The sequence below is a fragment of the Diaphorina citri genome, unplaced genomic scaffold, assembly GCF_000475195.1.
Source record: "Diaphorina citri unplaced genomic scaffold, Diaci psyllid genome assembly version 1.1 scaffold108, whole genome shotgun sequence".
Lineage (NCBI taxonomy): Eukaryota > Metazoa > Arthropoda > Insecta > Hemiptera > Psyllidae > Diaphorina > Diaphorina citri.
The window spans coordinates 1-143,737 of record NW_007377545.1 but is presented as its reverse complement, the minus strand read 5'-3'; the positions used below and the strand labels follow the sequence as shown (position 1 = coordinate 143,737).

At 36.9% G+C, this 143,737-nt stretch overlaps 9 protein-coding genes and 3 long non-coding RNA genes across 15 annotated transcripts in view; 4 read left to right on the top strand and 8 right to left on the bottom strand.

The window, feature by feature from the left end:
• The window catches only part of LOC103524619 (protein mesh-like), a 22,252-nt gene extending 18,860 nt beyond the window's left edge, over window positions 1–3,392 (bottom strand). Inside the window, exons 1-4 of the mRNA XM_026819975.1 lie at window positions 3,378–3,392; window positions 2,827–2,962; window positions 2,497–2,600; window positions 1,380–1,549 (exon numbers count right to left, since the gene is read on the bottom strand). Of these exons, the coding sequence (XP_026675776.1) occupies window positions 1,380–1,549; window positions 2,497–2,600; window positions 2,827–2,962; window positions 3,378–3,392 (425 nt within the window). The remainder of the gene's footprint in view (window positions 1–1,379; window positions 1,550–2,496; window positions 2,601–2,826; window positions 2,963–3,377) is intronic.
• Window positions 3,393–5,163: 1,771 nt separating this feature from the next.
• On the bottom strand, window positions 5,164–7,458 carry LOC108254578. The gene is made up of 3 exons (XM_026819974.1): window positions 7,088–7,458; window positions 6,499–6,601; window positions 5,164–5,290 (listed from the first exon to the last, which is right to left on the bottom strand). Exons 1-3 carry the CDS (start codon window positions 7,257–7,259, stop codon window positions 5,164–5,166), a joined length of 402 nt encoding a protein of 133 aa, XP_026675775.1. The 5' UTR covers window positions 7,260–7,458.
• Window positions 7,459–44,562: 37,104 nt separating this feature from the next.
• LOC103524617 (sensory neuron membrane protein 1) lies at window positions 44,563–49,083 on the bottom strand. The gene is made up of 7 exons (XM_026819973.1): window positions 48,964–49,083; window positions 47,419–47,576; window positions 46,953–47,100; window positions 46,272–46,527; window positions 45,589–45,707; window positions 45,312–45,443; window positions 44,563–45,045 (listed from the first exon to the last, which is right to left on the bottom strand). The coding sequence occupies exons 1-7, from the start codon at window positions 49,069–49,071 to the stop codon at window positions 44,773–44,775; spliced, it is 1,194 nt and encodes a 397-aa protein (XP_026675774.1). The 5' UTR covers window positions 49,072–49,083; the 3' UTR covers window positions 44,563–44,772.
• A 2,156-nt stretch (window positions 49,084–51,239) lies between these two features.
• LOC103524616 (neural cell adhesion molecule 1) lies at window positions 51,240–72,749 on the top strand. 4 transcript variants are annotated; one of them, XM_026819988.1, is made up of 19 exons: window positions 51,241–51,498; window positions 52,768–52,874; window positions 53,488–53,906; window positions 54,662–54,884; window positions 56,023–56,166; window positions 58,198–58,251; window positions 62,015–62,170; window positions 62,429–62,575; window positions 63,354–63,482; window positions 64,194–64,378; window positions 65,279–65,387; window positions 65,827–66,078; window positions 68,494–68,600; window positions 68,873–69,016; window positions 69,258–69,405; window positions 69,713–69,932; window positions 70,175–70,277; window positions 70,800–70,901; window positions 72,437–72,749. In XM_026819988.1, exons 3-19 carry the CDS (start codon window positions 53,499–53,501, stop codon window positions 72,500–72,502), a joined length of 2,697 nt encoding a protein of 898 aa, XP_026675789.1. In that variant the 5' UTR covers window positions 51,241–51,498; window positions 52,768–52,874; window positions 53,488–53,498; the 3' UTR covers window positions 72,503–72,749. The 4 variants fall into 4 exon arrangements, with proteins under 4 accessions (XP_026675788.1, XP_026675789.1, XP_026675787.1 ...); XM_026819987.1 differs by lacking the exons at window positions 68,494–68,600; window positions 72,437–72,749 and adding an exon at window positions 66,362–66,468 and having other exon boundaries at window positions 51,240–51,498; window positions 70,800–71,257; XM_026819986.1 differs by lacking the exon at window positions 72,437–72,749 and having other exon boundaries at window positions 70,800–71,257.
• A 1,083-nt stretch (window positions 72,750–73,832) lies between these two features.
• Window positions 73,833–83,266, bottom strand: LOC103524608 (ADP-ribosylation factor-like protein 1). Its single transcript, XM_017449676.2, has 4 exons — window positions 83,261–83,266; window positions 82,560–82,828; window positions 82,326–82,437; window positions 73,833–74,311 (listed from the first exon to the last, which is right to left on the bottom strand). The coding sequence occupies exons 1-4, from the start codon at window positions 83,264–83,266 to the stop codon at window positions 74,102–74,104; spliced, it is 597 nt and encodes a 198-aa protein (XP_017305165.1). The 3' UTR covers window positions 73,833–74,101.
• LOC113465452 lies at window positions 78,331–79,210 on the bottom strand. The gene is made up of 2 exons (XR_003390161.1): window positions 78,990–79,210; window positions 78,331–78,524 (listed from the first exon to the last, which is right to left on the bottom strand). It is a non-coding gene; the product is annotated as an uncharacterized LOC113465452 (long non-coding RNA).
• A 44-nt stretch (window positions 83,267–83,310) lies between the features above and the next one.
• LOC103524615 (glutamate synthase 1 [NADH], chloroplastic) lies at window positions 83,311–127,453 on the top strand. The gene is made up of 33 exons (XM_026819972.1): window positions 83,311–83,636; window positions 88,472–88,642; window positions 90,692–90,817; window positions 91,369–91,512; window positions 97,513–97,524; window positions 101,063–101,103; window positions 109,546–109,581; window positions 109,944–110,145; window positions 110,550–110,710; window positions 110,884–110,989; window positions 111,225–111,404; window positions 111,884–112,021; window positions 112,323–112,508; window positions 113,172–113,343; window positions 113,977–114,134; window positions 114,352–114,468; window positions 114,874–115,074; window positions 115,546–115,726; window positions 116,054–116,262; window positions 116,780–116,965; window positions 117,434–117,582; window positions 118,148–118,286; window positions 118,967–119,146; window positions 119,668–119,801; window positions 120,126–120,285; window positions 121,996–122,168; window positions 122,475–122,744; window positions 122,790–122,922; window positions 123,119–123,415; window positions 124,943–124,996; window positions 125,364–125,486; window positions 126,041–126,217; window positions 127,162–127,453. The coding sequence occupies exons 1-33, from the start codon at window positions 83,634–83,636 to the stop codon at window positions 127,447–127,449; spliced, it is 5,007 nt and encodes a 1,668-aa protein (XP_026675773.1). The 5' UTR covers window positions 83,311–83,633; the 3' UTR covers window positions 127,450–127,453.
• On the bottom strand, window positions 97,796–98,580 carry LOC113465453. Its single transcript, XR_003390162.1, has 3 exons — window positions 98,549–98,580; window positions 98,215–98,331; window positions 97,796–97,808 (listed from the first exon to the last, which is right to left on the bottom strand). It is a non-coding gene; the product is annotated as an uncharacterized LOC113465453 (long non-coding RNA).
• Window positions 104,275–107,264, bottom strand: LOC113465451 (putative glutamate synthase [NADPH]). Its single transcript, XM_026819984.1, has 3 exons — window positions 107,118–107,264; window positions 106,417–106,560; window positions 104,275–105,322 (listed from the first exon to the last, which is right to left on the bottom strand). Exons 1-3 carry the CDS (start codon window positions 107,169–107,171, stop codon window positions 105,209–105,211), a joined length of 312 nt encoding a protein of 103 aa, XP_026675785.1. The 5' UTR covers window positions 107,172–107,264; the 3' UTR covers window positions 104,275–105,208.
• A 1,459-nt stretch (window positions 127,454–128,912) lies between the features above and the next one.
• Window positions 128,913–130,581, top strand: LOC113465448 (CD9 antigen-like). The gene is made up of 2 exons (XM_026819971.1): window positions 128,913–129,102; window positions 130,348–130,581. The coding sequence occupies exons 1-2, from the start codon at window positions 128,944–128,946 to the stop codon at window positions 130,579–130,581; spliced, it is 393 nt and encodes a 130-aa protein (XP_026675772.1). The 5' UTR covers window positions 128,913–128,943.
• Window positions 130,582–131,522: 941 nt separating this feature from the next.
• On the bottom strand, window positions 131,523–141,862 carry LOC103524614 (SCY1-like protein 2). The gene is made up of 12 exons (XM_026819969.1): window positions 141,546–141,862; window positions 140,593–140,721; window positions 140,072–140,276; window positions 139,246–139,390; window positions 138,989–139,117; window positions 138,535–138,786; window positions 134,915–135,125; window positions 134,368–134,576; window positions 133,674–133,910; window positions 133,242–133,374; window positions 132,342–132,561; window positions 131,523–131,709 (listed from the first exon to the last, which is right to left on the bottom strand). The coding sequence occupies exons 2-12, from the start codon at window positions 140,717–140,719 to the stop codon at window positions 131,523–131,525; spliced, it is 2,055 nt and encodes a 684-aa protein (XP_026675770.1). The 5' UTR covers window positions 140,720–140,721; window positions 141,546–141,862.
• Window positions 141,863–142,019: 157 nt separating this feature from the next.
• On the top strand, window positions 142,020–143,626 carry LOC113465447. The gene is made up of 2 exons (XR_003390160.1): window positions 142,020–142,231; window positions 143,427–143,626. It is a non-coding gene; the product is annotated as an uncharacterized LOC113465447 (long non-coding RNA).
• Window positions 143,627–143,737: the final 111 nt, after the last annotated feature.

Sequence of the window (143,737 nt, the reverse complement as noted above, 5' to 3'; positions counted from 1 at the left end):
TCGGTTTTATTCTCCATTTAGCAATAAGCTACCCGTCTCCTCACATTAACTTCATTGCCTGGATGGTCACCCATCCGGATACCAACCACGCGCAACGTTGCTTAACATCAGTGATGCATTGAGAACTGTTGTACTGAACGTGCTATCGCCGCTGGCTTTAGTACAGATAGGTCAAACACACAAGTCTATAATCTTATGAACACCTGGTATATGTTTTGTGTATGCAATGTGCTAAGAATAAAACGTGTCAGTTTTACTAATTACTAGCCCATTAGCAAGCATAAATGGTGTGTTGAATGTACCTAATACCAGTTTCAAATGGATCACTGAAATTAAGCAACGTTTTGCATGGTTAGTATCCGAATGGATGACCATAGGGGCACCTAACCAGCCTAGCAAGCTGGCAGTTCCTTAAAGGGTTCTCTCTGCTTTTAAAGACCAAGTACAAGTCCTCACGATGGTTGACTGCGGTTCAGGACGAGCCAGCCAATTTAACATGGCTAAAGCTAGAGACCATCACCCCGGTGTATAGCAGATACAAAAAGACATCTTTTCTTTATTCTGCTATCGCCATACGGCGACCGACACCGAAGCGAATACAATAGTCCGTCCCTTATACCTTTTTTATTACTATTGTAATAATAAAGGAAGGACGGACTAAAAAGTACGATTGCACGGACCCAAAGCTATGTATCTATGTACATTACCTACTCTGCTCGCTGTAAAGTTCACTTTGGAAGAGAGAGGAAAAAAAACAAACAATATTTTTTTTGTACACCTTTCTTTTAGTTTACCCCCAAAAAACACTTCGTGTTAAAAAATTAACGTCAAGAGTTACCCTCCACACAACAACAACAACAACAACAACAACAACAACAACAACAACAACAACACCAACAACAACAACAACAACAACAACAACAACAACAACATGGGGGCACGTGCTGGTGGCTTAGGGAATAGCAAAGGTTGAGTGCGAAAGGCATGTGAAATTTTTGGTGCCAAAGCCGAATGTCAGAAAAAGCAATCACCGCAGCTAGGGCTGATTGAGAGGCTGACGAAACATGCCGACCCCGTCTGAACACGGGGAAAGAAGAAGAAGACGAAGGAGAGGAAGAAGAAGAAGACGAAGAAGAAGAAGACGAAGAAGAAGAGGAAGAAGAAGAAGACGACGAAGAAGAGGAAGAAGAAGAAGATGAAGAAGAAGAAAAGGTAATAAGAAGATTAGAAAGTAAAACCAGTCATTAGTCATACGTACCTACCCTACCTACAACTTTTACTCTCTTTAAAAAAGAGCAAAAAATCATGTCTCTCTCCAGGTTCAAAGCTAAACTAATCATCATCTTATTAAACTTGTCTAGCTGGGTTCTTAGTCTAGCTGAATTTCTCCCAAGGTTAATTCCAGCATAATATTCTCATCAATACGGAAGATATGTCTCCCAGGAAACCCATTAGCCCATCCTCTACCCACCAGATCTCTAATGGTAGATCGTTGAGAATACGGATAGTACTCGTAGCTACGGGTACCATTGCCGGCGTTGAAACCAACCTGGAACCAAAAGGTAATATTATCAGGAAAGGAACTAGTCCGCAAATGACTTATGGCCGAATCTTACCTGAGAGGTAACACGTGCAGTGTCAAGGGTTTTCTTTGACTTCACCCATTTGATTTACACATGTCAGTATTTCTTAACTCTGGATTAACTGAAAACTCTCTGTAGTAAGATCAGGTAATACTGTCCGTAGTGTTAAAGGGCCTTGAACGTGTTAACTCTGGATTAACTGAAAACTCTCTGTAGTAAGATCAGGTAATACTGTCCGTAGTGTTAAAGGGCCTTGAACGTGAAAAAAAAAAATTACTATTCGTTCTGTGAACTGTTGAACTCAATCAGAAAAACGTCTTTCATAGACCCTTGAGTCTCCTGACCCTATAGAGTCCAAAAACAAATGAGCAATAGTAAATAATCAATCGCCTTTTGCCAAAATTCTTCAAAAGCGGGTGAACCATCTGGAAGCTATACTATACATATTATGGTGAAACAAACAATAAAAGGATAGCTCGTCTCTAAAGGGGATTTAGCTAAAAATCTTCAAAGTACCCTCTTTCGTCCACTGACTTTTTTTTTTTTTTTACCTTTTTAATTTGTTAGAGTTAGACATGTTAGATGACAGCTTGGTTTTGATATTCAAAGGAGAACTTTTGATTCAGGAATAGTCCAAATTTGTTTACTCAAAACGCGAAAGGAAGAACGGGATGATTGATAGACATTGCTGATTTTTTGTAGGATTTTTAATCCGTCTTGATTCCTACATTCTCATTGTCGATGTTTTTAGTTGCGTATGTTGACACTAAATTGATTTTCAAAGTTAAAAAACAGAATTATTTTATGTAGTTCAGCTTCAACAAAATTAATAAATTAATTAGAACACCAAACAAAAGTAGTCACTTCACTAGAAATCTTGAAACACCACGAGGCGCGAATTTTTTTGGGACACAGGGATATTTCTAACAAAGGAGCGGCGGTGCATCTCCGGACTTTGACCCTTAGAGTCGAGCGAGTCTGCGGACAGCGTGTGCTTGCTCGTGTCCCCGCTTTTACCTAGCGTGGAGGAGAAGTGGGAGAAAGATCAACAAAATGCCAGTGAATTAAACGATTTAGAATTTTAGAGCGAGGTTTACCAAATCAGAATCGGGATCAATCTAGGATTGAGTTATTCTTGACACCCAGTTCAATCCACAATTGAAGCCAAATCTGACTTCGTAAAACGCGGTCTTACAATATTATCTGATTTAACAAGGGCGCTGGTGATGTCATTAAGACTTACTTTTCGTCAGTTGTAGATTGGGGAAGTGCTGATTGAGAATTCTGGAAGCGCTGGCAAAACTGCGGCCCGAAATGAACGACGGTCTGCGGCTTTTCTTGCCGGAGCTTTCCAAACTTTCGTTTGATTCCCGTCCGATCTGAGAAAAGAGTGACTTTCATCGTTATCAAAAAGGAAAGTACAAAATAGAGAATTTGAAATTCAAAGTCGCCTGCCAGCCTAGTTAGCTTAGTTATGGGGAAGTGCTGATTGAGAATTCTGGAAGCGCTGGCAAAACTGCGGCCCGAAATGAACGACGGTCTGCGGCTTTTCTTGCCGGAGCTCTCCAAACTTTCGTTTGATTCCCGTCCAATCTGAGAAAAGAGTGATTTTCATCGTTATCAAAAAGGAAAGTACAAAATAGAGAATTCGAAACAAAGTCGCCTTGAAACAAATTATCTCATTTCAATATTCGATCGAATATAAGGGTAAAACAAAAATACACCGAGCCAGAGGGAATGGCAGAATGCATTAATTTCAAAAGGATCACTGAAGTTAAGCAACATTGCGCTTACCACATGGGCGATCATCTGGACAATCACAAGATTCTGTCTTTTCCCGGCCCCACTCAGGAATAAACTCAGGATGGGTGAGGTTAATGTGAGAAGGTGGGTAACTTGTCCCTGAATGGAGGGTATATTGAACCCCATCACCAAAAACTTTCCTATCCTGTCTTCCTTCTCTCTTAGATTTCGGGACGATAAGACCATAGCAGTTACAGTTCCCTCTGTCAAACCTCTTAAAAAAAAATCAAAGTCGCCTTGAAACAAATTATCTCATTTCAATATCCGATTGAAAAGGGTAAAACAAAAATACACCCAGCCAGAAGGAATGGCAGAATGCATTAATTTCAAAAGGATCACTGAAGTTAAGCAACATTGCGCTTACTTGGTATCCACATGGGTGATCATCTGGACAATCACAAGATTCTGTCTTTTCCCGGCCCCACTCAGGATGGGTGAGGTTAATGTGAGAAGGTGGGTAACTTGTCCCTGAGTGGAGGGAATATTGAACCTCATCACCAAAAACTTTAGCAAAAACTCGTAAGTGACGTTAAATCAATTAAAAAAAGTAAAATCTAAAAAAAATCTAAATCGTGATTTATTTGTGGTGAAGCGGAGAGCTTCCTCGCAATTATTTTATTTTTTATTTTATTTTTTTGATGGGATAATGTTCGTTCTCGGAACGGCTGGCTTTCTCCTATCCTGTCTTCCTTCTCTCTTCGATTTCGGTACGATAAGACCATAGGAGTTACAGTTCCCTCTGTCAAACCTCTAAAAAAAAAAACCTCTTCTAAGTTGGAAGAACCAAGTAGGGTTTCCCTTACCGCTGCCGAGTACCCCCGCTGAACAGTGAGGGACATCCTGTGCACTGTGACTTGAACGGCAGATGTGAGAATATTGGCAATATTCTTATTGGCTTTCTCCTATCCTGTCTTCCTTCTCTCTTCGATTTCGGGACGATAAGACCATAGCAGTTACAGTTCCCTCTGTCAAACCTCTGTCTCTCTCTCACGTTGTTTGCATTCAGGAAGTAAGTTTGGATTTCAAGATTTTTCAAGAGCACCTACCTACCTACCTACACAACTCGGAAATCTCCGACTTTAACAGAAAGAATAAAAGATGAGAACGAGGAGAAAAAAAAGTGAAAATGAGAAGGAAAAGGAAGAAGAAGAAGAAGAAGAACAAGGAGAAGAAGAAGAAGAAGGAGGAGAAGAAGGAGAAGAAGAAGAAGGAGAAGAAGAAGGAGGAGATGAAGAAGAAGAGAAGGAGAAGAAGAAGAAGGAGAAGGAGAAGGAGAAGAAGAAAAGAAGAACAAGACTAAGAAGAATATTAACTATAGGAGAAGGACAAGATAAAGGGTGAAAGGGGAAAAAAACACACACAAGGAAATCGAAAGATCAAGCCAAGATGTTTTCTGAAGTCGTGCTTTCCATTACAAGCAGCTTCTTCTAACCACCTACCTACTAAAACCACCCTACTACCCTACAGCTGCACTAACCACTCTTCTACTTTACTAGCCACCCTTCTACGGTAGGTACCTACTGACCACCTTAATACTCTACTCATCATCCTAATTCTGCTATCCATCCCTTTACCCTTTACAGGCACACAGTTAACCCAAGGTTTCAAATTCAAACCTTGGATCTCGTTGGTTATTTTCATCAGAATTTTTCTAATTTTAATTTCATCTGCAGTGAAAAGCGATATTTATAGGTAGGTACTTCGTTTTTTTACCCTTCTTCTTTTTGTTCTCCTCCTACTTACTATGTATAGGTACATAAGTCTATTTTTTTCCCCGCTAGTAAATTTTCTTGCCAGTAAATTTCTGCACACTTTTTTTCTTGACCAGGGGGGCGGGGGTGGGGTGAGGAGGGGCAGAGGAGGAGGCAGTGACAGGCGGATGGGCGGGGGACGTTTGAGCGGTGCTGAAACGAAGTTTGGTTAACGAAATTAAATTTAACGAAATGGTGAAAAATGTTAAAATGTTTGTTTATTTACACGCTAAGCAACAAGGCCATGTGTGATGTGATGGAATAAGTTTGTGATTTCTCAATTACTTTAACCTTAAGACACCATTTATGCCTTGAAATGGTATCTTAAAGGTAAAGAAATTGAAAAATCACATTGATCTGAAGTACCATAAGTTTTGTTCAAAACAGGGCAGAGGAGGGGGCAGTGACAGGCGGATGGGCGGGGGACGGTTGAGCGGTGCTGAAACGAAGTTTGGTTAACGAAATTAAATTTAACATGGGTGAAAAATGTTAAAACGTTTGTTTATTTACACGCTAAGCAACGAGGCCATGTGTGATGTGATGGAATAAGTTTGTGATTTCTCAATTACTTTAACCTTAAGATACCATTTATGCCTTGAATTGGTATCCTAAAGGTAAAGAAATTGAAAACTCACATTGATCTGAACTACCATAAGTTTAGTTCAAAACAATACAAGAATAAATTTCTCAAATCTTGGCTTGCAGCGGGCACCTTGTCACCGAATAGATCAGTTGCGCTTACTTGGGTGATGTTTCAAAGTCATAGAGGAGGAAAAATGAGGACCAACGGAATTTTTCTTTTTCTTCTACGACTTCTAGATACCGAAATAAATCGATTTAAAAAATGCCGGTAAATCGTGAAGTTTAACGTCACGGCATACGCTCCCGTAGGCAATGACGTCATAATTCATGACTAGAATTTTTCTTTTTCTTCTACGACTTCTAGATACCGAGATAAATCGATTTAAAAAATGCCGGTAAATCGTGAAGTTTGACGTCACGGCTTACGCTCCCGTAGGCAATGACGTCATAATTCATGACTCCCGCTTCGTTTGTTTGCGCGCAAGCGTTTCTGCGCAGTTCGACTTGAAATCTGACGTCACAAGTCTTTGAACTTTTTCATTAGAACGGCAATTAAAAATTGAATTTTCAACCTTTTAAAGTTACTTTTTTGGAGTTTCGACCTCAGATTTGGATTTTTCACTACTTTTTACATAGGAATTGACCATTTATAATTATTTTTAACCCATTTGCAACTCCTCCATTATGAGTGAAACCCCCGTCACTAACAAGTGTAGCAGTTATGCAGTGACGTGAAACCATTGAAAAAAGAAAAAAAAAGTTCTGTGTCCAATACTTACCTGGTAGTGTTTTCGATTTCCAACGGGTTAACGTAGAGATTGGATTGGTCTAGAAGTGGCTGGGACGGAGTGGCCACTCCTGAAGGTTCTTCAGTCAGGTCTCCTGTAAAAAGTAACAAAAAAAAATAGACAAGACAAAGTTCGAGCGTTTGATAGAGGGAACTGTAAGGCCAGCCATTCACGATCAGTTTTAACTGACAGTTCGTGAATGGCGGTGAACTGACAGTTCGATTGAACTGATGGTCTAAACTGAGGATTATAAAAATTTTATATTTTTAACTGAAGATACTTGAACTGACAGTTAAAACTGATCGTGAATGGCTGGCCTAACTGCTATCGTCTTATCGCCCCGAAATGAAAGAGAAAAGGAGGACAGGATGGGAGAGCCAGTAGTTCATGTGGAAACACCTTGTACCTCAAGGTGTGTCCAGACATAGGTGACCGGCCGTCGATCGATGTGAATCGACATCGATGGTCAATCGACGCGACGCGCGACGGCCATCAACTACGTGTGGACACACCTCAGCCCCCTTCCAGCGAAACCTTTGAGGTTCCCCCAAAATAATATACTCTGCTGTCGAGTACCTACCTTGAGAATTGAATGGCTGGGTGTTGCAACTGGCGTACGTATCAGAACTGTCCACACTACCACGGTCCAAGATGGCGTGCGATTCCTCGGCCCCCTCCTTGAACTTGAGGTCCAAACAGAGGGGCTTCTTGCAGTCCGATGTGGGGAGGGGCATGAGGCCCTCAGCGTCCATGTCTTCGCGAAAGTCCTGCAACCAGAGAGGGTCCTTAAAAGGTGCTTGCTTTGTCCTTAAAAGGTGCTTGCTTTGTCCTTAAAAGGTGCTTGCTTTGTCCTTAAAAGGTGCTTGCTTTGTCCTTAAAAGGTGCTTGCTTTCCATGTCCGTGAGATAGGTGCCATACCTATCTCACTGACATGGAAAGTATGGCACCTATCTCACGGTACTGGAAGGATGTTGAAGGGGTCCTTAAAAGGTCGTACTCGTACCACTGTATAAGTAGTCGTCATAGGATGTTTTTTTTTTTCTTTTTTTTTTTTGTAGGGAGATGGAGGTAAGAACGGAATCAAAAAGAAGACAGGAGAGGAGAAAGCCAGCCGTTCAGAGAACGAACCTTATGTGTGTGAACTTGTTTAAGATAAAGTTCGCCTCAGGCTAGCCCTCAACCTGAAGACAAGCACGCTACCCTCCAAGGCTAAAAGCGAGCATTTTCATTTCAAAGTAGAGCATACCTACTAACCTATCTAGTACCTTTGTATCCATTGAAACGGAGGAAGTCAAGTAGAATTTCTTTTGATAGTCAGTATTGACTTTGGAAAAACACCTTTGCATCTGTCATTTATGAAAGAAATACCTAAATGAATTGGCATTATGTAGATATCTATTACCTATCAAATTTCAACGTACAACTTTATTAGCAAGTCAAATTTATCCCTGGCGTAGCTGTAGAAAGCAATCTCGGCATATTAGAAAGCTATTGTTCTTTCTCCGTCAGGCGGAACGAAGTTCGACACGACCGCCATTTTGAATTACTCATGCATCACGCAACGTAGTGCCTCGTTATTGTTTTCCCTTAACACGTTGCATGTCACGGGGTGTGTGGCACATTGCATAATCAGAACAGAAAAACGGGCGGTCATACTATTCGGTCTTCGTAGAAGTCAACGAAAGTTCACGGGATGTTTGGTGTTTTTTTTTTTTTAAGAGGTTTGACAGGGGGAACTGTAACTGCTATGGTCTTATCGTCCCGAAATCGAAGAGAGAAGGAAGACAGGATAGGAAAAAGCCAGCCGTTCCGAGAACGAACATTATCCCATCAGGATAAAATCCGCCCCGGGCGGAATTTTTTGAAATCAACCCCAATCAGATTGCTTGATCCGAAGTATCTTTTTTTTTTTTTTAAAGAGGTTTGACAGAGGGAACTTTAACTGCTATGGTCTTATCGTCCCGAAATCGAAGAGAGAAGGAAGACAGGATAGGAGAAAGCCAGCCGTTCCGAGAACGAACATTATCCCATCAGGATAAAATCCGCCGCGGGCGGGAATCGAACCCGCGGCCTAGCGCTTATAAGGCAGACGCACTACCAACTAAGCTAACTAGGCTGGCATGTTTGGTGTTTGGTGTGTGGTCTGGCACGTTATTATTGCTGTAGTTGTAGGTATTTTTACAAAAATATTCAAACAAGTACCTACCTAATAATTTAAAAAACGAAAATTATAATTGTGGCACATTGCATAGTCAGAATAGAAAACGGGCGGTCATACAAATTGATCTTCGTGGAAGCATTCAGTTGAATTTTAAATTTTAATTTAACCCAGTTTTTCATGTTTCCCTACAACATCGCCGCTGGAAAGTTACGCCTAATTGACTCCTGTACGATAGACTTAGAAAAGATTTATTATGATATGAAAGCATTATACCACCTAAGAATTACCTAACCTACCTAACTTGACATAGGTCTCATATGAGGAAACCTAGTGCGCCTGCCTTGCCTTGTAAGTGCTAGGTCGCGGGCTCGATTCCCGCCCAGGGCGGATTCTATCCCAAACAGATTAGGTTGGTTCTCGGAACGGCTGGCTTTCTCCTATCCTGTCCTCCTTCTCTCTTCGCTTTCAGAACGATAAGAAAATAGCTTTACAGTTCTCTCTACCAAACCTCTTGAAAAATGGACTTTGAAACAATACAGAAGAAGGAGAAAAGAGAACGGGTAGAAGAGGAAGAAAAAAGAATATGAGTAGAAAAAGAAGGCGGAAGAGAAGGACTGGGGGAGAAAGTGGAAGAGTAAAAACTGATTAAGGAAAAGATAAAAGGAAAACTAAGCCCAGCCGTCAAGGAAATAGGAAGTGATAAACAAATCCTGTCTCTTTCTCTTCCTTCTTCTCGTGTTTCTTCCTCCTCCTCCTCCTCCTCCTCCTTCTTCTTCTCCTCCTCCTTCTCCTCCTCCTTCTTCTTCTTCCTCTTTCTCCTCCTCATTTTTCTGTTCCTCCTCTTTTTTATCTCCGTCTTCTTCCTCCTCCTCCTCCTCTCAAATTGGGTTTCACAGATGTGTACCGGTTCGGTTGATAACATCATTGATTTGATTGGCTTTGAAGATAAGGCGAAAGAGATTGTTGGTACATTATTCAGTATTTCTTTCCCCTTTTGAAAGGTAGACCAAATAATGAAATGAAAAAGAAACACAGCAACTAAGAAATAAAAATAATACACATAAGATACAATAAGGGAAACAATAGTAAATGGAAATCATAGTCATAAATAAAAAAGAAAATGGTAACTATGGTGATTTCAAAACGAGCGAATCAAAATTAAAAAGTAAAGGAATAATAAAAAATAATGAAATTAATAAAGATAATCAATATTAGCTAGTATATCTTTTACCTAGCTAAAGTTCAAAGTTTGGGATAGCCACTTACCGCGGGGTGAACGAGTTCCAGAATTCACTACAAATAATTGGATGTGTAATATACGGATGGACAGATAAAATAAAATAAAAAATACAAGCAAAAATTACAAAGTATCATTTCATTTCGGGTAGAAAATTCCCATCTGCTCATCTTGGTTAAGACATAACTGTTTGAAAAGTAAGAAAAAGAAAACCATAATTTGCAAAATCAAAAATGAGATTTAATGCAACTTACAAGAAAGCGGAAGGGTACAACCTACACTTGGGTAGGTACTTACATATTTATAGTTGACAAGCAAATAATTTAAGTAGATGGGAATTTTCTTATGTTTAGGGTTAAGTTACATGATTGTTACCTACTGAAATACCTACAGGCAAAATAAAGAATTCAATGTTAATTGAGGACAATATCGCGATTTACGAATATTACAACTTAAATAATGAATTCGCTCCCATCAATAAAGTTCAAATTATTGAAAGAAGTCACTGCTGACAGACGATTACGTATTGGTAAATTTGAATACCATCCAATCTGAATTCTTGTAATAAAAATAATGTACTGAGGTATTCATACTTACTGACTTGCCATGGACCTACTTATGTTTTATTAATAAGCTATGTTGAAGCAGAAGGAGTATAAGGAAGAAAATTTTGAAGAGGCTATAATAAAAAGTAGTTTTAAAAGAACCATATATGTGTCCAAAGTACAAGAAATTTCAGAAAGAATGGCAAAGATGGAAATGAATAAAGCAAAAGGCTATTGTAAACAAGAAAATAAGGTGGATGTGTAAGAGGAAGGAAAACTCATGATGTAGGACGTATCGTATAAGTCAATGTAAAAAATGAAAATATAGAAGAATAGGTGATAGTAAAAACAAATGTTCCGTATATTATAAAACAGGCAGTAAATTTCAAGTGAAAAACAGGAAATTCATCTTTAGGAAGAGTAGGTATCCAACTATCTATATCTGCTGAACTGAGAGAAAACGGCCATTCTTTTGTCCTTGTTGGAAGAGAAAGAAAAGGATTTGAAATTTGACACAACATAGAGTTAAATAAAAACAGACTCACCTTTCGCTGTATTCGTCCATGTGAGCATAGCTTTGGACGGAATTTTCCTCGACTAGAAATTTGACCCTCTGATAGAAACTGGCTGTCACAGATGGGGGCTGCTTTCTTAGCAGCACCTCCACAGGATCGTTGGATGCGAGACACATGATATGAGGCTGATCTGAACAAACAGGCTGGGAACAGCAATCGCTGTCCGAACAGTCCGTTACTCCGTCTAGAAAGCCAAATCAAATGACAAGTTAATGGGAGAAAAATGAGAAACTTTGGGACAATATGTCCTCCGTTTTTATTATTAAAACTTTCAGCATCTTCTTGAAATCTTTCCAATTTTCCGTGAGTTTGTATTATTCTACCTTGCCCTTGGGATCAATCTTTAATTTAAAGAGAACCATTTACAAACGAAAACTTCTAATGAAACAAAAACTTAAAAACTGATCTCTATTTTATTAATTTACCTTTATCGTTATCTGTATCGTCATTGCAGCTCATCTCCAGTTTAATATTGCAGTCTACTCCTGCCCAGCCCTCAGCACATACACATTGGTATTCTTCATTCTCGAAAGCACAAGTCCCATGGCGATTACATGCGTTAGGACATCCCGCTGAAAACAAGAATATACGGGCACATTTGAATCAAGTCTCTTTGTGATAGAGATATATCTTTTTATCCGATAAGTTTATTATCAAAGCATAAAGGCAAGTGGGTAATTGGGTGTGAAACAAGTGGGTCAGAAATCTTGAGCAGCTGATAAACCCGGAGCCCTTTTCTGAGATATATTTCCGTATCGACTTTATCCCGCTAAATACGAGCCACATATTGCTGGCAGCATCACTGGACAACACTTCTTGGCTGGACTAACAAGAAATGTTTTGTCTCTCTTTAGCACCTTTAGTAGCAGTGGGTGCGTAAATCTTTACTCTTTCATGATTCGATCGTTTTTTCTAATATTTTTTGGATTAGCTTTATCAAAGGGTTCTTTGGTATATGATTTGGAAATAACAAAATCTTTGTAAACAAATATGTAGATGTAGATAGGGTATATCAATTCCATCCCTCCCTCCTTCCCTGAAATTAATCTTGTGATAGGTTAGAGGAAATTCGTCAGAGAAGATTTCTCTGAAAATTTTTAAAATTATTTTAATTTTCATCTAAAGAAATAAGTCACAATAAGAGCTAATTTGTATATTCCACCCCATCCGAATTTCCCATAAAAAAATCAGAAAATTTTATTGTATCAAGTGATACAACAAGTTCTTTGAATTGAAGAAATAACCAGAAGAATTTGATCTAAGGGTAGTAGGAATTACCTATTTATATGATATTGGCTGTATAGAAATTTCCATGCAAAGGAAGTTGACCAACTGTTTTCAACTATTAATATATACCTAATCAAATAATAACAAGAATATTTTTATAAACAGAACCCTTTGATAAAGTCCACAGTAAAAATAAATAGATGTTAAATGAAAATAATAAATGAAAAATAAAGGATAAGTTAGAGGAATACAAAAAGAAGAAAAAACAGAAAAAAATAACTAAACTGACGAAACACAACTACAAGGATGAGACAACACAATAAAATAGACAAAACAAAGGTAGTAAGGATGATTATATTATTTAGCCTTTAAAAGAGAGTACATAGTTCTTTTTTTCTTTTGTAATTTTTAATTTTCTCAAAATTTAAATTGCCTTATGCAGATTGAACTACAAACTGGAACTGATTTTATTGTTGCTTTGCTCATGTTATGAACCTTTTTTATTCAAATGTTTGAAAAAAATCAATGTTTTAGTGACTACTGGTAATTAATTTTCATTAGATATAATTAATATGTAGGTATTCCCTGCGTAAAAAATTACCTACAAAAATTACCGATAGATTTAAGATTGCAAAGGCGTTCACTTTCACTGTAAAATGAACAGTGTAGGTAAACCCGACAAAACGTTTTAAATTTTATTTCAAAACTTGAAATATTTGATTGGATACAAAAGTTTGACTTCCACTTCAGTCAGTCACTCAAACATCAAAAAGGGAGGAAATGTGCATCCTACGAATTGAAAAGGAGGGAGGAGGAAAGCGTTCTCAACAACCTATTAAAAAAATCAATTATAAAGGGACATTACGGAGGAAAAATAGGAATTTAGTAACAGCCACTATTTCACGTAGGACATAAACATATTTTCAAGTCCCGTTAGGAAGCACTTCTTATTGATAGAAAAAAAGTTATGCCTCCATGAGCTTTTAGTAAGGAAGTGCTACATTTGCGTCCAGTACCAAAGTATTGTTCACCGTTTAAGTGAAAAAGAAAAGACAAAATTTATAAAGGAAGTTAAAATTAAAGGAATGTCCACACATAGTCGACGCCGTCATTCGACAAGGTTGAGAGGTCAATCTATGTTGTCAGGCAGTGCAGTGTACAGTTTCAGTCGACGGTGTCAACTATGTATTGCACACAGGTTAAAAGCCGACAAGGGTACATTTTACTAGACCTGATTGTATAACCCGTCTATTATCCAAAACATTCGGCTAAGAACTTACCATTCGACAAGGTTGAGAGGTCAATCTATGTTGTCAGGCAGTGCAGTGTACAGTTTCAGTCGACGGTGTCAACTATGTATTGCACACAGACCTGATTGTATAACCCGTTTATTATCCAAAACATTCGGCTAAGAACTTACATACATACCCAAGTTAAATTATTTATCAGTCTTAATTTTTACCTTCTTGGCATCCAATGCCTTTCCAGCCCGATTGACAATGGCAAGTACCCTCAACACAACTTCCATGTCCAGAACAGTCTGAATATTGGCAATCACTGGCGGGAATATCGCACTCGGGCCCTTTCCATCCGTTCTCACAATGGCAAATACCACCTCCGTATTTGCCATGGTTTGAGCATAGCACCGGACAAACACCTGAAATCAGAACAGTTGGATTGGTTTTTTCGTCCATTACTCAACGAAGTTTTCAGAGATCATAATTTTTCATCTGATCTTTGCTCTTTCCATTTTCTGAATATGCTGCAGCACTTGCAGCTGAATTTAGTTTTTTTTTTTTAGAAACCAAGAATCAGGAAAATGGTGTTTATGAAACGTTCCAATGTCCACTTACTTTTAGAACAATCTGTTCCCTCATATCCATCAATGCAATCACACTTCCCAAGATAGCAAGACCCATGTCCGGAGCATCCGTTAGGACAAGTGGAAGAGACACCCTCGGCTTCTTTTATAAGCAGCTTGATTTCATGAGTCTTCACATCATCATTGTACACGGACAGAAACCATTTGCCAGACATTAGAAACTTGAGAATTTGGACTTCAACAAAGTTGGTCTCTGTGGTTTGGTCGGATCTTTTGGACAGAGTGTGATGTTGATTGGAAATATGGGAAGTAAAGCTGACCCCGTCATCATGTCCGAGGATGCTATCTACGGATCGTTTTTGATTGATTTTGCCACCTGAAATTATAAGAATATTTTATTACATTTTGTACCTACAAGTACCTAGGCAATTCTCTTATACTTTCAAAGGAAATATGAGGAGGAGAGAAATAATCATTAATTTGAAGAACTGCCCAACTAAATATTTGGGAAATATATCTCAGGCATTGTCTTCCATTCAAACAATTTACCAAGTGGAACAGAGTTTTTTTTTTACTTTTCACTATTGGTACGAGTATTATCTTCTTACCTTTTATGAATTCGGAGAAATCATAATTCGTGATACTGGGGGCCACGTTTCTTCGCCCATACACAGCGAAGTTCGAGCCCCTCGGAAGATCAAAGTTGAATCGAAAAAATGCGGATGTACGAGTATTATCTTCTTACCTTTTATGAATTCGGAGAAATCATAATTCGTGATACTGGGGGCCACGTTTCTTCGCCCATACACAGCAAAGTTCGAGCCCCTCGGAAGATCAAAGTTGAATCGAAAAAATGCGGACTGTTCAATGTTGAAATCGGAATTCCAGAATTGAAAAGACGGTATTGTGGCTGATATCAAGGAGTTGAAGTCTTTCAGTTCAACAACGGAAGGAGCTTCTTCAAAACTATCAGGAACTTGGGAGAAGTCGGTGACACCTATAGGACCACTGGAACTAACACCTGCTGTTACGTTCGATATTGAATCTGTGGGAGACAAAGGAGAAATTATTAGACTTCATTAAAAATGTTTGCCTTGTTTAGACTGCGGGAGTAAAGGGACTTTTCAGTCTCATTCTGGCAGGATAAACAAGGTATATTCTATTCTATTCTATTCAAAATGTTTGGAAACAATTAATTACAAAAGGAAAATCATTCGAAATCCCAAGATTTTAAATAAAATCCAATTTTGATGAGGTAATATTATTTCACTTACAAATCAACTTGGACTTACCTTTGGTAATGTCTATGGCAAAAGTGGTAGATTCATGGAATGTTTGGAGGTTTTCATGCGCCACCGCTTTCAAATCATCTATCCTAGGAATACAGTCTGGACTTGTTAATAAAGACTTGGCAACTGAAATCAGAACAAGTTTGGAAAGTTAGTGACTGTCGGTAAAGCTGTTTCTTCTAGTATATTCCTACCTCAAGAGCCTGAACTAGTTTGTTAAACTTATTATTAGAATTTTCCTTGGTTGAAAGGATTTAATGCAACTTACAAGAAAGCGGAAGGGTACAACCTACACTTGGGTAGGTACTTACATATTTATAGTTGACAAGCAAATAATTTGGGTAGATGGGAATTTTCTTATGTTTAGGGTTAAGTTACATGATTGTTACCTACTGAAATACCTACAGGCAAAATAAAGAATTCAATGTTAATTGAGGACAATATCGCGATTTACGAATATTACAACTTAAATAATGAATTCGCTCCCATCAATAAAGTTCAAATTATTGAAAGAAGTCACTGCTGACAGACGATTACGTATTGGTAAATTTGAATACCATCCAATCTGAATTCTTGTAATAAAAATAATGTACTGAGGTATTCATACTTACTGACTTGCCATGGACCTACTTATGTTTTATTAATAAGCTATGTTGAAGCAGAAGGAGTATAAGGAAGAAAATTTTGAAGAGGCTATAATAAAAAGTAGTTTTAAAAGAACCATAAATGTGTCCAAAGTACAAGAAATTTCAGAAAGAATGGCAAAGATGGAAATGAATAAAGCAAAAGGCTATTGTAAACACGAAAACAAGGTGGATGTGTAAGAGGAAGGAAAACTCATGATGTAGGACGTATAAGTCAATGTAAAAAATGAAAATATAGAAGAATAGGTGATAGTAAAAACAAATGTTCCGTATATTATAAAACAGGCAGTAAATTTCAAAACAGGAAATTCATCTTTAGGAAGAGTAGGTATCCAACTATCTATATCTGCTGAACCAAGTCAATGTAAAAAATGAAAATATAGAAGAATAGGTGATAGTAAAAACAAATGTTCCGTATATTATAAAACAGGCAGTAAATTTCAAGTGAAAAACAGGAAATTCATCTTTAGGAAGAGTAGGTATCCAACTATCTATATCTGCTGAACTGAGAGAAAACGGCCATTCTTTTGTCCTTGTTGGAAGAGAAAGAAAAGGATTTGAAATTTGACACAACATAGAGTTAAATAAAAACAGACTCACCTTTCGCTGTATTCGTCCATGTGAGCATAGCTTTGGACGGAATTTTCCTCGACTAGAAATTTGACCCTCTGATAGAAACTGGCTGTCACAGATGGGGGCTGCTTTCTTAGCAGCACCTCCACAGGATCGTTGGATGCGAGACACATGATATGAGGCTGATCTGAACAAACAGGCTGGGAACAGCAATCGCTGTAACAAGAGACGGAGTTATAGATTGTAGGGAACTGTACTCACAGGGGAATAATATTAGTATGTAGGTATAGTATGTAGAGCGCAGTGAGTTTTCTCATGAGTCATGACTGAGGTTTCATGTAATTTGTTCATCTCCACCAATATCAGTGGAGATACCAAAACTACCAATGTCCTATTTTTTGTTCTTTCTTGCCCATGGCACGGACTTTCCTGAGAAATTTGGTCGCTTCGTCAGAATAAATGTGGGAAGTGTTGGAGACATATTATGTGCTTTCGAATTTTTTGAAGACCTGGTACCTAATATCATAACATGGCCAAATTGGGCATGGTGTAGTCTGTACTCGTAAAACATGAACAATGTGAGTGAAATTACTACGAACGAAAAATAAGCCTTCAAATGAAGAATAAACATAGAAAAATATAGTGTGAACATGACACGACCGTTAATTATTGTTAATAAAGAAAAATAAGCCTTCAAATGAAGAATAAACATAGAAAAATATAGTGTGAACATGACACGACCGTTAATTATTGTTAATAAAAAAAACGTGTTTTTCTTGTAGAGATTTTTTAACATGAGCTCAAATTAGCAACGACAGGAAACGGATAAAATTAGGAATGAGTATAGTTTTAGAAAATAATGTCAAAAATGATTTAATATTAGTTTTGTTTGTTAGACAAGGTTCTGGGTGATCAAGTAATGCAAGTATGTTTCTTTTCGCAAGTTTATTAATTTTGGAAAATTTTTGCTATGGATCGGAAACATGTTTCATTCTCCTAAAACGACAGTTTCGACAAGGTTCTGGGTGATCAAGTAATGCAAGTATGTTTCTTTTCGCAAGTTTATTAATTTTGGAAAATTTTTGCTATGGATCGGAAACTTGTTTCATTCTCCTAAAACGACAGTTTTTTCGGTCATTCGATTTTCTTAGGAACTGTAAAATTTCAGTTGGTCTTTCATTCATTCTTCTTTCAAAAGTGTTACGACTTTTTGTCACCCGGTGCGAAGATATTTACCACCATGCTCGAGAATGAATAAAATTAAAATGGAAACAAACGCAATAAAATATAATAAAAATAAATTTTATGAACCAATAAAATTGATAAAACAAGAAGAGCTCATTCCTCTTGTTTGGTTATTTCTTAATTTTAATAAAAGAACATAATTTATGATATACATATAGAACCCATACAGTTTTTTTTATGAACCAATAAAATTGATAAAACAAGAAGAGCTCATTCCTCTTGTTTGGTTATTTCTTAATTTTAATAAAAGAACATAATTTACGATATACATATAGAACCCATACAGTTTTTTTTATATGTACAGTTAAAACAGGGTGTATCAGAATCAACACCGTTCAAATGTTTTAAAATGAATCAGGTCTACTAGACGTTAGAAATTGATTTCCCATTAAATTTTAAATTTTCAAAGTTTGACAAACCTATGTGGCCTGAAAGCATAACTTTTTCGCTTAAGAGAATGAAAGATCTTATGGAGGTTGAAGATGAATACGTAAACCTACCTATGATAATGGGCATTTTTTTCATGTGTACCAATACTACCAATATATGTAAAGAAATAAAATTAAGCTAGCAGGTAATTAGTAATCAATCCAACACTTGACCATCCAGTATATTGTTTGTAATAATACCTATATCCTATAACAAATAGAACTTACATGATCCTAAATTTCGAAATTAAAAATAAGGTTTCAAATAATATTGGAAATAAATCAATTCCAAGTAGCCATAATAGCAGTGATTCAGACTTAAGATACCTCAGGTGAACACTCTGTCTGAAAATTAAATTGGAAATAAATCAATTCCAAGTAGCCATAATAGCAGTGATTCAGACTTAAGATACCTCAGGTGAACACTCTGTCTGAAAATTATGCAAGGAGTTCTCGCATTCTGATTGGTTCTTTCATTTTGGGTCGATGACTCCTTGCTGCCATATTCAAATGGATAAGGTATAAGTTTCTTACTTGGGTAGGGTTCCTCAGGAAGATATAGGGTTACATTTTTAGGACTTGAGCGCTCTACCAAAATACATGTTCAAAGTTTAAAACGATTAATAAGAACACGGGTATATAGGGTTACATTTTTAGGACTTGAGCGCTCTACCAAAATACATGTTCAAAGTTTAAAACGATTAATAAGAACACGGGTATTTTTTTTCTCTCGTTTTATTAAGCAATAAATAACACCTACAGATTTCCGTAGATATTATTATTTGACAAATACACCAAAATAGTGGTTAATCTCTAGGAAATGTTATATCTCCCAACACGTTTGTTACAAGAAAGTAATTATTTGACAAATACACCAAAATAGTGGTTAATCTCTAGGAAATGTTATATCTCCCAACACGTTTGTTACAAGAAAGTAATAAAAAAAAACACACACAACTCGATTCCAAGGATTACAGAAAATAATCCTTATAAATAATATCTATGCGCTCAATCTCTAGAATATAAAAATAGTTGCCTTATGAATTGGGCTGTCGATCCCTAGGTACCCGTTTACTACTCAAAATATTCGGGTAAGACCCGAGTAATTTTTTATCGTGTACCCGCGCGGGTACTCAATTATCCGAGTGACATAGGCCATACTGATTAATATCTCCTCATATTTCTGACGGTTATACTGCCTCATTTGGTGTCACCCTAATTACCTTCATGAATCACAATAAAGAAACATTTAGATACTGTTGGTGTTTGTATTGGATCCTGTTGATCTAAATGGAAAAGTTTGGGTTCCTTAACCATAGTTCAACTTTAATCTGAGAAGCCCTGGTATTCTAGAATATTTTCTAAGTAGGGAGATAAAATAAAATAAAGGTTCCTTTGCCCTGCACCTTTCTGCCAAATAATAGATGCAACTATTTTTCAGTTAAGAACGAATAGAGTAAGAAAAAACAAGATGAATGAAGATTCCAAATTATCCTCACAAGTCCCATAAGTCGCACCTTATCTTCCATCTCGTAGAGATATGAGATCTACCCATCTTTAATTTTAGCTCTTTTCAGCGTATCTATCGGTATATTTTTTAAATCTCTTAATTCCGGTGCTCAATTTTTTTTCTTTCACATTTTTTTAACAATCATGTACTGGATAGTTTCCAAGAGCCAAGATGTTATTTGTATATTATATAATAAATATTTATTTATCATATAAATACAGGATGGTCCAAACCCCAGTAGGTTGGCTTTCCAGTTCAACATTTTGACAACTGTGCTTGTGCTACTGTAGAAGATAATATTGTAAACTATGTTATGGGAAGAAACTAAACTTATCACTAGTAGTCCCTAAAATTGTTAAAATGCGAGCATTAAGAACATGCCGCAGGATGGTCCAAACCCCAGTAGGTTGGCTTTCCAGTTCAACATTTTGACAACTGTGCTTGTGCTACTGTAGAAGATAATATTGTAAATTATGTTATGGGAAGAAACTAAACTTATCACTAGTAGTCCCTAAAATTGTTAAAATGCGAGCATTAAAAACATGCCAAAAACATTAGCTTTAAATGGTTTAGGCGCGTGTACTACTTGTTTATTAGGAAAAACTTGCAATGTTGGATAGGTACATAATATAGAAGTATGAAAATGATTCCATCCCCCATTTATTTTAAAAGCTTATTTTAGTCAAACAAGCGAGCAAGCCCCTACGTTTTTGTAATTACATAAGAGTTTCCATTGTACAAATATATGTATAATAATATTGTTCTTCCAGATGAACATTGTTTGAAAGAAGTGAAGAACTTCATAATTGTACGGTCTTTGGGACCGATAAAATCAAGAGCATGTGATTGCCCTGACGAGACGGCCACCCGTCCAGATACCAACCAAACTCAACGTGGTTTAACTTTAGTGATCAATTGGGAACTAATGCATTCAAAGATTTCTAATGGTGGGTTTCACCAATGACTTAAGGACAGTTTTTGCTAAAGGGAGAATTTGAAATGATCCAAAAAGGAGCTTTTAATTATGCAAATAGGAGTTTTAAATGATCCAAAAGGCAGTTTTTAATGATCCAAAAAGAAGGAGTTTTTAAATACTCTTGTTTGGATAGTTAAAAACTCCTTTTTGGATCACTAAAAATTCTCCCATTAATTAAATCTATCATTATGTCGTTGGTGAAATCCACCACAAATTTTATTATTTTACTAACGCAAGTATTTTTTCAATTATGTATTTTCCATTAAGAATACAAGGAAGGTTCTCTCGCATTTAACATCGCATGTTCAGTGGTATTTGTTCTCCATTTCATATCAAATCTCTGCAGAACAGTTTTTATCATAATATTTATTGCAATCAAGCAAATGTTACTTTCCCGAGGATAGTAACGTGGGTCCTTCCTCCCTCCTTCCCTTTTTTGTAACACTTACGTGCAGATACGTGCTTATGCATAAAATTGTTATTATTAAAATTTGTACGTGCGGAAAATATTGGGGGGTTTTGAATAATTCGTTTTCCCCCCTGTCTTCCCATCCCTATCTGTGCGATAAAATGAAATAAAAATCAAAGAGTGTAGAGATTTTGGGTGCTATTGGAAATCCATACTTGGGAAAAAACATATGAAAAAAAAGTTCAAAGCTCTCGAATAAAAGTTAATGCCTAGCACACGCTACTAGTCTTTGCTTTGTTCAAAACGTAATAGTGAAAATAACACATCCACCAAAAACTCACAATGTAAAAAAGAAGACCGTTCTGGGAGTTACCTATGTTTGCTCTGCGTTTAAAATTTGTGTCATCTGTAAAGGGTAGGTACGAGTATACAATTTGGCTTTGGTATAGTAAACATATGCGAGATTGTGGAGATGTCAAAATTACCAACATGCAAGTAGTGGAGATGCTAAAATCCCCTGTATTCTACTCAGCTGCTGTTTTGTCCAATTTGTTTTGTTTCAATTCTTACATGAAAATTTTCATTAATTCTTGTCTCTGATTAGTGATTAGGGTATGTAAATAGAATATCACAGCAATTATTGTGCTATTTTCTTAGCCTCATTCTTGAATGTAAATTAGTCTACCATCTATTACTTGTTTTAATTGCAGACAGTAAAATAGTAGGTGTTTATGTTGTTCACTCTAAATCACAAGACCTTTTGTTAAAACAAAATTACTAGTTGCAACGATTCTATCAGACTAATCTGACGTCTCGTAACTCTCAAGTAGGAAAAGAAATCTAATCAAATAAATCAGACATCTAGTTAATAAATGATTTTCCTTCCTTTGGTTCTGTCTTCGGTAAGAAGAGATCGCCTTCAAATAAGTTAGCTTAGGAGGTGTACGATTATTTATTATTGTAAAATAAAATAACTAATTCGATCAATCAATCTCGTAAGAATATCAACTTGGTGATTGGTAGCACTACCGCATTCTCAGTGAAATATGAACTATGAAGATCAGATTGTGCTGAATGGATTCTTTATAGTGTAGGAGCATGTCACGGATACAGACAATTTAGAGGAGAAAAGTCAAGAGTTTTTTATGACGAGCAAATCAAAGATGGATGAGTTTAATTCGAAAAAGGTACTGTAAAAGATGTTCTGAGCGCGATATTGGTACGAGTTTCGTGCAAGGAGAAACTAGGTGTATTGACGATCATTTGCTATGCTATTTTATTTTCAAAATTAAATTAAATTAGGTAAATTAAATATAAAAGCGTGTCTTTTTTGTAACAGACCTACGAAGACAGAACTCCTTAAATAAACTCACCGTGTATGTATCTGAAACTCTCAAGTGAAAAGTTGATAATATCAACCTCTTCGAGCTATAGGTACATTAATGAATTTTAATTTTCAACGCCCAAAACAAGTGGATTGTTGAGGAAGTGACCATTTTCATAAAACATTCCTCGGATACCTACTTCATATGGCTCTTTCTGTACCCTGTATCTGCGATGTTCTTGTGGGACCCAGTACAAGTTACATTGACTATGTAATGAACTCACGTAGCACTCATTATCCAACAGACACGTGAGATACTGTTATAGTTTCCTAAACTTATTAGCTATGCATCGACAGTCAATACAAATTAATAATATTCACTTGAATTATCTAGGAGCACGGTAGTAGACCAAGCCAAGCTCTGGCCTCAGCACACATTGTGCATGTACTTAACACGAAACATTTCCCCGATTTTTTTTTTTATAAGAACTTGCCTTATTTTCACATTTGGTTTTCGAGGGGTTTTTCTTTCGCTGAAGACCGAAGGCCCAGATTTAGGCTGGAGTTGATCCCACTTCTTACTATCAGCACATACCTGTCTAACGATCTGCGTCTACGTATACTCTAGTATTAAATATACTTTAACATAACACGATACTCTAGTGTGTTATTGGCTATAATAAACTGTAATAAAAAAGAGTCAGATCACACACAGAAATACTTTGGTGGAGATTCAAACTCGCAACCTCTCGCTTAGAAGGCAAGCACTTGGTCACTATACATATCGAAATTATCGAAGCAAATATAATCACAGTGATAAATCTTCTTGAAAGCTTCTTTTTTTTTACACGTGATTGCGTTTATTAAAACTACATGAAAACATCGCCTGTTGTATCCCTAATTCCCTATTGCGAAGAGTTTATCCTACTTTTATCCACTTGAGGTCATGTCGTTGAAGTGCAGGGAGCAGGAAGAAAATAAAAGCTCTCTCAAGTAGGGTGTAGGAAATGTAGGATGCAAGATTCGAAAGCAAAAGAGGGAGCTTAGAAAATACAAGAGTCCCAGACGAACCATTCTAAAAATAAAGATGCTTTGTGTTCTTCAAACATTTTATTATTATCTCCATCTTCTAACTGATTCTGTGCCGCGAAGGTATTTGATTAGAAACAAGGAAAAGGGTTTCAGTTGAGTAAAGAATCCGACTAGTTTTCATTCACTCAAGAAAAAGAGAAAGTAAAAAACCTAAAAAAATTTAAATAACAATAGCGTCATTTAAGATAGGTAATGGCTATCTATGTAATTTATGTCGTACCTACATGAAGTTGCGGAGAAATTTAAATAATTACCTTTAATTGCAGCGAAAAAAATACATGTAATGGTTACACCTCTAATAAATCAGCCAGAGACACAAGATAGCAACACATTACGGTAGTTGGGTATTATGTAGATTGTAGGTATGGTGCCAAGCATTATCTTGATCAATCATTTATTTATCGGTAGGTACCTATGAGAGAGGTGCTCTATTTGAATAGTCACTGAGAAATATGAAGAGAACTTCCAATAAATAAGTACTAAAATTGATAGTAAGAAATGTTTGCTCAAGATTTTCATCAAAACCTTTGCGGTTATGTCTTTATGCAGGCTTTTGGTAGAAACCAAAAGTCACAAAGAGAAGATAAGGCCATAAAAAGTTGGGAAAATCAAACTTCAAAACATCTTTTGCTACAAAGTATTATTTTGCAAGATTTCATCTAGAAATTTAATAGAAATGAGTCTCAAACGATTATTTTTCGAATGACGGTGTTTTAAAATCAAAGCTTTTGAATTTTCCCCTCGTGAAAAATAAAGAAAATGCTGAAAGGAAATCTCATCTCTCCTGCAGTGTACGGCGTACAATTACATTTCCTTTATATTCACCGTCTCCCACCCCCTCCCCCCTGTTAATCCGTTCTATCATCTTTCTACCTATTTTGCAAATTAAGCCTCTTCAGGAAAAAGCCTCCTCGTTTGTATCTTTGCTTTCTCGTTGCACTTTCCATTCGGTAGCACGGTGGTTACACCCCATCCGATGAAAGAACAAAAACAAAAACTCAGACTCTGAAAAAAGGGTCAGATTTGTTTTCATATTCTGTAAAATTAAACATCCATCATCAACTCTTTCTTTTCTCCCCTTAAAAAGCCTTTGAAATGCTTTGGGAGATGGTGGTCTCATATTACTCGTAAGGGCATTTATTTTCATTATAAATTGAGTTAAGATAAACACAGCAACCGCTTTATCGGGATTGTTCAAGAGCTAGCTGAAATTCTAACAAAACTTCGATAGGTACCAATATACGCGTCGTTTTTAGGGAAATAAACGGGGTGTCTTTGTTCATCAGGGCCTGATCGATAGGAAGCTCGACCGACCAGTAAGTATGACGAAAAATTGGACAATTATGACAACGGATTTAGACGTATTAGATTCGGGCATAGTTTACATACGATGGTGATTTATAATGGTACGTAGGTACTACATATGGATATGATACCAACAGGAATATTACATAGATCATTGTTTACAGTAGATATAGGTTGAACCTATTATTCGTTTAGGATTCATAATATTAGTTAAATGAACTCCTTGTCTAGCCAATTTGTCCCTGTATAACTCGCAAGGATTTAATGTACGCAAAAAACCTCGATATAAAAATAAAAAATACGCCAAGTACATTTGTTGCAGGGTGTGTGAGTATCATAATAGTAGGTATCGATACTCTCTCTAGAAGAGATACAATACTTTCTCGTACGGGACACCCTGTAGATTTTTATTTCTGTCATGCCCCATCGCCTAATCTAAACACACGTACATTAAAATTATGAAAGGATATCAACCAGTGCTGTTTTTGGCACTTTTGCCAAGGAGATTGTTTAGTTTTTGGTAAAGTATGTAAGTAAATGTGGAGATGATAAACAAAGATTAAAATCCTCAAGACTCATTTTGTCAATTCTAGGGTGGTTTGGATAGGGTAAGTGTACTCTTTCAATTATAAAACACTTACCCTGTATAGATAGCAATAATAATAAGAAGATTTTAAAAGAAAAGATTAGAATTGATAACTGCCTGGTCGATTAACATCAGGTACTTTTGAAAATGTTGAGCTGAGTTTTGAACTAATAGTTGTAAATAAATAATAATTTCACTTCTAGCTCTTAGCACGTCGAATATTTTACTTACTAATTCCTTTTCACAAATCATAGGATAAATGATAATGAAACCTGCCCCAAATTTTCCCCTTAGGCCTTAGCTGGAGGACAGGGGGTACTCATGATCAGAAAATGGTTCGAGATAAAAGACACAGTTATTATTTTCCATGCATTTGTCTGTAGGAGGGGAAAAAGGAGAAATTCAATACTTTTCTTTTACGAATAGATAACAAATATCGCAATTGATGTACACATCAAATGAAACTGATGTCAAACAATACATAAAAGACCATTATTAAAAAAATAATAAAAGAATAACAATAATAATGTAAAATAATAATAACTGCAACGCACATAAAATCCATACCTACCCAATAGGTACCTAGGTAAATTTCAAAAGGCTGAAAACAACGAACCGAGTAAAATAGGTGTCAACCTACAAAAGAATTTTGCTTAAAAGAAACTTAAAAGTGAAATATTAAAATAGAATGAGTTTGATAGCAAACTAAGAGAAAATAAAAACATAATAAAAAATATAAAAAAAACACGCACCCAATATTTTTCTGATAAGAACTTACCTCACGTAAAATGAGGAGGTAGCCATTAGAGATAAAGTTTTCAATCAATCAAAACTCATCCGCGAAGACATCTTCTGCGAAGAAAACTTTCTAATGTAAAAGAACATTTTGTTCTTCATTGTTATCAGAGATTTCTTTTAAGACTTTTACAACAATAAGGGATCACAAATTTTCGAAAACAGTACAAAATACATTTTAAATGTATGATAATAAACTAAATAAAAACATGTAAAAGAGAGGAAAAAATATCGACGTATGAAAGAGCTTTACACACTACACAACACATCCCAATTTTGAAAAAGAGCATCGACTATTGAGTTGTGCCATGGAGCGATGGAAGATGAAGAGAAAACAGAAGGGGGAGATGGGGCAAATGGAGCAGAGATGAAGACAGGGTAAACAGCGCAAACGCAAAGTAAAATAAAAAATAATAAAAACGAATGAGGGGAATTGCGACAAGAAGATTCAAAAGTATCAAGAAGGGATTAGGTGTGAGATGACCGGGTTGTAAGGGGGAGTTGAAACTTGAAGGGTAGTACAGTTTGTTCAAGCTCTATGCAGCATTTCCCCTCCAACAATATTCCTTTCCAGAAGTATGTAGAGATTGAGGGGAAGTGTCCATGAAAGGTAGGGGAAATGAATTTGATAAAAAGAGATACCTTATCTCTATCTAACAGCTTATCTCAGATAATATAAAAGGGATATTCAACATCCAACAACATGCCCGAGGTCCTATATACCTGCTGAGTGCTGAGCCCAAATGATACAGGTGAATAGGAATAAGGATTCAGGATAAAGGATATACCTTAGCATCTCATTCAAACAAATAAATCCTGCTTTCAAGCTACTGTAAAGTGAGGTAGCAACTAAAATTGGTTTTTATCTTACTGGACACAACTGTTGAGCCAATTTACCCTACCTTCTCGGACATTTTTTAGGTAGTTCTCACAAAAATAAAGCTAATAAAATAGTTTTTCATTGGATAAAAGTTTATTAATCAAATTACTCATTTATTTATTATTATTTATCTATTTTTTTTTTTTTTTCTTGGTAATATGTACCTACCTATAATTGCTAGTGTTCTCAATGTTCTCAAAGGGATGTGAAAGACCAGGAAAATCAAACATACGATACGTAGATATTAATTTCCATATCATTAATACAGGTTTTACATCATTACTATCGCCATCAGCAGCAGGAGCATCACATTGGTTAGACGACTGGATCAGAATTATTAATTTTCCATTTCATACGAATATTGAATTGAAAAAAGATTGATTAGACATTACGATGTAATAACTTCATTATATTGGTAGGTATTTGGGTAATCGATTTTTTCGGACATGCTCCAATTCAAAAACCGTGAAGGTTAATTTTGATGAAATTTTCGCGCAATCTGAATATGTGCTTCATGTTTGTGACAAAATGACTGAAATTCGTACCTACCATAAACAAAAATAAGGAGACATTTTTAGCGGAAAGGGGAGTCGAAATTTGCCAAACTCTTGTCGAAAAATAGTACCAAGACGCCATCTCCCCATAGCTTCAATACAAAGTATAGTCCTATCTATTTTATTTATACGTGTGCTTGTCGTGTCCAGAATTTATATGAGATCCTAATTTTTAATGTTCCTTTTATTATTATAATTATTATTTTATGAGGACCACCATACGGATGAGGACCACCCTGTATAATAATATAATATGTATAAGATAAATAACAAGGAGATGTCCAGGTGACACAAGTGGACTCGAATTTGAATATGAAAACAAAACAGGAATCTCAAAGCATGACACCTTTACTTCCCTTACCGTCTTAGCAATCCAGTGTGAGAGCAAAAAGTTTTCAACACGATGAGCAATGAGCATCTGACCATTATATTGCAGTCGGATCGATCTGAAATAAATTTGAAATAAAGATCAACCTGGTTATCAAAAAAGAGGGGTTAAAAGGATTGTTCGCAATCGATGAAGACAAATAAGAACTTAATTTTGAAAAAATCGAGTGAAGAATTTAATTTTCAGAAAATGACTTTACTATCAAGACTATAATTAAAGTGCATATAAGTATACGTATATGAAATATAGTGTAACCCGGCGATCGCAGTCATAATAACTAAGGTCAGCATGAGGAATAAAAGTTGTGGAATCGAATATAGGTATTATTTAAAAAAGTTCCTCCCTAAAAACAAGTTCATGTCTGAAAGTTGAAGAAAAAGTTTGGAAAAATAACAATAATTTGCCTTTGATATTAATAGAGAGGTGGCACTTGTCACTTACTCGCATAGTCTAGCTAGTGGTCTAGTCCTTGTATAGTATTATTTATTTTCTTTCAGACAGGACTTTATGTATTAATGACTAGTTGTTTACACCTACCACGTGTGAACATAGCAATCTATAGCATGCCTTCATTTCACTAAATAAGGAAAGTAAAAATATTATCAAAGTGGTCCCAATACTAAATTGTTGAGATAAAGGGACCACATGCCCTACTTCGACAGTCTAAAGTCTAAATAAAGCACTATAGGTATTATTACTATAAGTACTACTCAGGCATTGCCTAACTCCCTATATGTACCTTTCATTTCACTAAATAAGGAAAGTAAAAATATTATCAAAGTGGTCCCAATACTAAATTGTTGAGATAAAGGGACCACATGCCCTACTTTGACAGTCTAAAGTCTAAATAGGTAAAGCACTATAGGTGTTATTACTATAAGTACTACTCAGGCATTGCTTAGCTCCCTATATGTACCAACACAAAAGGCCCACCTGAGGGTGTAGGGGCAAACAGCCCTAAAGGGTGGGTCAAGCTTCTACGAATCTACTACTCAGACAGAAAGACGTACTACAAGATAACCTACCTGCAGAGATCGGCTACAAAGAACACCAAATCGTCCTCTCTCTTCTGAAATGGTGGAAAAATGGTGGAGTCAGTGCCTTGTATGGTGTTACATTCGTCTCCAGCCCACATACTTAGCTTGTCTTTTCCGTTGAATTTCGTCACTTTGCCCACATCACGGAAGTTCTTTTTGCCCCTCAGCACCTCCAGTCTGTTCTTGTTAGCGGTGGCATTTCGCTGTGAGAAAAGAAAACAGAAAGGAGTGATTTGGAATAAAATCATTAAATAATAACAGACTCTTGAATGGAAGGTAACTACTACGCGAGGTTAACACGGGGGGCGTTCTCTACCACCTAACCCTTAGAGCTCCATTATTATGTGGTCAATTTATCAAATAAATGAGGATAAAAATCCATGCCTTGGCTGGGATCAAACTTGCGCCCTTCTGGTTACCGTTTACCAGGTGAGCGTATTGACCACTACGTTACCGAGGCAGGTTAGGAAACCACAAGGATTCTTTCTTTTTCTTCTCACATTATCAAATAAACAAAAACAGAATTTTCCAAATCTTTGGCGATACAATTCGCTACTGAAGCAAGTTTGAACAGCAGACGATTCAATTTTATTTTATGCTCTAGTCATGTTTTTATAACTTCGTACAAAATTATATGTTTTTCTTTTTTCTTACATAGGTAGTATGGTTATTTAGATACTAATTACAGTATGACAAACTTAGTGCCTGCCACAATGACAAGGGAAATGGTCTAGCTTGTGGGACACATGGAACAAAAAAACAGTCGCTAGTCATCTTGCTGAGGGAAACCCCCTATTTATAATATTTTATTCTACTGATGATCTACTTCAGTTTAGTTTAGTATTAAAAAAAGTGATTGAGCTTGAAGGTATTTAGTCGGAATATTTGAAAATTCGAGTCATAGGTACCTATTTGAAGGTAATTAAAGTTGAGAGAATAAATATGAATTAGAATCAAAGACAGATGAATAATAATAAGAAACCGAGTTGGTTTTTAGGGTCAGGCAATAATAGTAATGTCTCTTTGAAATGGCTTTTCGTCAACTTCCCATCAATTTGCTTACTTAACTGCCATCAATAAATTACCTAGCTACTTAAAAATTGATTATCATGTGTCAAAGCCAATCAGAAATATATCGCTGTTCCATTGACAGTGGCCGAGGCTAGACCTTTGTTACCGGTAGTTTTGGTTAATGGTGAGTATTTTTTTTTTTTTTGAATAGTTTTGTTTTAATAGAATAATAGTTTTAAAATCGTAGGTTCAACTCCGGTCTACTAACAAAACTGAGGAGTATGACTGAGGAGTATGATACCTACTTTCTTTAATGCCTTTAAAAAATGAATACAAGAGATGGTTGATTAAGATAAGTAAAAAGAACCTACTTCCTACAATATTCAACATTTCAAGACAAAAAATAAAGTTCACCATTTTATTTTTGGTTTCCAGGCAAGGATTTGGACTCTCCGGAAAAACATGGCTACCCACCATTACCAGCATCGGCAACTGCCAATTTTCAATTTCCACAACAGCAACAATTTAATTTCCCACAACAGTATCCATCAGTGAATGCTAAAACAGACTCCAAAACACGTCAGTTCTCTTCCCGACAGTTGAACTATGCAAATCCATCAGTGTATCCGTCCTCTCCTTATAACATGGCAGCTACGAGAGTTATTTCTCCTAGATACAAACAGCCCACTCACACGTACGCCAGACAAATACCCCAAAGCTCTCAACACAAAGAAACTTTGACACATGCTTTAAATCATCCTCCCTTTTTTGTGCCAAAATCTATCACAGCTGCCATTAAACAGAAACAGCAAGCTCTAAGAGATTTCAGACCTAGTGGTTATCCTGGGGACTATTATGAAAAGTAAATTGGTGTATTCAAGTTCTAGTTACTATGCTAATTATTCAATTAATACACCTATAGTAAAATTATTATATGTACTTGTACCTATAGGTATTAATCCAATATGTTACTCTAAATTATTTTACCTATCATCTCCAATGACATTACAGGGCAAACAGCTGGTAAAATGTATAAAAATAATAAAATAAAAACAAAATAAATAAGCCAACAAAATATGCATCTGTAAAGAAGGGTTGTAATGTAGGTATATTTCTAGTTCTGAGGAGAGAAATTTCCATTCAAGTTAAAAGGTAGGTAAGTACATAATTATCTACAATTGGATCGTTTTGCTTATTTAGTGGCTATATTTAATGTAATAGAAAGTAAATATCAATATCACTATGTTTTTTTTTAAAAAGTACAAGTAGGTAGGTAGGTATTTGAGCAATGGAGGAAATAATTTGAGCAAATTAGTGAGTACTTCTCTAGCTACACTAGGGAATAATATTTGTAGGTACTTATTTAAAAGAGGTGTCTATTTAGAGTCTCAAAGCATGACACCTTTACTTCCCTTACCGTCTTAGCAATCCAGTGTGAGAGCAAAAAGTTTTCAACACGATGAGCAATGAGCATGCTACGACACAGACCACATGAGAACTAGAATTTATCTTTTTTATGACATCCGGATAGGGCTGAAAAGTCCTTTTCGGCCTTTTCTCCAGCAGCCAAAGCAGGCCTACTCGTATATTTGATACTGTGTACAACTTATTTATTTGTTTGATGCTAGGCCAACAGGTATCAAACAATAAATATCGTCCTGTTCTGGAGATCAAACCCGGTACTTTATAAATGGCAAGCGAACGACTTGCTGTTGCGCTGGAGCAACCGTGCTCCTAGATGAAAAATTTGAAGAAGTAACTTTTAAAAAGTCACAATAATCAAAACTAATGAACGTGGCATTTCGTCCCCCAGCCCAATTATGAAAAATATAATAAGGATATCCCCCATCAAAAAAATAATAAAAGATACTAACGACAACGACAAAACAATGGTAAAATTAAGGATTTTCTTTCTAATTGTAGTTGAAAATCGCCTAAGGCAGACACAAAACGTGAGGTCCAATTATCCGATTCTGGTTGAATAAAAGGTTACAGATAATATATTATAGTCTTTGTTTACTTTCTATTGTTATTATTTTCCTTACGGACAGTTGGAATATTTAGGTTTATGTAGATTCGTTGGATGTAGATGTTAGAGTATACTCACATGTACCTTCTGTAACATAATACAGAGTGTATCATAAGAAATAATACCGAGGTGTTACCTGTGACACCGTGGAGAAGGAAAAGAATCATAATATTTATTCTAGTTGGAATTGGTCATAAAAAAAAAAAAAATAATAAAATAAATAAATAACGAGGAATTTGGCACATCCACTAATACGAGGAATGTTAAAATACAAGCATATACCTACCAATTGTAAATAAAATATTATGTAGTTTTGGCACATCCACTGATGCAACCTTAGACAATATATCGGTATACATGCTTCGATATAATAGTTTACCTAATAGACAAGGGCTAGGTACATATTTTACAAATGTGATTGTAGATCGCTTGAGGTAACTCCTAAGTACTTCAATAAATTATTCGGACAATGATATATGTAATGTATTTGTATCAGGGAATTTTGGCACATCCAGTAATAACATAAACCTAGATCTCCGAATGATCTGCAAAAATATTATTAAGTGTGTGTTAAAGTTAAAAGTTTGTTATATGTATATCCTGGCAGACTTCATGTTAAACAAAACGTAGTTTTGTTCTGGCTTTTGAACACTCATTAGTCTCCCATTCGCTTTATTCAAAATGTGGCTTTAAACTTTTATGGTCGCTTTTTATATCGTGCTCTTACAGCCCTCTTCAGTTCTACATTATACAACCCTAGAACTTTATGTGAATGTTTTATTCTGAACAATTTGTACGTAATAATTCTTAGTGGTATGCCGGGGCCGAGCATGTCACAATATTTTAATGTCCATCATTTCAGTAACTTTTCCTTTAGAAAAAGAGAACAGATAAAAAGCAGTGGTCTATAATCTTCTCTGGAAGGAGGACTCCTGCTTATCGATTTTGAATAAATTTTCTACGACGTTTGATGAGTATTAAATACAAAAGGGATCGTAAAAATTAATTTCAAATTGAAATTCATTAGGGGGTTTTAATTATGAATTCCATGTCCTACCCATTTCATCTGTGTTCGGAAAAAGAAAATTAGTTCTGATAGTAAAAGATCAAGGAATAATTTGGAATACCATTTACTATTTTCGTTCCTCTGGCTGAGGGATAGTCTGGCTGAGGGACTATAAACAGAGAGTAGATCAGCGTCTAGCTAGGGGGCTATAAACAGGGAGTAGACTTCAGTCAACAAAAAAACTCTCCATAAGGCTTTCACCTGACGCTATAGTTTCAGTGGTGAGACATTGAACTTTCGGAATGTCATCAGTAATCCTCAAAACAGAATGAGATCAACAAACGTGGCCCCAAAACAGTCCACTTTGATGGGTAACAACAAAATTGGAAAGTTCTCAGACTATTTAATTTGAACTCAATGATAACCAAGTCGTAAAGGAAGACCAACAAAAAAAAGTGGCCCTAGATAGAAAACTAATTTTGACGGTAAGTCAGGCTGCATTTCCAAGATGAACTAATTACAAGGACGCATGGATGCAACAGTATGATAATTGAACGAAGAAAGAGAGGTTCAAGTTTTTTTTTTTTTTAAGGATTTTTCAGCCAGCCTAGTTAGCTTGGTTGGTAGCGCGTCTGCCTAGAGGGATTCCCTCCCGGGGCGGATTTCATCCTGAATGGATTTTATTCTTGTGCCAAATTTAATCAAAATCAGACCTTCCGTTTGAGTGTTATCACGGACCAAACAAAGATCCAATAGAAATGCAGACACATCAAAGGTAAAATCCTCGAGTTCAAACTTAGAATTCTCTTCGTTCGGTCAATAACACTCTCAATATCAGTAGAAGACATTCTGCATCTGCAAAGAGCAGAAAGAGCTTTGAATACCAAACTACTCAAACCCAATCGAACGTCTCACATAAAACGAAGAAAGAGAAAAATACGAAGACGGAGAGAAAGAAGAAGAAGAAGAAGGAGGAGGAGGAAAAGAAGAAGAGAAGAAGAAGAAGAAGACGACGTATAAGGGGAAGACGAAGAAGAAGAAGAAGAAGAAGAAGAAGAAGAAGAAGAAGAAGAAGAAGAAGAAGAAGAAGAAGAAGAAGAAGAAGAGTTCATAATGTTCGCGGAATAGAGCCCAGGCCTTTAGCTTACAAACCTTTGCAATATAAGAAAGAAGAATACATTTTATGGCCATGTTTCATATGTTTTCGAAATACGTGCTCGTCTTGCAAAATGAAAATATGCATTTTAAATCAAATAACTGGGTAGAGTTTCAAGAACTTTTGTTCTGCCATTCTCCCTGAAGTAAACTTATACATTTAGTTTATTATTCAGTTTACCGTCAATCTTACTTTGAGTATCAGGATATCCCCTTCGATATCTGATTGAGAGATGGTCCCTAGCCATTTTGTTTAGTTCGTCCTAAACTTTAGCCGACCACCGCAGTGGTGAGGTTCTTTCGAACCAGATTGAACCCACTAAAAGGCTGCTAGTTGGTTAGGGTTGGCAGTTCTTCCTGTTAATAGTTCCACAGCAAGACGTCACTATCGCAGAATTCATATGTGCTCTCACTGCTCTCATTGCTGGAGCTTCAAGTAACACTCTGTACCGAATAATGAGTAGTTTCTTCAGTAATGAGGCATGAGAGGAAAAGCTATAATATGAAAATTGCAGAACCTAATATGAGAGTACATGAACGCTTTATTCGGATTCAGTGTTTGCGGATACTTCAAATCGATAACGTCGTATTAGGGATACTTCAGTCTGTTCACATCAGTGGTTAGGGGTTTGGACACGATGGCTGTCTCAGTTACGGTAGGTAGTGATTTTGATTTATATGTTTTAGCTTACATTACATATTACATTTTATTAGGAAAATGGACATTACATTACATTTTATTCACTTTGGTGTAAGATTGGTGTGAGGTGATAAATATCTGTTAGAATAATATTTATCTTCATACCTGGGATTTATCTTTTAAACCTTAAAGATTTATCTCCTTTAAATTTTTCATCAATGCTTTTGACGTGTTCAATTCTACTGGATATTGAGAGTGCTACTAGCCACTTTGCGTCCGTTACCAAAAAATGTAATTTTGTAGGTACTGTCCACTAAACGCACAATCTTACATAAAAAATAATCGTACCTAATAGATTGTTCTAAGTTTTTGTAAACGGACTTTTCAGTCTCATCCTGGCAGTATAAATAAATGAGGTACAAGGTTTATAGAAGTTTCGCACAGTGCAGTGTTTAGAAGTGTAAAAGCTGCGACAAAATGACACCCCTATAATAATTTCTTCTTTCACGTGTTGAGATGTCCGATACAGAATGGGGTTCATGGTATTCAAAATAGAATAGAATATACCTTGTTTATCCTGCCAGAATGAGACTGAAAAGTCCCTTTACATCAGCAGTCTGAACAAGGTCTTGTATTTCATAGGTATACCTTACGAAAAAAAGAAAGGGAAAAAAATACAATATACCCAATATCTTTTACGATATAATATTTGCAAATAATCGCGAAAGATCACAAAAATCGCTTGGACTCTTTCCTTCTCTCTCATCACGTTTTATAGGTTCCCTATAAAATTATAAGTATTTAATGAAATATCCAAAAAATGCGGTTTCCCATGAACCCTCTAAACATAATAATATTTTGATACACAGCCTCAGCTTCCCCTCTAAAAAGATCGGCTTTTTAAAAGAGATCTTCAAAAAAGAAAGCTCCCTGCACTTTCCAGTAAGTTATTCCTTCGCTTGGTAACTTTTTTTTGCATACATTATATTAAGAATGCACGTATTTTTGCTTCACTAAATTCATGCGAATTATAACAATAACAAAACTTGGAAAGTACGAGTACCTATAGCAACAGAACTGGAAAGAGTGAAAAGTTTGGAAGCTACGCTTTTTTACCTGAGTACTTCAACTTTTTTTTTTTTAGATCTCACACAGACTCCTAGGGTGAGGTACAGAGATTTTTCAGTCTTATCCGGACAGTAAAAGAAAGATGTCTGATTCTATGGTGTTTATGGTTGAAGAAAATCCCAAAATCGAACATTAACCACAGGAGTTAATAGCTAGATAGCAACCTGAGTTTGGACACGATGGCTGTCTCAGTTACGGTAGGTAGTGATTTTGATTTATATGTTTTAGCTTACATTACATATTACATTTTATTAGGGAAATGGACATTACATTACATTTTATTCACTTTGGTGTAAGATTGGTGTGAGGTGATAAATATCTGTTAGAATAATACTTATCTTCATACCTGGGATTTATCTTTTAAACCTTAAAGATTTATCTCCTTTAAAATTTTCATCAATGCTTTTGACATGTTCAATTCTACTGGATATTGAGAGTGCTACTAGCCACTTTGCGTCCGTTACCAAAAAATGTAATTTTGTAGGTACTGTCCACTAAACGCACGATATTACATAAAAAATAATCGTAATAGATTGTTCTAAGTTTTTGTAAAGGGACTTTTCAGTCTCATCCTGGCAGTATAAATAAATGAGGTACAAGGTTTAGAAGTTTCGAACAGTGCAGTGTTTAGAAGTGTAAAAGTTGCGACAAAATGTTATAATAATTTCTTCTCTCACGTGTTGAGATATCCGATACAGAATGGGGTTCATTGTATTCAAAATAGAATAGAATATACCTTGTTTATCCTGCCAGAATGAGACTGAAAAGTCCCTTTACTTCAGCAGTCTGAACAAGGTCTTGTATATTTCATAGGTATACCTTACGAAAAAAAGAAAGGGGAAAAAATACAATATACCCAATATCTTTTACGATATAATATTTGCAAATAATCGCGAAAGATCACAAAAATCGCTTGGACTCTTTCTTTCTCTCTCATCACGTTTTATAGGTTCCCTATAAAATTATAAGTAATGAAATATCCAAAAAATGCGGTTTCCCATGAACCCTCTAAACATAATATTTTGATACACAGCCTCAGTTTCCCCTCTAAAAAGATCGGCTTTTTAAAAGAGATCTTAAAAAAAGAAAGCTCCCTGCACTTTCCAGTAAGTTATTCCTTCGCTTGGTAACTTTTTTTTGCATACATTATATTACGAATGCACGTATTTTTGCTTCACTAAATTTTCTGACACGACTCAGATATTTTTCACTTCCGTCGTAGAAATGAGGCTGCGTTAAAATCATAGGAGCACCTGAAAAATAAACGAACTTAGAATAAATGGGGAAAATCAGAGCCGAAAAAAACTTCGAAACTTTGACTTTACCGAGAAGCAGAAATCGTTAGCATAGGACACCTTGTTCTAAGCACACAGGCTAAATAAAACACTGACTACTTATACTTTGTATTTTTTGAACATTGTAGTGAGGTTCGCTTTATGGACTAGAGTAGATCAAATGTGTCCATCGATCGAGATTAAAAATTGGACATTTCTTTCCTACGGAGTGTAAGTTAAACAATAACATCCATCAGAACTTTGGCATTTGGTCTCATTGTTTATTATTAATTATTATTTATTTGTATTTATTAAAGTGCATTTATTTATTTTTACTCAAAAATATGACTTACCAACACATTTGGACAGATCTAAAGCGCCTTTATCCAAACAACCTGACTTGGGACACCAACATCTACTTGCGGAATCGTTGGCTAAGATGGTAAATGTGGTCTCGTGTCTTCCACCATGAACACCTCTCGATGAAATTTTCTGACCATTATATTGCAGTCGGATCGATCTGAAATAAATTTGAAATAAAGATCAACCTGGTTATCAAAAAAGAGGGGTTAAAAGGATTATTCGCAATCGATGAAGACAAATAAGAACTTAATTTTGAAAAAATCGAGTAGGAAGAATTTAATTTTCAGAAAATGACTTTACTATCAAGACTATAATTAAAGTGCATATAAGTATACGTATATGAAATATAGTGTAACCCTGCGATCGCAGTCATAATAACTAAGGTCAGCATGAGGAATAAAAGTTTTGGAATCGAATATAGGTATTATTTAAAAAAGTTCCTCCCTAAAAACAAGTTCATGTTTGAAAGTTGAAGAAAAAGTTTTGGAAAAATAACAATAATTTGCCTTTGATATTAATAGAGAGGTGGCACTTGTCACTTACTCGCATAGCCTAGTGGTCTAGTCCTTGTATAGTATTACGATCAGCAGTGCATTAGCAATTGATTTGGAATGAACACTGCAATACCTAATACATAGTTCCAAAATATATGCTTTAAAATAGAAACTCAATATAAGGTCCGCCTTTAGAGTAGGTAATAATAATGTATTATAATATACGTAATAATAAATATTATCATAGCCTTCTGAATGACTTTATACTTTTTTCCCTATTGATCTTGTGAGCGTACCTACATTGATGTATTATTACCTAACACAATAAATTGTTACACTGGCTTATGTAGGTTGTGACGTCACCACAAGCTTGTAATTTAGACATTAGAAATTCTGATAGTGAAGAAGTGCCTCGTGATAATTGTCATCATTAAGTAATAGGAATGTCCTAGATATTTCACTTGGCCACTGCAGAGCGCCACTCCAAGTCCAAACTAAACACCACACACCTTGAACTATGTGTCACTAATGACTGTGCTGAAATATGCATGAAAATGCTACACATCAAGTTTGGAAATTCCCTTCGGCATATAATTACTATCTTACACTCGACTGTATACATGTATAGCTAATTGAATATCAAATTTCCTCTACCTACACCTGAGACATATTACCTGCAAAGTTCTTCGGTTAAAAGTTTGACTGTTTGACCGAAAGAAATTTCATTCCATGCTTGAGGTGAAAAGGTATAATTATTTAGGATTCAAATTACAGCAAGATTGCGGGAATAGATCGAACTTATAAGCTAGACCTTTTTTAATGCCTTTTCCAATTTGCCTCATTGATTTACAGAGTTGCACTAAGAAAAAAAAAACCTCAGGCCTTTACTATTTAGGCTTTAAGATGTTAAACCATTATATTAGTGAAAGATGAAAGAAAATAATAGAAAGTAAAAATTCTTTGAGAGATCCTTATGAAGGCATAAGAAGTTGTATAGCAATTTAAACCGTTTAGAAGAGAAATCATTGCCCTCGCTAAATAATAAGCTTAGTGCCTGCCACAATGACAAGGGAAATGGTCTAGCTTGTGGGACACATGGAACAAAAAAACAGTCGCTAGTCATCTTGCTAAGGGAAACCCCCTATTTATAATATTTTATTCTACTGATGATCTACTTCAGTTTAGTTTAGTATTTTTTTTTAAAAAAAGTGATTGAGCTTGAAGGTATTTAGTCGGAATATTTGAAAATTCGAGTCATAGGTATTTGAAGGTAATTAAAGTTGAGAGAATAAGTATGCATTAGAATCAAAGACAGATGAATAAGAATAAGAAACCGAGTTGGTTTTTAGGGTCAGGCAATAATAGTAATGTCTCTTTGAATGTAATGATGATCGCTAAATACGAGTAGTAAATTGTCATGTGCTTACTATTTATACATATTTGAAGAGGCTTGTAGATATTATACAATATGAGTCCATATATTAATAGTCCCTAGTATAAATATTTATATCTACCTACATACGATTGAGTTATACTAATTTATGTATACCTATGTCAGGATCAATCCCCGAATTCGCCCAATGAGAAAAAAGAAAAGAAAAATCACTCCGTGGACTGGCAATTAAACAAAAAATGCACCACCGAGAGTCCAAATTATCCTCAACCGTCTTCGTCATTAGGCCAATCAGCAAAAATGTGGATTTTAAAACGGCTTTACTTCTCCTGTAGTATGAAGGAGGTTTTCATACCTCATTAGAAGTTTGAAAAACTCCTTTTTACTGTCAAAGCCAAAATAATTGACTGAGAATTTCTTGCACTGCACCAATTTAATTGAAAATTAAAAAGATACTCGGAACGTGTATTTAATTGAGTATGATATGGCATGATTAGTACAAAAAACTAAAAATTGTAGGTACTCAAATTAAAATCCTTAACAATGAGGTAGAATACAAATAGGTACATGATTAGCTGACAATGTATTTCCCAGAAGCTAGAAGTTACTCATATCTACCTATTCAAATCCAGAATTTTGCCAATCCACATTTAGAGCATCGGGTAAAAGTTGAATAGAATAGAATGTACCTTGTTTATCCTGCCCGAATAGGACTGAAAAGTCCCTTTACTCGTATAAAAAGAGGGAAAAGTGGGAGAGGGCAGGTTTCAAATCCCAACCAGCAGTCCAAACAAGGTCTCGTATAAAAAGAGGGAAAACAAATCCCAACTCAGATAGATGAATTCCCGAGTACTTACATGACCAAAGATTGATACTTTGTAAATATTATCGCCTGCTTTCTGAACACCCATTTCTGCGCCCTTGGCCTGCAACACGGCGCAGATGGCTTTCGGTGCAACTTTCTTCGACGTGCAATTTAAATAGATGCCCTCGAAAAGAATTTGATTCGGTGTTGTTTTCAAACGTGGGGTCTGTTCTCGGAACGTCTGGATTTTTCCTATCCTGCCCTCCTCTCTTCGATTTCGAGACGATAAGTTCTCCTTTGTTAAGTTCCTTCTACAGCTGTGTCCACACATAGTCGATCGATGGTCGTCCGACGAGGTGAATCTATGTTGTCGAGGGAGAGTACTTTCAGTCGACGTCGATCGACGGGGTCGACAATGTGTGGAAACAGCTTACCAAACCTCTTTTTTTCTTTCCTTATCCTATAGGAAGGAATGTAATGTAATCGGGTCAAATATTCGATGGTCAGTTTTTAGTGCCAAAACACGTTTTGAGGTCCCTAGAGCCTAAATCTAAAGTTTCAGCCAAGACCGGTGCAACGGTTGGCGGCATTTTACCGCTTTTTGGCAGTTTTCGGTGTAATTTAACAATATCTCGGATCGCTAAATACGAGTAGTAAATTGTCATGTGCTTACTATTTATACATATTTGAAGAGGCTTGTAGATATTATACAATATGAGTCCATACATTAATAGTCCCTAGTATAAATATTTATATCTACATACGATTGAGTTATACTAATTTATGTATACCTATGTCAGGATCAATCCCCGAATTCGCCCAATGAGAAAAAAGAAAAGAAAAATCACTCCGTGGACTGGCAATTAAACAAAAAATGCACCAACGAGAGTCCAAATTATCCTCAGCCGTCTTCGTCATTAGGCCTATCAGCAAAAATGTGGATTTTAAAACGGCTTTACTTCTCCTGTAGTATGAAGGAGGTTTTCATACCTCATTAGAAGTTTGAAAAACTCCTTTTTACTTTCCTTATCCTATAGGAAGGAAAGTAATGTAATCGGGTCAAATTTTCGATGGTCAGTTTTTAGTGCCAAAACACGTTTTGGGGTCCCTAGAGCCTAAATCCATAGTTTCAGCCATTGGTCCGTGTGTGTGTGTCTGTCTGTAAACTAAATATCTCGAGAACGGTATTAAGATAGAAGTTACATTGTGTTTTACAGTTGTTTTTAGGTACATTTTTGGGATGTGTTCGCGATATTCATCGTTTGTTCGCGGTATCCGCGGTTTGTTCACGGTTTGTCGTGGACACCGCGAACAAATTACGGATACCGCGAACGAACTGCGAATACCGCGAACAAGTCGCAAGTACCGCGAACGAACCAAGAATACCGCGAACGAGTAGCGAGTACCGCGAACAAACGGATTCCCGGTAGAAATGGAATGGATGGAATACCAGGCAAAGATGGTCTGCCGGGAAAAGATGGAATTCCTGGAACTAATGGAACCAATGGTAAGTCAAAATTGTCCCTTTGATGTAATGAGCTAATAGCCATTGTCAGACTAATGGTGATGACGCGACGTTAGAATAAATTTATTATGCTATCAATGCTCCATCAAAGATAAAAGTTGGCTCATCTATGGAGGATTGAGCTCGCGAATACCGCGAACAAGTCGGGAATACCGCGAACAAGTCGCAAGTACCGCGAACAAACCAAGAATACCGCGAACGAGTCGCGAGTACCGCGAACAAGTCGCGAATACCGCGAACAAGTCGGGAATACCGCGAACAAGTCGCGAATACCGCGAACAAGTCGCGAATACCGCGAACAAGTCGCAAATACCGCGAACAAACCGCGGATACCGCGGATACCGCGGATACCGCGAACAAATGGAAACAACTGTAAAAGACAATGTATCAATGTAATTTCTATCTTAATAACCACAGAAGAATCTCCAAACCCATGGTTAAGATGTAGGAGAAACCTAACCTGAACCCCCTACATTTCCCCTAGTTTTGGTAGTAGGGGAGAATGACTTTATACTTTTTTCCCTATTGATCTTGTGAGCGTACCTACATTGATGTATTATTACCTAACACAATAAATTGTTACACTGGCTTATGTAGGTTGTGACGTCACCACAAGCTTGTAATTTAGACATTAGAAATTCTGATAGTGAAGAAGTGCCTCGTGATAATTGTCATCATTAAGTAATAGGAATGTCCTAGATATTTCACTTGGCCACTGCAGAGCGCCACTCCAAGTCCAAACTAAACACCACACACCTTGAACTATGTGTCACTAATGACTGTGCTGAAATATGCATGAAAATGCTACACATCAAGTTTGGAAATTCCCTTCGGCATATAATTACTATCTTACACTCGACTGTATACAATGTGCTGAAATATGCATGAAAATGCTACACATCAAGTTTGGAAATTCCCTTCGGCATATAATTACTATCTTACACTCGACCCCACAACAGTATCCATCAGTGAATGCTAAAACAGACTCCAAAACACGTCAGTTCTCTTCCCGACAGTTGAACTATGCAAATCCATCAATGTATCCGTCCTCTCCTTATAACATGGCAGCTACGAGAGTTATTTCTCCGAGATACAAACAGCCCACTCACACGTACACCAGACAAATACCTACCACCTAACCCTTAGAGCTCCATTATTATGTGGTCAATTTATCAAATAAATGAGGATAAAAATCCATGCCTTGGCTGGGATCAAACTCGCGTCCTTCTGGTTACCGTTTACCAGGCGAGCGTATTGACCACTACGTCACCGAGGCAGGTTAGGAAACCACAAGGATTCTTTCTTTTTCTTCTCACGTTATCAAATAAACAAAAACAGAACTTTCAAATCTTTGGTGATACAATTCGCTACTGAAGCAAGTTTGAACAGCAGACGATTCAATTTTATTTTATGCTCTAGTCATGTTTTTATAACTTCGTACAAAATTATATGTTTTTCTTTTTTCTTACATAGGTATTATGGTTATTTAGATACTAATTACAGTATAATAAGATAAGCCAACAAAATATGCATCTGTAAAGAAGGGTTGTAATGTAGGTATATTTCTAGTTCTGAGGAGAGAAATTTCCATTCAAGTTAAGAGGTAGGTATCAGGTAAGTACATAATTATCTACAATTGGATCGTTTTGCTTATTTAGTGGCTATATTTAATGTAATAGAAAGTAAATATCAATATCACTATGTTTTTTTTTTAAAAAAGTACAAGTAGGTAGGTAGGTATTTGAGCAATGGAGGAAATAATTTGAGCAAATTAGTGAGTACTTCTTTAGCTACACTAGGGAATAATATTTGTAGGTACTTAGTTAAAAGAGAAGGTGTCTATTTAGACAATACCTTACTAAACTAATAGTCTTTATCTAACTTATGAACATATTTTATCCAATCAAATTGCTTAACCCAGTCTTTTAACTTAAAATAAGTTTAAAATGTTACCTAGTTTTTATGAAAGCCTGGTATTTGTTATTAGTTATGCAATGTGCAAGACATTAAAATACGAAAGTTCCTTTTCTACAATTTATAGATGAGGGAATCTTCTTGATCTTTCTTGGTAAATAATATTGGGACTCTTAAAAATACTGATGTCTAATTAAAATAAAATTCGTTTGATGATTAGTTTAAGTAGAACCATCAGCAAGCTATTTAGAGTATTTAGACAATACCTTACTAAACTAATAGTCTTTATCTAACTTATGAACATATTTTATCCAATCAAATTGCTTAACCCAGTCTTTTAACTTAAAATAAGTTTAAAATGTTACCTAGTTTTTATGAAAGCCTGGTATTTGCTATTAGTTATGCAATGTGCAAGACATTAAAATACGAAAGTTCCTTTTCTACAATTTATAGATGAGGGAATCTTCTTGATCTTTCTTGGTAAATAATATTGGGACTCTTAAAAATACTGATGTCTAATTAAAATAAAATTCGTTTGATGATTAGTTTAAGTAGAACCATCAGCAAGAAAAAAAACGAGGGGGAGAGGAGAAATAATAAAGATGATGATAATTCGCTTTGAATGAATAATTTTACTGTTCAGTTAAAGTCTATAATATGATTGTTAGATAGGAAAGTGCCGATCGATATAGGCAAGTGGAACTTTAAGTATTCGCTTTGAATGAATAATTTTACTGTTCAGTTAAAGTCTATAATATGATTGTTAGATAGGAAAGTGCCGATCGATATAGGCAAGTGTTGGAACTTTAAGCGGACAAGTTTGTGTAGACAAAATCATTATAGATTTTTAAATAGAGCACCTATACCTAGTTATAATTTTGTCATTAAAGTATAGATTATAGACAAACCCCCTCTACTAATTGTCCTCAATATTTTATCTTATCATTCGGGCCACTTCCAGAGTAAGGATCCATTTTGTTTTTGTCGTCAGAATTTTGTCCGTTGAAGTCCATTTTTCTGACCGTGTTCTGTACGACATCTTTGACTTTGTTCTTATTAGCAAGGAAAACATTGTATCCACCATATCCCATGAGACCAAACGCTCCGAGCACCATCAGCCATTTTATCACTTTGACTACACCGATCACAGTGTACAACATCTTGATAGGTTTCAGAAGCGAGTCATCTAGTTCCACTTTCTGAAAATGAGAGAAAAACAGGAGATATAGTGGTACTGAGGTAGCTCCTAATTGTGGTAGCAGCAATGGTAGCTATTTTATCCAAAACAAGCAAGAGCACTTAGAGTCAAATAGAATAGAATATTATCATACCATTAAATTTGCGTTACAAAAAATGGTAGGTGTTACAAGATCTACTGACTTTAATAAAATTATAAAATAAAACACAGGAACAAATATTAGGGTGCCAAAGATTGTTAGCTCAATATTGGCATTCTATAGCTCACCGATTCTATCCAAAACAACGGGTGTAATATTGGGGTGCTCGTTAAATTATGGGTGATGTGGACCCTCTTCATTTCATACATGAACATATTGAATTGAAGTCTCATGCGAACATCAAATGCAGCTCCGGTGATCTGAAATGGACCAGCAAATTTTATTTGGTGAAAATCGAGCCAATCTGAAGATTTGTGAAAATGAGCTTAAACTGAGGATTGAAAACCAGATCAAGAGATGGTCTCATTGTGTTTTTAATGTTGTCTCATAATATAGTTTGCTTACCGGTTCAATGTCCATATAAATTCCATGATCCTGTTTATTCGGATTCAATCCTCTGACACGACTCAGATATTTTTCACTTCCGTCGTAGAAATGAGGCTGCGTTAAAATCATAGGAGCACCTGAAAAATAAACGAACTTAAAATAAATGGGGAAAATCAGAGCCGAAAAAAACTTCGAAACTTTGACTTTGCCGAGAAGCAGAAATCTTTAGCATAGGACACCTTGTTCTAAGCACACAGGCTAAATAAAACACTGACTACTTTATAATCAAAGCCAAAATAATTGACTGAGAATTTCTTGCACTGCACCAATTTAATTGAAAATTAAAAAGATACTCGGAACGTGTATTTAATTGGCATGATTAGTACAAAAAACTAAAAATTGTAGGTACTCAAATTAAAAACCTTAACAATGAGGTAGAATACAAATAGGTACATGATTAGCTGACAATGTATTTCTCAGAAGCTAGAAGTTACTCATATCTACCTATTCAAATCCAGAATTTTGCCCATCCACATTTAGAGCATCGGGTAAAAGGTGAATAGAATAGATTATACCTTGTTTATCTTGCCCGAATAGGACTGAAAAGTTCCTTTACCTCAGCAGTCCAAACAAGGTCTCGTATAAAAAGAGGGAAAACAAATCCCAACTCAGATAGATGAATTCCCGAGTACTTACATGACCAAAGATTGATACTTTGTAAATATTATCGCCTGCTTTCTGAACACCCATTTCTGCGCCCTTGGCCTGCAACACGGCGCAGATGGCTTTCGGTGCAACTTTCTTCGACGTGCAATTCAAATAGATGCCCTCGAAAAGAATTTGATTCGGTGTTGTTTTCAGGTAGAGACTTTTCTGTCCGTTGAATATGGGGTCAATGGCTTTGTCGATAAAAGCCAAAGCTCCAGGAGTATCTCTTGCAGTTTGTAGCAGCATACCCTGAAAATATTGAACTCCAATAAATATTCAAGATAAAGAGAGGTGTTTCCTGATTCACTAGTTCATGGTAAATCTGCTATTTGAATGGTTTGGGATTATCTGTCCGTTGAATATGGGGTCAATGGCTTTGTCGATAAAAGCCAAAGCTCCAGGAGTATCTCTTGCAGTTTGTAGCAGCATACCCTGGAAATATTTAACTCCAATAAATATTCAAGATAAAGAGAGGTGTTTCCTGATTCACTAGTTCATGGCAAAGCTGCTATTTGAATGGTTTGGGATTATTAAATAATTCCACGTATCACTCAAGATGTTTCGTGATTTCAAGATCTATTTTTCATGGTGGAATGAAAATAATTGTTTGCGTTGAGTTAAACCACAAGCATTATAACAAAGAATATAAAGAAGAAAACTGAATAGAAACTTACCAGTAAAATAAAGTGGGGCATAACGATTTCTTCATTCCCAGTGAGCCCTTTTGATCGTTTCTCGTTGAAATAAAAAGTGCTTTTGAAATTGAACGCAACAGAATCAGTTGCTTCGTCGTCTATCAAGCCAACCTTCTCCATCCATTCACTGAAAAATAAAATCGATGAGTTACATCACAATGGTACTTATTGTATTAATGTGTCGTAAATTTATTTTAAATTCTCTTGTCCTACAGTTTTTCAATTACCAAGAGGAAAAAGTAAAAATGACATCTCCACCAACAAGAATATCCAGAAGAAAACATGTGAATTCAGAACACGTGACCAAAAAGCTCAAAAAGGAGCTTCAATTTGATTTAATATAAGTTATGTACCTATGTTAATTTATAAGTATTTTGTATAATAATTCAGTGATTAAAAAAAAAGAAAAAAAAAAAAAAACAGGAGATTTGAATTTGGTACTTACTCAAGACAATAAGGTCCTATTTGTTCAAGTTGTGGTGGTTCTCCTTTGTAGACATCATTCGGATTTGTCACATTGAAGAAGTAAATATCATCATAAATAGCCAGGGGCAATTTGGACCATACAGCTCGCATTTCTGTGCCCTCTACCAATTGCACTTGCTGAAATTCACGATAATTACTTAGGATTAAACAGAATAAAATACCAGTTAGATACTTTGGAATTAAAAGTCCTTTTCAGCATTTTCAACGAGGGCTTTTATAAGTTTTACATTTTAGGAGAAAAAATTACACTATTAAGTACCAGGAAAAAATCTTGTCCAGATTCATGAAAGAAAATGCACTACTAAGTCCGTTCTACGCAGCAGGTATAATACCTAAATCCATGACGAAATTTGACTGTTAAAATGTTTACACATGGCCATAATTTTTACTTTCGTGATTGAAAAATAATGACAAGTTTAACCCGTACGTAAGTTGATACTTTGTCTGAGTGTCTGAGTCATTCTTCTCTACTTACACCACCTGGTGGTGTAGTGGTCAAGGCGCTCGCCTGGTAAACAGGAGGGCGTGGGTTCAATCCCAGCCGAGGTATGGAATTTTATCTGTTAGTCCCTTAGCCAGATTAAACAGGTCTACACTCTCTGTTCAAATTCCCCCAGCCAGACTAAGCCTCGGTGGTTTGGTCAAGGCGCTCGCCTGGTAAACAGGAGGGCGTGGGTTCAATCCCAGCCGAGGTATGGAATTTTATCCTCAATAGGTCAAGGCGCTCGCCTGGTAAACAGGAGGGCGTGGGTTCAATCCCAGCCGAGGTATGGAATTTTATCCTCAACATAAATTGAGAATTTGACCACAGTAGTAGTAGTAGTAGCCTACTGCTGGAGTAAAGGGACTTTTCAATCCTATGCGAGCAGTATAAATAAACACTATTATTATTATTATTACTTAAATGGAAATACCTACATTTTCAATTTTACTTATTTAAATTAGCTCCTTTATCCGTAATGAAAATTGAATTATTTATTATGCACACTTTTTACTTTTCAAGCTGGATAATAAAACCTAAATTCGAAGAGAAAATCCGAGATCAAGAAAAATCAATGCATCAGATTAGATCAAGATCATTAGAAAAATATTATTGTTCTTTAACTGGAAAGTTAATTGTGTTTCGTTCCTCTATTGATACACTATGCTATCGAATCACCAACCTCCTCATCCGCCATCCACTGAGCTAACCTTTAAACCACTGAGGTTGATGATATTATTTTATTATAAATTTAAATATTCCCGAGGATCTAGTAATTCACTTTTTACTTTTCTATTACATTTATTTTTCCATTACCTTTCCAATTTGACTTTTTAAAATTCCTTTGAATCCAAACCACCCAAACCAAACGCCAAATACCAAAAGCAACCTCCTCATCCGCCATCCACTGAGCTAACCTTTAAACCACTGAGGTTGATGATATTATTTTATTATAAATTTAAATATTCCCGAGGGTCTAGTAATTCACTTTTTACTTTTCTATTACATTTAGTTTTCTATTACCTTTCCAATTTGACTTTTTAAAATTCCTTTGAATCCAAACCACCCAAACCAAACGCCAAATACCAAAAGTACAGCTCCGGCAATAATGAATCCAGATCCCGGAGGCATGCTTGATGTTGTTGGTTTGCTGGATTCAAACTTTACTGATGGATTTGTTGAGGTAATCGGTGTCTCCTCACTATAGGTCGCGTGTTAGGAGTTAGGATAGGACAATACCAGTAGTGTATAATTTGTTTCTCAGGATGTCATTAAAATACAGGGTCATCGGGAAATTAATTAGACATCAGCCAACAGTAGTTCTAACCACATGAGAAAGAATGAGACAATAATAGAGTATGCTAAGTAGTGTGTCTTGCGGAAAATAGAGCCGAAAAGAGGGCGGAAATTGAGAACGCATTTCCAAGACAAAAACACGAAAAGAAGCCCGAGTAATTATTACTCTAAACTACTCTAAAGTTCTGGGGGTCTAAAACTAGTCAATATGTCACAGTCAATCGAGTTAATATGGATCATGCGAATTCCATTAGAGATATCCTATAATGATAAGTAGTGTGTCTTGCGGAAAATAGAGCCGAAAAGAGGGCGGAAATTGAGAACGCATTTCCAAGACAAAAACACGAAAAGAAGCCCGGGTAATTATTACTCTAAACTACTCTAAAGTTCTGGGGGTCTAAAATGGATCATGAGTTAATATGGATCATGCGAATTCCATTAGAGATATCCTATAATGGAAGCACGGGGTATATCAATACAAAACTCGTGTATGATATGATACATCAAAGACATCCATACCTCGGTAATAAAAAAGTGACTCACCATTCATAATAACTATGTAATTATTATTTGAAAATTTCTTGGTTTATCTTACCTCCGTCACAAAGTCATAGTTTGTTATCAAGATATTACCTAGGTATCATAAGGTGCCATCTTCTATGCGTTTGTAGAACATGTACCCAAGTTATTAAATTTATGAACCTAAACTAGTGCAAGTAAATCTATCTCTTACCTTAGGTACTGATCTTCTTGCTTTTGCAAATTTCAGCTGATGTTATTATATGTAATATTCTTTTAATGTACTTCTTTTAATTCTTCTTCTCTTACTCCTCTTTTCGATATTGTAAATGTTACAACAGAACACCCTAATAAGCACCATTCAATAGGATAAGGAAAGTCGTGTGATGTTCACACCAGATTTTTTACCCATCAACGAGGGGCCATTGCACTTTCCGAACTTATTTTAGGGTTAATATCCTCCGGGACAAAAGTTGAACACCCTGTATGTATGTGTGCATACTATTTGATCACTCTTAATTAATTGATGCTTCATTGTGTTGCAGGGAATTCTAATGGGACCTGTTGTCTGACATTTTTATAATATCTTCATGCTGACCATCTTCATTTTAACACCCTAAGCTGGCATAGATACTACTTCAACAGAGTAAATAAAGTTGTCACACAATAAATGTGTTACTTGCATTACTGGGTCACAATTGAGAAAGGGAGAGAGGCAGGAAAGTTCTAAAGAAATGTCATCTTTAGAAGTTTCCATGTTTATAATATCTTCATGCTGACCATCTTCATTTTAACACCCTAAGCTGGCATAGATACTACTTCAACAGAGTAAATAAAGTTGTCACATAATAAATGTGTTACTTGCATTACTGGGTCACAATTGAGAAAGGGAGAGAGGCAGGAAAGTTCTAAAGAAACCATCTTTAGATAACTGATTTTCTTTGAGTTGCGCCAAAGTCTTGAGCCATTTCACAATCCTTTAAACTGAGATGACTATAGCATCAAAATCTTCAGATTGATGCCTAGGTAATATTCATGATAGTTCAATATCTTCTTATGCGTCTTTTTAATAAGAATAGAGTAGGTATATTATTATCATTAGGTATATTCATTATTATTAAATGAAAATATGTAGGTAAATATAAGGGTTTATTGTTGATTTGTTGAGTACAATAGTACCTAATCTTCTTCGGTATACATATTTGTCCATCCTTAGCTTCTCAAGCATTATTAAGGATTAAATTTGGAGTCAAAACAAGATTTCTCAGCTACATTATGAATATTCCAAGGGCTAGCCTAAATAAACATAGGAAGTGGAACGCCTTTTAGGCCTAACCCTCGTATATCGTAAGTTACGGGATCAAAACACATGTGATTAATTGAGACTCGTGTCCCAGCCTCTTTGAAAGGATCAATCTGTTTATCATCAAATAGGTCCCTATTACAAGGAGAATACTAGAAGGAGAAGGACCCATATCATTCATAACACAACATATCAACAAGTTGAATTTATCTAGTGCCTTCTTCTCGTTCAACCAAACTAATTAATTTACTCTGTGTTTTAATATTGTTATCATTTATTGTCATAACAAAATCCCATTATATTTTTTATTTTTTAGAAAAGTTTGTAGAATGTAGTGCCATTTGTGAAAAAAAGTGCCATTGATTGCCATGGAAATAGTTTTAGACTGATTTATTTTCGGATTCTGGAACCATGTTGGAACTAATCAAACCAGCATTCAGGTAAGAGAAATATTTTTACTTTTCTTATCTAGAAAACAGAATGAAATACGTATATTTTTTCAATGGTTTATAAACAAATTTATGAACCTAAACTAGTGCAAGTAAATCTATCTCTTACCTTAGGTACTGATCTTCTTGCTTTTGCAAATTTCAGCTGATGTTAAAATATGTAATATTCTTTTAATTCTTCTTCTCTTACTCCTCTTTTCTCTTCTTCTTCTTCTTGTTAAAGTTCCAAGTACATTGATGCTCATGAATGGGGTCCCCTGTGATTGAAACGTATCCAGTATAAGGAAAGGAAAAAAAATCTCGAAACTTCAACCAATATTAAAAACCTATCAATAAGATATTACGTGACCTTTTCTTTAACATTGAAAATGGGATACAGCAAATACTAACCTTGATTGCCACAAGCTCAGAAAAATAGCCTCATTAATTCATAAGTCTATTCCGTTGTCCTAGTTCTATTTTCAACTACCTTGCTGGTCCTTGTTTTCATTTTTCACAAGATATATTATTTAAGATTAGGAGTTGATTCATGATGAGATTGATGAGCCAGGTACATTATCACTCGTCCAGGAGGAAGAAGTTTATTTCCACAGAACAAGATCTACGATTATTATTTCTATCAATTGACAAAGGATTTTTGGTAAAAGAAGTGAGATTTATGGGTTGATCATTAGAGATTTTGATAAATAAAGAATTATGTTTAGAAAATTCCTAAACAGCTAAACACACACCACCCCACTAACCAGTCTTGATCTTTGTTAAAGGATCAGCAGTGCATTAGCAATTGATTTGGAATGAGCACTGCAATACCTAATACATAGTTCCAAAATATATGCTTTAAAATAGAAACTCATTACCTATAAGGTCCGCCTTTAGAGTAGGTAATAATAATGTATTATATTATAATATACGTTATAATAAATATTATCATAGCCTGAGATCATTAGAGATTTTGATAAATCAAGAATTATGTTTAGAAAATTCCTAAACAGCTAAACACACACCACCCCACTAAAACCAGTCTTGATCTTTGTTAAAGGATCAGCAGTGCATTAGCAATTGATTTGGAATGAACACTGCAATACCTAATACATAGTTCCAAAATATATGCTTTAAAATAGAAACTCAATATAAGGTCCGCCTTTAGAGTAGGTAATAATAATGTATTATAATATACGTAATAATAAATATTATCATAGCCTTCTGAATGACTTTGTTTATAAACTTTGCCTAATAGCAGTACTATCATTTATGTTTCAGATGTCTTCCAGAATGACAGGAATTCTCACTCAGGATTTCGACTTTACAATGATCCATATTTTATGATTTTTTTTAAACATTGCTCCCCAGGAAGGGCAAGTTTCTAACGTTTATAAACTTTGCCTAATAGCAGTACTATCATTTATGTTTCAGATGTCTTCCAGAATGACAGGAATTCTCACTCAGGATTTCGACTATGCAATGATCCATATTTTATGATTTTTTTAAAACATTGCTCCCCAGGAAGGGCAAGTTTCTAAACCTCTAATGAAAATACTGTAAAAGTCCGTTACTTTAAAAGCCTATCTAAAATGCTTTAAAGGAGAAGTCCGAACGTAAAACTACTTTTGAAGGTAAACTGTTTGTATTTATTTAAGAATACATCTAAAATTACAAATAAAACACCCCTTCCAGGTTTTCATGTCCTGGAAGGGCACTCAAAATCGAAGCCGCATTCCCACGCTGAACTGCCAGGCTTATACGTTGGAGTAAGTAAAATCTCGCTTTTTTCTCCCCTGTTTGATCAATCATCCTTTTTTAGTTTTGTTTTTCTAATAGACAGTAGTACCTACTTAAATGTAGAAAACACAATAATACTGGGACTTTTTTTATTCATCCCTACTCGGGTCCAAAATAAATTGGCACCTTATTAAAAATAAATTTAATTAGAAGAGTGTTTTCCAACTCAAGTTTTTAACTAGCAGCTATTAAATTCACAGTCTTCTAAAAAAATGGTTTCTCGAGAAACTCATACAAATAATGGTAACAAATCAAAACACAAAAATAACAGTAACCAAAATATCAACCAACTCGAAACCAAATTAAACTCATTATATTTATTAATAATACTCTCCTTCATAGTACAAATAATTACGATAGTGTTCTTTTATAACTTGATACTAACCAAATTTCCTAATGAAAGTAAGCCCATTATCAGTAAACACAATGTTAGCAATCGATTCAGAAGACATGTTGACAAAGACAAGGGTGATATTTTTGACAATTCAGTTCCGCAAACACCTCATGTCGAGTTTGTGCCACCGGATCTATATGAAGAAATAAGAGAAAGGGAGAAAGAACAGCAAAACAGTACGCACAACAACCCTTGGGTCTGGTTGAATGCATACTCACGAATCCCTGTAAGTATAATTTGTTCATGTACCCGTGGTATGAAACTTATTGGTTGTTTACAAATTGTATGTATTATCCAATTCATCCCTACTATGCCCTCGAATTCCGTAAAAACTGTAATAAAACCAAATATTTCGGATTCTTTCAGCTATTATTGCATAGAGCCATAGGAGAAAGGTCAACTTACTTCCCACCACCAACCATTTATCCTACCGTGATTCCTGATGCGGTGATCCTGGAGGACTGGGGCAGAGTGCAGTGTATAGAAGTGCCTGTGCAGATGGTCTGGTAGTCTGAAGATGGTCTGGAAGTTTGTAGGCAGCTTGGCATTCCGGAATTGTCATCCTGGGACTGGAAGGGCACTCAAAATCGAAGCCGCATTCCCACGCTGAACTGACAAATTGTATGTATTATCCAATTCGTCCCCACTATGCCCTCGAATTCCGTAAAAACTGTAATAAAACCAAAAATTTCGGATTCTTTCAGCTATTATTGCATAGAGCCATAGGAGAAAGGTCAACTTACAAAAGTTACTTCCTGTCAAAAGATACGAGTATTAGTCAAAATTAAAGTTCATTTAAGTGATTTGCTGATCCTGATACTGTGAAATTTCCTTACAAAAGTTACTTCCTGTCAAAAGATACGAGTATTAGTCAAAATTAAAGTTCATTTAAGTGATTTGCTGATCCTGATACTGTGAACTCATCCCAATTCTATCGTGTTCTTTTCCTAAATCAAATTCTATCTTGTATAATATCCACAGCTAGTCGCAATGCAAGGGTTCTGCAACTCCACCAAGGAGTACTGTCCTCCAGGTCTCCAGGGGCCTATTGGGCAGAAGGGTGAGATTGGTGCCAAGGGCGAAATGGGAGTGAAAGGGGAGAGGGGCGAGAAAGGCGCTCCTGGAGTAGTGGGGCCCCCAGGACCTCAAGGAATTCCAGGAGATGAAGGAAAACGGGGTCCGAAAGGCGATATGGGATATCCTGGTAATTTTTTACGATTTTACAATTTTAATCCTTAATATAAAACCGTTAGTACAATGGGAAAACTTGTTGAAAGCTGACAGTCTAAATAAAGCATTACTTATAAATCTTTGGGATTACTTTTACTTATAAATCTTTTGCTACTAGAAATCTTTGGGATTTAAAATGACCTAATAGTCAACTCCGAGCATTTGAAAACAACAACTACTAGAAAGTCCTACACATCAAACAAGGCAAGAGAGCCGGGAATCCATGGCTTAACTCCTGGCAGAGCTTTGTCTTAGATTTAGAGATGACTTCAGCTTCGTGAGACCAATTTAGAGCCGTTCATTACTCATGATTTATTTACCCTACCCCAGGACCTCAAGGAATTCCAGGAGATGAAGGAAAACGGGGTCCGAAAGGCGATATGGGATATCCTGGTAATTTTTTACGATTTTATAATTTTAATCCTTAATATAAAACTGTTAGTACAATGGGAAAACTTGTTCAAAGCTGACAGTCTAAATAAAGCATTACTTATAAATCTTTGGGATTACTTTTACTTATAAATCTTTGGCTACTAGAAATCTTTGGGATTTAAAATGACCTAATAGTCAAACTCCGAGCATTTGAAAACAACAACTACTAGAAATCTTTGGTTACTTTTGTAATACAGTCCTACATATCAAACAAGGCAAGAGAGCCGGGAATCCATGGCTGGACTCCTGGCAGAGCTTTGTCTTAGATTTAGAGATGACTTCAGCTTCGTGAGACCAATTTAGAGCCGTTCATTATTAATGATTTATATTTACCCTCATTGTATTGGAACTGAGAGTATTCTTACTCTTCTTAAAATAGTATCCAATCAAAGTCAAATGTGTCTTAATTAATTTCATTGTTGTTACGAGACCAACTAATAAACTGGTCTAATAATAATGACAATGCGTATTGTTAAGTTGAATGTGCTAGGCATTAGCACCCTAATAAACCATAGCTAGTAAGACTACATTAATCAATTGACTCAATTCTCACTGGAATAAAATCTCATATGTGTTTTCTAGCACTGTTCTTTGAATAGTATTTAAAACTTGATTACTTTACTCCATGAACAAGGTTCAATAAAGTAAAACTTACAAGTCAATATTTTGGATATTTTCAGGACGAATAGGGTTAGATGGGAGGGACGGACTTCCGGGAGAACCGGGACTGGACGGGATTCCCGGTAGAAATGGAATGGATGGAATACCAGGCAAAGATGGTCTGCCGGGAAAAGATGGAATTCCTGGAACTAATGGAACCAACGGTAAGTCAAAATTGTCCCTTTGATGTAATGAGCTAGTAGCCATTGTCAGACTAATGGTGTTGACGCGATGTTAGAATAAATTTATTATGCTATCAAAGATAAAAGTTGGCTCATCTATGGGGGATTGAGCCTGAAAATCTTTGCCTGGCAATTACTGTGAACACCTGACAGTATTACTTTCCTATTCGTGCCCTTACGGATAGGGGGATAGGCGATGAAATTCAGTTTCTATTAGGAGAAAGGACTTAAAGACTGCTATCGAACCAGTGCTATTCAAAAATTGTAGTCATAAAAACAAAAATTAGAAAAATAAATGTGGACAGGAGGGCCAATAAATGGTACGTTTTTTAGGTGGGCGAATAAATGGTACACTTACCCTACGTAGTACCTATACTTTAAATTCTTTTATGTACTTACGTAATATCCCCTCCTACGTGTGTCTCTTTTAAACTTTTCCAAAGTTCATTTACTTTGTTCAAAGTTAATCTTATAAAATAAAATACATGTCATCGTAGAAGATATGTGTGTCACAGTCAGAACATTAAATATTTAACACTCGTAATTGATTAGACAAGAAAAAGGACAAAGTTTAGAGGTCATTCCATTTATAGTTAAGAGAATAGGTAGGAACCTGCCTACTTATAAATAAGTTATGAAAATATAATTTTCCTTCTCGTATGAATTTTTAACTAGACTATTGAGGACATGAGTCGTATACTCGTAGTGATGACATTAAAACTAGAGCGTCAGGGTACATGTTCAGCTTTTATGACTTTCAACTTTGAGATAAAAAATAAATTAAACAATAAAATATTGTAGCTCTTAAGACTGGGATACTGCTCGTACGTCTCACAAAATCATAAAAACAGTAGAAAGATAAATAAAAATTTATATGGTCTTCATTCTTCAATCGAAAAGAATTGTTTACATGGTTTTATCTAACTTGAGATATTATGATTGTAAGTCAAATCTTGTGATCGGCATTTGAGTCACAATTAAACAATAAAATATTGTAGCTCTTAAGACTGGGATACTGCTCGTACGTCTCACAAAATCATAAAAACAGTAGAAAGATAAATAAAATTTTATATGGTCTTCATTCTTCAATCGAAAAGAATTGTTCACATGGTTTTATCTAACTTGAGATATTATGGTTGTAAGTCAAATCTTGTGATCGGCATTTGAGTCATATTGTCACAAGTTCTAATGGTCGGTCGATCGGATCGAATCGAATCAATTTGTTATTTAGCAAATTACTCGTAGGTACCTTCTTCATATCTCTTATAGAGGAGGGGGGAAGAAAGGAGCAGGAAAATAACTAAGAAAAAACGTCATACCTATAGAAATGGTATTTCAGTGCGTGTAAAAAAGCTCTTTCTTTATAGTACATCACCTACCTTAATAACACTAATTATGCCTTTAAGCTAGTTTTTTTTCTTCTTCAATGTATGGTATGGAATTGTATTATTGTCGACATAATATTAGATATATGAAATTGTACCCATACATTTACGACTGACCCATTTTATTAGCACATGAGTACCTTCATTTTCAAAAATAAAAATTATGGGACCTGTATTTTGCCAAACGTTTTACCGTATGACTGCTTATTACTCTTGAATATTAAGCAATGGCCCAGTTTTCAAATAGTAGTTTTTCCTTGAAGGATGGGCTTGGGGGATGGGGAAATCTGAAATAAGCCCTACGTATTAATTTAAGCATTTTATTATTTAATTTCATTGAAAAACGCTTACCTACTTTTTTGTATCGACTTATTTGTAAACTTTACCTATGAAATATATAAGACCTTGTTTAGACTGCGGGAGTAAAGGGACTTTTCACTCTTTTCAGCCTACTTTTTTGTATCGACTTATTTGTAAACTTTACCTATGAAATATATAAGACCTTGTTTAGACTGCGGGAGTAAAGGGACTTTTCATTCTCATTCTTCCCATTCTGGCAGGATAAACAAGGTATATTCTATTCTACTTCTTGAAAAGGCTGACCTTATTTTATCGTTCATATTTTCAGGAGCCCCTGGATTGCCAGGACCTCAGGGATACCCAGGACTTCAAGGAGTTCAAGGTAACCGTTTGCACTTCATAATTTTCATTTATTTAGGTACCTTTTAGCGAAATCTTTGCTTTCCACCATAGCAAGGAACAAGCTGGGCCCGTCCCTCCGGGAATTTTTTAGCCCGTAGTTTATTCGATCGTGGTTAAAGAATACCTTATACCTAGGTACCTAATTTGTTTAATATTCATTTTATTATTATTATTCATTTGATTTTTGATTTTACTTTCATGTAATGATTTAAAATCAAGACTAGAGCCCGTTCTCCCTTTATTCCTTTTAATGTTTCCTAATAACTACCAATATAGTACTGAAGTCACCCATCCATTTATTGGTCTTGCTCGGCGTAGCTTAACAAAGGTGACGCTAAAACCGGTCTTAAAATAACGGCTGAAGTGTTATCTAAAACTTTCTCGCTTTGAGTTCATAGGTCGTCGCGACAAATTTCAAGATCAGAGATCATTTGTGTGAGAAAATGTGACAAAAATCCCAGTCGACCAGGTTTGGACAAGTCCTTCTATGGGAACAGACAGTCAGACAGACAGACAGACAGAAACACAGACAATAGCCCGTCCCTTATACCTTTTTATTACTATCGTAATAATAAAGGGAGGACGGGCTAAAAAGAGAGAAGTGTTATCTAAAACTTTCTCGTTTTGAGTTCATAGGTCGTCGCGACAAATTTCAAGATCAGAGCTCATTTGTGTGAGAAAATGTGACAAAAATCCCAGTCGACCAGGTTTGGATAAGTCCTTCTATGGGAACAGACAGACAGACTGACAGAAACACAGACGACACCGAAGCGAAGCCCGTCCCTTATACCTTTTTATTACTATCGTAATAATAAAGGAAGGACGGGCTAAAAAGAGAAGACCCTATACTCAAAATACCCAGTGTAAATTTCATCGCTTTCGGACCAGGCCAGAGTTGCAGCAAAGTTGATGTTCCAAGAAGTGTTCACAGCTGAATTCCCACCATGACCTGGGAACAAAGGAAAAGAAGTTTATTTCAATAATGAACACCAAAAAATAATACAAGAAGAGTTGAAAAGTGCTGTTTCGGACTTATTAGACCTCATCAGCTAGTCATAGCCCGAAATGTAAACACAGATGATCCAATGTTTCGTGGGCAGACTAGGACAGCTGTTTTCGACGTCCTGTAGAAACGTCAATTTACCTTTTTGGTTAAACTGCCGTTTTACAGGAGTTTAGAACAACCGCCACCAATACCTGGGTTATCAATTGCCTGACAGGGATGCTTGTCCCTAGGAAAGCATACCTGTCAGTTCAACTGTTGAATTCAGACCTTCTCAAATAGACATACGAGTAAACCCAACTACAAACTCGCTTTCACACAAATTCTCCTCGAAGAAGAAAATTTTGTAGGAACATTCTCACACACTGACATGAGAATCAAGTGACATGAGAATCATATTGGGTTTACTCGCATGTAGAACACTTAATTTACCGGTATCCCAAATGCCGTCAATTGGAAAAATTGAAAGCAAAAGGAATACCAAAAAAACCTGAAAAAGAAAACGGATTAGTGACATCCTAACAAAGCCCTAACAAGTCCCTACAGGCCCTAACGTGTCCCTACAAGCCCTACCGTGTCCCTACAAGCCCTACCGAACCTGAAAGAGAAAATGGATTAGTTCAACACACAAAAGAAGCTCTATGAAAGAAAGACCATTTAGCAAAACAGCCATTTTCTCATAGATCTCCTCACATACATACGAGTAAACTCAACAGCTTAAAAAAAGTCCCACCACCAACCATTTATCCTACCGTGATTCCTGATGCGGTGATCCTGAAGGACTGGGGCAGAGTGCAGTGTATAGAAGTGCCTGTACTGAATATGCTGCAGATGGTCTGGTAGTCTGAAGATGGTCTGGAAGTCTGTAGGCAGCTTGGCATTCCGGAATTGTCATCCTGGGGGTAAAGATGGATTCAGACAGGCACCTCACACTTATCCACCTTTAAAGAAGGAGAGAAGGGAACAATTAGTGTTTATGGACGATTAGACTCCCCCACCCATTAAAAAAAGTTGTGATGTTAATCTCAGTCCCAAGTTAGAGAGTGACACAGAGAACTATGTCGCTTTCCCACCCGGGATCCCGGGAAGGAGAGTGACAGAGAACCGTCTCTCTCCTACCCGGATAATTGTCCCCTCCCACCAGTACTTATCACTATAGGAGAATGTGAATCATCCATAGTGATAATGATGCCAGAATTGAATGCGGTGTTCAGGTGATCTTCAGGACTTTCCGCGGGAAGTCTGGAAACAGCTTGGCATAATGGTCGTCCTTGGGCAAGATGTAGTCAGACATCAGGCACACAACCTGAAAAGAAGAATACTGAATATTAGACATAAAATTAACCCTGAGGTTTGGCAAAACAATAGTGTATCCCCTCCTAAAGGTACTTACCATAATACGCATTTATAATGAAAGAGTTTGCCACCTCACACTTATCCACCTTTAAAGAAGGAGAGAAGGGAACAATTAGTGTTTATGGACGATTAGACTCCCCCACCCATTAAAAAAAGTTGTGATGTTAATCTCAGTCCCAAGTTAGAGAGTGACACAGAGAACTATGTCGAATAACACTATTATTATTAGTCACATAGGTACGTCTGCTTTCGCCCTCCCAGTTGGCACAATGTATTATTCCTATGCCCCATTTTTTTTATTCCATCGCCCTCAACCAGCTGATAGTCATGAGTTCATTACCCTCAACCAGCTGATAGTAATGAGTTCATTACCCTCAACCAGCTCTTCCTCAGGAGTATCACTCGTTACTACTGCTGTAATAACTGAGCTCTTGAGGCAAAGATCTGGAAAAAATAACACTATTATTATTAGTCACATAGGTACGTCTGCTTTCGCCCTCCCAGTTGGCACAATGTATTATTCCTATGCCCCAAGAAAAAGATCTCTTTTTCTTCGTCTTATCCCGAATACGGTCGGTGTTTTTCCTCAGCCTCTCATTCAGCCCTAACTAGGGTGATGGCTGTGGGCTGAAATTTGGTTTTGGCAACAAATTTCACGAGTGGATGCCCTTTGCACTCAACCATTGCTATTTCTTTAGGAAAGGAAATTCAGTGGTTCTTTTTTTTTTTTTGTGGTTCTTCAGTTCTATGACTTCAAACCCAACAAATTGTTTTTCCACATGGGCCTCAGTGAGGGCCTTTCGTACTTTTTTCCCCTATGATTCCATGGTAATCCAATCCAGGATTCAATCCTTAATCCAGAATACTTGGTTGTCACAGATCACTGCACTTTTAGCGAAAAAAAAAGAAAAAAAATATATAAAAATAAAAATGATTTTCAAATTTTAGGACGAAAAGATAAAATTGAAAATGAACAAGATTTATTTAAAATTGAAAATGGAAAAGATTAAACTGGCAAAAATAGATAAACAGGTTTAATGTGTCAAAATGTGCTAAAGGGATTTTATATTACATTACGACAATATTAAAGCCTTATATTATTTATTTATTTAAGACAAAATTTGCACCACCATTTTCGTGTTCCTGGTGAAAAGACCTTTAATTTGATATATAGGTCGACTAGGTTTGGATAAGTCCTTCTTTGGGGACAGAGTGACAGACAGACGACACCGAAGCGAATACAATAGTCCGTCCCTTATACCTTTTTATTACTATATTGTAATAATAAAGGAAGGACGAACTAAAAAGTAAAAAAAGAAGAAAAAAAAACTCCTAGGTAGTAGTTTGTCTACGAATAATTTTCATCAAATCTTTCAATTTTCAGGAGAGAAAGGTATGACAGGACCGCGCGGGAATCGCGGTAAGAGCGGTATCAATGGAGTACCGGGTACTCCTGCTATTTGTGCTTATAAACGGGAATCCTGCTCTCTCCTGCCCAACTCTGAAACTTCTCAGCTACTAATTCCACCCACCATAGTCGGTATGTATCTGGATTAATAAGTTGATATTACCTATTAAAGACCCTGAATGAACTAACAAGCTTAGTTAGCTTGTAAAGTAGCGCGTCTGCCTTGTGAACGCTAATTCGCGGGTTCGATTCCCGTCCGGGGCTAATTTTATCCTGAACGTATAAGGTTCGTTCTCGGAACGGCTGGCTGTCTCCTATCTTCCCTAACCAAAACTGAAAATCGAATTTTGTTTTTGTGAACCTAAAAATTGATCTTGGTTTCCTCCCCAGGTTCCGAGCACATTTTCTCTTCATCTCCCATTGTTGTGAGAGAGGGGGACAATGTCAGGCTTAGATGTGTGGCCACAGGCCATCCTAAGCCTTCCATCATATGGAAAACTTCAGAGAATAAACCCATCACCCTTGGCTCTTGGAAAGGTGAGTGAAATCACAGGTACTCGAATACTCATTTACCCAACCCCCATTACCTGCTTACATGCCATTATGGGGTATGAGCCCAAGATTTCCCTCAACTTGATACCATCATAGAATGCTCTACCTGTATTTTTTTACATGCCACATTGGGACTTGAACCCACCCTATTCTAAAATATTAAACCTATTTGGAAACTCAGGGCAAAATTGAAACTGTTTGGAAAAAAAAACCATCACCCACGACCAACGTAATTCTTAACAAAACCAACTTTCACCATTTCTCTACACGATTTCTGGGATTTGAACCCAGTACATAATTTCCTAATAAAAAAACCAACTTTCACTATGTCTCTACACGATTCCTGGGGTTCGAACCCAGTACTTTCCTAATAAAAACCATCTTTCACTATTCACAATTCCTAGGGTTTGAACCCAGTCAGTAATTTCCTGATAAAAAACCAACTTTCACTATTTCTGTACACGATTCCTGGGATACTTCTCCATTTCGTACAAGAGTTACAAGACGTATTTGCTTACTTTTTCTTCATTCTCGCCGAGTTATATGTAGAATAATAATACAAATCAAAACCATAATAAAATATTGAAGCTACATCGAAAGGCGTGAGATTTGCAACTTCAGAATAAGGAGCTTAGATCCCAAATGGCAAAGTAACATTAGACAGCGAGAATATGATGGGAAAACCTTCTAAATCCTTTGCATTTTTTTTTAATTTCCTTATCCTATTTCCAATATTATATTACAATTTTCAATTATTTTTCAGATTCAGCTGTGGCCTCATCCACTCTTAATTTCACACGTATCAATCGAATCAACATGGGGGCCTACATGTGCTTAGCGGACAATGGTCTAGCTCCCGCAGCCAATCAAACATTTAACATAGAAGTACACTGTGAGCATATTACTGACATTTTGGTCCCAATTCATTGTTCCCCCCCCTCCTTCAAATATAATTTGAGAATGAGGAAGAGGAGGAGGAAGAAGAAGAAGAAGAAGAAGAGCTTGTTTGAATATTCTGAATTAAATTAATGTTTACCGAAAAAGTAGGTACAGACGACGTAGACGATTCACTTGGAATGTAACAAGGCCTTTTGGCCGATACTAGCGATTCCAAATGTTGAGACATATTGCATTTTAAATTGCTATTCCTGATTGCGTCTAGTTTTGAGGTTGTTCTCCATGCACAATCCCAGTCGCTAATAGGTATCCAAATTCAGTCCATAACCACTTGGAATGTAACAAGGCCTTTTGGCCGATACTAGCGATTCCAAATGTTGAGACATATTGCATTTTAAATTGCTATTCCTGATTGCTTCTAGTTTTGAGGTTGTTCTCCATGCACAATCCCAGTCGCTAATAGGTATCCAAATTCAGTCCATAACAACCGACTCTCACCATTTCTGTACACGATTCCTGGGGTTTGAACCCAGTACCTTCCTAATAAAAAGCAACTTTCACCATGTAGTCCATAACAAATGAACTCCGTGTTGAAGTTTTTCTACAAGTACTCCTCCTGCATTAAAAAGTCGGGATGAGATATTTTGATAAGATAAGTTGAGATAAGATAAGATAAATAGGATATTTTCTCTGCCTCTGTTTTCAGTTCCTCCTCAGATTCTAATTCGAAACAGAAGGGTTGGAGTGCCCATAGGTCGCACTGCAACATTAGAATGCGAAGTGGAGGCTTTCCCCTTGTCTGTTAGATATTGGGAATTCATTGATGGAACCTTGATTGAACATGATGGTGTCAAATATTCCATCAGTGATGTTGATAAGGGCAGCTATCAGGTGAGTATGAAGAAGGGCTAGTCTTATCATAAAGGGCCAATCTTGTCATTTCATGAAGGGCAAGTCTTATCATAAAGGACCAATGTTATCATAAAGGGCCAATCTTATCATAATGGGCCAATATCTTATATCATATCATGAAGGGCCAGTCTTATCATAAAGAGGACAAGGGACGATTACAGTTGATCTGCTGGTGGGTCAGTGAACTGTTTGGGAATTCATTGATGGAACCTTGATTGAACATGATGGTGTCAAATATTCCATCAGTGATGTTGATAAGGGCAGCTATCAGGTGAGTATGAAGAAGGGCTAGTCTTATCATAAAGGGCCAATCTTGTCATTTCATGAAGGGCAAGTCTTATCATAAAGGACCAATGTTATCATAAAGGGCCAATCTTATCATAATGGGCCAATATCTTATATCATATCATGAAGGGCCAGTCTTATCATAAAGAGGACAAGGTACGATTACAGTTGATCTGCTGGTGGGTCAGTGAAAGAGCTCACTCAAAAGGGTCCTTATTAGGCCCCTATATGTCCGATTGGGTCCATAATGAGAAAATTCCCTGCATGTGTTGAACGTTTTGGCCAAATTTCATCAAAATCGGACAAATCGTTTAACTATGGCGACACAAACAAACTTAGAGACAAACTAGAAAATTCTCCAGTTAAAATTTAGAATGCACTTCATTCGTCAAATAAAGAAGGTGTGGGAAGAGTTTTAGTCAAATTTAAAACCTTTATAATTCATTTCTTTGGTTAACGAGGTTTATACGTACATACCATCAGAAAACTGTAGAATTTATCCAAACTATTTGGAACACAAAGCCATGTGAGATGGTCTACATAATTATGTCTATGTTCTATTTATAATGTTTATACTCGTACCTTTGTTTGCAGTACATCATGCAGTTGAACATAAGCAATGTGAACATATCGGACTTCGATACTTATCGATGCATTAGCAAGAATGAAGTAGACATTGCCAAAGGAAGCTTGATCTTGTTCGGTAATACCCATCTTCATTTATTTTTATAAGATTGTGCATCCCATTTTTAAGTTTAAGGTATCATTTTTGAGAAAAGGTCCGATACTCCCGTAGGACAATGCTTATTGCACAGGCCTTGCATTTGTGAGAACCGGGTTCGATTCCCTGCGGCGGCGTGGCGTAGTTCTGTGTGCACGCAAACAGAGCCAATTCACGGGGGAGGGGGGAAAGCATGAAATACCTACCTACGTACTAAGGCCAGCCACTCATTATCAGGTAGGCCTGACGACAGGTAGACCTGATCAGGTGTACCTGTCAGATCTACCTGATTGTGAGTGGCTGGCCTAAATATTCCAATTCTGTAAAATAATAGTGGTATAGGTAGTTGTGTCATAAAATGTATATGAATGACTAAAGGAAACAGGATTACCTTCCACTCAAGAGTTAACTTATTTTCCAGAGAGTAATGCAAAGACTCCCGTTCCCACGGAGAAAGAACAAGAGGAGGTAACCGTGTACAACCGGGCCCCCAAACCTGAGGGCCAAGACGACCTGTGCCCCCCTCAAGTTCTATGTCCGCCTTGCTCTGACCAAAACAAAGAGTTCAACTGTAAGGAGGGATATTTCGCGTATGATTTGCTTGGACGTCGTGACTTTGACGTGAAACCACTAGGCAATGTCTCTAGTAAAGGCCTGCCCAACAGAACTTTAGGTATGTATGACTAAACTTTACTAGTTCACGAAGTTCATGATAACTAGGTACATACCTATACTGAGATACTTATGCCGACCATTCTTTATCAAGTAGACCTGACAGGTACGCCTGATCAGGTCCGCCTGATACCTGATAGTGAGTAGGTAGGTACCTACAATAACAAATTAGATAAGCATGCACCAATAAAAACATTTACCCAAGTATTTACTTATTTTACTTTAATTTTAAGATTTTAAGCCAGTTTTACCTATACATTTTTTGCTCTCTTTATTATTTTCAGATTGCCAAGTGTATGCGGTCGGAAAACCAGTCTTCCACAAGTCTACCTCGATGAAAAAAGAAAGCTCTGGAAAACCGGTTGACGTCATATTCGGAGCTTGGATGAAAGTAAGAACTTCTATACTTATAGTTATCTATAAATCTTTTTCTTTTTCTTCAAGTGCCGGCTTCATTGTGAAGGTTGACCATTATCATCGCTATCCGAATTTTGTTGACTGCTGCTCTGAACAATTCACTGGATGTACAGTTGAACCATCCCCGTAGGTGTCGGGGAAATTCGGTTCCTACAATAAAAAAGTAGTTTTTTTTTCATATAATCCAATAACTACAAATTTATTATTATTTTTACCATGGGGGACGGTCTAGATTTCCAGAAATCATTATCCTTTTAGCAATAAACCCAACGCAATACAATAGACTCTGATGTCTTCTTTGTAATACTTCTCTATTCTATTATGGGACTGGTTGCTCCTCTCCCAAGAGAGTATGCAATAAACACTGCGACCTCTGTAGATCTATTGTGACCTAATACTGCTCGCATAGGACTGAGAAGTCCCTTTACTCCAGCAGTAGGCTACTACTATTACTGTGGTCAAATTCTCAAATTATTTGTAATTTGTAATACTTGGTAACGGTCCTCTTTGTCTTACTTGGAAATCGTCCTTTTCAAAAGTTCAATTATTTTCCTTTGTATACGAAGTGGCTAAATAATTGTCCTTTGACCTCACGACATTAGGTACAATAGAGATTTGAGGGTTTATTATTCTTGGCCTCGGGGATTTTAATGGTGTGAGAGATTTTACGAGGGGATGTGAAACCCATCATGGAAATCCAACATTTTTCAGAAAAAGGGCCCCTGTGGCTTCCCATAGGTCTCATCCAGGCCACAATTAGGGAACAAACAGGTTGGTAAGTAGCCAGCTAGCCAGTATCTATGTCATATGTATGTATTTTAGTCTAGAGGTTGCCTCTCATTTTTGTTCTTTGCTCCTCAGACTACTATTATGTTGTTCTTACCATGGGGGACGGTCTAGATTTCCAGAAATCATTATCCTTTTAGCAATAAACCCAACGCAATACAATAGACTCTGATGTCTTCTTTCTTTCCTCTTTGTCTTACTTGGAAATCGTCCTTTTCAAAAGTTCAATTATTTTCCTTTGTACCTATACGAAATGGTTAAATTGTCCTTTGACCTCACGACATTAGGTACAATAGAGATTTGAGGGTTTATTATTCTTGGCCTCGGGGGTTTTAATGGTGTGAGAGATTTTACGAGGGGATGTGAAACCCATCGTGAAATCCATGAGGATGGGGATGGGAGGAAAATGAAGGGTTTCCAGATTTTAAGATTTGCATTCCTGATTAATTTTCTCATCTAGGTCTACTCATTTTATGGAAAGCATAGGTAGGTACCTAATGTTTACAAGATTGCTTACAAGTAGGCTTGTTTTTCTCGCTTTGAGTTCATAGGTCGTCGCGACAAATCTCAAGATCAAAGTATCCATGAGGATGGGGATGGGAGGAAAATGAAGGGTTTCCAGATTTTAAGATTTGCATTCCTGATTAATTTTCTCATCTAGGTCTACTCATTTTATGGAAAGCATAGGTAGGTACCTAATGTTTACAAGATTGCTTACAAGTAGGCTTGTTTTTCTCGCTTTGAGTTCATAGGTCGTCGCGACAAATCTCAAGATCAAAGTTTTTTTGGCTTTATGGTTTTCTGTAGGTCGACTAGGTTTGGATAAGTCCTTCTATGAGGACCAGAGTGACAGACAGACAGACGATACAATAGTCCGTCCCTTAAACACTAGGCAATGTCTCTAGTAAAGGCCTGCCCAACAGAACTTTAGGTATGTATGACTAAACTTTACTAGTTCACGAAGTTCATGATAATTAGGTACATACCTATACTGAGATACTTATGCTGACCATTCTTCATCAAGTAGACCTGATAGGTACGCCTGATCAGGTCCGCCTGATACCGAGTAAGGTACCTACAATAACAAATTAGATAAGCATGCACCAATAAAAACACTGTTTTTATTTACCGAAGTATTTACTTATTTTACTTTAATTTCAAGATTTTAAGCCAGTTTTACCTATACATTTTTTGCTCTCTTTATTATTTTCAGATTGCCAAGTGTACGCGGTCGGAAAACCAGTCTTTCACAAGTCTACATCGATGAAAAAAGAAAGCTCTGGAAAACCGGTTGACGTCATATTCGGAGCTTGGATGAAAGTAAGTACTTCTATACTTATAGTTACCTATCTATAAATCTTTTTCTTCTTCTTCAAGTGCCGTCTTCATTGTGAAGGTTGGCCATTATCATCGCTATCCGAATTTTGTTGACTTGCTGCTCTGAACAATTCACTGGATGTACAGTTGAACCATCCCCGTAGGTGTCGGGGAAATTCGGTTCATACAATAAAAAAGTAGTTTTTTTTTTTCATATAATCCAATAACTACAAATTTATTTATTTTTTATTATTATTACCTATTTCTTCCCACAGGATCCACATCCCACTAGTGGGAACAGCGAGAAATTCTGGATGACAACTGATAGTGATCCCACTCATCTAAACGAATATAAGGACAAGGACATGTTCAAGAGTGATGCCAAATCCTGGACTTACAATCTAAAGGAACCGTTCCAGGTAATTAGGACTGAAAAGTCTGCTCGCATAGGGCTGAAAAGTCCCTTTACTCCAGCAGTAGGCTACCACTATTATTGCGGTCAAATTCTAAAATTATTTTGAGGATAAAATTCCATACCTCCGCTGGGATTGAACCCACGCCCTCCTGTGTTTACCAGGCGAGCGTCTTGACCACTACACCAGCCAGTTATGATATTTTTAAACGATACTGGGACTCGAACCTCGTTCTGTCGGTTTCCAGGGCAATGCTCATGTGGTGTTCAACAACTCCTTCTACTATCACAAGAAGTTCTCCAACAGTATAGTTCAGTTTGACCTGGGATCAAGCAAGATTATCAATATTGTAAACCTCTCCACCGTAGATCCAAACATCAAATTGTACAAAACAGGTGAGAAAAAGATCTCTTTTTCTTCGTCTTATCCCGAATACGGTCGGTGTTTTTCCTCAGCCTCTCATTCAGCCCTAACTAGGGTGATGGCAGTGGGCTGAAATTTGGTTTTGGCAACAAATTTTACGAGTGGATGCCCTTCGCACTCAACCATTGCTATTTCTTTAGGAAAGGAAATTCAGTGGTTCTTTTTTTGTGGTTCTTCAGTTCTATGACTTCAAACCCAACAAATTTGTTTTCTCACATGGGCCTCAGTGAGGCCCTTTCGTACTTTTTTTTTCCCAAGTAAAAATGTTTCGTTTTCAAGGTTACAATGTGATGGACTTTTCTCTGGACGAAAACGGACTGTGGGTGATTTACGGTCTGAGCAACAATAACACCGCCGTCACCAAATTAGATACGGCAACATTACAAATCCAGTACACATGGAACATAACTTTGCTGCATAAGAAAGTGGGGGATATGTTCGTGGTGTGTGGAGTTCTGTATGTTGTGGACAGTGTTACGGACAGAAACACCAACATCAGGTGAGAAAACACTAACGCCAGCCACTCACTATCAGGTAGACCTGATATGCGGACCTGATCAGGTGTACCTGGCAGGTCTACCTGATAGGGAGTGGAGCCTAATATCAATTGAAAGGTATGTCGTTTATTTTTCGGCCTGCCTTAAAAACTGAGAGCCCAAGAGGAATCCCTCGTGGAGGTATTTTTTATGACGTCATATTGTTAAGACGAAATCCAATTCGTTATATTTCACTCACTTCCAGGTTTGCTTTGGATTTGTACAAGAACGATTTGCTGGAAGTTAGTCTCAACTTCACCAACCCTTTCACCAATACCACTATGATCACATACAATTCAAGATACAAGGTAATAACTGGCCAAGTTATTTTTAAATTTCATCAATTTTTTACTCTAGAATCTAGATAAAATTATTAGGAGTGTGTCTCGCTCATCAAAACAAGCCAAGATGAGCGTGAGTATGCTCGCTACCTTAGGTCAGCCACTTAATATCAGGTAGACCTGACAGATACACCTGATCAGGTCCGCCTGTCAGGTCTACCTGATAGTGAGTGGCTAGCTCTAGGATAATTTTGTAAAAAGCTAGTTTGTTTGTACCTTCAGATCAAACTTTAAGGTTTTTGCGGCAAAATGGGTGTATAAAGTCGAGCTTTTTCTAGTACTAATAGTGCAACATTATAGGAAGGATAGGAATGTAACTAAAGTGCGGACTGTAATGGCCGGTTTATGTTTGGATTTTCCGAACGAGATTTTCCATTCTCGATCTTTTCGGTTTCAAATAAATTCTAGTGTATGATACTTTATGTTTGTGTTTTCACTTATAACACGGACTTTCAAGTGTTTATACTCCGAAATGTTCATTTTTTGCAGGACTTGTACACCTGGGACCGAGGCAACTCGCTGACTTATCCGATCCGTTACCATGAGATCGACAGCTACAATCTAAATAAGCAGGAGAAAACAGATGCAGACATGACGACAGGAGTCGATATAACACCTACGCAGCCGCCACTCATACCGGAGTATTCTGCTACTTGAGCCGCATTATGTTTGAGACAGTCTTTTATAGCTAAAATACAGATATTTCTGGGTGTCCAAGGGGTTTTTAAACCCCTAATCCTTCTAACACCGTGAGATAGGTGGCTATTTCACGGACACAGAAAGCAAAGCAAGCAGTTAAAATGAGTTTATGTTGAGACAACAATTTTACCGAGATATAGTTATAGGCTACTCATCACTTGAAATGGAGCAGTTGCAATTAGGAAAATATTATTAATAAAATGTTGATTCCTACGTAAAATGTTGTGAAAAATCCAAATCTGAGGTCAAAACTCCAAAAAAGTAACTTTGAAAGGTCGAAAATTCAATTTTTAATTGCCGTTCTAATGAAAAAGTTCAAAGAGTTGTGACGTCAGATTTCACGTCAAAATGCGCAGAAACGCTTGCGCACAAACAAACGAAGCGGGAGTCATAAATTATGACGTCATCGCCTACGAGAGCATATGCCGTGACGTCAAACTTCACGATTTACCGGTATTTTTTAAATCGATTTATCTCGGTATCTAGAGGTCGTAGAAGAAAAAGAAAAAATCCGTTGGTCCTCATTTTTCCTGCTCTATGACTTTGAAACATCACCCAAGTAAGGGCAACTGATCTATTATAAATCCCAGATAAAAAATGATTTTTTTTCTTTTTTTTTTTACAGTTCTACCTATAGGTAATGGTTTGAGATCAGGACTTGAAAATAAAGAAATGAAAAAACGATGAAAACAGTTTCTAGAAAAAAATATGTACATTCTTTAAAATAATTTATTCGCAAGTTTTTCATTTTAAGTGAAACATGTCCTCGATTCAAATTTTCATAATCTCAATTATGTACCTAGACTTTGGATGTAAATAAAGTGTATAAAAAACATTAATTTAGGTATAGCTTTGTTATTACTTTTTCAGTTTCATTCGTCTCACATTTCAGGTATACAGCTTTGTTGAAATGTTCAATACAGATTTAAAACTAATACACTAATAAATAATTTATAATAGATAGGTAGAACAATGGAAATAAATTAAATTAAAACAAAACTTGGGGTTTACTGATAAAAAAAAAGTAAGTAAATAAATTAAGCCTACCTACTCCATGATCTAACATTATGTGAAATTTACTCCGTAATAAAATAGTAGGGTAGGATAATACTAGAATACCAAGCTGAATGAGAGATAATTACTCATTTTATTTTGCGAATCTTTATGAATTAGGTAGTATTTAATAATCTAAATCAAATGTTCATTTTTTGCAGGACTTGTACACCTGGGACCGAGGCAACTCGCTGACTTATCCGATCCGTTATCATGAGATCGACAGCTACAATCTAAATAAGCAGGAGAAAACAGATGCAGACATGACGACAGGAGTCGATATAACACCTACGCAGCCGCCACTCATACCGGAGTATTCTGCTACTTGAGCCGCATTATGTTTGAGACAGTCTTTTATAGCTACAGATGCAGACATGACGACAGGAGTCGATATAACACCTACGCAGCCGCCACTCATACCGGAGTATTCTGCTACTTGAGCCGCATTATATTTTGGACAGTCTTTTATAGCAAAAATACAGATATTTCTGGGTGTCCAAGGGGTTTTTAAACCCCTAATCCTTCTAACACCGTGAGATAGGTGGCTATTTCACGGACACAGAAAGCAAAGCAAGCAGTTAAAATGAGTTTATGTTGAGACAACAATTTTACCGAGATATAGTTATAGGCTACTCATCACTTGAAATGGAGCAGTTGCAATTAGGAAAATATTATTAATAAAATGTTGATTCCTACGTAGAACCTTTGACACGTTTGGCAACGTAGCCTACTTTTTTGATGACTCCTTGCTGCCATATCCATCTGGATGAATCATGAGATCAGGACTTGAAAATAAAGAAATGAAAAAACGATGAAAACAGTTTCTAGAAAAAAATATGTACATTCTTTAAAATAATTTATTCGCAAGTTTTTCATTTTAAGTGAAACATGTCCTCGATTCAAATTTTCATAATCTCAATTATGTACCTAGACTTTGGATGTAAATAAAGTGTATAAAAAACATTAATTTAGGTATAGCTTTGTTATTACTTTTTCAGTTTCATTCGTCTCACATTTCAGGTATACAGCTTTGTTGAAATGTTCAATACAGATTTAAAACTAATACACTAATAAATAATTTATAATAGATAGGTAGAACAATGGCAATAAATTAAATTATAACAAAACTTGGGGTTTACTGATAAAAAAAAGTAAGTAAGTAAATTAAGCCTACCTACTCCATGATCTAACATTATGTGAAATTTACTCCGTAATAAAATAGTAGGGTAGGATAATACTAGAATACCAAGCTGAATGAGAGATAATTACTCAGTTTATTTTGCGAATCTTTATGAATTAGTATTTAATAATCTAAATTTCTCAGTTTTTCTGCTCTTACATTTTAGGCCTGTTTATCTAGGATAACAAAATAAATTAAATCAAAACAATAAAGAAAAGAAACAGAGGAAATAAATAGAAAACACTCAAACAAAACAAAATGGATAGATATGAACAAAGGAAATACATTGACTGAACAAGATAATAAATTTTTGTGACACAAACTAATTATTTTTCGTCAAGTGTCAGATAATAATAGATTTAATAGAGATACTGCCGTGCCCATTTACAATACTAATCAGATGAGCAGCGTTTATTGCGTTTTTAGTAGGTATGTTTTTAGGTACTTATAAAGACAGGGCTGGTAGGTACTGAGGTGCGAAAAGATAACAGAAATACAGCACTGTAGGATCTCACATCTATTTTCTCTCTTCGATACTGCCGTGCCCATTTACAATACTAATCAGATGAGCAGCGTTTATTGCGTTTTTAGTAGGTATGTTTTTAGGTACTTATAAAGACGGGGCTAGTAGGTACTGAGGTGCGAAAAGATAACAGAAATACAGCACTGTAGGATCTCACATCTATTTTCTCTCTTACTACATAGTTATGATCTGAAGCTTGTGAAAAATAAATAATCATCTTTTATTTCATTGCCGTTTTTTATAAATGCTCTGGACATAAAAATAAAATAAATAAGAACCAAACAGAAATGAAGTGACAAAAACAAGAAACAGAAAAAAGTAAGGGTATTTTGTGTTTTATAATTTACTTTGTAAAGCATTTGATAACCAGTCCATTGAGTCATTCAATCCTTCACCCTCCTTGGCAGACGTTTTGAAAATTTGGAATGTTCTATCTTTGAGGTTTTCAAGGCCTAGAGCTCGATGCACCTCAGCCACTGACATGCAATTCTTCATGTCTTGTTTATTTGCTAATATCACAAGTATTGCATCTCTTAGTTCTTCTTCCTAGAATTTGAACAAAACAGTTTAGATAATCAGAACATAGCAAACAAAACATAGCTTAGATAAAGATAAAACAGTTTAGATTATTTTCAAACAAGGTAAGCTCTGCAGCTTAGTATAGGTCACATTAGGTTTACACAATTCTAGGCAGAATCTAAGTTTTCACTGCTTGGATTTTCGGGTTGAACTGAGCCTTGTGAGGACACTCTGCCTCATAGCTGCTTCTAAGGGAGTAAAGAGTGCATTACCAGTGTGAGAATAAATACATTTCAATTAATAACAATAGTAGGTATAGGTGAAATTTAAACCTTCTAGAGCTAATTTAGTTTAACTAGAAGATTAGCATGGAGATTGCTAGGTACCCAGTATGTATTAAGTACACAGTTCAATCGACTGGACAGAGTTTATTTTTATTGCTATAGTATTACTTATTTCTTTATTTAATCATAATCAAATATGTCATAAAAACACTTTCCCAAAAATTGGATTTTTGACTTGCATCAGTAGCAATGAGTCAACAGGCTTGCTTGGTAAAGAAACGGGTTTAAATCTCAACCAATGCATTTGAATAGTTGGTCACATAATGAGGAGTAAAATCTGTTAACACAATGAGACATTTTAGCCATGGACAACAGTACTAAAGGATGCTGTAAAATGGTCTGCATTGGTAAATTGTGTAAAAATAAAATAACAAATAGGTAAATAAGGGGTATAAAATTTATAAGTAATAATAAATTACCCTTACAATCTAAAGGAACCGTTCCAGGTAATTAGGACTGAAAAGTCTGCTCGCATAGGGCTGAAAAGTCCCTTTACTCCAGCAGTAGGTTACCACTATTATTGTGGTCAAATTCTAAAATTATTTTGAGGATAAAATTCCATACCTCCGCTGGGATTGAACCCACGCCCTCATGTGTTTACCAGGCGAGCGTCTTGACCACTACACGAGCCAGTTATGATATTTTTTAACGATACTGGGACTCGAACCTCGTTTAAATTCAATTTTTAATTGCCGTTCTAATGAAAAAGTTCAAAGAGTTGTGACGTCAGATTTCACGTCAAAATGTGCAGAAACGCTTGCGGCGCTTGCGCACAAACAAACGAAGCGGGAGTCATAAATTATGACGTCATCGCCTACGAGAGCATATGCCGTGACGTCAAACTTCACGATTTACCGGTATTTTTTAAATCGATTTATCTCGGTATCTAGAGGTCGTAGAAGAAAAAGAAAAAATCCGTTGGTCCTCATTTTTCCTGCTCTATGACTTTGAAACATCACCCAAGTAAGGGCAACTGATCTATTATAAATCCCAGATAAAAAATGATTTTTTTTCTTTTTTACTTTGTTTTTTCGCCTTCTCATCTAAAATGTTACGCGAAAATTTTCCTTTGGAGATTAATTTTATTTCCCTTGAAGTGCCGACGCGACGTATCATTCAAATTCCTAGGGCAATAGTCCCTAAGTCAGGATAGGGCAGCACCCAAGAGTGCTACCGGTTTATCCCAAAGGTGAGATTAAAACAAAAAGACACACGTGTGGTACACATTTACCATTAAAAGGCGGTATAATTGGCTAATTACACTATTTTTGTGTCTAACTTTACGTCATCACTTTAGCAGTTCATTTTATTTTACCCGAAGCTTAGCGCATAGAAGAGGCCCGAAGTAAAAGCATTCCAAATGTATGACACATTGCATACCTACTTAAAAGCACTATTTCCAGGCGGTAGGTTTATATTGAACGATAGGCGACTGGACGTTCTTCTTCACGAGAGAAAATTGAAAATCAATCTTGAGTAGAAATCTTTTTGCCACAGGTAGGTAATATTAAATTTAATTATATCTACCTATTTAGACATCTGCATTTTACCCTCTTTGAACCTATGCATAGGTCGATTTTGGATCTGGAAGTTGGTGTACCTATCTATTTCTAGGTTAAATCTATACCTATGTCCAAAATTCTAAAAACTATATTGGATAATGTAGTAGGTCTACAGCACTTTACGTAGTGGAAAAAAAGTAGGTAGGTACCTACCTTTCGATGTACTAAAGTAAGACACCTCATTCGTTTTGCCATCAATACACATGACTCCCTCTTGCCTTTTTCCTCTACTATCCCTTATTACTTTAACTTTTATTGTTAATTTTACCTTGTATCAGCTGTACCCACGACTCCCATGAGCAAAAAAAAAAAAAAAAAAAAACATAGGAGAAAAAAAAAAGGGGGCGTACCCACCAAGAAAAAAAAAAAAAAAAAAAAAAAAAAAAAAAGAACTCTGGTTTGGTGTGTTTCGTGCTGCAAGCCATTATCAGGAAATTTCAGTCTGAGGTTTACTTTTGGCGTCATTGTGAAATTATGGAATTCCATTTGGATTAATTAAAACGAAAAGTTATAGAAAAGGAGAGACAGGGGAATGCTGGGAATAGTGACGTACTGTTGTGTGGGAAGTAAACATGAAAATAGGGAAGGAATTCTTTTACTTTGTCATTACATTTTACCATGGTTTTATTGTCCTTTCTTGGGTTTTCTTTTATAGTATTTATTTTATCTTCTATTTTTGGTGTCTTTCAGTTAGTAATGAATGAAAAAGATTCTATAATATTGTGGGACCACCATTTGAGAACCCATGTTAATCTTTTACTTTGTCATTACATTTTACCATGGTTTTATTGTCCTTTCTTGGGTTTTCTTTTATAGTATTTATTTTATCTTCTATTTTTGCTGTTTTTCAGTTAGTAATGAATGAAAAAGATTCTATAATATTGTGGGACCACCATTTGACAACCCATGTTATAGAAGATGTGCAAAAGAAGAATCCTTATTCCGCTCTTGTATTGAAACCACCCACCACTGATCGATACTCATCTACGAGTAATACCTACAAGTACTTAGGTCTAGAGATACTGATTGCAACCAGACATTATCTATTGTTTTTCTTTCGGTCTTGTCAACGGATCCATTTTCGGTTCATTTCTCATCTATCAACCTAATACCTAGGTACACTGGTAAATATTATTCCCTGATGCTAATGAAGCATTAGAAGCTGTTGTAGAACGTACTACGTAGGGATGACGCGTGTCTTCTATGTAATCTATGTAATGCTCGATTTATTTAAACACGACTTGAAAGCGTGATCGAAGCATGCAAGTAGATAAACTTTTGGCCTGTAAATTTCAAACATACAATTTGAAATTAAAATATCAATCGTAGGACTGAGATAAGACCGATTGTATAGACGGTGTTTTTGATAATTGATAACTAATTATGCAATAATTAACGTATCTACGAGTGATAATTTGTATATACCTTCATATCCTATATACGTGTTTCCAGTTTCCATTCAAACATTCAGACGTTGAAGAGAATCAAACGCCTTACGAGCTATTACGCCATAATGTATTTTTCGAAGTTCTCCTGAGCAGACGCAGTTCTCAGTCTAAATTATTGAAAATTTAATATCGGATTTTTTCTCATCTTGAGAAAATTTCTTTAGTGCTTCAAATTTTTTCAGTCGTGTTGTCGATGTGCCGTGCCGAAATTAAATAAAAATTGGTGAGAGTGGGAATTATTAAATTTCGTGAATTATTTTTTTGATAAATAAAATTAATAAAAAAAAGTGCCAGCAAAATTGTGCGTTTTTAGAAGCAGATTTTTGACTTTTTACTGAATTCTGTTTTCATGGTAAGTATATGCTTTTATGTGGATGAAATGCCTTAAATATTATTTATTTTATATCTATTTCATTGTGTCTGCTATTAACTTTAATTTATTATTTAGGTTTGTTTGTAGAGGTACCTGCCTATTTTTTTCTCAACCTATAGGTATCTCGACAAGATACAAGCTTACATAATTTAAGTAGGTAAGTCAAACATTACAAGATATTTGATTTTTTTTTTTTTTTTTTTTTTTTTTTTTAGCATTCCTGGGCCTAGTTTCAAATATGATGACTATGGAAATAGACATTTACCTACATTTTGAGTGTGTGAAGTTGTGTGACATAATTAAGTTTATATTAACATAGTCTTACCCATTGTTCCAATATGTATTTACAATGTCAGATGACAGGAAAAGTGTCTTTGTGTCCAAGATGTAGCTGGAGTTCAATTAGAGTAGATGCTAGCTTCCTAGACACAGGCAATCCTGGATAAACTAAAATTCAACGGACAGCTTTTTCTATTTAGAGGTCCCACATTCTAACTTTCTAGATTATAAGGTCTGAAAGGAAAAGAACAATAGGTATATTGCACTTGGTTACTTGGTAGGTACTGTAAAAAATTCTACTTTAAGCCTGGTACACATGTTATGATTTATTTTTCAAACTGATGTTAAATTTCAGTAGGTACTATGAAAAATTGTAGTAATTATGTGTACCAGGCTTCAAGCACAGCAAGTTTCACAAGAAACATCACTAGTTTAGAGTCTCGGGATGAAGAAAAGAAAATTGTAGTAATTATGTGTACCAGGCTTCAAGCACAGCAAGTTTCACAAGAAACATCACTAGTTTAGAGTCTCGGGATGAAGAAAATCCCAGGAAAAATCTGTCTGCTTTTTCTATAGGTCCGATTTCCTTGTGAGAGGTTAGGTATTTACTCAAAAAATCAAGGGCCCAGTTTTTCTCTACTTTTGCCAGGTTACTAGGTATTTTAGCCAGGTTTTACTGTATTTTGTAAAATTTGTTACCAATAGGCAATTCACTTCCATTGTAGCATAAGCAAACTTATGAAAGCAACTGGTTTTCACTGTTGTACACTGACAATGGGACACGATGCTTACTGATTTACAAGATATCACTCTCGGTAAAGCCTACTTTTAAGGAAAATCTGTCAAAAAGTTCAATAATTTAAAAAGAAATCGAGTGAAAAGCTTACAAAAACAGGAAAACTTTCTTCTTTTTGTTCATTTGATAAATCGTAAACAAAAAACTCAGGAGATAAGAAAAGTTTTTTCTCTGTGCATATTCAAGGAGGTTGATGAACGCTGGATACATGTTTTATTAAAAAGTGAAGCCAATCTGCCAAATGATATGATGGGCACCATAACGTCATAATAATATAACATAAATATTACGTTATGATGGGCACCACAACGGAAAAAAGTGAAGCCAATCTGCCAAATGATATGATGGGCACCATAACGTCATAATAATATAACATAAATATTACGTTATGATGGGCACCATAACGGGTAAATAGGCAAATTGGGCACCAGTGGCACCACCATCCTGATTCACTTCATTAATTTTTCAATTTACCTACCTACCTATCCTATCTACAAAAAAGTCAAACTAAACTAAACCTTGAAAAAATGTAGGTGGTGCAATTTTACATACAAACATATGAATAGATTCTATATAGGTAGGTACTGGTATTAGTATTAGGTAATTAGCTGACTACTGTAGGCTAGAATGGATCCATTGCCTGGAATCGAGAATTTTTTAGTTATTCTTCGGGTTAATGGAACCAGAGTAAGCGAATACCTTGCTAGCAGTGTCAGCACAAAGTTTAATTAACAATGAAAATCAGCAAAATAGGCAAGTATAGGTATTTTAATAATAATGATAAAATCGCTGACGGTTGAACCAGTTAGATACATTTACGAATCAAGCAGAATGGCATATTTTTGAACCACCGCTAACCGCCATTTTTTGTAAGTATCGAAATATGGGTGTTTTTGCCATCTCCACTAAAATAGATATGAGTGGTTTTGGCATCTCCACTAATAGGGGTGGTTTGGCATAACCACTAACTCCAGTTTGCGAGTCTCCAGTATAGATTACCGTATACCAATATTGGATTATATTCAACTACAAGTATCTTTATACCTACTGCTAAGATACCTAGCTACTGTGTTGTAGAAATATTTATTTATTTTATAGTGACCAAAAACCTCATGTGGGTAGAGGTAGGTACCTAAATATTTTAAAAACTGCTTAACATTTAGAATTCAGTACAAGTCGTGAATTTAGTGCTCGCAGTCTACTGACTGCCCACACAACCGGACGTTGGTCATTTTACAATATCTAGTTATAGCTATACGAATATGTACATTGGTGGTTTTGATCCATAGTATGGATCTTCTGCTTTAGCCATCAGTACTCATTGGTATTTGGAGCTGATGATCGATTTTTTCGGTTCTTGTAGTTTTGATATTGTTTAATTTTTTTTCCTTTTTGAGAACTTGGAGTTTTATTTATTATTATTATTTAATAAAAGACTTAGTGATTTTCTTCGGCAGTAGATGGTAAGCATTTTGAAATTTATTTTTAGGCGAGGACCTACTTGGAGGAAAAAGAGCAGTTTCTGAGTAAATTTGGCAGAGCAAAAAATTATACGAAAATCTAGTGTCAATATCAGTCGACTTCTACATAACCTTGATACCAAAAGTCCCATTAAAAAAAAAATCGAAAATTGCGTTGTGGGAGGTTTTTATCACTAGAAGCCTTTGGACTTTGATCCTCAAATTTCGAACGGACACGTTAGGTACATTGTACTTTGTTTTTTCGCCTTCTCATCTAAAATGTTACGCGAAAATTTTCCTTTGGAGATTAATTTTATTTCCCTTGAAGTGCCGACGCGAGGATAGGGCAGCACCCAAGAGTGCTACCGGTTTATCCCAAAGGTGAGATTAAAACAAAAGGACACACGTGTGGTACACATTTACCATTAAATGGCGGTATAATTGGCTAATTACACTATTTTTGTGTCTAACTTTACGTCATCACTTTAGCAGTCCATTTTATTTTACCCGAAGCATAGCGCATAGAAGAGGTCCGAAGTAAAAGCATTCCAAATGTATGACACATTGCATACCTACTTAAAAGCACTATTTCCAGGCGGTAGGTTTATATTGAACGATGGGCGACTGGACGTTCTTCTTCACGAGAGAAAACTGAAAATCAATCTTGAGTGGTAATCTTTTTGCCACAGGTAGGTAATATTAAATTTAATTATATCTACCTATTTACCCTCTTTGAACCTATGCATAGGTCGACTTAGGATCTGGAAGTTGGTGTACCTATCTATTTCTAGGTTATCTATACCTATGTCCAAAATTCTAAAAACTATATTGGATAATGTACCTAGTAGATCTACAGCACTTTACGTAGAATTTGAACAAAACAGTTTAGATAATCAGAACATAGCAAACAAAACATAGCTTAGATAAAGATAAAACAGTTTAGATTATTTTCAAACCAGGTAAGCTCTGCAGCTTAGTATAGGTCACATTAGGTTTACACAATTCTAGGCAGAATCTAAGTTTTCAATGCTTGGATTTTCGGGTTGAACTGAGCCTTGTGAGGACACTGCCTCATAGCTGCTTCTAAGGGAGTAAAGAGTGCATTACCAGGCGTAGGACTGAGATAAGACCGATTGTATAGACGGTGTTTTTGATAATTGATAACTAATTATGCAATAATTAACGTATCTACGAGTGATAATTTGTATATACCTTCATATCCTATATACGTCCAGGGTGAGAATAAATACATTTCAATTAATAACAATAGTAGGTATAGGTGAAATTTAAACCTTCTAGAGCTAATTTAGTTTAACTAGGAGATTAGCATGGAGATTGCCAGGTACCCAGTATGTATTAAGTACACAGTTCAATCGGCTGGACAGACTTTATTTTTATTGCTATAGTATTACTTATTTTTTTTTTTTATTTAATCATAATCAAATATGTCATAAAAACACTTTCCCAAAAATTGGATTTTTGACTTGCATCAGTAGCAATGAGTCAACAGGCTTGCTTGGTAAAGAAACAGGTTTAAATCTCAACCAATGCGTTTGAATAGTTGGTCACATAATGAGGAGTAAAATCTGTTAGCACAATGAGTCATGGACAACAGTACTAAAGGACACTGTAAAATGGTCTGCATTGGTAAATTGTGTAAAAATAAAATAACAAATAGGTAAATAAGGGGTATAAAATGTATAAATAATAATAAATTACTTATATCTACCAATTTAGGGTACCCTTAGGATAATTCCACAGGATACATTTTTTTCTTACCTTTAACATAGCTAGTAATTCTTCTTTGGAAATCCCAATTCTGTCACGGTCCGATGAATCTACTACATAGATAATGGCATCTGTGTTTGAATAATAACAACGCCAGTAAGGTCTGTAAAGTGAATAATAGAAAATATTCAAGTAAATAGGTAAGTATCTAAATATCTAAAAGATATTACAAACAGTTCACCCAAGGGTTGTAAGGGTGGGATATAAAAACCAGTGATTACATACCTTATACTAGTTTGACCACCCAGGTCCCAAACTTGGAATGTTAAATTCTTATAAGTAACTTGTTCTACGTTGAAGCCAATGGTGGGTATCGTAGTGACAACTTCTCCAACTTGAAGTCGGTAGAGGATTGTAGTTTTCCCAGCACCGTCCAAACCAAGGATCAAAATTCTCATTTCTCTATATCCGAAGAGTGATTTGAAATAACTGTACACACCCGCTCTTGTATTGAAACCACCCACCACTGATCGATACTCATCTACGAGTAATACCTACAAGTACTTAGGTCTAGAGATACTGATTGCAGTGATTGCAACCAGACATTATCTAGGTATTGTTTTTCTTTCGTTCTTGTCAACGGATCCATTTTCGGTTCATTTCTCATCTATCAACCTAATACCTAGGTACACTGGTAAATATTATTCCCTGATGCTAATGAAGCATTAGAAGCTGTTGTAGAACGTACTACGTAGGGATGACGCGTGTCTTCTATGTAATGCTCGATTTATTTAAACACGACTTGAAAGCGTGATCGAAGCATGCAAGTAGATAAACTTTTGGCCTGTAAATTTCAAACATACAATTTGAAATTAAAATATCAATCGTAGGACTGAGATAAGACCGATTGTATAGACGGTGTTTTTGATAATTGATAACTAATTATGCAATAATTAACGTATCTACGAGTGATTATTTGTATATACCTTCATATCCTATATACGTAAGTTTCCAGTTTCCATTCAAACATTCAGACGTTGAAGAGAATCAAACGCCTTACGAGCTATTACGCCATAATGTATTTTTCGAAGTTCTCCTGAGCAGACGCAGTTCTCAGTTTAAATTATTGAAAATTTAATATCGGATTTTTTCTCATCTTGAGGAAATTTCTTTAGTGCTTCAAAATTTTTTAGTCGTGTTGTCGATGTGCCGTGCCGAAATTAAATAAAAATTGGTGAGAGTGGGAATTATTAAATTTCGTGAATTATTTTTTTGGTAAATAAAATTAATAAAAAAAGTGTCAGCAAAATTGTGCGTTTTTAGAAGCAGATTTTCGACTTTTTTCTGAATTCTGTTTTCATGGTAAGTATATGCTTTTATATGGATGAAATGCCTTAAATATTATTTATTTTATATCTATTTCATTATGCCTGCTATTAACTTTCATTTATTATTTAGGTTTGTTTGTAGAGGTACCTGCCTATTTTTTTCTCAACCTATAGGTATCTCGACAAGATTCAAGCTTACATAATTTAAGTAGGTAAGTCAAACATTACAAGTAGGTAGGTACTGAAAAAGGGAGCGACTATACGAGCATTACCATAATATTCTTTTGTCTATTGTAATATTGTACCTACCTACTGAAGAAATCTCTTGGGATGATGAAACATCTGGTTCGTTTATCTAATACATAGGTATCCGAAATCTTTGTACCTACTCGTACTCATTAATAGTGTATTATTAGCATTGATATGTAGATAAGGTAGGTATCAGGGTATCAATTAATAATTTGGAATAACATTTTGGAAGAATCAGGATGGTAAACTGTATTCTTTTGTCTATTGTAATATTGTACCTACCTACTGAAGAAATCTCTTGGGATGATGAAACATCTGGTTCGTTTATCTAATACATATCCGAAATCTTTGTAGGTACTTACTCGTACTCATTAATAGTGTATTATTAGCATTGATATGTAGATAAGGTATCAGGGTATCAATTAATAATTTGGAATAACATTTTGGAAGAATCAGGATGGTACATTGTTATGGTACTTACCACCGATTTCAAAGGTCTACAAAAAAGATATGAAGCCATTCGGTAAATCTGATTTGTTTGGCACGAGATTTCAAGAAAATTACACAAAACAGCAAATTTTGTCAGAATAAATATTATTTTAGGCATTTAATGCCTGAGGCATTCTCTTCCATCGTAAATCTTTTCGGTAAATCTGATTTGTTTGGCACGAGATTTCAAGAAAATTACACAAAACAGCAAATTTTGTCAGAATAAATATTATTTTAGGCATTAGTTTGGGAAATTTTGCAAAATATTCCAAAAAAGAGTAGGATTAATGCCTGAGGCATTCTCTTCCATCGTAAATCTTCTTGTGTCACAGAAAAGTACAATATCCTACTACCTACACATAATAGGTAGCTAAAGCTGTGTTTTGTGGTCTCTTATAGGTACCTAGTGAACATGACTACTAAGTAGGTATATCGCAGAACGGTTTAAATTCAAAGTCCATTGATTTAACGATTTTAGCCCAAAGGTTCATCGCAAGTATATTTATTTCAACATTCCAACACCGTACGTTCATTTCCTCAATACTTGGGTTTCCTGATTAAAAGTTTTCATTTCATTTTTATGTTGTTGTTGCTGTTATTATTATTATTTTTGTACTGTTTTTCTGAATCAGGTAGGTAGGACCATCATTAGGTAGGTATACCTAGTTTAGAACAAGTTCGGTTTAGAACATATCTATGGGTTCCTGTGACGGTAGAGGTTTGGTCATTCGACTGTCAGTAATTCGAGGACAAAAGTAGATAATTAAACAACAATTGTTTAACCTGCAGCGTAGACTATACTGCAGCTGAATTCCGCCGGGGAATGACCTGGAAATAATCGCATTGGCCTATTCACGGTCTGTGAGTCATTTGTGTATAAAAAACGGAGTAGAGTGGAAAGATTGGGGAAAGAGGCGCTTTGAGAAACAATATATTGGAGATTCGGATTTTGTATTCTTAAATATTTAGCGCTGCCGGAATGTGACTATCGGCAGCGCGAATCCGGGGTTTGATATTTCTAAGACTAAAAACACAGTGGAGCATAGAGCATCGAGCTTGTAGAGGGAAGCGACGAATTCAAACCGCAAAGAGCTGAGAGTATACAACGGCAAAGAGCTGAGGGGTATACCTAGTTTAGAACAAGTTCGGTTTAGAACATATCTATGGGTTCCTGTGACGGTAGAGGTTTGGTCATTCGACTGTCAGTAATTTGAGAACAAAAGTAGATAATTAAACAACAATTGTTTAACCTGCAGCGTAGACTATACTGCAGCTAAATTCTGCCGCAGGCGAAAAATTGCCCTGACGAATCTCGCGATCTCTTATACAATACAATAAATGGGTAGGTACTTAAGTACTCCTACCTACCTCTAACCATCGGACAGCATTCAATTCCCCCGACTTTTTGATTTTGTCTTATTTCCGGTGTTCGATTCCCCCGATATTTCTTTAAGGTTGCCATGGACTATTTTTGGTTACAAAAATCACCAATACATACCCCTAGTGTTTTGTATATTAGAGGGTAAGACCACATCCAGCTATGCAAAGTGTATCTATAAATAGGTATGAATTAAAATCCTGTTTTTAATTTTCTATTCATTGGGGGAATCGACATATACCTTTTTTTTAACTATCGGGGGAATAGAAGCATACCCTTGAGGCTTCAAAATTTGCGATCGGGGGAATCGGTATGAAATCGGGGGAATCGACAATCGCCCCTAACCATCATCTATGATACTTATCTAACTATGAACCTACTATAAATAGGTAGGTACCTATCTACCTACCTTTATTGACTCGTTGTTATCTTTATCTACATATATATATATATTATATATATATACGTACATCACCCCTATTTTACTAATAGTAGGATTAGCAGGTACATTTGGATTTTCATTATTATTAATTTTATTACTGATTGATATCCCTCGTCATGTGATTTTGTGACTGGGGACCTTCGTTTTCTGGATTCCTGGAGTTACGTGCACGTGTGTGAAATCTGATTTGTTTTGCCCACACTCCCATGTTTAACATGTTTTCGTTATTGTAATCGTTAATGAGCAAAGTAAACCAAATTTCACCCGCAGTGACGCTAAATAGAAAATATAAATAAAACTCATTAAGACATTATTTATTTTTTCTAATTTTTGGTTCGTCTGTGAAAAGTATTTCCGAAGCTGCTGAGTAATTAAAAAAAAAAACAGCTGTTTAAAAAAACCCACGCTTACGTCATCAGCATTTGATGAACGGTCAAATAAAAGTTCACATATATTTTCCTTTGGGCTTTCCTTCCTTCCTTCGGGCCCGTGTTTTTCCATTTATCCCACTCATTTAAGTCAATTTTATTGAATTTTGTCATCTCTGCTTTTTACAATAAGGCCTAATGCGGCCTCAACTTTTTGACCCGAGACTTGACCGAGAATAAGGCTCTTTCTATGACCCGAAAATAACGTCTAGAAATTTAAGCGCGACCAGTTGCCTGGTTGACCCGCGATCTGTGGAAAGCCTGCTCCAGTTTAATGAAATTTAGTAAAATTTGGATGCCGCGCCATTGGAAATATCTGCTTTGTCTTTATTAAAAATAAATTAAAATAATAAATAATTAAAGGAAAATGAAATAAAAAAAAATTTGGTGTAAAAAATAAATCATACCTATCGTGAGAAGAAATAAAAAATGTACCATAGGTACCTATCGTGTGTACTACCCAATAGAAATAGAGAGGGGGGCGGGAAGGAAGGTTACCAAAGATTTCTAGGGTTCAATGACCTCTAGCATTTATCAGGTTGAACCGTATTCCTGACAAGGTCGTTCGATGAGGTTAAAGTGCAATGGACATGACGTCATGCGGAAAAGTGAAGCCGCCCCAACTTGGAATTTTGAAAGTGTAAACGGACCTTTTTGATTTTTGCTCTGTGGCTCTTTTTTACTTTCTATTACACTCTATAGGGAACTTGATATTATGATAGAAAAAGTTTTGGGATCATTCCAATTTTTTTGTGCATAAATTAGGTAAGTTGTCAATATTCAAATTTAAGAATTTTTTAAGACTGTGAAGTTCCCCACGTCTGATTCTTCATTTTCATTCAAACCAGTTCTACTACAGGTTTCTTGAATTTGAATAGCTGTGTGTTGCCTCATACCTTCATCTCATTGATGGAACTCATTCCATACCTAGTGAAAAGTTGAAAACGTCATTATCAGTTTATCAGTCCTACCTAAGGTGTACTCTCTCTATTAGTAATTGTTTCAGTATAGTTTCAACTCTAATTTTATTTCTAATCCTGTTGTAGATCTTCTGGGTATTAGTTTTTACTAGTACCTAATCTAAGAAACTTATTTATTGATCAGTTTTTTATTTACTAGAGGAGGAGAAGGTATCTTTCAGAAACTGATGGTAAGTGTGTGGGCAAATGGGTCTAATATTATCTTTCCACTGAAGATTTTGGATTCCATTGTATAAACCTTCCTTGAAATCTATTCACCTGTGTTTTTACTTGATTTGAATTTGTGACCTGATTGTTTGATTTTGAACTTTGGATTGAAATTCAGACAATCCAAAATCAGTTTGAATCAAGTTTAGACTCTGATTCTGATCCAAGCTATTCAGTGGTAAACAACATTTTTTCCTTTCATTATTGCATTCTGAATGCAATAATCACATATTATTAAGAATACAATAAATACTTACTGTAAAAATTGACATGGTAAGTTGTTATCAAAGGAAATAATTGTCTAATTGGATTTGCTGCTGCACCTACATCGGTGGACAATCAATTATTATTCATTTCATTCCTCATTGATATGCAGTATTATCTCAGTTTGATAACAAATACACTGAAATATCTGTTTTGATAGTATACATAATTGTATACCTAATTAATACAACAATAGTAGGTACTATGATATGTATTGTAACGCTTGATTGTAATGTGTACCTCTTTACACATCACTCTACTCTGTAGTGGTGTATCATCATGAGATTTTCCCAAGGGAAGTGTGCAAAGGCCTTAAAATGGAACCCTTGTATTCAATGTAATTTTTCATGTACCTAATTGTACATTGTCTTTTGATCTATTAGTAAGATTACTGTGGAATATACAAAAATTGAAAAACTTCTATTGTTTCAGGTTGAACAAACCATGACAGCAGAGCAAAGTACTGCTGTGGAATCTGTTGTCGAAGAAGTGAGAGATGAATATTTGGGTCCCGCAGCAAGTGGGCTTTATGATCCCGCTAATGAGAGAGAAGCTTGTGGAGTGGGATTCATTGTGGCCATTGATCGCAAGCGATCTCACAAGGTGGGTACCTAAATAGGCAGTACTTATTTTATTTATTGATAGCTAGACTAGTTCTATATTTCTATGTCATGGACTCTGCCTATGAGCAAGAACATAAGTAATTAGTTAATTACTATTCAATGTGCATAATTTGCATAAGTATCAACTTTTTACTCTTATTTGTCAAGTGAGTCTAGTGATTTTCAGTCTGCCATCTTGTTAGGCATAAAAAAATATATATAAAAAAAAAAATAATAAAATAAAATAAATGCAAGTAGGTCATGGGTGTAACATAAGTAGGTACCTAAATTTAATCTTTTCTTAATGTAGAGAGTTGCTGCTGACTCCTGCAGTATGCAGCTTGAATAAAGTCTAGGTCAGGGGTTTCCAACTAGTGTCCCTCGGGCCACATGTGGCCCGCCAGACCATTTTTGTGGCCTACAAAGCTGTTAGGGTGGTCCCTTGGGGTTGATTTTTGCTCTTTTATATTGGACTGGACCCGAAAATGGAGCATCCACCACCATCCCCTCAAGAAAATCCTGGATACGGGCCTGCTCCCTTGTGTATGTGGCCTGCAAAGTACATACCTGCCAATTCAGCATGTGGCCCGCATACACTTGGAAGTTGGAAACCCCTGGTCTAGGTAGACTGGTAGATAAAGAGGTGATGCAATGTTAAGTACCTAACCTTTCTTTTTCAATACAGACCTTTCAGAGGAAAATAACAAAAGGTCTACTCATTGTTTAATCTATTACTCATCACCTAATCATGTATAACTCAATATGAACTGTGTTTAGTATGCCTTAATCAGTTAATTTATTTAATTGGTTATGTAAATAAATAAGCCCAAGTAGGTACACACACTTAGCTTAGAATCATAAAGAACCCCTGACATTGAATTAATAATGACATTAACTTCTGATAAACTCACTGCAATTTTGTACCTTTCAGTTCTATAGAATATTTGATTAAAGAAAGTCAGCTTCTGATGGACCCAGATGTTCTCAACATCTCAATTTTTGGGTCCAGCTTTGGCTCAATTTTTGGGTCCAGTATTATCTTCCTGTAATGTTTGCCTATCAGCCCTTCAATTAGCTTTTGTCTTCCAAAGTTCCATGCCAAGCTCAAAAAAAGATAGGAAATCTTGCTCAAGTCCCGCCTGTATGGCCAAGGTCAAATTTGTCATGCCCCTTGCTAATCTACCTCCTTTTTTATGTCAATAAATTACACTGTTTCTCATTTCATTCTATATGTAGGTACTTCTCTTTCACATAGACCTACCTTTCTTTCTCCTCATCGCACTCCTCTTTCCTCTAATCTCACTCCTGCATCACTACAGTGTCTTTAATTTGAAGCATGCCTTCCTTTAGCTTTTGTGACGGAATTGTTAATGCACTCTTCGTAAAGTGATTGGCTGATTGGCCTCCTGGTCAGACACTCACACGCCATGTCAATCGTTCCTACCCACGTAGAGGTGGGCGGGTCATGTCTCTATTATTACACGAGTAGGAGAGTGTCGCGTCCAATTTCATTGGCATTTTTTTCTGATTCATTCATGTTTTTCTCGAGTCAAGGCTGTTTTAATAATAGTAAGTAGTTTCCAATTTAGAACGATTATAAGTGCGTAGTAAAGAAATAAATGTAGATTACATTCGTTGTAACAGGGAGGGGGCTGATGAAGTACCTGGGAGAAGTTAATAACCCTCGGCTAGCGGGGTTCATACTTCCGTCTGTTTATCTAGACAGGTGGATAGATAGCAAGAGATGTTTGAAAGAGAAAGTTCGATACATTTCCTACGACATTGACCCGTGCCATAGCAACCCTATTATCGCCCCTCCCAGCTAATTTCTCTACACCGTATCTTTACAACCACTCGAATTTATTATGTTTGTCTTGGAATGTGCAAACACAAAATGTCACAAACCTCAACTAGAGCACCACTTGTAACCAATAGAATTTCATTTGGTCAGGCTGACAAGTGACAATATTCAAGAGCACTGGGGGAATGTTTGTCCGAGTTTAGAATGGGACGGAGGAGGTACACATATCTCGGTGGAGGAATGACCTAGATCATTTGCTGGAGAACTGTCCCAACCAAGAGTGCAGGTATTGGTGAAGTGGCAAGAAACAGTGAGCCGTTCATGAGACAAGTATTCCTCACTGGAAAACAAGATGAGGAGGAATTTAAGAGACAGGTAAGTGTCGTATTAGTGAAAGGCTACATAAGATTCCTTCTAAATATGTTGTGGAGAAATTGAACCTAAACTCCTGTCCTGCCTTGGAAGATTTTGTGGAGAAATTAAATTCCTCTCCCACACATGGCCTTGCTGCTTAGCATGCAAATAAATAAAATAAATAAACTCTCCTGCCTAACTAAACTCCTGGTCTGCCTTGGAAGCCAGCACTGACATATGTGGAGACCTTGCAAACTGGAAGAAGACAAATACTAGTATAAAAGAGAATCTAATGCAGAGTTCTATATCAACCCAAACAATAATGGCAGAAGAGAACTCACTAATGACCACAATCCGCGTTTAAACCTTAAGTGTTTAACTTTAAGATTAAGCAATCTAATTGGTTGATTTTGAACTTTTTAGCCAATGACATCGCTTGATGCAAGAGTTAACCAAGTTTAAATTCAGATAGTGGCCCCGGAGTGCAACAACGGTCAGATCTACAGCCCCACGTTGACTTTGATGTTAGAGGAGGCATAAGATTCATGTTATCTGTTCTAAATGTGTTTCAGATCTATGTCCTGCGTAAAGTGTCCACTCACAAGATCCCCAAGCCTGGCCAGAGGTTCTACATTTGTTCTCTATCGAACCGAATTGTGGTTTACAAGGGACAATTCACTGCGGATCAACTGTGGAAATATTTCACTGATCTCAATGTAAGTTTCTTGTTTTTCATTGACTTTAGGTTATATGTTTAGGATGTAAACCTCAATATAGGAAAACCTGTAGGTCTTAGCCGTCTTAGGCAAGTTTTGTCCATTAGTAACTCTCAAGGAATATGGGGATTTCAATGAAGTAATTGGGAAGGCGTTTTTCAGGTAAAATCAAATATTTATCAGGTAGCTTAATGCTTATATACTATAATAATTTGGACAAATTGGAATTATTCTACTTGTTTTTGTTAGTATTTTCTATTGGAAATATTTTTGTGCTAGCTATCCTTCTTCTGTGACATCCTTTATTTTCTCCTTTCATCCTTCAATATTTTGCAATGTGCATGTTTTGTGTTTGTATATGAAAATCGAATACTTAGTGGTAGTACATAGTACTGATGGATTATTTCATGAAAGAATACCGTAATAGGGATGTGAAGGAATAGAAGATGTAGGTATATATCTGAGGAAATTGAAGCATGCGTACTTGCAATTCATGTGTCTCTTAATTCTTTCTCCTTAACTCAACTTAAGAATACCCTAGATAAGCCTACATAACGCATCCTTTTGTCACCGAAAGAGGCGACTGAGTGTGATCAGCTGATAGCAACAACGGCAAACAATCAGCTGATAGCAACTACAGCTGACACTTTTGCCTTCTAATTTGTCGATTTTTCTGAAATCTGTTTCTTCGTTTTTTTTTATTATTATTTTTATTTTTTATTTTAGATTTTGAGCGACTTCCTCGTGTTCAGAATGTTAGAGGAACAATCCAACACATAAATTTAAAAAGATGACCTCAATAATCAAATTCCAGCTTTTATAGTTTCTAAAATCGATAACCATGCTAACTTTCTGATTAATTTTATATAAGTGAAGCGCACAGTTGAAAGTTCTCTCGAATGTTTCATTCCTAATCAAGCTTTGAGAAGCCACTGTACCCGCCTGTGACTAGATATTTTCAAATTTATCTCCGAATATTGTATGGTTAGTTCTTGTACATATTGCGATTCAGAGAAAAATATTCAACCATAAAATTTTCCAAGAGGTTTCGGTGACTTTTTGTGTAAAATGGGTCGAATTCGGGGTTTATGTGTTGATCAGGTTTATGTAAAATGGACCGAATTCGGGGGTTATCATAAACAGAGCCAAAGGAAAGACCCGAAAGCACAACATTTGGGCCACCCTGTATGTATCATTTTAGGCAGAAAAATCATGCTTTGATGCTCATATCTAACTCAATTTACTCTAATTAATTTATTTGCAGTTAATTGTTCTCCAATTGAAAACCTACATCTTTATTAGTAGCGTGTTGTTGTAAAAGTCAATAGGAGAGTATAGTCTTAGCAGAAGGTTTGATTTCTGATGTAACTGAACTAGGTAATTTTAGTATCCTGATAGCTCAGGACGTTTTGGCATTTACTCTGTCTCTTGAGGACAGTAATATTGATTACTCGAGGACAGTAAGTAATCGTTTCCTTTTTTTTTAAATTTAAGCAAGGTTTTATTTATATTTGTCAATTTATTCTGTACCAAATACATAAGACCTTAATTAGACTGCGGGAGTAAAGGGACTTTTCAGTCTCATTTCGGCAGTATAAACAGGGTAGGTATATTCTATTCTATTCTAATAAAATTGAGGAGCCAACTGCCTATGAGCAAGAACATAAGTAATTAGTTAATTACTATTCAATGTGCATAATTTGCATAAGTATCAACTTTTTACTCTTATTTGTCAGGAGAGTCTAGTGATTTTCAGTCTGCCATCTTGTTAGGCATAAAAAAATAATAAAATAAAATAAATGCAAGTAGGTCATGGGTGTAACATAAGTAGGTACCTGAATTTAATCTTTTCTTAATGTAGAGAGTTGCCGCTGACTCCTGCAGTATGCAGCTTGAATAAAGTCTAGGTCAGGGGTTTCCAACTAGTGGCCCTCGGGCCACATGTGGCCCGCCAGACCATTTTTGTGGCCTACAAATCTGTCAGGGTGGTCCCTTGGGCTTGATTTTTGCTCTTTTATATTGGACTGGACCCCGAAAATGGAGCATCCACCCCCATCCCCTCAAGAAAATCCTGGATACGGGCCTGCTCCCTTGTGTATGTGGCCCACAAAGTACATACCTGCCAATTTAGCATGTGGCCCACATACACATGGAAGTTGGAAACCCCTGGTCTAGGTAGACTGGTAGATAAAGAGGTGATGCAATGTTAAGTACCCAACCTTTCTTTTTCAATACAGACCTTTGACAAATAAATATAATATACCTATTAGAAAAACAAATAATGAGATGAACATACAAGGAAATCAAAAATAAAAACAAACAAATAATAAGAACCCCTGACATTGAATTAATAATGACATTAACTTCTGATAAACTCACTGCAATTTTGTACCTTTCAGTTCTATAGAATATTTGATGAAAGAAAGTCAGCTTCTGATGGACTCAGATGTTCTCAACATCTCAATTTTTGGGTCCAGCCTTACTTCGTTTGTCCGCTAGTGACCGGGTATTATCTTCCTGTAATGTTTGCCTATCAGCCCTCCCATTAGCTTTTGTCTTCCAAAGTTCCATGCCAAGCTCAAAAAAAGATAGGAAATCGGTAGGTACTTAAGTACTCCTACCTACCTCTAACCATCGGACAGCATTCAATTCCCCCGACTTTTTGATTTTGTCTTATTTCCGGTGTTTGATTCCCCCGATATTTTTTTAGGGTTGCCATGGACTATTTTTGGTTACAAAAATCACCAATACATACCCCTAGTGTTTTGTATATTATAGAGGGTAAGACCACATCCAGCTATGAAAAGTGTATAAATATGAATTAAAATCTTGTTTTTAATTTTCTATTCATCGGGGGAATCGACATATACCTTTTTTTTTTAACTATCGGGGGAATAGACCTTGAGGCTTCAAAATTTGCGATCGGGGGAATCGGTATGAAATCGGGGGAATCGAGAATCGCCCCTAACCATCATCTATGATACTTATCTAACTATGAACCTACTATAAATAGGTAGGTACCTATCTACCTACCTTTATTGACTCGTTGTTATCTTTACCTACATATATATATTATATATATACGTACATCACCCCTATTTACTAATAGTAGGATTAGCAGGTACATTTGGATTTTCATTATTATTAATTTTATTACTGATTGATAATCCTCTCATGTGATTTGTGACTTGGGACTTCGTTTTCTGGATTCCTGGAGTACGTGCACGTGTGTGAAATCTGATTTGTTTGCACACTCCATGTTTAACATGTTTTCGTTATGTAATCGTTAATGAGCAAAGTAAACAAATTTCACCCCAGTGACGCTAAATAGAAATATAAATAAAACTCATTATACATTATTTATTTTTCTAATTTTGGCCTTCGTCTGTTGAAAAAGTATTTCCGAAGCTGAGTATTAAAAAAAACAGCTGTTTAAAAAAACCCACGCTTACGTCAGCATTTTGATGACGTCAAATAAAAGTTCAATATTTTCCTTTGGCTTTCCTTCCTTCCTTTCCAGTTTGTTTTTCCATTTACCCACTCATTTAAGTCAATTTATGGAATTTTGTCATCTCTTGTTTTTACAATAAGGCCTAATGCGGCTCAACTTTTTGACCCAAGCTGTTAAAAAAAACCCACGCTTACGTCAGCATTTTGATGACGTCAAATAAAAGTTCAATATTTTCCTTTGGCTTTCCTTCCTTCCTTCCTTTCCAGTTTGTTTTTCCATTTACCCACTCATTTAAAGTCAATTTATGGAATTTTGTCATCTCTTGTTTTTACAATAAGGCCTAATGCGGCTCAACTTTTTGACCCAGAGGCCAGATGACGGAGTAAAACGTAGGAATCTCACTGGTATTAACCTAGGTAATACTCTTGAAATAGGGAAAATCAAAGTGCCGCCTGCCGGATACCTGATGAGCACACACACACACTGGCCTTAGACGGCCTATACCTTCCAAAGACATTCAAATTAAGATCGAATTCTATCTATCTATTAAGAAATCAAGATCGGATTCTATCTATTGACAAACTTGCTTGTTTTTCTCAGATAATCGAAGATGCTGAGAAGCTTTCCATGCGGATGAATCATAGAGGTGCCTGTGCTTGTGACAATGACTCAGGCGATGGTGCTGGGGTGCTGGTGGCAATACCCCATGCCTTCTACATCCAGAAGCTAAGGTAAGACTAAGGTACCCTGTATACTTTGAAAGATCTACAAAAACAGAAACTTGAACCCATAAAATAAACGAGACCTTGTTTAGACTGCTGGGGTGAAGGGACTTTTTAGTCTCATTAGAGCAGGATAAACAAGGTATATTCTATTCTATTCCACTAAGTAGTTATATTCTTATGTATACTGCCCGAATAGGACTGAAGAGTTCCTTTATTCCAGCAGTAGGCTACAACTACTGCCTACTGTGGTCAAATATGTTTAGGAAAAAATTCCATGCCTATCGGCCTCGACTGGTAATGAACGCACCCCCTTCTGCGAATAAACAATTTCTTAAAAATTAAATTGTAAAAAAAAACTTCAAAATGGAACATAGGGGAAATTCAGGGGAAGTCGTCAATGAAAATAGAACTAAGTATAGGCTGTCTGCAAAACGATAATTCAAATTATGAGTAGGCGAAATGTCGTTGGGCAGAAACGAAAAGCAATATAGGAAATTCAGGGGAAGTCGTCAATGAAAATAGAACTAAGTATAGGCTGTCTGCAAAACGATAATTCAAATTATGAGTAGGCGAAATGTCATTGGGCAGAAACGAAAAGCAATATAATTTTGCTGTGCCCCGGTACATTGACCCGCTTGATTTTGGAAGAAATAAAATATATCTCTAAAAATAGCGCAAGTGCAAAATTATAAGGCTATAAAGATGTTGGGCTGAATCCCCAAATTCAACCAATGAACGAAATTATTGGTTTAAATAAGGGGCGTCTCTAGCTTTTCATCCAATCTGTAAAAAATGTCAAAATCTTTTGAGTGAAAAATGGCCAAGTTTGAAGTAAAAAAGAAATACATTGGAGAGAACCAAGTTTGAAGTAAAAAACAAATACATCGAAGAGAAAAAATTAGAGGAACAATCCAACACATAAATTTAAAAAGATGACCTCAATAATCAAATTCCAGCTTTTATAGTTTCTAAAATCGATAACCATGCTAACTTTCTGATTAATTTTATATAAGTGAAGCGCACAGTTGAAAGTTCTCTCGAATGTTTCATTCCTAATCAAGCTTTGAGAAGCCACTGTACCCGCCTGTGACTAGATATTTTCAAATTTATCTCCGAATATTATATGGTTAGTTCTTGTACATATTGTGATTCAGAGAAAAATATTCAACCATAAAATTTTCCAAGGGGTTTCGGCGACTTTTTATGTAAAATGGGTCGAATTCGGGGTTTTGAACAATTCGGGTTTATGTGTTGAACAGGTTTATGTAAAATGGACCGAATTCGGGGGTTATCATAAACAGAGCCAAAGGAAAGACCCGAAAGCACAACATTTGGGCCACCCTGTATGTATCATTTTAGGCAGAAAAATCATCATGTCTTGTTAAATCAATAACCCATTTGAACCAAAATGAACTAATTAGCCGTATGTTCTCAACAAATGAAAATATTTTATCACTTTTTTTTTTTTCTTAACGACACTCATACAGTGTTGGTACTATTGGTAGTACTTAATATTACAACGAATTCCTAGACATATGAAGAAAAGCAAAGGGTTACAAAATTGGGCCCCCCCCCCCCCCCCCCCTTTATTAGTGTTTGCTCGACAAAATCCTGGATACTGCCAGAATGAGACTGAAGAGTTCCTTTACTACCGTGTAGTCCCTTTATAAGAATGCCTCAATTAATTTGAAAAAAAAAAAAGAAGAAATGCAGGAAGAGCAGAAAACATAATTATGTATTGACTTATTTACCTGGCTTCCCCAGTTTCCAGGATGAGTCCCACTTTCATTCTCTGACGTTCCTCAATCAAATGATGATGAGTAGCGCCCAGCGCTAGTAATGTACTCACTGGAATTCTGAAATTATTCAAAATGTAAAACCAACCCATCAGATTTTTCCATTTTAACTTGAACTAAGTTTAAAATGAGATTGTGGTCGCGATATAAATAAATAAAATATGGCCTGTTTAGAATAGAATATGCCTTCTTTAGACTAAAATATGTCTTGTGTGGCCTAGAATATGCCTAGTTTAGATTAGAATATGCCTTGTTTATCTTACTCGGATAGCACTGAAAAGCGCCAGGAACCGAGTGCCGAGTGGACGCAATGTCCTTGGTTACCTGGAAAACAAGAAGAGGTCCTTAGAATAGAATTTAACTTATCCTGTTAGAATGAACCAACCTCAGTGGTGAAGTGGCCCGTTCCTACTTGCCATTCGGAAAAAAATCGTGTCTTGTGTAAATAGAATCACTCTCATTTAAATTACATTGCCTACAAGGACATTTTGTGTCGTTCGGGAGAAAAAAATCGTGTCGTGTGTAGTGGGAACACTCTCATTTAAATTGCATTGCCTACAGAACATTCGGGAAAAAATCGGATGAAACTCGCGACGGGTAACGCGGCTTTAGGGGAAACTTTTTAGGTACTGCGGTAATACATATCAGGCTCTAAGCAACTTTGTTTTTTTTTTCCTAAAGGATTCGAACCCGCGTTCTACCGCATACGAGACGAGTTCCTACTCCTTACCTTATATCCAGGCAGTTCTCCTCCTTCGCCAGGTTTAGCTCCTTGTGCCATTTTGATTTGCAAGTCATCAGCATGTGCCAAATAGGAACTGGTCACGCCAAATCTTCCAGAAGCCACCTGTAAATAAACACATGTAAATGAACTTCCAGAATCTTAGAAGAGTATCCTAATCTAAATGGTCTAACCGGGAGACCATAAACGGGGAAAAGATCTGTGAATAAAGAACTCAAGAAACAATAAGTTTTAGGATAAAGTTTGCCCTGTTTCATTATAGGAACATTTTCAAAATCGTCGAGTGAAGCTTAGACCTCACTTTGTTCGGTAAGTCAGTTACCTGTTTGATAGCAGATCTCTGGTTTTCGTCGGCCATTTTGATTTGCAAGTCATCAGCATGTGCCAAATAGGAACTGGTCACGCCAAATCTTCCAGAAGCCACCTGTAAATAAACACATGGAAATGAACTTCCAGAATCTTAGAAGAGTATAGAGTATCCTGATCTAAATGGTCTAACCGGGGGACCATAAACGGGGAAAACATCTGTGAATAAAGAACTCAAGAAACAATAAGTTTTAGGATAAAATTTGCCCTGTTTCATTATTGGAACATTTTCAAAATCGTCGAGTGAAGCTTAGACCTCACTTTGTTCGGTAAGTCAGTTACCTGTTTGATGGCAGATCTCTGGTTTTCGTCACCACTGCTTAGGTATCGTTCCGGATTTTCTCCTCCTTCTCCTGTGTTGGATTTGGCTCCGATCTTGTTCATAGCTTTCGCGAGAGTTGTGTGCGCTTCGATCGAGATTGATCCGAAACTCATAGCGCCTGAAAATATCAATTAGCACGATAACTAGATGTTAAAGGACTACTGTAACATAGTATTCCTAATTTAAGCAATCTCTGTGGCCGGAGTGGGTATCACAGTTGACTTGCACACCGGAGGTCCCAGGTTCAATTCCCGGCGGGTCGAAGTTTTTTCGGCTCTGTGCTTGGAGTTCGGGGTAAACTCAGCCTCATGAGGACAATTAAATAGCTACTTTAATCGCGTAGCGACCAGTGGCAGCATTACAAGTCAAAGAAACGAGCGATTATAAATATGATGGTTGAGTAAATGAAAGACGTGTAATACTGAGTTTTTTTTTTTTTTTTTTTTTTTTTTTTTTTTTCTTCTTCTTCTTCTTCTTCTTCTTCTTCTTTTTGTAGATATGAGAACAAGAAGATTAGTGGTTTTTTGGAAGAACGCTGTCAGAATAGAATATAGCTCATATCATTTATACTCCTAGGATGAGACCAAAATGTCCTTCTACCCTTACAGTCTAAATAAGAAGAACAAGAAGGAGAAGAAAAAGAGAGGGGAAAAAGAGAAGGAAGAAAGGTTGACGTAAAATCCAATTTAGAAGTTTTTTTTTTCTAAGTGGTATCTCTTTTATGTCCGATCTTAGTTTAAAAAATACTGTACTATGTAAATGGGTGACGTCAAAGAAAACCCTTGACACTGTGTTAACTCTCATTGGTAAGATCGGCCATTAGTGAAACTTTCATTACCTTCCAGCCGCGGTGAGTGTTCAACCGAATAACTTCCAAATCGTACAGAGACAGCAAAGGATTGGGCAGGAAGAGACGATGGCATTGTTTAGCTGAAGGCTCCAAAATGTTGGCCTCAGGTCCAATTGGGCACATTAGGGACATGACGACCTTCTCACGGAATGGATCAATGGGGGGATTTGTGACCTGAAGTGATAGTGAACAATACATAGTGGTAACGGAAAGTAAAACTTTAAACAATAATAATAGCATAATAAGATAAAATAAATAATTAACATACCTGGGAGCAACTTATAATCCAGAGTTTAAATCAAGAGATAACCTTATTTGATCAATTTTAATCTGAAAGGTGTGGTCACCAGGACAAAAAAAAAAGTTGTGAGCAATAATTATATCAGGTTGGAGATGAATTCTTTACCTGTGCAAATAGTTGCTTGAAGTAATCGTACAACAAAGGCTGGAACTCAGACAAGCAAGCTAAGGGTGCATCATTTCCCATGGAACCCAGAGCTTCCTTCCTGAAAATCAATCGTATAGAACGGTAAATACGTAAGAATAGTAAATCGTAGAAATCGGTAAATACAGAGAAGACCGTAAACCAAGAATGCTGCTTTGCAATTCTACTAGCGACGCAGACAAAAATCAAAAAGAAACGCGAATGCTTTCCGAGCTCTTTCAAAATTTTAGATGTAAATAGCGGCAGAACCGTACATTTCTCTAACCTATACCCACGACACTTTTCACCTACATCCTATATCGAACCTCTCTGCAAAGTTTGAGCAATGTAAGCTGAAAGGTAAAGTCCTAAGAAACGTTAACTCCTTTTCGATCTTTTTCCAAAATTAAGCCTTGAATAGAGGAGGAACTGATAGCCTCGACACTAGTTATCCAATGTTTTTTCACTTACTTGGTGCGAATCATGGGCAAGATGAGCATATTGATCGTCTCGATAGTATAACTGAACAAGGACAGTCTCCGATCTCCACCCCAGATTCTGGTCATTTCTGTCTCCGGCAAATTATCCCTGATGGCCTTGGCAGCCCCACCTGACGTAAACTCAATGCTTTTGGCACGAACCAAACCAATTGCCCGATCTGCTGCCTCCTTCCTTAGATCCTCCATGGTTATCTGAGGAGGAAAATCGTGGTTTTAAAACTAGAAAAGGGGGAAAAGGGTTGAGATTGTCCCCCACATTTTTTTTCTTCTTCTTACAAAGCGAGTATACAGCTAGTAGAATAGAAAATTATAGGCAATAGATTACATCGAATATAAAGCCCAACTATTTAACTTTGGAAAAAAATATCGGTTAGTGGACCTACGAGTATATTATCTACACTCATTATTCAAACAAAAAATTATTATAGGAAAGTGATCTTATAACTATTAATAGTAATAAAAGAATCAAACATCGGACAAGAAGGTAACAATAGGTTAAGTATGAATTGGTGCCCAAAACCCTTTCTTCCTTTATGTCTCTCCATCTCTCCTGTAAAATAAGTTTATGAGTCCCAATTACATATATGCGTGAAGTAAATAGAAGGAAGCCAAGAAAACATTAGATCGTTTTAGTATAAACAGTAAACACTATGTTAGATCAAGATGTAAACTAGGTAAAAGAACTTGAACGTAGAAAAACAAACTACAAATAAAATAATTGGAGAAGAAATGACAGTATAATACCTAAAAAGAAGTGCGACCTACATATGAAAACGAAAGAGAAAAGAGTGATAATTTCATGAGAAGCAACAACGATTTAAGGAAGTCACTCCCAAGTTCGAAGAATAAGACAGAAGATTCCCAAATATAAAATAATTTCTCTTGTTAGGAGGTATAGTTTCCCTATACATAATATAGGAGAGATTAGAAAAATAATAGCCAAGAAAGTACATCTAGAGACACACAAAACTAAGAGAACTCAGAATAAGCTACAAGAATAATAGACTAGACTTTACCTTCTACAAGATTCCATGGGGATGAGGATGGATTGAAAAAAGAAAACGTATCATTATTTATTTAAAATTTTGATCAGCAATTCCTTAAACATTACAGACATAATAAAATTAACTGGGGAACAGGAAAAGAATACAGACATTTTTCATTTTATCTTTACAATATGGATCATGGAAGCTAATTCTATCTCTAGAAAATACTCTTTACTTTTGACGAGGAAAAGAGTATTTCCGTATTTGTCTACTTCGGATCTTTTGAGATCAGCTGCTTGCCTGGTAAGAAACAGTGAGCGGGTTCGAATCCCAACGGAGGTATGGAATACTTCACATTTAGTCTGTCTGTTTGTTCCGCCATAACTCTCGAATGGTTGGTACTATCGGGATGAAAATTGATCCAGATTTTGGGCTAAATCGGGACCGTTTATCAGAGGGAGGTCCACAAAACCACAGTTTACTGAACTACTAGTTATATTCTTATTATGACTAGATAGCGTACCTGAGCATTCAACCACTCAGAATGAGGTCGTCCCAGGGAGATGGTTCTCTTAAGTTCTACATCTTGAATGATCTTACATTCCTGAGTGTCGACCAACAGCATTCTGCCAGGCTTCAGACGACTCTGTATAAAGAAAACGAAAGGGAAAGGAATTTATTCAACAAATCTCTTTATCCCCTTCCCGACTTTATTATTTGACTTCGCACATCATTCTGAGCTGGAAAATCTAACTATCGAACAATTAAAACTTGAAACTTACTAAAAAATTAATAACATTGAATGTGTTTACCTTAAGCTGAACATTGGCAGGGTCGGTATCGTAAACACCAACTTCAGATGCCATCACCATTACATTGTCCTTCAAGACGTAGAATCTTGAGGGTCTCAATCCATTCCTGGAAAAGGAAAAAAAAAATAATAAATACATAAATAAAAAGTTTAACCAGGTACAAATTTGGTATAGTACTGAACAGCAATAAAAAAGGGAACTCTGCTGATAACTTTATGGGTACACTGAGCCAGCAGAGGTTCCGTAGTGGACCTTGTTTTTTAGGATTTCGTAACTCACCTGTCCAAGATAGCTCCAATATATCTTCCATCGGTGAAAGTCAATAGGGCGGGCCCATCCCAAGGTTCCATAGCACAGGCTGCCCAGTTGTAGAAGTCACGCTTTTCGTCTGGCATGGTACCGTCGTTCTGCCAAGCTTCAGGCACCATGGTCATCACAGCCTGAAAGTAAAATAGGTTGGTTTGTTATGAATACTAGAAGTCATTTTCCTTGGAGTCACAAATATCGTTACCCAATTATTACATCAAGATAAATTTTATGACTTGACTTGGACTCGATCACTCGAACCACAAACCTCCAGATCCAAAGTTCAACGCGTTAACCAATGCACCACTCAGGTTGGTTAAATAAAGCACAACTTACTAGTAGTTCTGTGAACTGTAGATCTCAATCAGATTCTTTTGCATAAGATGAGATTTTAAACTCATGTACCAAATTTCATCAAAGTCGGACCAGGCAATCGCCAGTTATAGCGGAACAAACAAACATTCAGACAAATCAAATGCAAAACTGTTGAGTTAAAACATAGACTTATCGTTCGGTCAATAATTCTAGCCTTACCTCAGGCAATGACCGTCCGCCAGCGTTGACCAAAAACTCGAGCACGCAATCCGCGGCTCCCGAGTCCGATAGGTTTGGTTCTACCACGGGATACAACTGCTTGATGTCCGGGATATGCGGGGATTTCATCACTCCCTCCCTGGCCAAAAATTTGGTTAAAAAAAAAAAAAAAAAAAAAAGATGGTTACAACTATTTGATTTCTATTACATACTGACAAAACAAACAAATGATTCTTACCTGTTAGCTCCGGCCTCTCTATCGGACAGAATGATCATTTGGTAACCATCAACGGCAGCCTGACAAGCCTCACTGCAGATTCTATCCAATGCTGTCGCTAAACCGGATGGACCCTCTCCCTTGTCGAAAGTTATGTCGATCACTTTGGTCTGGCGAAGAAAAAGAAAAGATCAGTGTTTCCACACATCTGAAACACGGGACAAATCCTCGTCAATTTCCTTTATAGATTATAGAATATACCTTGTTTGTACAACCTGGATGTGAAGGTGTGTCCAAACACAGTCGACCACGTCGATCGATGGGTTTACTTTCTGGTGTTCTCGTGTTGACCCAGCACCTAAATGGGAAGTATTGTGTCTCTTCTCGCCCATATGATGAGAGGTATACTACTGGATGGGCATGCTACGACACAGGCCACATGCGTCTAATGTAGCAGTTGTTTCATTGCTACGAAATATAAACGGCGGTGGAACACTATTCTTCTTCTTTTTTTTAGTAAAACTTTAGGCAATAGTATAAACCACAACCTTCACATGGTGTAACTTACCTCAAAGGATGAGCCCTCTCCCAACTCGGGAAAGTGTTGGTAGAGAATCGGGTGTGCACCAAAGCCATGTAGGTATCGAACAGAGGGTTCTATAGAAAACAAACCAAAAATGAAACACAATAAGTGAACGAAATGGGGAGTTGTTTTCGAAGTTTTCTTCTCCCCCCCCCCTTTTTTACAAAAAATCCTATCCTAAGCATTAACTAACTGTAGAAAACCTCAGTGTTTCATGTGAACATTAGGAAACACTCCCCCCCAGTCTATTATTATTATTATCATCGCACATAAATAGGTAACTTGATTATTTACAAAAGCCTTACAACGTTAAAAAGTTAATTTTTTGAAAGATGATCAAATCTGAAGAAAGAAATTGATGATAAGGTCCGTAAAAATTATAGTTACCAAACCGTGGTAGGTACTAGCAGTAACTCTGCTTCTTGACGGCAATTTTTTTATACTCAAGATGACGGGGTTGTAAGGATGTTAACTTGTAAATAAAAACATTATCTGAGTTCCTGGGGATGAAATACATTCTAATACTAAGTGCATCTTTAAAAAGAGGTGCGTTTTCTAATTAAATATTACGTGATTTTTATTTTTATTATTTTTTACGAAAAGAAAAAAATCAAGATCCCGTAACCCATACAAAAATGTATCCAATTCATGGTACTGAAATTCAAGTCTAAAGTTACTGGTATATGAAACCTATATTTCTTTTTTTTTCCAAATGTTACAAATTAGTTTGGGAACAGTATGTTAAAAAGAAGTATAATTATTTTTAATTTTGGCCAGGATTATTATCTTTCTTTCTGAACTTGAACTTTTAATATAAAATATATACAGGGTGTCCATAAAGTCTCACCCAAGCCTGGGTTTCTCAGAAACTATTCAACATATCGCAAAAGGAAAACCCGGATCTCTTTTAGGAAGATCGATTTTGACTGGAAATTTTCGGCCGTTTTTTAATATGTTGAATAGTTTTAGAGAACCCCAAGCCTCGGTAAGACTTTACGAACACTCTGTATATACATAAAAAAAGGATTGAAATAAAAAGAGAGAAGAAAAAAACAAATATGGTACTTAAATTATAAGAACCATTAAAGTAGGGTACACCTTTTAAAGGTTTGATTTAAGAGGCAACCGTAAGTCGATATCACCCTGGAAACCAGTTGTAGAGGAGTACTTCGGCAGACGAATGAAAACCCTAGAAGCTGTAACCAAACGGGGAGGAACAATTACAGACAGGAGGTTTAGGAGCTCAGAACAAGGATACCCTAGTAGCGTTCCTTCGCAAAAGAGGCGACCGAAGGAAAGCTGATAAGAATCTAGTGCCAGATTGTTAGAGGAGAACCCATGGTAAATATTCAAGAAGGCCGAACTTGAATGAAATAAATCAATTAAGAAAAGACATTCTGAACACGAGGAAGTCGCTCAAAATCTAAAATAAAAAATAAAAATAATAATAAAAAAAAACGAAGAAACAGATTTCAGAAAAATCGACAAATTAGAAGGCAAAAGTGTCAGCTGTAGTTGCTATCAGCTGATTGTTTGCCGTTGTTGCTATCAGCTGATCACACTCAGTCGCCTCTTTCGGTGACAAAAGGATGCGTTATGTAGGCTTATCTAGGGTATTCTTAAGTTGAGTTAAGGAGAAAGAATTAAGAGACACATGAATTGCAAGTGCGCATGCTTCAATTTCCTCAGATATATACCTACAATGACAAAAGGATGCGTTATGTAGGCTTATCTAGGGTATTCTTAAGTTGAGTTAAGGAGAAAGAATTAAGAGACACATGAATTGCAAGTACGCATGCTTCAATTTCCTCAGATATATACCTACATCTTCTATTCCTTCACATCCCTATTACGGTATTCTTTCATGAAATAATCCATCAGTACTATGTACTACCACTAAGTATTCGATTTTCATATACAAACACAAAACATGCACATTGCAAAATATTGAAGGATGAAAGGAGAAAATAAAGGATGTCACAGAAGAAGGATAGCTAGCACAAAAATATTTCCAATAGAAAATACTAACAAAAACAAGTAGAATAATTCCAATTTTTCCAAAATATAGTAATTAAGCATTAAGAGCTAGAGACTTGAAAGAGGCTACCTGATAAATATTTGATTTTACCTGAAAAACGCCTTCCCAATTACTTCATTGAAATCCCCATATTCCTTGAGAGTTACTAATGGACAAAACTTGCCTAAGACGGCTAAGACCTACAGGTTTTCCTATATTGAGGTTTACATCCTAAACATATAACCTAAAGTCAATGAAAAACAAGAAACTTACATTGAGATCAGTGAAATATTTCCACAGTTGATCCGCAGTGAATTGTCCCTTGTAAACCACAATTCGGTTCGATAGAGAACAAATGTAGAACCTCTGGCCAGGCTTGGGGATCTTGTGAGTGGACACTTTACGCAGGACATAGATCTGAAACACATTTAGAACAGATAACATGAATGTCTCTTCTAACATCAAAGTCAACATGGGGCTGTAGATCTGACCGTTATTGCACTCATGGTCGGGGCCACTATCTGAATTTAAACTTGGTTAACTCTTGCATCAAGCGATGTCATTTGCTAAAAAGTTCAAAATCAACCAATTAGATTGCTTAATCCTAAAGTTAAACACTTAAGGTTTAAACGCGGATTGTGGTCTTTAGTGAGTTCTCTTCTGCCATTATTGTTTGGGTTGATATAGAACTCTGCATTAGATTCTCTTTTGTACTAGTATTTGTCTTCTTCCAGTATCTTGCAAGGTCTCCACAAATTATGTCAGTGCTGGCTTCCAAGGCAGACCAGGAGTTTAGTTAGGCAGGAGAGTTTATTTATTTTATTTATTTACATGCTAAGCAGCAAGGCCATGTGTGGGAGAGGAATTCGATTTCTCCACAAAATCTTCCGAGGCAGGACAGGAGTTTAGGTTCAATTTCTCCACAACATATTTAAAAGGAATCTTATGTAGCCTTTCAATAATACGACACTTACCTGTCTCTTGAATTCCTCCTCATCTTGTTTTCCAGTGAGAAATACTTGTCTCATGAACGGCTCACTGTTTCTTGCCACTTCACCAATACCTGCACTCTTGGTTGGGACAGTTCTCCAGCAAATGATCTGGAAAAATTAATTTTGTGGTCAAATTCCATACCATGGAAGGGACTGAGCCCATGTCCTCCTGTTCAATAAACGAGCACCCTACCAATTCCTAGGTGACATTTGGTAAGCCAATTATCCCGAGTATAAAAATGTGTATACTTCTACAGACCAATTATGAACAAAATGTGTTTACTGACCATCAAAAATTTCAGCCGAATATACTACTTTTCTTCCTAAAGGACAAGGAAAGTAAAAGAGGATTCCGGCGTGAACGATCTGATATTCCAGACTTAAAGTGCCTTAAAGGAAAAAAAAAAAGAGTCCTCCTGTTCAATAAACGAGCACCCTACCAATTCCTAGGTGACATTTGGTAAGCCAATTATCCCGAGTATAAAAATGTGTATACTTTTACAGACCAATTATGAACAAAATGTGTTTACTGACCATCAAAAATTTTAGCCGAATACACTACTTTTCTTCCTAAAGGACAAGGAAAGTAAAAGAGGATTCCGGCGTGAACGATCTGGTATTCCAGAGTTAAAGTGCCTTAATGGAAAAAAAAGTATAAGTAAATTGGTAAATTTGATTATTTTCCTTTCCCGTGGGGAAATCTCAGGAAGGCCGTCACAATCGAAAAAGTCCTTGACGTCATTTGTCTAGACAAAATGAAAATATCACGCTTCTTGATAAATTATGAGTTCAACGTGTGTGGTCTCTGAGCGACGACCTATTCATTTCATATGTCTAGGAATTCATTGTAATATTAAGTACTACTAATAGTACCAACACTGTATAAGTGTCGTTAAGAGTTTTACATTGGCGCCCGCGATCGGAATTTTACAACACAATTTTCACCGTTTATACTTTTGGTTAAGCGTCAGAGATTTTTATCGTTTTTCCACGGAAGAGGCCAGATGGGACGGAGTCGATATTGAAATTTGAACAATTTGCCAAGTGAAGAAAGAAAATACACAGGGTCATGGTGTAACCTCGTTACTTGAAATTGAATTTACCTACTGACTTATTACTCTACTGTTAAAGTGAAGGCATCTTTAATGAAAAAAAAAAAAAAAAAAAAAAAAAAAAAATCGACTCTGTACTCTTAGTAAGGGTCTCACCCTCGCCTCGTGAGGAAATACTGGTTCCAAGAGGTTGCGGGTTCGAATCCCGCGGTCAAAGCGGACTTTTCTGACGAATTATTACTGGAGCATAATTACTTAAAGGTAAAGGTTTTTCCATGCAAGTGACTTATAAGTAATTCAATGTATGTATGACTGCAGTCACGTACCATGATTTTATTTATAACTTATGTAACTATGTCCGTGTCAATTATACCAAGACTAGGTATCGACTTCTTTATTTAATGAACGTATCACATTCAAAACCATTCGTTTGGTCGAGGTAATTCGAGTAATTTATCTGCATTTCAAACCTAGCTGGAATTATGATAATTATGTCGAACAATTATTCAGAACGATTACATCTACCTGTGGATAATTAACTGTACCTTGCTGAGAGCAGAATAGGTAATAGTAATGTAGCTGCTCCCTTATACCAATGAGATACTTATTTATTCTGCTTAAGGCTTAAATAATAGAGATGATAGGGTACAGAATTAACGTCCCTTATGGAGAATATAATTTGCTTTTTTTCTCCAAACAACCCTTTTAATTTCCTTCGCCTCTTACCATACTTTTTTTCCGATTTTCAGAGAAGAACAAAACATCGATCTACCAGAGTTTGGTCGATATGCCACCGGCATATTCTTCATGGGAAAGACGAACCACTCGCAGAGCGAAGAAGAATTTCGACTTCTGGCTGAAAAATGTCAATTAGAGGTAAGAAATACCTACTTGGAGATGACGAGCTCAAACTTTTAAGGCCACATCGAATCCAATTTTTTAAGAGGTTTGACAGAGGGAACTGTTACTGCTAAGGTCTTATCGTACCGAAATTGAGGAGAGAAGAAAGACAGGATAGGAGAAAGCCAGCCGTTCGGAGAACGAACATTATCCCATCTGGATAAAATCCGACCCGCGCGGGAATCGAACCCGCGACCTAGCGCTTACAAGGCAGACGCACTACCAACCAAGCTAACTAAGCTGGCGAATCCATTTTCATGATACCCACTTACCCAGTCAGTTTTTGTGTCAATATAGGCTGGTCGTCTGCTCGAACTCTCGACGTTCGCGCGCCTCCCGGTACGCTTGATCTTTATGGTGTTATCTAAATTTGTGTTTAAACTATATTTTATTTAGCCTTGTCTACGCTCGGCTAGATACCTTATCTACCGTTGTTGGTTCGACACTACTTGTTAAATCACTTTCCCGAGTTGGGAGAGGGCTCATCCTTTGAGGTAAGTTACACCATGTGAAGGTTGTGGTTTATACTATTGCCTAAAGTTTTACAAAAAAAAAAAAAGAATAGTGTTCCACCGCCGTTTAAGTATATTTCGTAGCAATGAAACAACTGCTACATTAGACGCATGTGGCCTGTGTCGTAGCATGCCCATCCGGTAGTATGCCTCTCATCATATGGGCGAGAAGAGACACAATACTTCCCATTTAGGTGCTGGGTCAACACGAGAACACCAGAAAGTAACCCCATCGATCGACGTGGTCGACTGTGTTTGGACACTCCTTCACATCCAGGTTGTACAAACAAGGTATATTCTATAATCTATAAAGGAAATTGACGAGGATTTGTCCCGTGTTTCAGATGTGTGGCGCACAACGGCGAGATCAACACGGTACGCGGTAATGTGAACTTCATGAAAGCCAGGGAGGGAGTGATGAAATCCCCGCATATCCCGGACATCAAGCAGTTGTATCCCGTGGTAGAACCGAACCTATCGGACTCGGGAGCCGCGGATTGCGTGCTTGAGTTTTTGGTCAACGCTGGCGGACGGTCATTGCCTGAGGTAAGGCTAGAATTATTGACCGAACGATAGTGAGGTCTATGTTTTAACTCAACAGTTTTGCATTTGATTTGTCTGAATGTTTGTTTGTTCCGCTATAACTGGCGATTGTCTGGTCCGACTTTGATGAAATTTGGTACATGAGTTTAAAATCTCATCTTATGCAAAAGAATCTGATTGAGATCTACAGTTCACAGAACTACTAGTAAGTTGTGCTTTATTTAACCAACCTGAGTGGTGCATTGGTTAACGCGTTGAACTTTGGATCTGGAGGTTTGTGGTTCGAGTGATCGAGTCCAAGTCAAGTCATAAAATTTATCTTGATGTAATAATTGGGTAACGATATTTGTGACTCCAAGGAAAATGACTTCTAGTATTCATAACAAACCAACCTATTTTACTTTCAGGCTGTGATGACCATGGTGCCTGAAGCTTGGCAGAACGACGGTACCATGCCAGACGAAAAGCGTGACTTCTACAACTGGGCAGCCTGTGCTATGGAACCTTGGGATGGGCCCGCCCTATTGACTTTCACCGATGGAAGATATATTGGAGCTATCTTGGACAGGTGAGTTACGAAATCCTAAAAAACAAGGTCCACTACGGAACCTCTGCTGGCTCAGTGTACCCATAAAGTTATCAGCAGAGTTCCCTTTTTTATTGCTGTTCAGTACTATACCAAATTTGTACCTGGTTAAACTTTTTATTTATGTATTTATTATTTTTTTTTTCCTTTTCCAGGAATGGATTGAGACCCTCAAGATTCTACGTCTTGAAGGACAATGTAATGGTGATGGCATCTGAAGTTGGTGTTTACGATACCGACCCTGCCAATGTTCAGCTTAAGGTAAACACATTCAATGTGATTAATTTTTTAGTAAGTTTCAAGTTTTAATTGTTCGATAGTTAGATTTTCCGGCTCAGAATGATTTGCAAAGTCAAATAATAAAGTCGGGAAGAGGATAAAGAGATTTGTTGAATGAATTCCTTCAAGAGGGGGGGGGGGGGGGTGGCTCCAAATTTTCGGATTCTGGCCTATGGTAAAAGAGAAAAATGAAGCTCGTCTTTTTCCATGATGGAAGATTCCCATGGATGCAAGTTTGAAGTGTCTCATTTTGGTTCACAGGGAGGTGCATCATATGTGCGTGCTTCTCGGCTACGGTGCTGATGCTATTTGTCCTTACCTTGTGTTTGAAATGGCCAAGAGTTTGAGAGCCGAGGGCGTTCTAGACTCATCTTTCACTGATAAAATCTTGTACGAGGTAAGTGTATTGCGAACGAGATTATCGCAAAAATTCAAGTTTATTTGACATCCACGCTCAACTTTGTTTAACTTCAGTGATCGGACGAGAACGGACGAATCAAGGTGATATGAATGTTGGCAAGCTGTGTCCACAACTCCACACATAGTCGATGCCGCGCCGTCGATTAACGCGTTGAATCTATGTTGTCTCGAGGCAGTGTACGGTTTCAGTCGATATCGATCGACAGCGTCCACTATGTGTGGAGTGTGGACACAGCTTAAGAGCTAAATTAACTGCTGTACAACTACGTTAAAGTATGTGTCTCGGAACTTCTTCTGGTTTCTTTGACCTTCGGTGTATGGTGACCAGAACATGGTATCTTTGGTAATTTTGGATTACTTTTACTTGTTCCTACTGAAAAATAAATAAATAAAGCACTTTATACCAATACCAATTTGTTAACGTTCAAAATAACCATGTTATCTTGTTTATTTCAGAATTATTGCGATGCCATGGAACGAGGTATTTCAAAGGTGATGGCAAAGATGGGGATTTCGACTCTCCAGTCGTACAAAGGCGCACAAATCTTTGAAGCTGTTGGATTGGCTGAAGAAGTCATTAACAAATGTTTCAAGGTAAAACTTCAAGTGGTACCCTTTTGGGATGTACCAACTATTACCAGTTGGTGGTAAACTGTTATCATGTTTGTATTTTACATGAACGGATTACTGAAAAACCAACCTCAGTGGTGTAGTGGTTAGTACGGTGGACTTTGAATCTGGAGGTTAGTGGTTCTAGTTCAGATTAAGTCATAAAATCTAGTCATAAGTGGCAGCAAATGTGGCAAAACATCACCTCTGTGCTGCTTCTGTACGCACAGAGGCGCATAATAAAATACGACTTAGTTCTATCCCAACCTTGTATTCCATGTTCCAGGGAACTCCATCAAGACTTGGTGGTATCACATTCGAAGTGTTGGCCCAGGAAGCTTATGATCGGCACTTCTTATCCTACTCAGAAAGGACAGCTGATATGTTAGTGTTGAGGAATCCTGGGTATTATCACTGGAGAGCAGGAGGAGAGAAGCATATCAATGATCCGGTCTCCATTGCTAACCTTCAGGTATGTTTTCATGAACAGACGGGATAAATAGGAGATTCTGTAAGGCCTATTTTGAGGAGGTGTTAAGCCAGGCAATCGTGCCCCGTGAGCAATCTAAAATGGGCGACAGTAGGGATTTCGACTCTCCAGTCGTACAAAGGCGCACAAATCTTTGAAGCTGTTGGTCCTTGTCCTTGACCACTACACCACCTGCCTCGGTGGTGTAGTGGTCAAGGCGCTCGCCTGGTAAACTGGAGGGCGTGGGTTCAATCCCAGCCGAGGTATGGAATTTTATCCTCAATATAATTTGAGAATTTGACCACAATAATAGGAGGGCGTGGGTTCAATCCCAGCCGAGGTATGGAATTTTATCCTCAATATAAATTGAGAATTTGACCACAATAATAGTCTATGTACCTATAGTTATACTTCTATACCTGCCTCGGTGGTGTAGTGGTCAAGGCGCTCGCCTGGTAAACAGGAGGGCGTGGTCAATCCCAGCCGAGGTATGGAATTTTATCCTCAATATAATTTGAGAATTTGACCACAATAATAGTAGTAGCCTACTGCAGGAGTAAAGGGACTTTTCAGTCCTATGCGAGCAGTATAAATAAGCACTATTATTATTATTTTTATAAATCCATAACTGGGCTAATTTCCAAACCTTTTTCCACCGATTTCCAGGAAGCTGCTTCGAACAACAACAAGAACGCTTACGATCGGTTCCGAGAGTCCAACATGGAAAGCGTCAAGTATTCAACTCTGCGAGGGCAGCTGGACTTTGTCACTCATGATAAACCCGTGGACATATCGGAAGTGGAACCAGCAGCAGAGATAGTCAAACGATTTGCCACAGGTATGACTTTGCCACTTGCGAAAGTGCATTTTTTTTCTAAGACCTTGGTCAAACTATTTGACAAAAGGGTCCTATATCTTGGCAGTAATACTCATGATAAACCCGTGGACATATCGGAAGTGGAACCAGCAGCAGAGATAGTCAAACGATTTGCCACAGGTATGACTTTGCCACTTGTGAAAGTGCGTTTTTTTTTTTCTAAGACCTTGGTCAAACTAAAGGGTCCTATATCTTGGCAGTAAAAACAAGGTGTTAAATTAAGGATACAAATAAATCATGAATTATGTGTGCTAAAGCAATAGCCTCTTCACAACTTTGTGAGTTCTCAGTATTATACGTCTTTCATTTACTCAACCATCATATTTATCATCGCTCGTTTCTTTGACTTGTAATGCCGCCACTGGTCGCTACGCGATTAAAGTAGCTATTCAATTGTCCTCATGAGGCTGAGTTTACCCCGAACTCCAAGCACAGAGCCAAAAAAAACTTCGACCCGCGGGGAATTGAACCCGGGACCTCCGGTGTGCAAGCCAACTGTGATACCCAGTCCGGCCACAGAGGTTGCTTAAATTAGGCATACTATGTTAAAGAAGTCCTTTAACATCTAGTTATCGTGCTAATTGATATTTTCAGGCGCTATGAGTTTCGGATCAATCTCGATCGAAGCGCACACAACTCTCGCGAAAGCTATGAACAAGATCGGAGCCAAATCCAACACAGGAGAAGGAGGAGAAAATCCGGAACGATACCTAAGCAGTGGCGACGAAAACCAGAGATCTGCTATCAAACAGGTAACTGACTTACCGAACAAAGTGAGGTCTAAGCTTCACTCGACGATTTTGAAAATGTTCCTATAATGAAACAGGGCAAACTTTATCCTAAAACTTATTGTTTCTTGAGTTCTTTATTCACAGATCTTTTCCCCGTTTATGGTCTCCCGGTTAGACCATTTAGATTAGGATACTCTTCTAAGATTCTGGAAGTTCATTTACATGTGTTTATTTACAGGTGGCTTCTGGAAGATTTGGCGTGACCAGTTCCTATTTGGCACATGCTGATGACTTGCAAATCAAAATGGCACAAGGAGCTAAACCTGGCGAAGGAGGAGAACTGCCTGGATATAAGGTAAGGAGGGAACTCGTCTGGTATGCGGTAGAACGCGGGTTCGAATCCTTTAGGAAAAAAAAAAACAAAGTTGCTTAGAGCCTGATATGTATTACCGCAGTACCTGAAAAGTTTCCCCTAAAGCCGCGTTACCCGTCGCGAGTTCCATCCGATTTTTTCCCGAATGTTCTGTAGGCAATGCAATTTAAATCAGAGTGTTCCCACTACACACGACACGATTTTTTTCTCCCGAACGACACAAAATGTCCTTGTAGGCAATGTAATTTAAATGAGAGTGATTCCATTTACACACGACACGATTTTTTTCCGAACGGCAAGTAGGAACGGGCCACTTCACCACTGATGTTGGTTCATTCTGCCAGGATAAGTTAAATTCTATTCTAAGGACCTCTTCTTGTTTTCCAGGTAACCAAGGACATTGCGTCCACTCGGCACTCGGTTCCTGGCGTAGGTCTCATTTCGCCTCCTCCTCATCACGATATCTACTCGATTGAAGATCTGGCGGAGTTGATTTACGATTTGAAGTGTGCCAACCCCAACGCTCGTATCTCGGTCAAATTGGTGTCCGAAGTGGGTGTGGGAGTTGTAGCGTCTGGTGTAGCCAAGGTAAGAATAGAACGGTTGCATTTGGGTAAAAAATATTAATAAAAGGTGGATTCCTACTGAAAAGTTGTGAAAAATCCAAATCTGAAGTTAAAACTCCGAAAATATATCTTTATTACAACAAAAAATTAAGATTTTTCCTTGTGAACTAAAAAATAGCTTTACTAATGAAAGAATAACTAGTCTTTGAAACCATCTCGGGAGCAAACCATTATTGGAGATCACAGATTTAACTTAGCTTGGAAACTATTGATTGAAGTCGTCTAAGGTCAGCCATTCACTATCAGGTAGACCTGACAGTCGGACCTTTTCAGCCGTACCCTGATAGTGCGTGTGCTCATCAGGTCTCAGGTCTACCTGATAGTGTGTGGCTGGCCTAAGACGTTAACGACATCACAGATTAAACCAAATAGGAAAAATTAGTCCAGTAATGTGTGAACCTTCTAACACCTTTGACTTTGTTTCCCCCCGCAGGGTAAGGCTGAACACATTGTCATCTCCGGTCACGACGGAGGTACAGGGGCAAGTTCCTGGACCGGGATTAAGAACGCAGGTCTCCCGTGGGAACTGGGAGTGGCTGAAACCCATCAAGTATTGGCGCTCAACAATCTGAGATCTCGGGTAGTCCTGCAAGCGGATGGTCAAATTAGAACAGGTATGATGGACATTCTTCTTTCACTCCTTTCTTTTTTTTTTTTTTGCTTATTTTTTAAACGTTTTGTCCTTACTGCCTCTCTCTCTCTCTCCATTTCTTTCGTTCTTCCTTTCTTTCTTTTTCTTTCGCTCTCCCTCTCTTTTATTCATTATAGTGCGTCAACATTAGATAAGGTCAGTAAATATTGGGCACAGATTTCTGTTTTGTTCATTAATATTTATTCTTTAAAAGAAGAATTAGAACTCAAGTAGGTAGTACTGTGTCTTGGAGCAAAGGTTGCCAGATGTCAATTTTCAAATAACTATTCCTTTCTTTACTTGATTTCAGGTTTCGACGTTGTAGTGGCAGCCCTGCTGGGAGCTGACGAAATCGGTCTGAGTACCGCTCCCCTGATTACCATGGGCTGTACCATGATGAGGAAATGTCATCTGAATACTTGCCCGGTGGGTATTGCCACCCAAGATCCGGAACTGCGGAAGAAGTTTGCTGGAAAGCCCGAGCATGTGATTAATTATTTGTTCATGCTGGCAGAAGAGGTGAGTAGAGATTACCGTGCAGAAAGTCCCGGGTTTGATTACCCTTTAGTCTGGCTGGGGGACTTTAAACAGGAAGGAGACCAGCCGAGTCTGGTTTGGGGGACTTTAACCATGGAGGTAACGAGCCGGAAATTATCCTTGCTGAAGATATAGGAAAGGTTGAGTGCCAAGGGCATCCACTCGTACAATTTTTGTTATAGCCAAAACCGAATATCATCCCAAAGCAATCACCGTAGCTAGGGCTGATTAAGACGCAAGGGAAAAGGCGAAGAAAAAGAAGAAGAAGACGTTAAAACCAAACTAACGCAGATACTGATAAAAACCTTACAAGGGCATCCACTCGTACAATTTTTGTTATAGCCAAAACCGAATATCATCCCAAAGCAATCACCGTAGCTAGGGCTGATTAAGACGCTGACGATAAACACCGACCCCGTCTGAACAAGGGAAAAGGCGAAGAAAAAGACGTTAAAACCAAGCTAACGCAGATACTGATAAAAACCTTCTCTTGTATTAGGTTCGAACGCACATGGCCAAGCTGGGCATTCGCAAATTTGCTGATTTGGTGGGAAGAACCGATCTGCTGAAACCAAGAGAAGTTGGAGCCAATCCAAAAGCCAAGATGTTGAACTTCGCTTTCCTTTTGAAGAATGCTCTCCATATGAGACCTGGTGTTAATATTCGTGCTGGATCTGAAACTCAGGTAAGGAGAATTTTTTTCCTCAAAAATAAATAAATAACTAATAACTTGGAAAGATACTGGGACTACTATTACATATTAGGGTATGGGAGAATAAACCTTCTCAGGGTCGAATTGTGAAATTGAATCTTTTAAAGCAGACCAAAGATGGAAAAACAGAACCTTGACTAGTGATCGTTTTTCATTTTACAACCCTTAACCCAAAGGTATTATAAGTAAAGACCTGAGGTGATCAGGAGCTTTTTACTTTCCTTTTTAATAATTTGTATTTTCCAAAGATTCTGTTAGGCCAGCCACTCACTATCAGGTAGATCTGATCAGATGTCAGGTCTACCTGATAGAGTCAGTTCTGCCTGATAGTGTGTGTGCTCGTCAGGTGTACTTGATAGTGAGTGGCTGACTTTAGAATTAATTTAACTTTTATCTGGTCTTTTTTAATTGTATAAACTTATCCTTTGTTTTATTTCCCAGGACCATCAACTGGAGAAACGTTTAGACAACACTCTGATCCAGGAATGTGAGCCTGTCCTGTCTGGAAAAGTTCCCCGTATAGATCTGGAATACACGATCAATAACGAGTGCCGAGCTTTCACTGCAACTCTCAGCTATCACATCTCGATGTAAGTTTCCTAAATATCGGGTTTGTTAGTGGTTCTTTGTAGATTCGTGTAAGCTGAACTTATCCCTTGGGGCAGTTGCCCCTACACCTAAGCCTCAGAGTGGGATTTTTGTGTTCTCGAACAACCTTTGTGGCCGAGTGGGTATCACAATAGGCTTGCACACCGGAGGACCCGTGTTCGATGTTTTCGTATCTAATCCTTGTGAGGACAATTGACTAGCTTCTTCAATCAAGTAGCGACCAGTGGTGGCTTGTAATAAAGTGGTGTTCAAATAAAAGTTCAACTTTATTTTGAAATAAAAATGACATTTTTTTTTTTATATCTAGTGGTGGGCCGAACTACAGCCGGAGGACCCGTGTTCGATGTTTTCGTATCTAATCCTTGTGAGGACAATTGACTAGCTTCTTCAATCAAGTAGCGACCAGTGGTGGCCTGTAATAAAGTGGTGTTCAAATAAAAGTTCAACTTTATTTTGAAATAAAAATGACATTTTAAAAATATATCTAGAGGTGGGCCGAACTACATTGTTCAAATCATTAATCATTGACGCTTTTCGTGCTTTCAGCAAAACAAAAGAAGAAGGACTGCCGGAAAACAGCATCAATTTGAAGCTGACGGGATCAGCAGGACAAAGTTTCTGCGCTTTCTTGGTGCGCGGAGTTCATGTCACTTTGGAGGGAGATGCCAATGATTATGTTGGAAAGGTAAGGGAAGAAATAGAAACGTGCCCTTTTTTTGAAGAGGTCTGACAGAGGGAACTGTAACAACGGAGGTCTTTACGTTCCAAAAACGAAGAGAAGAGAAAGCCGCTGTTCCGAAAACGAACCATTGCTATTTAGGATAAAGTTGGCCCCGGGCGGGAATTGAACCCACGACCTAGAGTTTACAAGGCAGGCGCGCTACCCCTCAAGATACTAGGCTGGAGGGACTTGCCTTCAAGTACCTAACTCTGACGGATGAAGATTTTTTATATAATAGGAAAGTTTCTGCGCTTTCTTGGTGCGCGGAGTTCATGTCACTTTGGAGGGAGATGCCAATGATTATGTTGGAAAGGTAAGGGAAGAAATGGAAACGTGCCCTTTTTGAAGAGGTCTGACAGAGGGAACTGTAACAACGGAGGTCTTTACGTTCGAAAAACGAAGAGAAGAGAAAGCCGCTGTTCCGAAAACGAACTATTGCTATTTAGGATAAAGTTGGCCCCGGGCGGAAATTGAACCCACGACCTAGAGTTTACAAGGCAGGCGCGCTACCCCTCAAAATAACTAGACTTGCCTTCAAGTACCTAACTCTGACGGATAAAGATTTTTTATATATTAGGTATTATTTTTTTAAATAAATATTTATTTCATTCTTTTAACTCATAATATTTATCTCGTATTTTTAGGGTCTCTCAGGCGGAGAAATCATCATTTACCCGCCCAAGACTTCCACATTCGAATCTGACAAGAACGTCATCGTAGGCAATGTATGTCTGTACGGAGCCACTTCTGGGAAAGCTTTCTTCCGTGGTATTGCAGCCGAGAGGTTCTCTGTTAGGAATTCTGGAGCTGTGGCCGTGGTTGAGGTAAGTCAAATCCATGGTAATGGGCCCCTGAAGGGTCCAATTTGGTGAGAACCCCTAACTCCTTTTGAGCTTTTTTCAAATATGGCCCTAAATAACGGAACTTTGGTGTTAAATAACTTCCAACCCGTCCTTTTCTGGAAACCCGCCCCACAGACACTTTTGATCTACATATTCTATCGAATCTCTCTGGAAAGTCTGAGCGAGCTGAGGTAAAAGGTAAAGTCCTGAGAACCGCAAACTCCTTTTGAGATTTTTCCCAATATGGCTCTGAATAGCGAAACTTTGGCGTTGAACAACTTCCGAACCGTACAATTCTGAAAATCTAAAGTCCTGGTAAACGGGAGCCTTAGGGTGTGTTCACACATATTCGACCGGCCGTCGATAGATGTCGACTGAACCGTCCTCACTGCCTGGACAACATAGATTCACCTCTTCACCTCGTCGATCGACGGCCGGTCGACCATGTTTGGACACAGCTTAAAAAAGTTTCATAAGAAATAATGGTCCTATTCTCTTTCCAGGGTGTTGGAGATCATGGTTGTGAGTACATGACGGGAGGTTGTGCTGTTATTCTGGGACTGACGGGCAGAAACTTTGCCGCTGGCATGTCAGGAGGTATTGCATATGTGTTGGACGTTGATGGCTCTTTCGCAAAGTAAGTTTGGATTCCGGGAGTAATTATTCAGAAGCCACGACAATGAAAAAGAAAGCTCCTTTTTCTGTTTAACCTAACCCTATAATAACATTGTTCAGTCTGGCCACTGCTCAAATTGTGAAAGCTACTTTTTGCGTTTTATCTAACGGTATAATAACACTGACAATTCCTCGTTGTATTCCATTGACGTGCCTTCTGAACTAGAACCTATTTCGGTTTATTCTGAGTTTTCCAGACAAAACCTAAGAAGTTCTTTAGTTCTATCCAGTATTCTGACATTTCTAATCAATGTTTAATGTTCTATTCTCTTCCTTATTGCTCCAGGAAATGCAACATGGAGATGGTAGAGTTGCTCCCGTTGGAATTGCCTGAAGATCTGGATTATGTCAAATCCCTGCTTGTCGAATTCCACGAGAAAACCGAGTCGGAAATTGCCAAGAATTTGCTGCAAACTTGGCCCGCACCTGCGAAACAATTTGTCAAAGTAAGATTTATGAGGAGCTTTATTCGTTTTCTATCTAACTATTGATCATACCTTGGAAATGAGATTATTCGTTTTCGGAACAGTTGGCTTTCTTCTATAGCATAATTATTCTTGGAAATGAGACTATTCGTTTTCGGAACAGCTGGCTTTCTTCTACTCTATCCTCCTCTCTTCAATTTAGGGATGATAAGACCTCCGTTGTTAGAGTTCCCTTTATCAAACCTCTTCACATTATCATACGTTAAATAACTAACTAAAATAACACCAAAAACAACAACAACCAAAGTTACCTGTTACCTATAATAACCTTAAATTGTGTCCACATATAGTCGACCGGCCATCGATCGATGTCACAATTCATTCTGCCAGGATAAGTTAAATTCTATTCTAAGGACCTCTTCTTGTTTTCCAGGTAACCAAGGACATTGCGTCCACTCGGCACTCGGTTCCTGGCGTAGGTCTCATTTCGCCTCCTCCTCATCACGATATCTACTCGATTGAAGATCTGGCGGAGTTGATTTACGATTTGAAGTGTGCCAACCCCAACGCTCGTATCTCGGTCAAATTGGTGTCCGAAGTGGGTGTGGGAGTTGTAGCGTCTGGTGTAGCCAAGGTAAGAATAGAACGGTTGCATTTGGGTAAAAATTATTAATAAAAGGTGGATTCCTACTTAAAAAGTTGTGAAAAATCCAAATCTGAAGTTAAAACTCCGAAAATATGTCTTTAACGGTCAAATTGGTGTCCGAAGTGGGTGTGGGAGTTGTAGCGTCTGGTGTAGCCAAGGTAAGAATAGAACGGTTGCATTTGGGTAAAAAATATTAATAAAAGGTGGATTCCTACTGAAAAGTTGTGAAAAATCCAAATCTGAAGTTAAAACTCCGAAAATATATCTTTATTACAACAAAAAATTAAGATTTTTCCTTGTGAACTAAAAAATAGCTTTACTAATGAAAGAATAACTAGTCTTTGAAACCATCTCGGGAGCAAACCATTATTGGAGATCACAGATTTAACTTGGCTTGGAAACTACTGATTGAAGTCGTCTAAGGTCAGCCATTCACTATCAGGTAGACCTGACAGTCGGACCTTTTCAGCCGTACCCTGATAGTGCGTGTGCTCATCAGGTCTCAGGTCTACCTGATAGTGTGTGGCTGGCCTAAGACGTTAACGACATCACAGATTAAACCAGATAGGATAGGATAGTCCAGTAATGTGTGAACCTTCTAAAACCACCCAGTCGATCGTCTCATTCGAAATTCTACCCCAGCCGAATCCGAAACGAAGCCAGGATAACCCATGGCCCCAGTTCCCTCGTATTTTCAAAGTGGACTATGGACACGAAGAGGTTAAAGTGAAGCACAACCACGATCCCAGGGAGTTCTGTATTCTTTCTTCTACTCTATCCTCCTCTCTTCAATTTAGGGATGATAAGACCTCCGTTGTTAGAGTTCCCTTTATCAAACCTCTTCACATTATCATACGTTAAATAACTAACTAAAATAACACCAAAAACAACAACAACCAAAGTTACTTGTTACCTATAATAACCTTAAATTGTGTCCACATATAGTCGACCGGCCATCGATCGATGTCGACTGACACGTCCACACTGCCTCGACAACATAGATTTTCCTCGTCGATCGAGGACCAGTCGACTATGTTTGGACGCACCTTTATAACCAATACCTTACCGACCCATTTCTCTTCCAGGTCTTCCCATACGAATACCAGAGAGCGTTGAAACAGATCCTGGCTGAAGGAGTCGAGAACAAAGAGAAAGCCATCGAGTATACACCAGGCTTCAAGCTGTCCAATGTCAAAGATATTGAAGACGTCATGGGAGCTGATAAGAAGAAAGTTGACAGATCCATTGATAAAACGAGGTAAGTGAGACGGGTCCGATATAATAACACTATATTGAACATTTTATCCGCCAGCCTAGTTAGCTTGGTTGGTAGCGCGTCTGCCATGTAAGCGCTAGGCCACGGGTTCGATTCCCGCCCGGGGCAGATTTTATCCTGATGGGATAATGTTCTTTCTTGGAACGGCTGGCCTTCTCCTATCCTGTCTTCCTTCTCTCTTCGATTTCGGGACGATAAGACCTTAGTAGATACAGTTCCCTCTGTCAAACCTCTTTTTTTTTAAATAATAATAAACTCATTTCCCCCTCCACACCTGTTTGTTTGCAGAGGTTTCATAAAGTACAGCCGGGAGACCGCTCCGTACCGCCCGGCAGAGAAGCGACTGAAAGACTGGGATGAAATCTACGCCACCCAGCACGTACGCAAAGGTTTACGCATCCAGGCCGCAAGGTGTATGGAGTGTGGAGTCCCGTTCTGTCAGTCCTCGCATGGGTGTCCTCTGGGCAATATTATACCCAAGTGGAACGATCTGATCTACCACAACAACTGGAGTGAGGCCCTCAACCAGCTCCTGCAGACGAACAACTTCCCTGGTGAGTAGACTTGAGTTCGGGGGACCACTCTAAGGGTGGGTTTCACCAGCTTCTGTATTTTGAGTAAGGAGTTCTTGGACGACGGGAAGGGAAATGTAGCGGGGATCAAAACGGTGAAGGTGGAATGGACTAAGGATGCGACAGGACGGTGGAAGATGGATGAAGTGCCTAACTCTGAGAAGGTAAGTGGAGTTCTTCCATTTTTTATTGGACACAGTAACTTCTCTTTTCCAAACCCCTTCATAGCCTAATGGACTCCTAGTATGAAGGAAGTCCTGGTTGAAGTCCCGGTAGTGTCCAATTTTTTTCTCTCCCTCCCTCTCTAGGTATCAAAATCAAAGCACTGAATGACTCTTCCTGTTATCTCGCATATTTCAGATATTCAAATGTGATTTAGTTCTCCTAGCCATGGGTTTCCTAGGACCTGAGCGTTACATTGCCAATGAACTCGACTTAACGCTTGATCCCCGCTCCAACTACTCCACCGTAGAGAAGACCTATCTGACCACGGTACCTCGCGTGTACGCTGCTGGAGACTGTAGGAGAGGCCAATCTCTGGTAGTATGGGCAATCAGCGAGGGTCGTCAGGCTGCCCGAGAAATAGACTCCTTCCTCATGGGAACCTCAACCTTGCCCGACGTAGGCGGTGTTATAACGCCATACCAGAGCACTGGAGTTCTGCCCAAGGGATAAATTTCCGTGCCCGCAAAGCTTGCTGTTTTCCTTTGCTAGAGTTGAACTCTGGATGTCCTCAATGTGGTACTGTACAGATGAACGGATTAGCTAACTCCACTCTAATCTAAGGTTAGGCCTTGTAGCCAATGCTCCCTGATATATAGCTAGATTATTTAGCTTCATCCAAGATCCATGACCCCAGGTTACTCGTCCGGTGTCTGTAAGTATTACATTACGTTTTGTTTTGTACAGAGTACAGATATGCGTATTTCCTTCTCTCTTCTGTCAAACGTTCTGTTCTTCTACGTGATAATTATTCGGCTTCACATTGGAGAGCATGGAACTGTGAAACCGGGCATAAAACAGCACTTTGTTAGGCCCGCCACACACGTTACACTCACTAGCCCGCGCAGTCTAGGCCTCTCTATGGACCGGACTATGTGAGGCTGGGCCTTACACCTCTCTCTCTCTCTCTCTCTCTCTCTCTCTCTCTCTCTCTCTCTCTCTCTCTCTCTCTCTCTCTCCTCTCCTCTCCTCTCCTCTCCTCTCCCTACCTCCCTCCCTTCCCTGCGTTAGTCCATATTTCACATCTTATCATCATGATTTAGAAGCTAAGCAAAAACATATTTACCTATAGGTGCGAGTAGGTACGTGCCTGCTATCTATGTACCTAGTTGCATTAGCAGAGGATTTACGTCCCCACGCAATGTACTGCAACGTGAGCATATCAAAATTCATAATAAGTTAATAACATAAGCCATAAGGTATCCTATAGCAGGCCCGTATCCAAGATTTCAGCTAGGGGGGAGAGAATTCGTAGAGTGGCTTATTGGGGAGGTAGATGCTCGGAATTATAGGCCAATCAATAGTGTTAAGGTGTGTCTAAACATAGTCGATCGGCCGTCGTTCGATATCGACGATGAGATGAATCTATTCGTATGATTTTAATGTTTTTTTTTTCTGAAATGGTTTTCTTCATTTATCTTTTTTGATTGCAAGTGCCTGCAGGTTGCATTAGAAATTTGAACTGCTCGAACGTATGTTACTTTATGTATGCTACTGCTACCTTGTTATCTTACATACTCCTTAGTGCTCATACAGAAACTGTTGTAAAATTAAGTTTTGACTGTACTCGATGGTACAAGTCACTTCTTATTTAATCTCGTTTATGATTTATCTGCTGGACTGCACTTGTTTACTAAACTTCATAAGTCGTGTGATGTTTAGATCTACTAAAAGCTAAAAGTACGTGATATAAATTAGTAAAGCTACTTTTGCTTGGATGAGCACTAAAGTAATGACAAGCCTTTGACAAAAGAGAAATAAACATATTTTGTTGACAGGGCGCCCAGTCGATCGTCTCATTCGAAATTCTACCCCAGCCGAATCCGAAACGAAGCCAGGATAACCCATGGCCCCAGTTCCCTCGTATTTTGAAAGTGGACTATGGACACGAAGAGGTTAAAGTGAAGCACAACCACGATCCCAGGGAGTTCTGTATTTTTGAACTTCGCTTTCCTTTTGAAGAATGCTCTCCATATGAGACCTGGTGTTAATATTCGTGCTGGATCTGAAACTCAGGTAAGGAGAACTTTGTTTTGAATTTGATCGGACTTTTTTCTCCAAAAATAACTTGGATATAAAATGATATGGGTAGGTAGCCCTACAAATACTGTCACTGCGATTACTTATCAGGGGATGAGAGAATAAAACTTTCGGGGTCGAATTTTGAAATTGAATCTTAGCAGACCAAAGATGGAAAAACAAAACATGACTAGTGATCGTTTTTCATTTTGCAACCCTTGATCCCTTGAACCAAAGGTAAGTAGAAACCTGAGGTGATTAGGAGAGTTACCTTTTTAATGATTTGTAATTTTCAAAAGTTCTGCTAGAATTAATTTAATCTTGATTTTTTTCATAGAAACTTATCCTATGTTTTATTTTCCAGGACCATCAACTGGAGAAACGTTTAGACAACACTCTGATCCAGGAATGTGAGCCTGTCCTGTCTGGAAAAGTCCCACGTATAGATCTGGAATACACGATCAATAACGAGTGCCGAGCATTCACTGCAACTCTCAGCTATCACATCTCGATGTAAGTTTCCTAAATATCGGGTTTGTTAGTGGTTCTTTGTAGATTCGTATAAGCTGAACTTATCCCTTGGGGCAGTTGCCCCTGTACCTGAGCCTCAGAGTGGGATTTTTGTGTTCTCGAACAACCTTTGTGGCCGAGTAGGTATCATAATAGGCTTGCACAAATGCACACCTGCTAGCGACCAGAGGCAGCATTGTCAGTGAAAAATGGGCATTGGTTGCAAAGGAATAGAATAGTACCTATAGAATAGAATACTCGTATGCCTTGTTTATCCTGCCAGAATGAGACTGAAAAGTCCCTTAACTCCCGCAGTCTGAACAAAGGTCTTGTATATTTCATAGGTAAATTTTATAAATATGTATGTAAAAGACAGCATTTGGTAATGCTGTAATATCAGCAAAATTTGTGAGGAAAGGCGGCTTTACCACAACACAATGCAAGATTTTTGATTTGATTTTCTATTTTTATGTTGAACATTTGAAAAATAAGTAAAGCACAATTATTTCTATCCTATTAAATGATTTCCAGGTGGGTCATTCGGTGACAGTATTCGAAAGGAACGACAGAGTAGGAGGTCTGCTCCAGTATGGAATCCCCACCATGAAACTGTCCAAGGAAGTTGTGCAGCGACGAGTCAAACTGTTGGCAGCCGAAGGCATCGAGTTCAAAACCAACATCAATGTAGGAAAAGACATTGCAGCCAAAGTAAGTAAATATACGACTTTTTAAATGAGATTCATTTTTGTTAACAAATTCATATTGAACACTTTACAGGTTACCAACCACACACCCCAGTCTGACAATCAAACCAAACATTGTCCACCTTTAATTGTCAATATCGTTCATTTATTTAGACTTAAAGGGGGGCTACGTGTAGATATAATGTCCTTTACCACAACACAATGCAAGATTTTTGATTTGATTTTCTATTTTTATGTTGAACATTTGAAAAATAAGTAAAGCACAATTATTTCTATTCTTTTAAATGATTTCCAGGTGGGTCATTCGGTGACAGTATTCGAAAGGAACGACAGAGTAGGAGGACTTCTTCAGTATGGAATTCCCACCATGAAACTGTCCAAGGAAGTTGTGCAGCGACGAGTCAAACTGTTGGCAGCCGAAGGCATCGAGTTCAAAACCAACATCAATGTAGGAAAAGACATTGCAGCCAAAGTAAGTAAATATACGACATTTTAAATGAGATTCATTTTAGTTAACAAATTCATATTGAACTATTAAACACTTTACAGGTTACCAACCACACACCCCAGTGTGACAATCAAACCAAACATTGTCCACCTTTAATTGTCAATATCGTTCATTTATTTAGACTTAAAGGCGGGCTACGTGTAGATATAATGTCCCTAGTCGACAGTCTAAATAAAGTTTCGCCAGACACCTGTGAGCAGCCTAAGACGTGTTTCGTTCTTATTTGAACTCATCAGTTAGACATAGCTCGCAGGTGCTAGCTAAGATTTCGGAAGTTGTATTTATACTTTCCGATATGGGAACGTGAGAAAACAAGAACCTGCGTTTCTATGTAAGGTTATATTTTGTGTTGTGAGCGCCACGAAAGCACTCTACTCTGGGTTTTCTTCTTATCTTCATGGTACGAAGGAAATAACATTTTTCCTGTCATTTATTTCCAGGAATTATACGAGGAATTCGACGCCCTACTCCTGTGTACAGGAGCCACCTGGCCTCGCGACCTCCCCATCCCCGGACGACAACTGAGCGGCATCTACTTCGCCATGTCATTCCTCGAGTCCTGGCAGAAGAAACAGATGGGCAATGAGAACGTGTCGCCAATTTCCGCCAAGGACAAGAACGTGATCGTCATTGGCGGTGGGGATACGGGCTGTGATTGTATTGCCACCTCCCTCAGACAGGTAAGAAGAATATTTTCTACTAGAAATTTAGAACTAATATTACGCTAGGAAAAGGCTATTGGAGGAAGAAAAAAGCAGTAATAAATTAAATATTTTAATGTGAAATTGTTTGTCTGACTGGGGAACGTTAAACAGGGAGTTTGTCTGACTGGGGGACGTTAAACAGGGAGTAGACCAGCTTAGTCTGGCCGGGGGACTTTAGACAGGGAGTTTACCAGCCTGAATTTCCCTTGCTAAAGAAATAGGAAAGGTTGAGTGCGAAGGGCATCCACTCGTAAAATTTGTAGCCGAAACCAAATGTCAGCCCAAAGCAATCACCCTAGTTAGGGCTGATTGAGAGGCTCGGGAAAAGGCGAAGAAAAAGAAGAGAAATTTAGAACTTATATTACGCCAACCCTAGGAAAAGGCTAGGAGGAAGAAGAAAGCAGTACAATATTAAGCTGAATACTATAATGTAAAACAGTGGAGCGGAGAACTTAGTGAGAATAGTGAGATTGATTTCCCTCTCACATTTGTTTCTTTTGAGCCTTGAGCAATGATAATAAATGAACCCTCTTAGTTATTGTCTCACACACTTACCCCATGATTCTCTAGGGCTGTTTGAGGGTGAGATCTTTTTTCCCCCTTCAAGTAGGTAGGTACCTAACATTTTTTTATCATTATTTTTATGGCTTTCTTCCCCTAGAGGAGCTCTTCTACCCAATCTATTCTTTGTAATCCAGTGTGAACTTTTTCAAGTCAACCTTTTGAGAATTAACCCTATACCTGGTGAATTAATAGGCATGATAAGTACATTGATACACCCTAGAAATGTACTACACATTTGAAGTCAACTTTTGTTCAATCATACTTTATTCTGAGGTCTACATCTGTGTAGATCCCATCCATTTATCTAATAAGCATGTTTACACAATGAAATAAGTAAGCACTTGTACTTTATGATTAATCAAAGTACATCTCATATAGGTAGTATGTCCTTATGAGTTTTCTGAAATCATTTTGCAATAGCTATTCTAAGAACTGAGTGAATACTTAGGTAGGTACTTAATATTAGGTCATAATTCAACACAGATGATGTCAGTTTTCCATTTATCATGTACATATGTGTTCATATCAAATAGGTAACAATACTTACCTACTTTAGCAAACAAGCAGTTTCAAATATGTTTACAAAAAGAAAAATCAATTAAAAAAAAAATCTATAAAAAATAATAAATAAAAAAATATAATTTAAAATAAATGAATTCAGGAAGAAAATCCATTTTTAATGATTTTTTTTTTTTTTTTTTTTTTTTTTTTTTTTTTTTACAGTGAAATCAGATTGCTAATCCAAGGAGTTAAACGTTATAACTAAGTTGGGTAATTATGGCAGAAGTCACTCCGTGGAAAAGAAAATCTCCCTTTTGTATTTACCGTAATTAACACTAATCACTATAATGATACGATGTAATTTCACACTGACATAATAAAATGATACTACAAAGCAATATTTCACTTTGCTTTCAGCTGACTGGACTTCTCATCTTGGTCTTATCCCTATGGATGCTAACCGATCCAACATTCTATGTACGAATGGCTCAAGATGAGAGCAATTACTATGCTGGAGTATATTTGTTACTCAGTGTGGGTCTACTTCTCTTCATAGTGGGATTCTTGGGGTGTTGTGGTGCTTATAGAGAATCAAGAAACACATTGACTTTGGTAAGATATCAGGCAGAAAAAATCAATTCCAAGAACATATTGGACTGAAGAACATTGAAAAATGAAAAAATTGAATAGGCCCTAACTCCAGCCTTGGTTTTGGATCAAGCTTGAACTTGTACTAGTAACTGGAGTAGATACTACGTTTTAAGTAAGGCCTTTGATATGATTTATCACAAATAGGAGGGTCTCATTTAAGATTTAAAAGTTGACCTCCCTGGGGCTGCCCCTTGGATTACCTCAAAATTTTTTCCATCATAATCAAGGGCTGTCATACCTATGCAAAAATTCAACTACCCAGGGTGAACAGTAAAAAAGTTAAAAGGGTGGCCTGGGCCTTTCTGAACACAGTGTATAAGGGAAGAGAGAAAACAAGAAGGCTTGACATTTGTTAGCCTTTAAGCTGTCTCAACCTACCTACTTAGCAGCATTGTGAAAGATGTATTGTTCATCCTTTTTATTGAGTCAAGGAATAATAGTTCAAAGTAGGTCATGCTTTCTTTCATAAATTTTTCCTTACACCCTGGGAAGAAAAATAAATGAGTGTGAAGAAGAGAGGGAGGAGGGGGGGAGAGGGAGGGAGAGACATTGGAAAAGATAAAAGAGTTATTTTTCATTATGATAAACGAAGGGTGTGTTGTGTTAGGTTTAGCATCATAAAAGGTGACCTTTGAGATTCTTGATAATACCCAAGTATAATAATAAGTATAGGTACATCCTACATACAATAATAAAAAAAAATCCATGTTCTACCTATCTTTTTCCCAACTTCTTCCTCAGCCTTTTCCCCTCCTCCCCGTCAGTCCCTCCTTCCTTCCCCTTTCTCTTTATACTGTGTTCTTTACAAAGATGGAATAGGTACAGGTAGAATGATGCACTTTGTCTCTCTCTAGAGCAGTTTGTCCGATTTTGATAAAATGAGGGAAGCCTAAAACGGATATTTTCACCCATTTCCCGATTTTGAAAATTTGGACCGATTGCAATACCTCCTCATTACATAGGATAGCTTTGCTATACTTTTTGTAATAGAAAGTAGCTACCCATAACTTACACTTTTAAACGAAATACACCGGGGATTTAGATTTAGAATACCCAACTACACCAGGGATTTAACGGTGAAGCGTTAGATTTTTTTTTTACTTACTATTACTACATTGTAGCGAAGCTATACTAGTAATGAGAAAGTATTGCAATCGGTCCAGATTTTTTAAAAATACTATTTATGTTCTTTCCTTTCCGTTTCAGTTCTTCTGTTTTCTTCTCATCGTTCTGGTGGCGCAAATCTCGGCCGTTGTGTGGGGCTACGCCAACCTAGATCAGCTGGAGTCTCTGATCCGAAGTAACGTAGCGTCTACAGTACGACATGAATATGGCGTTATCTCATCCAGAACGTTCACCTTTGATTCAATTCAAGAAGGGGTAATGATTTTTTTTTTATTATTATTTATTTTCGTGAATATTTTTTCTAGTTATTTCTAATACCCTTGTTCGTCCATGTCTGGCTGGGGGACATTAAACAGGGAGTAGAGCAGCTTAGTCTGGCTGGAGGACTTTAAATAGGGAGTATACCAGCCTGAATTCCCCTTGCTAAAGAAATAGCAAAGGTTGAGTGCGAAGAGCATCTGCTCGTAAAATTTGTAGCCAAAACCAAATATCAGCCCAAAGCAATCACCCTGGTTAGGACTGATTGAGAGGCTGAAGAAGAACACACCGACCCCGTCTGTACACGGGAAAAGGCGAAGAAAAAGAAGAAGATACTTGGACTTGTTTTCTACTTATTTCCAATACTAGTTATCTAAAGGTGTGTTCACATGTAGTCGACGGCCGTGTAGTGGTCAAGACGCTCGTCTGGTAAATAGGAGGGCGTGGGCTCAATCCCAGTCGGGGTGCGGAATTTCGTCCTTAATAGTATTTGCGAATTTGACCACAGCGTACTACCCTACTGCTGGGGGGAAGGATGTTTACTTTAATTATTGCCTCCATACACTAAAAATCTTGGTTGTGGTAATGGACATGTAGTGGTCAAGACGCTCGTCTGGTAAATAGGAGGGCGTGGGCTCAATCCCAGTCGGGGTGCGGAATTTCGTCCTTAATAGTATTTGAGAATTTGACCACAGCGTACTACCCTACTGCTGGGGGGAAGGATATTTACTTTAATTATTGCCTCCATACACTCAAAATCTTGGTTGTGGTAATGGACGTTTGTTTTGACTCACCTGTGTTTTTCTTCAAAAGAAAGAGATCCTGAAAATCCATTGGAATGGTTTGCACCGGGGAAATTATTAGACTGAGGTGACGACGGGCCAGAGTTCCCGAATAACTGATCCAGACCTACAGATGAAGTAGATGTGGGAGGTTTAGATTCAACACCGACACTGGCTGCACTCATATCCAGAGATCTGAAGGACATTTGTTTTGACTCACCTGTGTTTTTCTTCAAAAGAAAGAGATCCTGAAAATCCATTGGAATGGTTTGCACCGGGGAAATTATTGGACTGAGGTGACGACGGGCCAGACTTCCCGAATAACTGATCCAGACCTACAGATGAAGTAGATGTGGGAGGTTTAGATTCAACACCGACACTGGCTGCACTCATATCCAGAGATCTGAAATGGAGATGAAAATGATACCAATCAAATTTATATTATAATTTTATGTAGAGCATCATGTCTGATTCAATATATTGTGTCAAATGACAAACCAAATATTGGTAAAAGATCGTTTCTCTCTTAGATTTTCAATTTAATTCAATTTTGATTGTCTTATTGAATACAAACATTGTAGGTATGTACACAATTTACAAAAATACAAAATTTTTGGGACTAACTTGCACACCGAAGTCGGACGAGTCGTTTTTTGGGCTATGGCTGGATAATTCCTACGGGACTTACTTCTGTTCCTGTGCTATCGAATTCAACTGTTCCAGCTTGGTTCGATGTTCTGCCTCAACTCTGAGATCTGAAATGGAGATGAAAATGATACCAATCAAATTTATATTATAATTTTATGTAGAGCATCATGTCTGATTCAATATATTGTGTTAAATGACAAACCAAATATTGGTAAAAGATCGTTTCTCTCTTAGATTTTCAATTTAATTCAATTTTGATTGTCTTATTTAAACATTGTAGGTATGTACACAATTTACAAAAATACAAAATTTTTGGGACTAACTTGCAAACCGAAGTCGGACGAGTCGTTTTTTGGGCTATGGCTGGATGATTCCTACGGGACTTACTTCTGTTCCTGTGCTATCGAGTTCAACTGTTCCAGCTTGGTTCGATGTTCTGCCTCAACTCGGTTCACCATATCTTTAATGACAGCTACCAGCGAATTGAACTGGTTTAGAGACAGGCTATTTTCTATCACCAAAGGCATGAGAAAGGGTAGAATTTTCGTGGCCATGATTTCTTTTGAGATCGCCATCTTTTTGTGATTTAATACCAGCTTGTAGATGCCTGGGAAATGATGAAATACCTAGTTGAAGAGAACTTCTTATTGGAATATTTACAAACATGAGAAATTATATGCTTGTAGATGCCTGGGAAATGATGAAATACCTAGTTGAAGAGAACTTCTTATTGGAATATTTACAAACATGAGAAATTATATACAAACAAAGCAATAAAAGAACATCAACAAGCCAGCAACGGGCGGAAATAATACGTTGAATACACTAATTTCCCATGCTTCACTTAAGTTATGTAACGTTGCGCGTGGTTGGTATCCAGATGGGTGACCATCTGGGCATTTGACCTGTACCACAATTGAACCAAGACTTCCTGCACGGGCTAGTGTGATGGTGGTAAGCTGAAGAGGGCGTAAAGAGAATTTTGATTCAATTCTGGGGGAGACATTTTGATATCTTACTTAAACAAAATTTGAATTTCTAGGACTCTTGTGTTCGCTAATTCTATGCTGTTCAGTCCATGTACCGGACAGGTATAAGAACTGAACAGTCAGAAAAAAATGTTCAGCGTCATCTTTCATCTTCAAATGAAGTGGAACACGTTTTTAAGCGTTTGTTTATAAATTTATTTTTAGGTAAGCTGAAGAGGGCGTAAAGAGAATTTTGATTCAATTCTGGGGGAGACATTTTGATATCTTACTTAAACAAAATAATAATAATAAAACTTACCCAAAATTCCCATGAGTACTGCTGGATCCCGGGAAGGGATTTGTGGTAGGAACGGTAACACTTCATCCAGTACCAGCCATTTGTCGAGATATTCTATCAGTTTTCCAAGACATACCAGACAGTTTACGCGAACCTGGAAAATATCACGTCATATATTCAGTATCAATTGCATTGCAAGGGCGGGTTTATCAATACCGCCTATTAAAACTCTGATTGCCAGGCTAGTTAGCTTGATTCGTAGGGCGTCTGCCTTTTAAACGGTAGGCCGCGGGTTCGATTCTCGCCCGAGGCGGATTTTTTTTAACAGGTACGGCTCATTTTCGGAACGGCTGGCTTTCTCCTATCCGACCTATCCTGTGTTTCTTTTCTCTTCGCTTTCAGGACGATGAGACCTTAGCAGTTACAAAAAAAGGAAAAAAAAAAAAAACTTACGGAAATATGAGATGTGGAAATGCACAATCGCTTGATACGAGGTAACAAAGCATTTTTCATGGCGGGGTATTCGATGAGATTGGCTAGAGAAGGTAGAATACTGAGGCAGAGTTCTTGAATTTGCTGCGAGTCCGATTCTAGCGCTCGATAGAGTAGCGGTAAAACTTCGGACTTGACTTGCTCTGGTGGTGTTAGCTTGAGAAGAACCTCCATCTTCTGCATGAATATTAGGAGAACCTGAAAAGAGATACAATATAGAAAAAAGTTATTCCTTGTTTTTGTTGAGTAAAATATGTGGTCTGCTTATGAAGAAAATGTGAAATCGAGGGATGACATACGTCTGATGCAGTAGGTTAGATTGGAATAGCAGCAGTTGTTGATTAATGCTGAAGACCGTGCCTTTGGGAACAAATTAATTTGGAGAAACCATTTTGACGAAAATTTGTAGCAAAACAATAAGTTGAAAAAAGAATATTTCAAATTTCATACTTTCATACTTTTTTAAAACTCACAGAGAGGCAATAACGTACAAAAATCGTCTACAAGTTATAATCATAGCTTGATCTTATCTTCCCAAATTGGAGACACAAGGTTTTCTTTCTAGGCCACCACTATGCTTATTATTGTTCAAGGGTAGGTAGGTACTTACTTACGCCACCTCATTTAAATAGGAAGAAGAAGATTAGGTACATACTTGAATAGGTTCCTGGAGTTTCATAACTGGTATCAGATGGGGTAGTACGTCCCGAGTAAATTCCTGCTGACTACATTGCTCTGCTATGTACAATACATTGGGCAATACAAACGGTACCATACTGCTATTAATAAACTCTTTCATTAGACACGGTAGGATTCTATTGGTATTGATGCGATGAGGTAACTTTTCCATAATCTGAGGGAGACCTGTAACAAAAGATTATGTTTTAAAGATATCATTATCAACTACATAACCACAGAAAGACAAACATTTTATTTCAAATTATTGGTATACAATTGAAATTGAAAAAAAAACTTACGTAAATGAGATAAAAAAAAGCATTCGGCTTTTGGTCAGTTTCCTATCTGCAATCTCATTATCAACTACATAACCACAGAAAGACAAACATTTTATTTCAAATTATTGGTATACAATTGAAATTGAAAAAAAAACTTACGTAAGATTTATGAGATAAAAAAAAGTATTTGGCTTTTGGTCAGTTTCCTATCTGCAATTAGTACAGCAGTTATGTCAATGTACAAACCTTTGTAGAATTTCGACTTTTCCAAGTTATCCCACTGGAATATCGAGTCCAGATAGTTAAGAGTTTTGACCCCGATGTCATCAAAGTAGGGAGACTTGAGAAAATCATGGTTATCAGGTCTTAGCTCAGGGCTCGTGTTCAGCATCATCTTGACAAGCTCCCGTAATCCTTCATCTATATCAGACAATCGTGCAGAGTTGATACTTCTCAACTGTAAACAAGAAGAATACTTTTGGTTAATTTACTACATAAGGCCTGTTATTCATTCACGTAGGTACGATCAAGTTTCTTTATTAGGTTTTATACATTTTACATTTGTTGTTTTCATAGGTCTCTTTTTTTTACAGAAATTATTTCTTATTATTATATTCTTATACAAATTTCATTAGTTGATTTTTTCTTCTTTTTTACGTAGATTTTACTTATACATATTGCCAGTTTAGGATTTCGTTTTATGAAATCGTTTAGTAAACACTAGTATTATTTCTTTCTTTTATAAAGCATTAGTTGATTTTTTCTTCTTTTTTACGTAGATTTTACTTATACATATTGCCAGTTTAGGATTTCGTTTTATGAAATCGTTTAGTAAGCACTAGTATTATTTCTTTCTTTTATAAAGAATCATATTGATTTAAATTTCAACAATCTTATCTTTTTTACAGGTATTTTCTTCACAATCTTTTTAGTTGACTGTTAATCATTCACGTAGGTACGATCAAGTTTCTTTATTAGGTTTTATACATTTTACATTTGTTGTTTTCATAGGTCTCTTTTTTTTTACAGAATTATTTTTTATTATTATATTCTTATACAAATTCTATGTTTACTTTTGGCAATCGACATATCTCATTTTATTTCAGCTCCCGTTAACTTACCAATGTCGGTATCAATTTATTAAAAAACAAAAAGGTAAAAGTGAATGATCATGTTTTACATTCCAAATGAAATCACTTTTCTCGTTCGAAAATCTTTCCCAATTTCCACCTTTTAATTTTGTGTCATATTTTTTCAATAATCATAATAAATATACCAAGTAGATGGGTTGGATCCAAAGGAACCAAGTCCCTATGGGAGACTCCTTCGGCTCACACTTCCTTTGGTTCCTTCGAGTCACACTCGTCAACATGTAGATACGATATTTTATACAAATGAACCCTTGCAGTTGTTATTTCCTCTTCCAAGTAGCTTCAACATTGCGGTAGTGAGTTATACCAAGCCTACTTACTGGCGTATATCACACCCCTGCAACTCTCAGCAAAACCTGCAGCATAGCTACAAAATCAGTAGATCGGCTCACACTTCCTTTGGTTCCTTCGAGTCACACTCGTCAACATGTAGATACGATATTTTATACAAATGAACCCTTGCAGTTGTTAATTCCTCTTCCAAGTAGCTTCAACATTGCGGTAGTGAGTTATACCAAGCCTACTTACTGGCGTATATCACACCCCTGCAGCTCTCAGCAAAACCTCCAGCATAGCTACAAAATCAGTAGGCACAAAGAACACTAATATTTGTTTTGATAAATAGAGTGTTTAAATTATCTTTTATTTAAGGTATGTAAAAAAGTTATGTGGACATATAAATAAATAAGTCAAAGTTAAATAAGACAACTTAGCAATAAATAAAGCAACAGTGATGTTTGTTACGAAGACAAATAAATTGAACAACAATAAATTAATTAAAAAATTAGACTAGCAATGTGGAATTCCAATGAAAAACATTAGATAATACTTTAAGTAGGTACGTTTTGCTTTTAAGGCTAATGAACGAGAGAGTTGGTTTAAGGCCACGGTTGGATAAGAAGACTAGATAGGATTTCTAGTGTTGAGGTCGCACGTAACCTCTTTACGTACCTATGTCTTTCATCGTACAGAAAGTCGGAAGAAATACGGTGACAGCCAACTGTCTAGTGTTACATGTAGCCTTAAATTACAGACAAAACGTATCTTATTTCTCTCCTTTTCCTTTTCTCCATTCTCTTTCTCCACTGTGGATAGTGACATTTTCAATTTGTTACGCTAAAATATAAATATACACAATTTTAAGACTTAGAATAAGGAATGAATACATTAATAGGTACATCTAAACAACACATCTAATAAAAATATCACGCACGAAATTTTGATAACTGCACTAATTTCACTCGGTGGTTTTTACAACACATTATTATTATTATTATTAGTCAGCTCCCATGGCGTAGTGGTCACTGCACTCGCCTTGCACGCGGGAGACCCGGGTTCGATTCCTGGCTGAGTCAAGAAATTTGTATCATGTAAACAATTGATTCCGTGACTGGCACCTGTATGGGCAAATCCAAATTTCATAGTTTGATTGATCAACCTGGCCAATCTGATTGTTTAAAGATTTAAACCACAATTTAAATTATAATATCAAACATGTGGTCTTGGGTATTAGCTGTGAGCAGATAATTAAAAAATTAGACTAGCAATGTGGAATTCCAATGAAAAACATTAGATAATACTTTAAGTAGGTACGTTTTGCTTTTAAGGCTAACGAACGAGAGAGTTGGTTTAAGGCCGCGGTTGGATAAGAAGACTAGATAGGATTTCTAGTGTTGAGGTCGCACGTAACCTCTTTACGTACCTATGTCTTTCATCGTACAGAAAGTAAGAAGAAATACGGTGACAGCCAACTGCCTAGTGTTACATGTAGCCTTAAATTACAGACAAAACGTATCTTATTTCTCTCCTTTTCCTTTTCTCCATTCTCTTTCTCCACTGTGGATAGTGACATTTTCAATTTGTTACGCTAAAATATATATATACACAATTTTGAGACTTAGAATAAGGAATGAATACATTAATAGATACATCTAAACAACACATCTAATAAAAATATCACGCACGAAATTTTGATAACTGCACTAATTTCACTCGGTGGTTTTTACAACACTAAGTATGCATAATTATAAAAAGGAGACATAAAAAATCGGTTGGTAACAGTGATGTCCTCTAAACATATAACTCTCTCTGAAATAAATAGAAAAACAACATTGTAATGAAATGAACTTGGTTTGAATCCCTCTTTTGCTTCTATTTAAACCAATCAGGCATAATCATAATTGTAAGGTCCAATTCTCAAATACCTAAATCAGAATAAATTTTTCCTAAACATATTATAGGTACTAAGTAAACAATGCAGGAATAACTTGCGAAGAATTAACTTTCACATGGCTAAGTCCAGTTGGTATGTGTACCTACTAGAAAATAAATTAATGTCCCTGTAGATCACGTAGGAGGTTTTATAAATTTCACGTGGTCACTAAACATATTATAGGTACTAAGTAAACAATGCAGGAATAACTTGCGAAGAATTAACTTTCACATGGCTAAGTCCAGTTGGTATGTGTTTTATAAATTTCACGTGGTCGAATCTTTTAAGTACAGGACAAATTATTTCAGTTCTAATTAAGAAAATCGTTTATTTCAGATGAAGATAGCTGCTTGACAGGTTGTCCTCCAATATTCATAGCGTTGGAAACATTACTGGCTTGGTGGAAACCCATGAGAGAAGTCCCTCCCATCATACTATTCATTGGAACTTTGTTTTTATTTAGGGGACTCAAATCAGAGAAAGAGTTAAAAGTATTCTGTGACCACTGGGCAGGCATAGCTTTCACACTTGGCTGAACCGAGTTCTGAGAAGGTAATGTTCTGGTCTGAAGAGATAATGGATTTCCCATTGTTGTAGACAGCACATATGGTAGCACCCAAAGAAAACATATCCCTAGCTGGAGTCAGCTGTCTAGTAGGGTCCAAACACTCTGGTGCAAGGTAATCATAGTTTGGTGTATTATACAGACTTGCATCAATGCCTCCAATTTCTACGCTCATGTCAGAGGGTCCCGACTGAAAATATTAAAAGTTTAAATACTTGTAAAATCAGAACAGTTGTTAATATCATATTAAAGTGTGGTCACTCTAATATTAAAGTAATGCACTTAGATTGCCCCAGCCATCAGGAGAGGGCTGTACCTGACATGCTTGGTTGTTGAGCTAAATAGTATTGTTTGGCAGAAGGGCCAATATTTTTATTTGAAAATAGACTTACCAATTCCCTACTGAAATCAAATCCGAATATTTTCCAGGCTCCATGATGACTAACTATGATATTATGAGGACACAAATTATGATGAATTTTCTTGGCATCATTGTGCAGAAAGTTCAGACCTTCTCCAACCTGTAAAAAGAACAATAAATAGGTAGTTATGGGTACAATAATAAACAGGTGCTTTTATTTTATTCTATATGTATAATATAACCAAACAATAATAGTATTGCTAGTAAGAAGTACACCTACTTACTGACCTGCATCAATCCATACTTGATTTCAATATCATACAACTTGTAACTTCTCAAATGAGGTGGTAGAGGATTTGGGAGATTCTCAGTATGACCCAAAACATTGGCTAAACTTGCCAACACAGGTTCTGTTGCAAAAGCTAAACTCTCTCTTATATCTAGTAAAGCTAAAACTCCTTCAAACCATCTAAATTGGATCTTAAATATTATCTAACTTTTATATAAGTACCTACATCTAATAGGTATATAAAAATGAATATTAAATTTGTGTGTGTGTGTGTGTTTTTGTTTGTTTGAACTTGATGCCTGGCCAAACCGCTTGTCCAATTGCTTTGAAACTTTGTCAACTCTATATCTAGTAAAGCTAAAACTCCTTCAAACCATCTAAATTGGATCTTAAATATTATCTAACTTTTATATAAGTACCTACATCTAATATATAAAAATGAATATTAAATTTGTGTGTGTGTGTGTGTTTTTTTGTTTGTTTGAACTTGATGCCTGGCCAAACCGCTTGTCCAATTGCTTTGAAACTTTGTCAACTTAACTCTCTCTGAAATAAATAGAAAAACAACATTGTAATGAAATGAACTTGGTTTGAATCCCTCTTTTGCTTCTATTTAAACCAATCAGTCATAATCATAATTGTAAGGTCCAATTCTCAAATACCTAAATCAGAATAAATTTTTTGTGCTTTTGTTGGGCATTGTACCCTCTAATTTACTAGGTGAGTACCTTGCACACTATATCAAATATCACCAAGGCAACATAAGTAATATCCACCACATTATATTATCTACCTAGGCATATTGAAAATAAAACTTTTTTTTACCTGGACTCTTCAAGGGGGTGCTGCACAATTAGTATTTGAGGATGTCTTAATCTTGTCAATTGGGAAACACCACGCTTGACAAAAGTAAAATATTCTTCTCTTAACTTCATATCCAATTTTTCCAGTTGGCGTTTTTCTAATACAAAAATAGATGCATCTTGATTTGTAGACCTCTTTGTACCACTGTATATTTTCCATAATAATCCTGAAAGAAAATTGACTCTTCAAAGATTTGTAGTAGGTTCCTAAATAGTTTTGTAATCACACCCTATTTCTATGTATGAATTGCAATTTACCTATCAGCAATGTCCAAAGAACCACCAATCCTGTATGGGCAAATCCAAATTTCATAGTTTGATTGATCAACCTGGCCAATCTGATTGTTTAAAGATTTAAACCACAATTTAAATTATGGTTTAAAGATTTAAACCACAATTTAAATTATAATATCAAACATGTGGTCTTGGGTATTAGCTGTGAGTAGGTAATTAATTTGTGGTATGTTATAAAGTCTGATTTACCTTGGCCAGCACTACCTATATGACCTGTGATATCATACTCTCTTGTCACAGGATTACCGGGCAGGACACTGGATATTTGATTGACAGTGCTAGTAACAGTGGATTTCAGTTTGTTAAACACATCCATTTCTGAAAAATGAAATCAAAATTCACACTTTCAGCAATCACATTGGTAATATTTAAAAGCACTGTTTCAAGTAGGGATCAAACATAACTGGATTTTTTTTTATGACTCATCATGTCACACTCTTCACCTTTTACTCTGCATGCAGAAAATATTGCCAACTAAATCAAAATTCACACTTTCAGCAATCACATTGGTAATATTTAAAAGCACTGTTTCAAGTAGGGATCAAACATAACTGGATTTTTTTTATGACTCATCATGTCACACTCTTCACCTTTTACTCTGCATGCAGAAAATATTGCCAACTGGTACCTAGGAAGATTTTTTTTTCCGCTGCACATGGAGTAAAAAACTCATTTTTTTTTTAATCGCGATTCTTTTGTAGTGAGAGAGAGACAGCACACAGGATCACTCTCGTAACCAATGAGATTGAGTAGTTTGTAGTTGTACAGGGACAGGGCACGGCAACGTAGGTACAACCTCGACTCTTCAAAGAATCGCGATTCTTTGAATTTAAGAATCGCGATTCACGATTCTTTTGAAATATTCGACTCTTTGAATCGACTCAGAGAATATTTACCCATCCCTACCAACTGGTACCTAGGAAGATTTTTTTTTCTGCTGCACATGGAGTAAAAAACTCATTTTTTTTTTAAATAGGACTCAGGTCAGATTGATTTAGAATTGAGATAACCCAGGATTTCAGTCTATAACATACTATACCAAGTTAGGTAAAACCCAGCTTGTTTTAGGTTTTAACTTGGTTCTCAGATAATCCCATATGGTAACACTCTATTGGGCAAATCCATAAAACTTACATACTCACCTTTATATTATTTGTTGAGGTTTTGTCACATTAAATTGATTAAATGCTATTTTGGGAATGGGTACTGTACTATATCTTCATGAGCTTACTGGTACAGAGAAGATCCTTGTTTTTATGATACGTCCTTGCTTTTACACCTGCATAATACCTACTTGATTTGTCTTAGTACATGGTTATATCCAGTTTGAAGTCTCGTTCATTAAAAGTTAGTTAACTTGAGAAATTAGTTAATAAACTAATTAACTAATCCATAAAACTATTGATCCTTAAATCCTTATCTTACTAATCCAGATATTTTTTCCTGTTTTCTGTGATTTTCTGATTTTCCCATTTTTCCCCTTCAAAAAATAAAAAAACCCTTTTCACTCAACCGGTGTTGCCAGATCAGTAGTAATCAATCCGTACCGTACAAAGCAGTACCGTACCGTGCAATATCCGTACTTCGGTACAAAAAATTACCGTACTCTTGATATCTCTTCAACTCTTCATTTTATTTTTATTTTTCAAAATTTGAAGTTTATTTTAATTTCAATTTGATTTGATAAATTATTAATAATATCTATTTGATTAAATAATAATTACCCAATTCCTTATTAACTAACTAAAAGAGGCTATAGAACAGACAGAACTGGTAAAAATCTACATCACTTATATTTATGGAAGAACAACTCTCAGGACACTTGTAGGTAAGTACTAAATGCTAAATGGTCACAACTACCTAGTATCTACCTAGTTTTTAAGTTTTTATTGATAAACTGATAACTTCTTATAGCTCATTTGTGACAGCTCCTTTTTGTAGCAATTTTCCATTGATGTGACTTCTGAACAATTACCAAAAGCTCCTTTTTGTGATTAACCTAATCCTTTAACACTAGTCACTGCTCATTTGTGACAACTCCTTTTTGTAGCAATTTTTCATTGTGTGTTCTGAATTAGTACCCTGATTGAAGACATAGGTCTGCCAGACAGTCTGAGTATGAATGGTGGAAAAACAGGTACTGTGATAGAAGGTTGAATGTATTCTCCTTTTAGATTTGATAAATTTATAGCATTCTTTTGGGTACTTGTGCAGAAGTCATGTCCGTGGAATATTGCTACCAAAGGAACTGGCAAACAAGTGTTATGGGGTTAGGTTAAATGCAAAAAGAAGCTTTTTCAATTTGAGCAGTGACCAGCGTTATAATAGGGTTAGGTTAAACACAAAAATTAGATTTCTTTTTCATTGCCATGGCTTCTAAATTCTGAACAATTACCAAAAGCTCCTTTTTGTGATTAACCTAATCCTTTAACACTAGTCACTGCTCATTTGTGACAACTCCTTTTTGTAGGTAGCAATTTTTCATTGTGTGTTCTGAATTAGTACCCTGATTGATCTGCCAGACAGTCTGAGTATGAATGGTGGAAAAACAGGTACTGTGATAGAAGGTTGGTTGTATTCTCCTTTTAGATTTGATAAATTTCTAGCATTATTTTGGGTACTTGTGCAGAAGTCATGTCCGTGGAATATTGCTACCAAAGGAACTGGCACAAACGAGAAGTGACCAGTGTTATTATAGGGTTAGGTTAAACACAAGAAGGAGTTTTTACAATTAGAGCAGTGATTAGTGTTATTACAGGGTTAGGTTATACACAAAAAGGAGCTTTTCTTTTCCACGGACATGACTTCTGCATAATTACCGTCATGTCAAGGGAAAATTGCTACCTACCAAAAGGAGCAGTGATCAGTGTTATGGGGTTAGGTTAAATGCAAAAAGAAGCTTTTTCAATTTGAGCAGTGACCAGTGTTATAATAGGGTTAGGTTAAACACAAAAATTAGATTTCTTTTTCATTGCCATGGCTTCTAAATAATCACCACTTTCTCTTATTACCTATTCTATCAGGTGAACCAAGGAAAATGCATTTCCAAGCTCAAATGTCAACCTTGCTACATTGGCTTGAACAATGGAATGAGTGCAGCAAGACAGTGGCTGTTGTTACTTTATTGACAAAATTGGGACCTGTATCAGCTAAATTTGTTGCAATTGCCCTGCAACAATCACTAGCAAATTTACCTCAACTAGAGTTACAAGAACAAGAAGCCAATAACCCTGGTGAGTTTATTATTATTATTCTTTTTTCCTTTCAGAAAGTTTATGCTGTCTGTCAATTTTATCAATTTTATGCTGTCTGCAGTCTTAAAAAAAAAAAAAAA

What these genes read in the sequence shown, in the direction of transcription:
- LOC108254578 (XM_026819974.1), bottom strand. Translation starts at nt 7,259, where the DNA reads ATGGACGCTGAGGGCCTCATGCCCCTCCCCACATCGGACTGCAAGAAG. An exon ending in CCAGCCATTCAATTCTCAAG is followed by an intron (nt 6,602 to 7,087) that starts GTAGGTACTCGA and finishes TACTTTTTACAG; the next exon opens with GAGACCTGACTGAAGAACCT. An exon ending in GAAATCGAAAACACTACCAG is followed by an intron (nt 5,291 to 6,498) that starts GTAAGTATTGGA and finishes ACTTCGTTTCAG; the next exon opens with CACCGCTCAAACGTCCCCCG.
- LOC103524617 (XM_026819973.1), bottom strand. Translation starts at nt 49,071, where the DNA reads ATGCCTCCGGGATCTGGATTCATTATTGCCGGAGCTGTACTTTTGGTA. An exon ending in TAAAAAGTCAAATTGGAAAG is followed by an intron (nt 47,577 to 48,963) that starts GTAATAGAAAAC and finishes CGTGAATTTCAG; the next exon opens with CAAGTGCAATTGGTAGAGGG. An exon ending in TTACAAAGTATCAATCTTTG is followed by an intron (nt 45,708 to 46,271) that starts GTCATGTAAGTA and finishes TTTATTTTTCAG; the next exon opens with GTGCTCCTATGATTTTAACG.
- LOC103524616 (XM_026819988.1), top strand. Translation starts at nt 53,499, where the DNA reads ATGGTTTCTCGAGAAACTCATACAAATAATGGTAACAAATCAAAACAC. An exon ending in ATTTAACATAGAAGTACACT is followed by an intron (nt 63,483 to 64,193) that starts GTGAGCATATTA and finishes CTCTGTTTTCAG; the next exon opens with TTCCTCCTCAGATTCTAATT. An exon ending in ATCTAAAGGAACCGTTCCAG is followed by an intron (nt 69,017 to 69,257) that starts GTAATTAGGACT and finishes GTCGGTTTCCAG; the next exon opens with GGCAATGCTCATGTGGTGTT.
- LOC103524608 (XM_017449676.2), bottom strand. An exon ending in GGTGGTCAAACTAGTATAAG is followed by an intron (nt 82,438 to 82,559) that starts GTATGTAATCAC and finishes TTCACTTTACAG; the next exon opens with ACCTTACTGGCGTTGTTATT. An exon ending in AATTACTAGCTATGTTAAAG is followed by an intron (nt 74,312 to 82,325) that starts GTAAGAAAAAAA and finishes TTCAAATTCTAG; the next exon opens with GAAGAAGAACTAAGAGATGC.
- LOC103524615 (XM_026819972.1), top strand. An exon ending in ATTGGAGCTATCTTGGACAG is followed by an intron (nt 110,711 to 110,883) that starts GTGAGTTACGAA and finishes TTCCTTTTCCAG; the next exon opens with GAATGGATTGAGACCCTCAA. An exon ending in CTGCGAAACAATTTGTCAAA is followed by an intron (nt 120,286 to 121,995) that starts GTAAGATTTATG and finishes TTTCTCTTCCAG; the next exon opens with GTCTTCCCATACGAATACCA.
- LOC113465451 (XM_026819984.1), bottom strand. Translation starts at nt 107,171, where the DNA reads ATGAGACAAGTATTTCTCACTGGAAAACAAGATGAGGAGGAATTCAAG. An exon ending in AGGAGGAATTCAAGAGACAG is followed by an intron (nt 106,561 to 107,117) that starts GTAAGTGTCGTA and finishes AATGTGTTTCAG; the next exon opens with ATCTATGTCCTGCGTAAAGT. An exon ending in AATATTTCACTGATCTCAAT is followed by an intron (nt 105,323 to 106,416) that starts GTAAGTTTCTTG and finishes GTTTGGTTACAG; the next exon opens with CTTCTAGGGTTTTCATTCGT.
- LOC113465448 (XM_026819971.1), top strand. Translation starts at nt 128,944, where the DNA reads ATGCTAACCGATCCAACATTCTATGTACGAATGGCTCAAGATGAGAGC. An exon ending in CAAGAAACACATTGACTTTG is followed by an intron (nt 129,103 to 130,347) that starts GTAAGATATCAG and finishes TTTCCGTTTCAG; the next exon opens with TTCTTCTGTTTTCTTCTCAT.
- LOC103524614 (XM_026819969.1), bottom strand. Translation starts at nt 140,719, where the DNA reads ATGGATGTGTTTAACAAACTGAAATCCACTGTTACTAGCACTGTCAAT. An exon ending in TTTCCACATCTCATATTTCC is followed by an intron (nt 133,375 to 133,673) that starts GTAAGTTTTTTT and finishes GATATTTTCCAG; the next exon opens with GTTCGCGTAAACTGTCTGGT. An exon ending in AGTACTCATGGGAATTTTGG is followed by an intron (nt 132,562 to 133,241) that starts GTAAGTTTTATT and finishes ATCATTTCCCAG; the next exon opens with GCATCTACAAGCTGGTATTA.